General features: G+C 43.3%; 2 protein-coding genes across 2 annotated transcripts; both read right to left on the reverse strand.

The window, feature by feature from the left end:
* Positions 1 to 14532: 14532 nt before the first annotated feature.
* Positions 14533 to 94019, reverse strand: Dera (deoxyribose-phosphate aldolase). Its single transcript, XM_028872190.2, has 9 exons — positions 93918 to 94019; positions 75043 to 75140; positions 73598 to 73745; positions 71244 to 71339; positions 68741 to 68875; positions 53055 to 53183; positions 19857 to 19969; positions 15513 to 15662; positions 14533 to 15287 (listed from the first exon to the last, which is right to left on the reverse strand). Exons 1-9 carry the CDS (start codon positions 93946 to 93948, stop codon positions 15231 to 15233), a joined length of 957 nt encoding a protein of 318 aa, XP_028728023.1. The 5' UTR covers positions 93949 to 94019; the 3' UTR covers positions 14533 to 15230.
* Positions 94020 to 96451: 2432 nt separating this feature from the next.
* Positions 96452 to 115366, reverse strand: LOC114695035 (serine/threonine kinase receptor associated protein). The gene is made up of 10 exons (XM_028872189.2): positions 114979 to 115366; positions 114133 to 114268; positions 108351 to 108432; positions 107943 to 108015; positions 106251 to 106347; positions 105559 to 105696; positions 102193 to 102329; positions 99584 to 99733; positions 99000 to 99065; positions 96452 to 97866 (listed from the first exon to the last, which is right to left on the reverse strand). The coding sequence occupies exons 1-10, from the start codon at positions 115088 to 115090 to the stop codon at positions 97805 to 97807; spliced, it is 1053 nt and encodes a 350-aa protein (XP_028728022.1). The 5' UTR covers positions 115091 to 115366; the 3' UTR covers positions 96452 to 97804.
* Between the last annotated feature and the right edge of the window lie 28715 nt (positions 115367 to 144081).

Below are 144081 nucleotides of genomic sequence, written 5' to 3' on the forward strand. Positions count from 1 at the left end.
ACTGTGATGGAAAATGGTCTTCCAGAGCTCTCTCTACTCTTAACCACAGAGGTAAGAATATTTTTACTGAACAGGCTGAGGCTCAGAATGGCATGCCTACATTGATCTTCCAAGGAACTATATCCTCACTCCCTTGTTGAGGAATGTGGCTTCAAATGACTCATCATATGGAGACAATTATTTTTCCATACCATGTAAACTTTTTTGAAGGATGACTGAAAAGTCTTGGGGAAGTGCCTGACCAAAGAGAGAGGTTCAGATGTTATACAGTCACTAGAACGGTGCACTCATACAGACAACAGATACTTAGCTTGTGTGATCAGATTTTCCCTCAGGATTTGAATTTGGAGCTAGAGAGATGGCTGATGGGTAAGGGCACTTTCTGTGCAAGCCTGAGGACCAGAGCCCATGTCAAAAGCTGAGTGTGGTCACACGGGCACCTGTGACCTCAGTACTGTAGGAGGCAGAGACAAACTCACTGGGGCTTGTAGGGTACCAGCCTAGCTGAGGTGCAATGAGAGATGCTCTAGGGGAAGAAGGGGAGAAAATAGAGCAGGCCATTCAACACCCACTTCCTGTCTCTGTGTGCACGCACATCTGCACATACAATACGACACACACACACACACACACACACACATACACACAAAGACACACAGAAACACATACACACGCAGGCACAGAGATACACAGATACTCACACACAGAGAGACACACAGGCACAGAGACACACACACAGGCACACACACAGGCACAGAGATACACAGAGACACATACACACAGACACACACACACACCAACACACACGGTCTGAATTAGAAAGGCAAAAAGAGTAATGCAGGACAAAAAAACAAGTACTGGAAAATGCATGGGTAAAGATGGTTACAGGTGCCGCAGGAAAACAGGAAGCAAAAGCAGGGACAGAGAAAACAATTACTCTTTGGAGGGTTATGCACTGGGGAGTATCAAAAATAGAAGTTAGACCATGGGAGAATGGTCTGAGACCACCACTGCTCTGGCGGCCTGGCTCAGACGCTATGAAGCCTGACTGTGTGGCTGTAACTCCCCTTCTTATCTCAATGCGCAGAGGCAGTAAAGCCTCCAAAGTTGATATGAGTCTAGTTTCTGTTCTCGATAACCAGGAAGCCCAATGTGACCAACTGATTAATTAGAATCATTTTATCAGCACACACATATTCTTATTGTTTTGGTTTGAACAACAAATTAGTATTTTTGATGTTTGGCTCCTATTTGTTGAAACTACTGGGGGAGGGGCATTTCTGCAAACTTTTGGAGGTAGAGCCCAACTTGAGGAGTTGATCACAATGGACAGAGATGCAAGCCAGAGAAGGCCTGGAATACTGCAGACTTGATGGACACTTCCTGTGGTAGTTCAGAAGACAGGAATGCTGATAGAGACATGGAGGCTTCAGAGGGGAAAAAAGCCTCTATTAGGAATGGGACTAGAGACCATTCTTATTAGAATCTAGTCAAAGCTCTGCCTACATTTTGCCCATGTCTGAAAACTTTGAGTCAAGCTGCAGGCAGTGGATTATGGCTAGAGAAAGGGCTTAGTGGTGGAGAGCACTCGCTGCTCTTACAAAGGATGTGAGTTTGATTTCTGAGCACCCACAAGGTGGCTCACAACTCCAGCTCCAGGGAATTTGATGCCATCTTCTGGCCTCTACAGGTACTGCACACACAAGGTGCACATAAACCCATGCAGGCAAACACTCATACACATAAAAGTAAACAAATCTTTTAAAGTGATGGACTAATTTGGTGGAGGAAATTTCATGTTTATAGTGAGCAACTGTAACAAACACAGAGCCAAGCAGTGAGACAAATGCACCATTCTGGTAGGAAAGTAGCTTGCTAGGTGGTGGACAAGGAGGCCATTATTTGTAACAAGACTGAGTCCTTTCAATTTAGAAAAGCTATTTGCATAAAAACAACAGGAAAGTTGCCTTGAAGGCATCCCAGGAATTGACAAAAACCACAGGTTTCAGGGTAAAATGGTAAAATAGTGGGCATAGCTAGTCTTTGTAAGTTTTAAAGATTAGGGATCAAATATGAAATGTGCTGATTTCCTGTGATGAGATCTCCTAAGATTCTCACCTCCCTATGACAGCCTGCCATCTTCCATACATTTGGTATCAGGAATTCTTGAGAATCTTAACACATTGTTATTTATTCACAGATAATTTGCTGTAAATTATGTCATATGCTTATAAAATATAGCTAAATTTGCTACTTAGTTTATTAATGATAAATCTAGTTCATGTCACATAATTTTTAAAAGATTATTTATAAGAATGATATTGAGGCACATGATATTACATTTTGGCAAATCTTCACATTCTGTCTTTTTAATAGACACCTTATAGAACAGAAAATGTTATTTGTATCTTCTGCACTCAATCTATAGCTTCATGCGCCCACTGGAAAACTCCATGTACATTCATGGGAAAATAAAGAAAAGTAAATTAAGTCATGAACACTCTTGCAGGTTACTGGGTTCCATAGTGACATCTGGACTTTTAAGAATTACCAGGTTCTGCCTGACAGTGGTGGCACATGCCTTTAATCTGAGCAATCGGGAGGTAGAGGCAGGAAGATCTCCGTGAGTTTGAGGCCAGCCTGGTCTACAGAGTAAGTTCCAGGACAGGCTCCAAAAAGCTACACAGAAAAAATCTTATCTCACAAAACCAAAAAAAGAAGAAAAAAAAGAAAGAAAGAAGGAAAGAGAAATCTAATTCTTAGGCATATCATACAAGCTTTTGGTGAGAGACAACCCTACATACGATATGCCTCGGTTTCCCTGAGATATTCCTTCTTAAAGATATGCAGAATCCCACTCCTGTTCAAACACACATTTTACCTCCATATGCTTTCCAAGCACTATTTTCTCTTCCAACAATGCCTGTCCCAGCATACTACGGAAACTTGAAGGGTAACTCACTAAAAATAACCTTCTCAAAACTCTGAAGAGAACACGAACCAAGTGATGACTGGGGGAGGAGGGGTGAGGCTGATGATGATGATGATGATGATGATGATGAAGAGGAGAAGAAAGCCAAATATTACCTTTCTTGTTAACAGCAATGGTTTTTGGACCTTTGCTTCCTAAGGGCACAATGGACTTTCCGACATTCCACTCATGGAAATCTACAGATCCACCACCTGGGTCCTGGCAGCATTATAAAGGCCTCCCGGAATGAATCCACCACCTCTCTACTAATAGTAGATAGTGCAGTAAGGATGCATCCAATTCTAGGGGAAGAGCAGTTCCACAAACGCCCAGTCTTCTTCTCATCTCACAGCATCTTTCCCTTGGCCAGGGGGAAGACAAAAAGAATCCAGCATACTATACTGTAATGGCTTCCCTTCCTACTAGAGGACCCAGGGATGGTGCTACAGCTTTTTCTACCCAACACCCCACACCCACACACAGCACAGCCCACATCCCGTGCCCGAGGAACCTCTCATCCTGCTCAAGCGCCACCTGTTCAGTTTCCTGACTTATTCTCTTCTCTTGTGACACCTTTTACATCAAATGCACTGAAGTGATATTAAGGCCATCTCACTCATGACATCAAGAGTACAAACATGAGTGAGAGGCTTTTTCTGCTTTCAGAAGCCTTTTATGATGGATCTATGATTTTTTGCTTTCTAACTTCTCCTTCAATAAATTTAGAAGCATCATGCACACAAACATCTTTATTTCACTAGAATAATTTATGCACATCCCTCTGCCCCTGAAATCTGGATATCTGTGACCTTCACAAATCTCCCAGCATTCATTTTGTCCCTGAAACTTCTCGAAACTACTCTTGTTTCCTGTCAGGATCTAGCCAGACCAATGCCACCAAGAATCATCCCAACCCTGGCGCTTCCATTTTCATCCTCTTAGTTATTTTATTATTGGATACAAGCTTTTGTGTGTTTGTGTTCTACATTTCTAACTTCAGCAGTAGAAGCATGCCATATCACAGCTCATTGTATAAGGATCTGGAGACAAACCAGGCCAAATTCTAGGTCCTAAGAGCAGTGAGAGAATAAAATCTCATGTGACGTTTAGCCCAAAGAAGGACACTGTTTTGTCCCTCCATAGCTCTCTACAGACCTCCCACACACTGTTCTTCCCCATCTCCAGGCCAGGTCACAGAGGATGGATGAGAGTGCCTGACTTGGAGATGTGGCTATTGCCCTCTGAAAGTCTTGGGAGTATGATACAATGCCCCACTTGCCACAGTGAGTGACTCATCGTCTGTGACAAGAGGTGAAAGCATAAACACCACTGTCACTACAAATGGCCTCAAATCCCAGCTCTGCCTGTGGCCTGAGGACACTTTAACTTCTCCAAGCCTCCACCCATCGACTCACCTGTGAAGTGAGGGTCATAATCCATGGACTTCACAGGTTTGTCGTAGTACCAAATCACTCACAGAGATGAACCCCAGAAACCAGCATCCACTATACACCACATGTACAATAAATTATCAGTTATTACCAAGAAAATATGACCCCAGTAAACTTGAAATGCACATCTACTATGCAGTCAGAATGAGCTAAATGCTGCTGTTGCATGTGAATTTTATGGACCATATGCAAACCTGTTAGATACTGTCTCATCTAAGCAAAATGATTTTCAAACTAGAAAGGCAGCCCCCCCCCCACTTTTTGAGACAAGAAGCCCAGGTTGGCCTCAAATTTGCAGTCTCCCCTCCTCAACTTACTAAGCTCTAGGATTAAGAGGATGAGCCACCATGCTCAACTGGAAAGGCATTTTTGAAACCAATTTGTAGCATGAATACCTAGCATATATGTATTGAACTTACCAACTGAAATTTTATTATAAGACCAAGGCTGTATGATTCTAGTATATTATATTCCCTAAATATTCAACCAATTTTTACAGCTCAAATAAAGCATTTACACAACTATAATACCTTGCCTTTGCAAAACCTTGCTGCAGGTGTGTCAAATGCTACAATCAGTCCCCCAGATAGATACTGACTGCGGTTTAAAAGACAGAACCTAATAACATATTCTGGAGTTCCATAAAGCTTGGAAAGTGAAGCTAACTCACGGCCACGGAACAGAGAGGGTTTTACACTTTAGTTCTTAATTCATTCCAAAAGCAGTAAAACATATTCGAAAGATTTCAAACATACAACTCCTTTTGCTGTCACTCAAAGTGGAGAATCGACAGAGAGAGAGAGAGAGAAAGAGAGAGAGAGAGAGAGATGCTTTTATTGGTTTATCCAAATGAATAACTTTAATGAATAACGATGTTTTTCAAAACAATTTTTCTATACATGTATAATTCACCTATCAAGATCAGCAATTAATTAGAGGGGGGGAAAGGGGCACTGGTAAAGTGGACCATTTCTTCCATCACACTCAGAATGAAAATGCAAACTCCAGAGTCCCCACACTGAATGGGCCATAAAGCCCACAAACCCAAGAGCGACTGCTTGGAGCCCGGCCTTCACAGTTCCCGGTCTAACGTGCTGTCCCCATGAAGGAAGAATATACAAAGCACCTGGACCACTGGCCTGCCTAGTGCTGCTTCCCTTGCTTGCTACTGGCTCCAGTTTTCTTATTCTGGGACTGCCCAGTGTCAAGCCTGGACTCCTACAGAGCTGTATGGACTCTAAGCATGTGCCTAAGCATGTAGATGCACAGAGAGCCCTTACTGATGGGTTTCCTCTCCACTGAACTCCAGAATCCTAGACTTGCAACCATGTAGTTGAGAGATCCATCCATCAGACCGAGGAAGACCACTCCTATGAGCCAGATGCTGCCCCCCCCCCCCCCGCCGCCTGTGGCATTATAACCTGCCTCCTGAAGAAGGGAATCAGGCTGACACCAGCCAATGATTTCATTGTAAGAATGACAAGAAGAATCATAGAAACCAGTTGCTACAGTGTCAGATATGAGAAATGTCTTTTGATTTGGAACACTCCCTTCTGATATCGCTTAGTTGACAGATGAGCTTAAAGGAGGCCCAGCAGGTAGAACCTGAGGAGAAGGAGTCTGAGCACAATACAAAGAAATTAGATTTGTGTGCTGGGGAGCTGCCGCGGTTGGTAAACTGCTCTTGTGTAAGCATGAAGACTTGAGTTTGATCCCCAGAAGGCCAGTTAAAAAAGGAAAAAGAGCCAAGCCTAGCAGTGCAGTGTAAGCCTGTAATCCAGCACGGGATGAGCCTGGGGGGGGGGGGGGTTCCCTGGGGTTTAGGACCAGTCAAACCAAATCGCTGAACTCCAGGGTTAGTGTAAAAACCCAGACTCTAAATAAATAAGTAAATAAATAAGGTAGAGCCTGAGTGAAGAAGATACTCAAAGTCAACCTCAGGCCTTCACCTGCACACATACTCCTGTGTAGACAGCACACACACACACACACACACACACACACACACACACACACACCTGCACACATACTCCTGTGTAGACAGCACACACATACATGCACACATACACCAATGTAGACGGCACACACAGACCTGCACACATGCTCCTGTGTAGACAACACACACACACACACACCTGCACACATACTCCTGAGTAGACAGCACACACATACCTGCACATATACACCTATGTACACAATACACACAGAGAGAAGAGAGGGAGAGAGAGAGAGAGAAATTCGGTCCATAGGCCAGCAAAATGCCAGAGATTTGCTGGGCAAACGAGATAGCTTGTGTTTGATCCCTGGAACCCACAGTGGAAGGAAAGCATCACCCGCTCCCCAAAGCAGTCAGTCCTGCACCTCCACACCTCCACCTGCTCTCTCTTCCCCCTTCTCTTACTCAAGCACGCACAAGCACGCACGCACACACACACACACACACACACACACACTCAAAATATATCTTTATAAAAGAGATTTTTATTGCTAAAAGCCCAATTTTTTTTTTAGTGGCATTATGGTGGTCAGGAGAAATTTATCAAACCACTTCTACATAGTGTACATTTGCCAGGATCAGTTTTATTTATTATTCCCCTCCACATTTCAGTGGAAAAGATAAGCTTTATCTGATGGTGTGTTAGTGAATCAACAGATGCCTCCGGCTCAGCAGCTTCCACCCTTGTTTCTTAGCACGCTTGGCTTCAGAGTGGCTGCTGCTGCTGCCACTATTCCAAAGTGAACTGGAATCGTATTCATTTAACACATAACCCCTCTCCCTGTTCAGGGGAGCACACACTTTCTAACTCCTTGGCCCAAAAGGCAGCACATCAAAGTAGGTGGCATACACGATGAAGATGAGCCAGATCTGCTATGAGGGCTGGCAGCAGGGATTGATCCTGTATCTGTCTGGCATCATAGGAGAGAGGTAAAGAAGTACAGGGAAAATCACCCAGCAAGCTGTCCATGCAGGAAACCGCCAGTTGCTGAGGATGGGTTGGGGGTGGGTAAGCAATCATGAGCTGCTCTCTGGCAGCTGGGGACAGCTAAGGTACAAGCTGTTTGTTGTTGCACAAAACGACATCATTGTGTGTCATAAGGAGGGTGTCTGAACACAAGAATCCCCACTAAGATGAGATGCATCCCGTACACAAACTTCTAGCCTGCAGCTAGAAAACAAAAAGTCAAAAATGGGCATCTATGCAAAGCCACCACAAGAAAATCAAGTAAGAAACCAACAGAAGGTGAAAAGAATACTCATAAGAAATCTTCATAGAGAAGACAAAATTATAAATTAACATATTGATGACCCCCAAAACCCAAATAAAGCTACCTGACATATAAAGTAAGAGCTCATAGCAAGTATACAAGGGCTGAAGAAAGCAAGGCAGGACATCAGGAGATGAAATACAATCTGAGAGATACCAGGGAACAAGCATTAAACCAGCAACAAACAGAATGTGATAAACACAGGAAGCAGGAACGACAGGAATGAGAAGAGCATAGTAAAAAAAAAAAAAAAAATACTCCCAAATCATGCAAAAGAACCAGAGCAAATAGCAAAGGGGAGAGATTAGAAACACTTGAGTGGGCTGAGAGATGGCTCAGTGGTTAAGAGCCTGTACTTCTCCTACAGAAGACCCAAGTTCAGTTCCCAGCAACCACATCAAGCAGCTCACAATCATCAGTGATTCTAGTCCCAGGGGATCTGATTGAAGCCCTTTTTCTGGCCTCCGTAGATACCCAAACATCACATACACACACACACACACACACACACACACACACACAGTTTCTTTTGAAAAGATTTAAGTATCCACCACACTTAGCATCCCTAAGAGGTAAAAAGAGTAAAATAGGAAAGTTGTTAAGTATGTACTTCAAAGTGATTTTCAGAATACAGGTCACTGAACCCCAGCCAAATGACACAAAACATCCAATCCTGAATCAGGTTTTACTGACAGTGAAGAGGAAAACTTGTTGTTTGCCAAGGTACCAAGTTTGGGTCTGAATGCTGCTCTCCACGCAGTTCTGAAAACTTGAAGGCATAGGAATAATGGCAGGAAGTTGTCACGGAAACCATTAAGCACTGGACACCACTGAACGGTCACCAGAGTATAAGACAGACGTTTTTGAACTTGCAAACACGAAGAGAATGTGGTGATTAAGCCCTTCTTGAGAAAACCTTGAAAATCAGGGTATAATGAAATGCAGAGTGGAATATTTCTGACTTCATTGAACTTTGGGACATAGTAAAACAATTTTGGGAATTATGGCTGCAGAAGAGAATGTAAACATTAACAGTTCTGATGAGGGGTTAGCAAGGTGGTTCAGCCGGTGAAAATGCTGAGATAGAAGCCAATGAACCAAGTTCTCATGGTGGGAAGAACACACTCTTCTTTTCTTTTTCTTTCTTTTTGTTTTGTTATTGTTGTTTGCCTTTTTGAGGTTTTGGGGGGTTTTGTTTGCTTGTTTTTTGGTGACAGGGTTTCTCTGTGTAACAGCCCTGGCTGTCCTGGAACTCACTCTGTAGACCAGGCTGGTTTTGAACTCCCAGAGATCCGCCTGTCTCTGCCTCCTAAGTGCTGGGGTTAAGGGGGTTCGCCACCACCACACAGTGACAGCCTACTCTTAAAAGCTGTTCTCTGGCCTCCAAATGTGTACCATATCAGTTATGCACATGGGCTCACATACACTTTATCAAATAATTATAATAATAATAATAATCAGGAGAAGGAGGAAGAGAAGAAGAGGAGGAGGAAGAAGAAAAAAAACAAGAACAAGTTAGCATAAAACCTATAGATTAGCAACAGTCTGGTGAGTTTAAGAACAGGGAGAGGGTGGAGGTGCAGAAAAAAACTGTTACTCTTGGTCAGAAGCCAACACATAGTTGTGTAAAGAGATAAAAATGTAAATAAACATCACTGATAAAAGTCCCCTTAAAAAGTATTCTATAAGACTTCTCAGAACTTACTGTATGGGGCCGAGAGATGAGGGGCAGCTTTAAGAGCTCAGCTTCTGTGAACAGCAACGTAACTGGATGACACTTGGTCTTTTACTACCAAGAGCACGAGCCTCTGCCCAGCACCACTGTGCTATGCTGTGGTTGACAATCAACATTAGAAATATAATGTGCTGCATACTCAAAATGGCAGCCAGGATGTGCCTCCTCACCCTCCTTGATTGCCAGGATACAGGCAGGTGACTCAATCCCTAACAATCGGACTGATTACCCAGAAACTTGGTACCCATCAGAACAACATGAGGACGCCATCTTTGGCAACCATGGCAGAAGTTCTGGGGCCAAGTGCCCAAGGCAACCACTACAGTTTGAAGTTCTTAGCTGGCTGCCTATATATCCATCATTCTGTACAATGCTCAGCAAAGTTTAAGCACCCTAGCTGCACATGCACTAGGGAAGAATTCTGTTGTTTAGAACTGGGAACCGTTCACAGCTATGCACAGTACTGACAGAGCGTATGCTTAAAGAGCAAAAGACAAATGTAAAACTTTCCAATGTTGAACACACTAAGCACCTAATATTTCCCTAAGCTCTAGGGGGTTCCCTATCCAGAACCTTCAAAGGAAGAGTCAACTGTCTGTGAAGCATGCCATCCCTAGAGTGTGTTATCTATCCCAAATGTAAGTTAAAGAATGATGTCTGTTAAAATAAAGCTCAGCTTTAAGCACCTGACTACACTTGAATCATCAAAAGCTAAAGTGTTCCAAATTGGTAAAATGAAGTGCAGCTGAGTCTCCCTATGCATAGCAGGAATTCTTTGGAGATTTCAAGGATAATGATTATAACATGTCTAAAGTGTTTATTCTAGGCTCCAGTGTTTGCTTTGAGAGCCCAAAGTGAAGTCAAGTTCATTGCCCACTGTGAAGGGATTAAGGGATGATGCCATTACCATTGTTTCCTCCCAGGGTGACACCCAGCAACACTTCTGGAGATAAAGCCCTGCAACCAGTGGATTTGACTGCCTCAAGGATGCACTCATGACTTTGGGATCTCAGACTTGAGGGCAAGCTTTCCTAGGCCAGTGCTTCTCAAGTGTGGGTCCAGGACCACAGTCTGCATTTCTTGGTAAGTTCTCAGTTTCCAGTCTTGAACTGCACCCTTTAGGTGGGGACCCCAACCCTATTTCGTGAAAGACCAGGATTTCTGATCCTAGCATTTGAAAACCACTCTCTTTGCAGCATAAGACACCCCCAAAAAAGGACAGTCTATTGAGGGGACAGGAACAACAAGAAACATCTTCTTGATGACACATTTCAGGACTCATCTAACTTTATTTCCCTTGCTCAAATTGAATACAGAAGTCTCCTGGGATCATCAGATATGAAGGAAACTTGGGTCTTCTCAGGTAAAACACTCCCAGGTTTTTCTCATATAATCCAGGCTGACATTAAACTTCTGATCTTCTTGCCTTTTCTTCCCCAAGTACTAGATGCACGCCACCGCGCCTGGTGTATGAGGTACTAGGAATCGAACCAAGGGTTTTTACACTTGCTAGGCAAGCTACATACCGAGCTCCTTTATAGTCAATATTTCAAGCTCTTCCTCATCCCTGTCAATCATGGGAGTAAAGTATAACATTATATTATTATAGCATCATATTATTGCTCAAATGAATTGAAAACATTCCCAAATTTCCTCCAGAAAAAAAATAATACCATAAAACCAATGTTGTTGGCTTGTGTTAAATTTAATGTGTAAAGTGTTGTGCTTAATGTGTATCTGTGCATGTGTGCAGCTGGTGCCCACAGAAGCCAGAAGAGGGCATTGGATTCCTGGAGCTGGAGTTACAGATGGTTGTGAACCACTGTGTGGATGCTGAGAACCAAATCTGGGTCCCCTGTAAGAGCAGTGAGTGCTCTTAACTGTTAAGAACATTGCTCCAGCCCCAAGACATATTTTTCTTTAATCAATTTTAGGCTTGTCTTTCCTACAGACTGCTCCTTGCTCTTCTTGCTTTTGTTTTAAAAAGTTCTAGTTCATTGTAAGGTCACCATATTTCATATATTGCATTAAGCATTTGATCCTCTTTTGTCCTATTAAATAAGAACGGACCAGATGGATATTCCTCTAGTCTCTCTCCTGAGCAGGTTTTAGGCAATTAAAAATGATTATTTTTACTACGTATTTTATGTGTCAGCCAGATGTTATCTGTGGTCATTTCTGGAAAGGATCGCTCTATAGAGGTTATAAAGTACTTATTTTCCTTTGGGAGACTGGACTTCAGAGTGTGATTGGGAAATCACATGAAATTGATTTACTCTTGTATGCTTGTTCCAGTGACAAAAACCGGCCTAATAGCTCATCATCCTCGAAAGCAAAGATCTATTCAAAATTTTCCTTCCTCGTATCTCAGCATTCTGGCCCTGTTTGTGCTATGTCAGAAACAGAAAACAAGCAAGCCCATCTGATCGACGGAAGAGGAGTGAACAGCAGCTTCACACTCTCATTTTTCCAAAGAACTGATTTGGCTTTTGTAAGCTTCTCCACCTGACACAGTGAAGTGTCAGCTCACTCAGGACCTCGAGTGCAACTGCTTACCACGTGGACACACTTCCAGATATCACTAACAGTTTTTACACAGCTCTCTCTTCCTTTCTGTTTTTCACGCAAGCTAATTCATCTGCATTTCTCATTAGTGTTGAAATGATCCAGAATGAAGCAAAGGATTCATAATTATACAACTGCTCTGTGATTACACAAGTCATTTTCTCCCCATGCATAACACAAATTAGGATCCAAATAATTTTTCCTAAAACAAAATATAATCTCTTTAAAAATGTACATCTATAGGTCATCCAAAATTATGACATTATGATCAACAGGAAAACTCAACCACACTAGCACATAATCGAACAGCTAAGTGAAGGTGGCCTCGAAAGCACTAAGTCTCAGACTAAACTTAATTTAGTTTATGATTTTGAATGACACGGTGAGTCAACAGGCAAGAGCATTTCAATTTCAAAAACCTGACCCTGTCCCGTCAAATACATCAAGAGGTGGTGATGTGGATTCTGGCTTCAGCTCTGACTTTGTTTTTGAGACAGCGTCTTACTATGTGGCCCAGAATGGCCTGGAACTCTCCAGGTAGTCTCCATGCAGACCTGTAGACCTGGATGGTCCCAAAGTATTGGAGAGCTGCCTTAAAGACATTAAAGGCGAGCATGCTTCAGCTCTGGCTAGAATGTAACCTTGATGAAGTGGTTTTCTACTCTTGAGTCTTTTCCCATGTACAAAACGACAGAGCTATGTCCCTTCAAGTCCCCATTTCATATGATTAAGAGTCAAGTTTAGGCCTACCAAGCTTTATTGCAATACTGTAACCATTTGGGGGCAAGAAGGTTGTCCCTATAAACTGAATCTTTTCACACAGAACCTGGCCATTCATTTCCTAGTTGTGTAAAACATCTGTCCCTAATGTTCTGAAGTGAAACATGGTCACCTCAGAAATGACTTGTTCCTTGGGTTTAATAGCAATCTCTGTCAGCTAGGATGTCACCATTAAAATCATCTGTGTAACACGAAGATAAAGAGGTAGGTAATAAGGGCCAGGAGTGCCTCATGAAGAACCCCAAAGTCCGTGGAACAAACTGTCTCTCAAAATATAACATTATTTTCCTTGGATCAGGCCACACTCACCAGCTTCTATGGGTTTGAGAGAGTCACAAGTCTTAAATCTCCTGCCCGCATCTGTAACTGTCCACAGAGGTCGATTTCAGTGATGCCTCATATAAATTAAAATTGCAGATAATGATGCCTGTTCACCTGATCAACTAAAATGACCAGCTGGGTTTAATGGGAGGAAAACAGAAACCCCACTGAAATTAGAATAGCTTTGAAGGTGATAGGATGTAATTATTTTTCCGTAATGTTTCTTCTCCAAAGGTGACTGGTCACTGCGCTGGCGAGCATCAGGGCCAGCACGTTATGAAGTTGGATACAGCACTCAGAGCTAAGGCACAAGCCAGGAGTCAGCATTTTGCTATGGTGCTGGGGAAAGCAGGGTTTCTTTTCTGTTCTTATTTTAGCTGTTTCCTTTACAGTTAGTGAGGTGCTTTCAGGGAATTGCTTAATTGACTCCCGAGAGGCAAATTCTAATTTAGATCGGTACAAAGTGTTTTCTCTTTCTAGTCATAAAACATTTTCTTGGATTTGTTCTAATTATCCTTGGGGTGATGTGATCTTGGGTCTGAAAGCACTGTTACATCACCTCCCTCACCCCTTCCCTTCACAGAGGCAGACATGGAGGCTGAAGGATGCACACAGACTGGCCCAAAGTCCCAAGGTGAGGGAGAGGCAGAGGCTGGGCTAGACGTCTACAGAGGAAATGATGCACCAGACTGACTCAGGCTGGTGATTTTGCACCAGAGGTATTCAGAGAGGGGAGGGAGAGAGGGAAGGAGGACGGGAGAGAAAAAAGAAAGAAAGAAAGGATTGACTGATTCTTGATGAAAAGGCACCATTGTAAAAAGCTCAGGTTCTGCAACATGGTAGAGGTGTCAGCAAGCAAAGGAGCTGTGAGAGGGAGGAGCCAGAGGGAAGGAGCACACGAAGCATGAGGCCTGTCACATGTCACAGCTCTGTTGTGGCCCTAGCTGCATGAAGGTGACCCACGGAAGCGACTGCAGCCTCGGCAGCCAGCCTCCCCCCCTAGACTTGCTCATTACTTATTTATTCTTGTAGTCCCAGGTATCAAGTCCAAGGCCTCTCTCACAGGGCACACAAGCGTGCCATCCCTACACCATGGCTATTTCTCCACCTTGGACTGATGGTGTGTATGTGCACACACACGCATGTGCCCAGGTAAACGTATAAGCATGTGTGGAAAGTAGAGAGCAGCCTCTGTGTGGTTCCTCAGACGCAGTCTGCCTGGATTTTGGACAGGAGCCTTTAACTCACTGCATAGTAAGATGCCTGGTCAAGGCTGGAGTTACAAGCAGATGGCATCACATACCCAACTTTTCTTTTTCTTTTCTAATAATTTAAAGAGATTAAAACAACAACAATCACCAAGTCAGGCAGGGTGGTATTTCCAGCATTTTCAAAGTTCCAGCCCAGAAGCCCTATCCCCCCAAATAAACAAAATAGATAAATAAGCAGAGACTTTTGTATTTAAAAATTCAGTGGTATTCACATTTTCTCATAACAACATCAGAATCTCATTAGCAAAACAATTAATGAAAGATTTCCACCCACTACAGAAATTCAGGGGGATATCTAGGGAAGGACTCCACATTCCCAGGCAACAGTGGGAGGCTGAGTGTCACATTTTATTTTTTATTACATTTTATTTATTTATTATGTGTCAGAGGTAGGGGGCACATATGTGTGGACGTCAGAAGACAACTTCCGGGAGCTGGCTCCCCTTCCAGCATGCAGTTACCGAGAACTGAGCATGTGGTCAGGTTTGGTAGTAAGCACCCTTCCATGCCAAGCCCTCTTCCCTGCCCTGGAATCTCATGTCTCAGGCGATTTAACTTCATTTTCCCTCAGAATTTGCTACAGTACAGGCTACTGGGAACACTTTATTCGGAGTTTTTTAGAGAAAACTTTCATAAAATTAATAAATGTAGACCTCCTAATAATTTAGAGGATTGCAGCCTCACTTGATCTGAGTTCCACACATAGATTCAACTGTTTTGTTTCTTTCATTTTTTGAGTTAACTTCAGGGGAGATTTTAATGAAGAAAAGTCAGTTACTTATTCTTAAATTACATAACCTTGGCAATTATGCAAAAGACTTTTTTTTTTTAAACTTGTTGCAAGATGCTTTTCTGGGCTGGCTTCTGACCTAAGACATTGGAAGATCGTGATAAGCTGCATATCGTCCAGTCACGTGATGGTATATCTGTAAGGAAAACCAGTTTCATAAGTTAATAATTAAGCAAATATACACATAAAGTAGTAGTTATACTATTGCACAATAGTAATTTCACTTGGTGTTGCGATACTAAGTCTTTCAGCAGAATTTGCACCTGATCTACAGCAGGTGTGGGTTTGCGTGAAGGAGGTGAGACTTGGTTCTGATGTGGCCAGCCTCCACTCCTTCCAAGGACAAGGTCTTTTCACTCACCTGCCTCTCAATGTCTGAAAGCAGAGAACTGGCCCCTATCCGGAAGAGGTCAGGTGTCAGCCACTCATCCCCCAGCTCCTCCTTTACGAGAGAGAGCCATGCAAGGGACTCCTTTGCAGTGCGGATGCCTCCTGCAGGCTTAAAACCTACCTGACGGGAGGAGAGAAAGGGAGCCATTGTTAGCAGGCTGATTTCATGTGTCACCGTGAATAGAGAGTCTTGAGTCACACTTTCCCTCTTGGTCTTTTTCACTCCAGCAAAGGTATCTATTTCTGTAGAGCCTTACCTGACCATACTTCAAAACAACTTTTCCAAGATAAATGGAGACTGAGTCACTACTTCTGAAGGGACAAGAATGAGGCCACAACTCACTTAGTAAACCTCCACCATCCAGACTCAATCTACTGTACATCTGAAGAAGCCAAGGGAAGTGTCAACAAACAAGAAAATAAACCACAGGTGTCCATCCTGTCTGCACTGCTTCAAACAACCCTTCATCTTGAGGTGCAAGGCACTCGTGTATTTGAGAGTGGATCACTGTGGCCACAGGTCTACCTAACCAAACTGGCAGCAGTCCAGCAAGGAGAGGCGACAGTTGCTTTAATCAACTCAATTGCAGGCTTCTTCTTTGAGGCTGTAGGCACACAGTGTTCTATAAAGCAGGCATACAATTAATGTAAGCATAGGAGAAAAATGCCATACTGCTTTGACAGTTTATAGGGAGGGCCATAAACCAGCCAATTCACGGCTGAGAGGCTGAGTGCCACCTTGAACTCATGCTTTTCCACAGGACTTGAGTTCAGTTCTAGCACTCATGTTGAGGGGCTCTAGGTCCAGGGGTTCTGGTGCCCTGCTGTGGAATATTCCTTTACACTGTGTGAATATATGTCACTGTGATTGGTTTAAGAAACAAGCTGACTGGCCAATAGCTGAACAGGATAAAGTTAGGCAAGAAAGCCAAACTGAGAACGATGGGATGAAGAAGGGTGGAGTGAGGAACACCAGCCATCTGCCAAGCAAGCAGGACATGTAGAAAATGACATTAACACCAGGCAGTGGTGGTACACTCCTTTAATCCCAGTGCCTGGGAGGTAGAAGCAGACAGATCTCTGTGAGTTCGAGGCCAGCCTGGGCTACAGAGTGAGTTTTTCTCAGAAAAAAAAAAAGAAAGAAAAAAGAAAAGGAGGTAACAAGCAATGAGCCATATGGCAAAGCATAAACAGAAATATGGATTAATTTAAATGTAGGAGCTAGTAACAAGCCTGAGCTATTGGCTGAGCATTTACAATGAATATAAGCCTCAGAGTGGTTATTTGGAAGCAGCTGCCTGTACAGCCTATAGTGCCCTTTTCTGGCTTCCACAGGAACTCATACACACATGGTGCACACAAACACACAGGAAGGCACACACGCGCACACACACACACACACACACACACACACACACACACACACACACACACATACACACTCACAAATAAATACTTAAAAAAAAAAAGACACAGTCCAAACCAGCCAGTATATGTTATTTCTACACGATGTCTGATATCCATTAGGAAAAGCACAGGTTCCATGTGTAGAACTTCGTGCTCCCCTGATTCACTTGTCTTAGGAATGTAACTCTCCAGAAGAGTAGACAAAGCTCTACACACAAGTTGCCAAACCACACTGTTAGTAGCCCAAGCGCTCAGAGCTCTTTTTCAGACAGATCACACTAGCAGGAGGCACTGTGAACAGAACATAGAAAGGAGCCAATGAATGAAAGGCCCCATTAGCAAGCAGGAAACCTCACTGTGAACCTGACCACTGCCACTGTGTGGATGCTTCTCAGCCATCCCAGCCATTGCCGGCATCGCACAGACAAGGTAGTGATCTTGCCAAGCCTACTTCCTCACTCTGGGATATCCTGTACCATTCCTCTCTACCCTCAGTCCGCTCATGGAACAGTGTCGTGAATGGTCTCCCAAGTGGGTCCCCGCCTTAATCAAACATGAGACAGTTAGCTCAGTAAAAAGCATGATACACTAGCCACTGTTGAGGAATGGCAAATAAATAAACAAACAAATAAAATGAAGTCAGTGAGCTGACAAGAAGCATGCCTGTCGATCAGAGGAGCCTTTCTGCAGGTTGGGCAGTGTTCATAAAGATTTCCTATAAATATAATTCAGTGTCAACAACTCCATTCCAAAACAAAGCTTTTATATAAGTTAATATGTTTTAAGGGAGAGAATATGGAAAAAATAAACCTGTAGTGAAATCAGTTATGATACATTAAACTGCAGCTTCTCAGAGGTAGCACCAAGCATGGCCTGGGAAGGTGGGCTTTTGCACCATACAAAAACGGCTTACATCAATGAAGGAGGAACCACAGCCTAAGGCCTCCTAGGCTCGCTGTCTGTCAGCAGCTTAAAGGTCACGCCTGGCTTGCAGGTACAGACACAAACATACACAGGTTCTCCTTGCTGGAAATGAAATGTGATGAAGTAAATAGGATGTGTATTGCACTCTGCTTTTGCTTAACACTAAGTGGGGCAAGAACAACCATAAAGAAAGGATGCAAAGACAAGCAAAATACCCCTCCAAACTCAAGCCTGGACCACGTGTTCTCTGAGATTTGTTTTTCGCTGTCTAAAAGCTGTCTTAGGAAAAGACATGTTCATGTTTACACCCAAGAATTAACACAGGTTAGCATGGCTCATGATCACCCACTCAGGAACTATCTCTGTGGTCCCCAATGGCATGCTTTATCCCTAATGGTGAAGCTCATAAAATATGGACGCCAAGGGAATCTCCCAGACCCATGGCCACCAAGCCTGGGAGCCTGGGAATCCATATGCATGTCAAATTGAGTATCTGATTTTGATGTTCTCAGACCAATGCCTTATCAAAAACCTTCTGTGATCCAGCAGAATCAGTTTGTTAAATGACTTAGGAATGAGTCCCATGGCCCTAACTAGTGGTGACAGTTACAACAGAAAGAAAGAAGAACTTTTCCTTATACAGCTAATCTTTGAAAACAAAACAAATATTCTTTAAATTGCTGGATTTGTATCAGTGCAGAAAGACCAGTAAGCAGGAGACATTCATGGTGGGCCAGTGTCATCTGAAGGTCACAATATGTATTTTTCCTATCTGTACTTAACAATGTGAGCTTATTCAGAGAAAATTCTGGGAGGTTATTTCCTCTCACAAGCAGCACATTCCATGTAAGTTTCTAATTCCAAAATATATGTAAGCTACAGTCATTATCAAGTCTTACAGACATTCCATCCACTAGGTAAAGCATTAAAGGTCTTCTTGAGGGAAGTTCTAGATGGCAGAAATCAAGACACTGTTTTCTAAAAGACACCCTCAGGAAGGGAAGTCTCATTATATTGAACACACACACATACACACCTTTCCAACTATGCAAAAAAAAAAAAAGCCTTCTTTGATAATTTGTGACTAGACAAGCAACTTGAAGTAGAAAATCCAAATGCAGTTTTAAGAAATACTCCATAGGCATTTTTCCTTTTAACTTTGTATGTTTCAAAAAATTCTGTTATTCTTCGAAAAGCTGACAAAAAGCTAACATATACCCTCCCACTCAAAAGCTAACATATATTCCTCCTGAACACTCTCCCAAACAGCACATCCAACTGCCATAAAATGCAAAAAAAAAAAAAATGGATATTTAATTCAAGAGCTATAGGACGGAAAGCTACCATTTCCCTGCTGTTTCACGGTATTTCATTATTCTGTTTAATAAGTTCATCTCCTCGAGAATTTTCTCTTCACCTCATATTATTAAAAGTAATAAGTTTTTCTGGACCGGGGGTTTCCCAACAGAAAAACCAATTTATGTGTGTCCTTCAATAATGACAGGAAAAGATTATTTCCCATTATACTGCCTACTTTTCATATCACCACCACAGCTTATCATTCAATAAATGTTACTCCGCGATTCTTTCCATTCCGCGAGGAAGTTAAATTTCTACATTAACCTGTTTTCACCGGCCAACGCCTTGCCAGAAAAACCTCTGTGTCACAGCACAATTAGTTCCTTAAAGAACCCATTTAGGAATCTCTTGTCAGTGATAAAATTGTCTTCGGTTAATAAAAGGACACAGAGTGAGTTTACATCTTGATCACACACACGTGCTCTCACACTCACACTCACTCTGTTAATCGCATACTTTCCCACCGAGGTGTTCTTTTGTAACGAAAGGTAAATTAAACATTTATCTTAATAAAGGCGACTCATTCACACCTTCTGCATAGGGAGACGTTATCGTGCAGGCTGTGAGGAGGGTTATAAATAGCATTCTCTTCACTTTGAAGGGAGATTTGCTGGCAATAATGTACCTTGTTTCCAGTTTTCCAGAAGAAATCTCTAATGGCCCGTAGCATTACGATCGCTACCGGGAAGGTGGCATTTACCGTTTCTTTTCCAGTAGAAGTCTTAATAAAATCTGATCCTAAAACAAAAGAAAAACTCCCAGGTTAATTAAAAACTTATTTTTACACTTAAGTCACTGAAAGAGGTGAATTGTGTGCAACTCCCCACCCCTCCAGGGACAACTTTACTTTTTAATAATTATGTGAAAAAACTGAAATGAAAATCTACCTTTAAAATATTTCTGTTTATATGCAAGAGTCTGAAGAAAGGAAGAAGGGCTGCAAATTGCCATCTTCTGGACACAACCCAGCCACTGCGATCAGGTACCACAGCAGCAGAGTCAGTCACTACCAGGCCTGTCAGTCATCGGTCACCGATGGGACTCTACCCTTCGAACTGCTTGCTATTGGCAGGTTCTGGGGAGGGACAGTCATTGCCTTTGGTTGAATACCCATGGCGGAGCCCACCAGGCTCCAAGGGACAGTTCTAAACCCAGAGTTGCATGGCCTTGGTTAAAATCTGTGTCACAAAACAAAATACCAAGACACAAATGTATGAGAGGGGCTTATAAGGAAATACAGATGGTCGGTGGGGAGTACTAAGTGAGGGAATAGAAGAGAGGGTGGGCTATAAGGAAGGGTGCGGGGAGAGGAATCAGAATGCATCACATACATCTATGAAATGAAAATGAACAGAAAAAAATCTGTTCAGAATTTTATCTTCCTTCACCATCAGATAAATTAGCCACTGGATGGATTCTCATAGACCCTGGTCCTCCCGTCTCCATATTTCACAGCCAGTTAAAATCAAGTTGGTTTGTTTAATGCATAACTGGAATGAATAAAAACAAGCCCTGTGCTCACCACCACGTATCTTGACACTTTCCCACAGAACTGTGGAGTGCCTACTCATCTCCCCTTGTTCTCCACACTCAGTGGAAAGCACACAGCACAGCTGGACAGCCCCGGGACTGCCACAAGCCGATGTCTGTTGTATTAATGAAGTAGTAAGCCTCCCAACCAGATGAAGATCTCATGAGAGACACGGGACCCTTTCACAGTCCACAGACGTTTTCAACAGCTTCCTTCTTCTGAATCCTAAGCCTGTTTACTTGGTTTATTAGAACAGTATGAGGAGATAAATGATAACAGTGGTGAGGAGGGACTAGAACCTGGTGCCTCATGGGTGTCAGCAGTCAATCTTTCCCGTTACCAAGTACTGACACAAGCACTTTCTTCAGAGAGGACACTGAGGCATGGAAAAGTTAAGTCGTTTTCTTGAAATCACATGGCACAGTCTCTGCCCCACCCCACCCCTGTGTGCATGTGTGTGGTGGTATTGTGTTCCCCAAAGTATTGTGCACCCTAATAAACTTATCTGAGGTCAGAGACAGAATAGCCACTAGATACAAAGGCTAGAAAATGGTGGCACTCACACCTTTAATCCTAGCATTCCAGAGGCAGAAATCCCTCTGGATCTCTGTGAGTTCAAGGCCACATTGGAAACAGCCAGGCATGGTGACACACGCCTTTAATCCCAAGAAGTGAGCCTTTAATCCCAGGGAGTGGAAAAAAAAAAAACAAAAAACCAGAAAGATATATAAGGCGTGAAGACCAGAAACTAGAAGCATGTGGCTGGTTAAGCTTCAGGCTTTCGAGCAGCAGTTCAGCTGAGAGCCATTGGGATGAAGACACAGAAGCTACCAATCTGAGGAAACAAGACCAAGACCAGTTGAGAAGTTGGCCAAATGAGGTTAGCTGTGGCTTGCTCTGCTTCTCTGACCTTCCAGCATTCACCCCAATAACTGGCCATAGGTTTGATTTTATTAATAAGACTCTTTAAGATTCCTGCTACACATGTGTGTGATTTCAGCTAAAGCAGTCTACTTTAGTGTGTCTTTTAGAATTGTCCCACTTCTCTGGGGCCACACTATCAGCCAAAAACAGGGATGCCCTCCTTCAGTGGTACCTAGCCCAGCAGTGCTCAAAACCCAACCCATCCATGCATGGACGGGACCACAAGATACTGTTAGAGAAGAAAGTTCTGGAGTTTTGTTTCATAGGAGGGTGGAAACCAATCAGGATGCTGTATGCCGTATCACATACACACAGTTATAAAAACTGGAGTATGCGCTTTGAATGCTTTTATCATAAAGAAATGGCAAATGACTGAAAATACATATTCACACAGATTTGAATATTACCCAAGGAATATATGACTGAAACATCACATGTTCACCCTTTAATGTGTTCAAATTTTGTTTATCAGTTAAATGAATTATATTTTTGGATGAAAGAAGTCGATGTTCTCTGTCCCCACAACAGGTCAACTGAATCAGACTTTAATAAGCATACACAAGATTCTCAGGTACACATAGGTACAAGTTCACAGCTCCCATCCCATTGTAAGTGGAACAATACTTACAATTCATTTGAGTCTCTCAGATTCTATCAAAGAAATGTGGGACAGAACATGAAGGAAGAAACAACCTACATTTCCCCTTATAGTGTCGGTTTGAGAAGATACTTCACGACTATTCTGGGCACTGAAAGGCTCAAATCCACACACCTTTATTCCACACACTGTGAAGGCACTCACTGCGTGTGTAATAAAGACACAGCATATCCACACCCTTGCCTTGACAACCAGGCGACCCTAGAGGAATCATATGAAGGGCTGGGAGGAGACCTGGTGTCCAGTTCTGGCTCTCAGGGTAGTCATGCAAATTCCATCTTCCTCCTTTCTAGAACAGGCCTAAAAAATCCCTAGGTGCATCACAGAATTACACAGGCATCAAAAGGGAAAATCTGTGGAAACATCTACATCCCTCGAGGGCTACACCAACAAAGGAAGCCGAGGCCTTGGGCAGAGCTCTGGGGACGAGTCGGGGGCTGCGGCTCGCATAAGCCCCACAATGCCGTAAGCAGCAGAGATTACGGGTCGCCCTGAAGGCAGCTCAGAAAACCAGAATGCTGAGAGAGCTAGACAGGCAAGCGTGCTCGTAAGGTTTTCCAGAGTCACAAAGACTCTTGGGAATTGTGTTCTGAAAGCTTAAGGAAGGCTGAATTCCAAAATAATTGACTGGTGTTTTGGGTGGAAGAAATTTGGAGATAGTGTAACATGCAGAGTGTGGCATGGCTGTTGTTCACTGTATTTGCTCAGATTTACAGTGAGAAAGGGAAGAAAGCAGAGTGAAAAGATCATCAGTTTGGGCAAGAAAAGAGCTTGAATCTGTTTAAAGCTAAGCCAGGTGCAAATAAGGCGATGGTAGTTATAACTCTGTTATGGAGATTTTCCCTGGGACAATAAGAAAGGTGCCTGGGAAGCAGGCCCCCATTCATCGAGGGCTCTAGAATGCAACAATGAAAATTCACTTAAAGGGAGGGTGGGTTGAAAAGATAAGTCTTCAGGGTACCCACCTGGGGAAGGGTTTTCATAGATTTAGCCACAAAGGCACACAGAGGCCACTACAGCCAAAGCTGTACTGCAAGGGAGACAAATGGCATCTCCAGGTAGCTGGAGATGAAAGAGAACTGGGCAATGCCCATGCCAGGCTGGGTTTGAAGACACGTAAGAATGCAAGAGAGATGGGTCCTGGAAACCAGCGCATAGGTTCTAGAAAGCTACTCAGGGCGGTCAACATGTGCCGTGGTCAGATGCAGCCCCGAAGTGGGCTGCTCATGAGGCTGGAGAGGTAATCAAGCTGCAGTGTATAACCCAGGATGCTAGCGTGCTCGGAACACAAAACACAACAGAGAAGCCACATGTGCTATGCCCACAGGAGTAGACAGCAAAGCCCAAGTGATGCCATGGTGAGTCCCAGATGCCGGACTGGAGCTGCAGGACTTGATGTTTCCCCTGCTGGGTTTCAGTGTTGTTCTGGTACTGTTTTTCCTTAACAGGAACCACCGTTCCTTTCTTTCCAAATGGAAACTTTAACTGGGCGTCACTGTACATTGGAAGTGGAGAACTCTGATACAAGGCTCACAGTTTAGGGACTACTTTGAGTTTTGGAGCTCTTTGGGTCTTCAAACAGGGTGAAACTCTAAGACTTTTGAGATTTCTAAAGTTGGACTGAATGTATTTTGAAAAGAGATGGCCATCAGTAGGAGGACAGTGGTGAACGCTCGGTCCCTAGTTTTCTTGGAAGATTGTAGAGTGTTGTGATGCAGGGCTGTGCTGAGCTTCACCGGAGGAAGATGGCCACTAGGAGCAAAGCTTGGGGTTTATATCTTAGTCACTGCTTCCTGTCATGTCTCTGTTTTCTGTTCTACCAAGAGGTGAGAGGTGAGGAGTCCCAGCCCAATGCTTCTGCCACCAGAACTGAGTAGATTCCTAGCATGCCTGGCCCACCATGATGGACTGCTGACCTTCAAACACGAGTTGAAAAAAATCCTTCCTTTCTTCATTGTTTTAAGGAGTATTTGGTCACAGCAATGGGAAAAGTAGTACATACTCTTGTGATGTACATAAATACCATGGAAATGATGCATCCACGGAGATCAGCAGGCACCTTCTTTTCTGGGTCTAGAAACCAAATAGAAGAATGGACTTATGTGTGTGTGTACAAGTGTGCCACACACAAGGGTTCACATGTGGCAGTCAGAGGACAACTTGGGGGAATTGGTTCTCTCCTTCCACCATGCAGGTTCTCGGGATGGAACGGTCAGGCTTGAGGCAAGTGCCCTTATTCACTGAGCCATCTAACCCTAGTCTAGACTTATTAAGGACTCTCATGCCTTGCTGAAGTAACAGTGCATTTGACGGATACAATGCCTTCTCTCTAAGCCTTCATGATGCTCCTGAAATCGGCTTTGTGTGGAATTAATACAACTACTCCTATGAGTTAGCATGGTGTGTTTCTCTCCAGCCCTTTACTTTAAACTTTGAGTCTTGATTGTGGATCTCTTATAAACATTCAGTAGAGGCTTGGTGAGTTTTTTAAAACTCTCCTTTTAATTGGTATATCTGGACCATTAACATTTAAAGTGATTATTGATTCTGTTGGATTAATATCTACCATGTTTATACATCTTCCATCTGTTGCATTTTTTGTTAATTTTCACACCCTTTTGGATCTTCTCTGACTTATTTGAGCATTCCTTTTCATTTTATCTCCTCTCATCATAACAATTATACTTCTCTCATATGCTACTCGGAGACTGCCCTGGAGTTTTTAAGACATGGTTTTCAGTTCATCTCAGTCCATCTTCAAATAACACCATACTGCTGTGCGGGCACTGCCAGTGCCTTTGCCTTTAATGAAGGGTTCCTAAATTGTTTCTTCTGTCTGCCCAAGTCCTGCTGTCACGCACTCGGAGCTTGCGGTCTTTCCCCGCAAAGGCCTCCTTGTAACACTTCCAGTCAGGCGGTGTTCCTGCTCTGTGTCCCCCAGCTTTTGTTGTGGAGAAGCCGTCACTGCTACAGAGCTCCACTGTCAAGCACGGCCCTCCCCTCACTTATTGCTGACCTGGTTTCTGATGGGCAGTCCCCTGGGGTCACTTCTTTTGTCTGCTGAGGTCATTTTCTTTGTCTTTGGTAGGTAGCGTGTTTTCTTTCCCTGACTTGACTTTTTTAGGATTTCCTGTTTGCCTTTGGTTGTCTCCTATTTGCATATGCTATTACTAGGAACTGTAGCTAGAGTTTTCCTGCCTTGCCCACAGTCAGGACAAATCTCTCTCACCCGCCATTCCCACAGCCACTCAGACCCAACCAAGTAAACATAGAGACTTATATTGCTTCAAACTGTATGGCCGTGGCAGGCTTCTTGCTAACTGTTCTTATAGCTTAAATTAAACCATTTCCACAAATCTATACCCTGCCACGCGGCTCATGGCTCACCGGCATCTTTTCATGCTGCTTGTCAGGGTGGCGGCTGGCAGTGACTCCTTCTGCCTTCCTGTTCTTTCTTTTCTCCTCTCTGTTAGTCCCGCCTATACTTCCTGCCTAGCCACTGGCCAGTCAGTGTTTTATTTATTGACCAATCAGAGCAATTTGACATACAGACCATCCCACAGCACAGCCAAGTGCAGACCATCTCAGACACCTGCACTCAGGCCCGTGGTCCTAATCATCCTCTATGTGGACCTGCTGGGTAAAGCCACAAGGAACCTGAGAACGGGCTCCCACAGGACATATAGAATATCCCACAGCAAGGAACAGTTTTCTTTTTCAGTCTTCCTTGGAATTCTCTGACTTTCCTACGTCAGTGACTTATGGCTTGCCCTTGATTTTAGAACATTTGTGGCCATTACACACCTTTTATACAGTTCCTCTCTTTCCTATTCTCTCTGGTATTGGAATTACACAAGTGTTATAACTTCTGAAATTCTCCTCAAGTTTTTGGAGGTTCTGTCTTTCCTAACCACGCTTTACAGTTCAGTCTGGGAAGCGTCCAACAACCTATTGTCCTGGTCAAATGGTGAAGATCTGAAAGTGTTAAGTATCACGCCAAGTTTTTCCCTCCTGGAAACCAGGTATGAACTGAAATCAGAATACATAATGGTATATGTAAAGGAATATTGTGGGCATACACCAAATAAATATGATGATTAGAAAGAAGGGCAGTTCAAATTGACCCATTTAATGAGACTAATAATGTAGGGAAAATGCATGGGTGCAATTTGTTACAGACCCCAAAAGACAGATAAAATTGAAAGATGGGAAGGTCCTGGGAGAACCTGGTCATCAGACAAAAATATCAAAAGCACCAAGGATGAGGCACATCCTCTACGTAAGTAAGCCATTGGGGACACAGTGATCATATAAACATGTGCTTTAGGGGATGCTGCTCTTGGGGGTGACCCTGAGATGACCCAGTGGTGGAATACTTCCCTAGCATATGGGAAGCCCTAGGTTCCATCAAAACTACTGTTAACATTTCTTACATTAAAAACTAGAGAGAGTTTTGAACCTGTGAACATCTGGGTTCTGTCCTTGGGGGCCCCATGAAATCTAATCACATGACTCCAGTTTGCAGATACTACATTTAGTGTCTGTTTTGGATATCAGGAAAGACAACTGAGATGGCTTACAGTTCAGGCATTTAGGATACTGACTTTCATTAAATTTCGGGGAAAAAATATCAAGATTTGATTACACAGAATATTTTAGAAAATGTATTACATTGGTGCTTTACCACTGCTAAAGAACAACTGGACTCTCTGGTGGGACTAGGGAGCCATACTTTTGTTTCATTTCTCATTTTAATATTACTTTTCCTGCCCTTTGCTAAAACAAAATTACCTCAGAGAAATACATGCTGCTTTCAGAATCAACAAAAGCACAGAGCACCATCACCTCTCTTCAGTGTGTGAACCCAGCCACAGCCAATGCTACGTTAACACGTGTGAACCCAGCCAGTCAACCCTACCTTAACACGTGTGAACCCAGCCAGTCAACCCTACCTTAACACGTGTGAACCCAGCCAGTCAACCCTACCTTAACACGTGTGAACCCAGCCAGTCAACCCTACCTTAACACATGTGAACCCAGTCACAGTCAACCCTACCTTAACACGTGTGAACCCAGCCACAGTCAAGCCTACCTTAACACATGTGAACCCACAGCCAACCCTATCTTAACACGTGTGAACCCGGCCACAGTCAACTCTATCTTAATACATGTGAACTAGTGGTCAACCCTACCTTAGCACATGTGAACCCAGCCACAGCCAACCCTACTTTGGTGTGCTCAGCGTAGGGGCTAAAACCTTATGAGAAAATACCTCACCATCAGCATAAGCAAGCCATACAACCGGTCCACACATTGGATGAAATGAGCTAATGACTAAACTAGGTGAGGAAAGGCCTGAGAAAGTCAGAAGTACCACAATAAACAGACCAGCACTCAACTGTGAGTAGTTGAAATTAAAATTAATAATAAATGTGCTGCTTTACATAAAACTGTCTTTCTTATGTTCCTAATTTGGCACCTTTAGCACAATTCTGTTTTTGTGGTCTAAGGCTACTCAAAGCTTTTCTGCGGCCTGTAATTACAAGTCTCCATGGTACAGTTTCATTAAAAACTTTCATTAAACAACAGCTGCCCTTGTATATGGTCTTCTAATCAATTTGGTCAAACAGAATGACTTCTAATCAGCTGTTGATAAAAATAGAAGATGAAATTTTAATTCTAATAGATTAACCACAAACTCAAGACAGTCTTCAAAATCCATCTAACTCTATTCTCCAGTGGATTTAATGACTATTCAGCAACTCATTACTAAATAGAACAAGACGAACATTTTCCAGTTCATTAAAGAAATGTACTATGTATTTTTGCATTGTCCTCATGATTCGTTACAGGGAGTCTTAATTACAAGATAATGGATAATGGTTATTAAATGCAGACTGCAGTAATGAAGCCCTATTCATTTGCGAGCCTCAGAGACTGCAAAGAGAGGAAAATAAAATTACTAGCTTCAAAAGATTAACGGATCAAATTATTATTCAATTTTCAAAATCTCATTCAGACTTCATAGAAACAAGAAGAGATTAAAAACTAGTATTAAGACCAAAGTAGTACATTTACAAAAATAATATCTTAGGGCTATTGCTGCATAATAAGCTTCAGATGTGATTATATTTTAAAGTATAACTAACAATGGAAAAACATACATTTTTATTTCCTGAACAAATCTTATTTATGATACAGGCAGTTTCTAGTGAGATCTGAAAGCCTTGGTGACTCTGGGAAATGTGTTCCAATGCACAAAAGGACAGCACAATGGAAGCTGTTATTAACACTGTACGCTTTACTAATGAAAAATAGAATTTAAACTCAACTGCTGCCGGAGAAAGCTTGTCCCTAAGTGGAAGTCGCATGGACCCTAGAATAAGAGCTCCCAAGCACATTGTTCATTAGCCCCACGTTTTGTATTACTCCCTGAAAAATTACCCCTTAAAGGTAGTGGGAAAGTTTTGTATGGTGATTCTAACACTAATTTACACTTACACTCTGCAATGAGATACTTTTTTAAAATATACAGAATGTATAAAAATATGACACACCAGATTAAAACCTATTAGACTCATTTGTTCCACATGAGTTCTAAAATAATTTAGGGTGAGATAGAAAGATCCGGTTTCATGGTTGAAGAATGTCTAAAGAAGGAAACTGGGGGCAGCAATGGAATGTTCCTCTTCCCTCTAAGAACAGCTGTTCCACGAAGATATGTGTATATGACCCATAAATCTTCTCGAGAGAAAAGGGGGGATGTTTTGAAAGAGAGACAGAGAAAGAGACACAAAGAAAGGGAGACAGACAGAGGAGGAAGATGAAGGGGGAAGGGGAGGAACGGGGAGGATCTTTTCTCTCTAGCTCATTCTTTCTGAACACACAGCAGTGGTGATGCTTTTCACTGTCTAGTCCATCACATGAACGAGGCAGCATAGTAAACAGTAAGGCATATTCAAAGAAAATGGCAATCAGAACGCAGGCACAATGTCAGGTTTAAAAATGCCTCTAACACACCAAGGATGTGCTTAGCTCATGGTACCCACTTAGAATAATGCAAGGTAGTGATTCAAGATGGACTGTGGGATGGAGACCCTGACTGCATCATCCCTGGTACCTGACAGGAGTCTTGTGGGAGATTATCTAAACAGTAACACTAACCATTCAAAGAATGAATACTAATATCAACAACAGTCTGGCTGGGGGTGTGGCTCAGTTGGTAGGGTGAGTGCCTGGCATGGTTTGATCCCCAGCACCACATAAAGCCAGACACAGAGGCACACACTCACAGCCCAGCATTTGGGAGACAGAGGCAGGGGCATACCATATGGAGTAGAAGGCCTTCTCTGACTTCACAGCCATTTTGGCTAACATGAAATCTTGATGTCCAGCCCCACTTAAGGGGGAATGGTGGATTTAAGTGATAGCTTTATATGCCAGAAGCGTCTTTTAGTTTAAAATATTTGGTTTGTTTAAAATAAGTTTCAGAACTGTAACAACACTGGACATGAGTCCATAACTAATGCAGGTAAATCCTAACACTGGCTTTCATCTGTGTGATCTTGCAAACAGCACTGAGTTTTATTGTTGTTTTACAAATTTTGGAAAAGAAAAGCTCTACTTAAGTCAAACGGCCAAGTTGATTTGCCCAGTATTTTGAACTAAGAATTGCGATGGCGAACACCAGCTGTCCCTCAGATTTTGCTCTATTTATTAGTTATTGTTATTTATTTATTTATTTATTTATTTATTTATTTATTTATTATTGTTGGTTGTCCAGAAAACATGTATAAAAATCTATAGTTTCCAAACTCAAATGTTGGAGTTCCAGACAAATGCTACCATTCTAGGGTCTCACCCTCTTTGCCCACTTCTGAGTAAGGCTGCTGAGGAAGGAGGGTCACTGGGAAATCTGTGACAAAAACACAGACTCCTCAGTGGGCAGCTGGTCTCCCTGTTTCTGGACATGACCCCCTATGTGGACTATTTAAAAATTTTAAATAGAAATTTAAAAGTGGAGAAGAGGGTGAATTTATAGGGAGGAATGAGGAGACAAAGAAAAACGGAACTGTGGAGGCCTCTGATGTGACTAGACTGGAGGCCACTGACGTGACTCACTACAGTGCCTTTACAGCAAACATCGTTTGCCACTCCTGGAGACGCATCACAGTTTAATGGCAGAAAACAAAACATGACAATTTTTCTGCCTTTGTTACTAGTGTATAATTGTCAACTTAGTGTATATTTACGTTACATTGTGCTAGAACACTTTATTTTAAAAGTTGTTTTAGTCAATGACTTGGGGTTCATCAAAACAAAACAAAACAAAAAAAAAAGTGAATTTTAGCTTGGGATTAGAACAGAATTTCCAAACATTTCTGAAACGGCCCTAAACAGCCTTCTGCAATTTCATGTTATAAAATCAAAGCATTGGTCAACTCTGAAGAAACATTAAAATACTTGACTAATTCAGCCAAGAACTGATTCTTTATGTAAAAATGAGTAGAGCACATGGAAATATTAAATTAAAAATGTGATTTTCTATTAAACAGTTAAAACATGTATACCAAAAGTTGTTTTGTAAAACAAATTTCTATTTTTAAAAAAATCAATAAATGGTTGGTTGGTTTATCCATTTTATAGACCTAGATATTTGGAGTTGTGTAATATTTTTTCCAGGTAAAAATAAGTAAGAAGTTGAAAATGTTTAGATAGAGGGGAGTAAGACCCCTTGATGGTATTTAACTATCCTCTCTGTCCCAGAATCGGGTTCTGCTCCCAATAACAGGGGAATGGATACTGCTGGAAATGGTCAAGACAAAGAACGTTTTTAGAATTTGTTTTTATTTTTAATTATGGTGTATGGAGGAGTTCATATACATGACTGCAGATACCCATAGAGGTCAAAAGTGTCAGACTCCCCTGGAGTTGGAGGCACAGGAGGTTTTGAGCAGTCCGACATGGGTGCTGGGAGTTGAACTTGGGTCTCTGTAAGTACAGTGCACGCTCTTCCTGCTGAGTCATTTCTCCAGGCTCTCTTCTTGTTTAAAAAAATGAAATACTTATTTATTATTGGGGTGTGTTGTGGGGATAGGTGTGGTGTGTGTGGATAGGTGTAGTATGTGTGGATAGGTGTGGTGTGTGTGGGTAGGTGTGGTGTGTGTGGATAGGTGTAGTGTGGGGGGTAAGTGTAGTGTGTGTTGATAGGTGTGGTGTGTGAGGATAGGTGTGGTGTGTGTGGATAGGTGTAGTGTGGGGGGATAGGTGTGGTGTGTGTGTATAGGTGTGGTGTGTGTGGGTAGGTGTGGTGTGTGTGGATAGGTGTGGTATGTGGATATGTGTGGTGTGTGTGGATAGGTGTGGTGTGTGTGGATAGGTGTAGTATATGTGGATAGGTGTGGTGTGTGGGGGTAGGTGTGGTGTGTGTGGATAGGTGTGGTGTGGGGGGGGTAAGTGTAGTGTGTGTGGATATGTGTAGTGTGTGTGGATATGTGTGGTGTGTGTGGATAGGTGTGGTGTGTGTGGATAGGTGTAGTATGTGTGGATAGGTGTAGTGTGTGCTGATAGGTGTGGTGTGTGTGTGGATAGGTGTGGTGTGTGTGGATATGTGTAGTGTGTGTGGATAGGTGTGGTGTGTGTGGATAGGTGTGGTGTGTGTGGATAGGTGTGGTGTGTGTGGATAGGTGTAGTGTGGGGGGTAAGTGTAGTGTGTGTTGATAGGTGTGGTGTGTGTGGATAGGTGTGGCGTGTGTGGATAGGTGTAGTATGTGTGGATAGGTGTAGTGTGTGTGGATAGGTGTGGTGTGTGTGGATAGGTGTGGTGTGTGTGGATAGGTGTGGTGTGTGTGGATAGGTGTGGTATGTGGATATGTGTAGTGTGTGTGGATAGGTGTGGTGTGTGTGGATAGGTGTGGTGTGTGTGGATAGGTGTAGTGTGGGGGGTAAGTGTAGTGTGTGTTGATAGGTGTGGTGTGTGAGGATAGGTGTGGTGTGTGTGGATAGGTGTGGTGTGTGTGGATAGGTGTAGTGTGGGGGGATAGGTGTGGTGTGTGTGGATAGGTGTGGTGTGTGGGGGTAGGTGTGGTGTGTGTGGATAGGTGTGGTATGTGTGGGTAGGTGTGGTGTGTGTGGATAGGTGTGGTGTGTGTGGATAGGTGTGGTGTGTGTGGATAGGTGTGGTGTGTGTGGATAGGTGTGGTGTGTGGGGATAGGTGTGGTGTGTGTTGATAGGTGTAGTGTGTGTGGATAGGTGTGGTGTGTGTGGATAGGTGTGGTGTGTGTGGATAGGTGTGGTGTGTGTGGATAGGTGTGGTGTGTGTGGATAGGTGTGGTATGTGGATAGGTGTAGTGTGTGGGGATAGGTGTAGTGTGTGGGGGTAGGTGTAGTGTGTGATAGGTGTAGTGTGTGTGGGTAGGTGTGGTGTGTGTGGATAGGTGTGCATTTGCCAAAGTAAGTGTGGCAGTTGGTAAATAACTCTGGCAGCTGCTTCTCTCCTTCCTTCATGGGTTCTCAGACACAATTCAGGTTTGTGAGACAAGGCTTATACCACTGAGCCATCTCACTAGCCACACAAGATGCTTCTTTATGGAACCCACTCCATTAGCAGAGGTCTTGACTCAAGTTACATAACTTATGTCTTCCCTTGAACTAACCACATAGGTTAGAAAGAATCTGTCTCCACCATGTTACCACTTTTTTTTCAATGTCTATGGCATTGCAGAGAAGAGAAAGTGAGAGTCAGGGTAATGGGATCAGTACCCCATGATTATAAGAAAAAGCCCGAGAATCAGGGTAATCAGATCAGTACCCCATAATCATAAGAAAAGACCTGAGCGTCAGGGTAATCAGATCAGTACCCCATGATTATAAGAAAAGACCCGAGAATCAGGGTAATCAGATCAGTACCCATGATTATAAGAAAAGACCCGAGAATCAGGGTTATCAGATCAGTACCCCATGATTATAAGAAAAGACCCGAGAATCAGTGTAATCGGATCAGTACCCCATAATCATAAGAAAAGACCCGAATACCCACAGCTTTAGTATATAGGTATGAGAGTTTGGATAAAATATCAAAGTGTTAGGGGCTGGAGAGATGGTTTTGTAGTTAAGTACTCAAATTGCTCTTCCAGAGGACCTGAATTTTGTTCTCAGCACCCATGTCTATCACTCACAGTGGTTTGTTAAAGCCAATGCCCTCTCCTGGCTTTGAGGGTACCTACACTCATATGCACATACCCCCTACAGAGACACATGGTTAACAATAAAAAATTCTTTAAAAATAGTGTTTTATACCATCACAGAACAAAATCACTGATCAATACATAGAAAATTACAGACAACAAATGTATCCAAATCCAAGTGCTTTGTCTTTGGCCAGCCCCCTGGAGCTGACCCACCCAGCTGTGAGCACTGACTTGGGCAGGTGATGTCCCCAGTGATAAGATGGTTTTGAAGACATCTTGAAATGACAACGCCATATCTAGCACATTCCCCTGACTCCTCACATTTTTGGCGAGGGGAGACGGAAAAGGATCCTCCATGCAAGATGGAAAATAACTGGGTTATCACTATACTTGGCAAAGAAGAGTGAATGAAGGCACATTTTAACAAAATAACAGGTAGGGTATGCTTTAAACAACCGAATCTCATTTTGATTGTGCTTCCTATTGTCAGGAGCGAGTTTGGAATGTATAGTATATATTAACATTAAAAGTCAGGTATGCTTGTGTGGAATGTATTAACTCAAGAGAAAATTACTCAAATTGAAGAAATAGCTGCTTAAAATGGATTTAGAAATACATTTTACTGAACAAAGCAAGCTGGAAAATTAGGCTACTTTATCAGGATTAGAAAGTGCTATGAATTTTAAACACAAAGCTTTTAAAAACAATGCAGTACATATTTGAGATTATCATACCTCAATGTCATCATAAATCTTTTTTCCCCAACAATTGACGATGAGTCTGGAGAGTTACTTTGCACAGTGGCCTGCCTTTCACAAAGGCAGCTGTGTTAATTTTGCTGTGGGGAGATTTATCTCCGGGCAATGATTCTAAGGCACCCACAGAACTCGTAGGCCTCCCATTAGATCTAGAGATGGGTGAGCCCTGCAAAGGCTCCCGGTACAAAGCCTTTACTGTACAGAGATCCCTGGTGGCCATCTGCCCGGGTACCATTCGCCAGCCATTCACAAAGACAATGCGGATCCCAACTTATTTCCAAGTCAAAATCGTGTCTATTTTACAACTAACTAGTCACACCTTCCCTTTATCTGTATTCCTCTGTACTCAGCCACCACCAGAGACCGGTTCTCCCAGAAAAGAGGGCATTCTGGCGAAGAGGGGGAGGGGCTCTGAAAACCTCTTCTAATGGATGGGTACAATCAGAAAAGGTCACCAGAAACTGTGACAGTTCATCTGGCGGGCCATTCAAAATCATTCAAAAATTCCTGAAGGCGGGTGGGGCTGGAGAGATGGCTCAGTGGACAAGAGCACATATCGCCCCTGCAGAGGACCTAAGGTCAGTTCCCAGCACCAAGTCAGCGGACTCACAACTTAGGACCTGTAACTCCAGCTCCAATGGATTCTAGGCTACCTTCCTGCTCCATCTCCACTTGAACTTTCTGCTATGCATGGGGTATTCTGAACACTACCTGTACACTGCTGTGAATATAGCCATTATTCCTTCCTCTGAGGCATATGCCAGAACCCCGTGTATTCAGAGCCAAACATTCCGCGTATCTCAGTGGCTTTATTCGATGTCAAGACCCCAACAGTGTACACAGATAACGTAAAAATATAAAACCCGGTGAAGAAAAACAACTCAACTACTAAGTTTCATCACGATGGGAAGCAAGATTTGCAGCGATAACCTGTAAAGGAAAAAGACACTTGGGATAACAGACAAGCAGTACTGCCCCATGTCTGGAAACCCACTGACTTGTCCTTTGGTCACACAAGGCCTTGAGAAGGTGTTCTGTGCTGCTCTGGTCCAGAGTTTTTCTTTATATATCTAATGCCTGAAAACTAACAATTATAAACTTTTTTAAACATGAAGATCTAAAGAGCATCGTAAGCTGAACAGATGGAAGTGGTTCAATTGTGGCCTTTTCACTATGAAACCCTCAGCTGTGTGGCTGGGATGGCAGCTCAGTGAGTCACTGTATAATATAAGCACAGGGGACCTGAGGTCCACCCCTTAGCACACACACTAAGAATAACCTGCCTGGTGGCCTGCCTCTACAGTTCAGTGCTGAGGAGGCAGGAGCGGGCAGATCCCCAAGGCCTACTGGACAGCCAGCCTAGCTGAACTGGGGAGATGAAGGTAAAAAGTGAGAGACTCCGCCTCAAAAACACATGGTGGAAAATGACTGAGGAAGATACTCAAGGTTTACTTCCGCCCTTCACACACATGCACATCCTCACAGATATGTGCACACTCATAAATCACACACACACACACACACACACACACACACACACACACACACACACACCTGGGATCTCCACATTCTGAAATATGAATTTCACCTGACATTCTACTGTTCTGATTTGCCATTCACTAAACCATCATAGACCCTAGCTGTCTGAATCCTGCCCTCACTCCTCTGGGTCTGGTGTCTTACGCCATCAGTGGGCGTGTGCAACTACGTACCAGCCTTTAAAAGGCTGGATGTGAACCCCCACCCCTCTCTCTCTCTCTCTCTCTCTCTCTCTCTCTCTCTCTGTTCCCTCTCTGCTCTGCTCTTTCCCCCCAGGACTTGCTCCCTTCCCCTCCCGGTTCTGCTGTGGCCTGTGACTTTTCCGCCGGTAACCAGCGCCACCAACCAGTGCCATATTACTATCACTAGCTAGTTCTGACAATACAACAGGAAGCATCGTACACGTGGGAGCAGCACAGCACTCTTTCTGAGAGTACTTCAGAGCCAGGCGTCACCTACACGTGCTCCACACCTGCTCTCACTAAATCCGTGAGGTGCTCAGCAGCCCTCCCTGATGAAGATGCCAGACCCCCGAGACTGGAGCTGAACACTCTTGTCATGAGTGAGATTTCACGGGCTTCTTTAATGCAACATCCAGGCTTTTTAATGACATCGTGCTTTCTGCTTCCTAAACGGACAACTTGCTGCCCTGCAGAAATACCCTCTACCTCATCAGCTCCGGGCTCTACTCCTCCCCTCCCTGTCAGAACTCTTTTCTGGCCAGTTCATTGGCCATGGCTTTCTTTCTGTTTTGAGGATAAACACAGGGTTGGAGCTGTGGCAGCCAGCTTAGCAACATGAGGGAATTACCTAGAGAATAAGAGCAGTGCCACACCTGACACCAGCAAGCACCATCGGTGACCACCTGCACCTCACACCTGACACCGGCAGGCACCATCGGTGACCGCCTGCACCTCACACCTGACACCAGCAGGCACCATTGGTGACCGCCTGCACCTCACACCTGACACCAGCAGGCACCATCGGTGACCACCTGCACCTCACACCTGACACCAGCAAGCACCATCAGTGACCGCCTGCACCTCACACCTGACACCAGCAAGCACCATCAGTGACCGCCTGCACCTCACACCTGACACCAGCAAGCACCATCGGTGACCGCCTGCACTTCACACCTGACACCAGCAAGCACCATTGGTGACCGCCTGCACCTCACACCTGACACCAGCAGGCACCATTGGTGACCGCCTGCACCTCACACCTGACACCGGCAAGCACCTTCGGTGACCGCCTGCACCTCACACCCGACACCAGCAGGCACCATCGGTGACCGCCTGCACTTCACACCTGACACCAGCAGGCACCATCGGTGACCGCCTGCACCTCACACCCGACACTAGCAAGCACCTTCGGTGACCGCCTGCATCTCCAGACTAGTTCAGAAAGCTGCTCTGGCCAAGCTCTGTGCAACATGAGACCGTAAGTGACCATCTACTGGACTGTCTACTTTTGTTCTGCATATCTGAAAGTTCACTGACTCAACATCTGTTCACCTCCAATGGGTGTCGCACTCGGGAACTGTGTTCTCAACGTTGGTGCCCCGGCACACAGGTATGTTCTGTCCTGCCTCACTCATGCCTATGCAGGCCCCCAACTTCCCATTCTGTCCCCATTGGGAAATCAGACAGAAGTAGCAAAGCTCAACTGAATAAACAATGGACGGAAAAGCAGATGAGAGGGAATGAGAGAGCTGTTAATGCAGTATCATGAAAAGCTAGCAGGCAGAGCCATGGTGCAGCAGGATTCCAGGGGAACTACTGGAGCGCAGAGAACGAAGCATCTCCACAACCAACCCTGTCTGGACAGCTCCTCCAGGACCACAGAGCTGCTGCTGAGGAGGGAATACAAGACTCTGCATCAGCAGAAAACGGAGGAAGAATATAAGTTCAAGTCTGCACAATCCAAGTGAGGAGACACTGGACTGGAAGGGGCTGGGACTGCATCACCTCACTCGTGGAAGCTGGTAACTCCCCACTCTGTGCAAACCATGGGGAGCCCAGGGCACAGGATGACCCTAGCAAATACTTGCAGGGAGAGTCTAGAGGGACTCATACTAGGAGAGCTTCCATCATTATGCTAAGCCAAGTGAGGTGGACTTGGAAGATCCCTTGTCTTTTGTACACAGAATCTAGACTGGAATTTATACACCCGTGTTTATGTGTTGAATGTAGACTGCAGTTGAGAGGAAGAGGAGGTCGGGGGTGGGGGTGATGGAAAACAAGGAATGTGAAAGCAGGAGGGACCTGGGAGAGGAAGTAGAACTCGAGGGACACAGGACAGCAAAGACAGGAGGAAATAAGAAGAACGTATAATGAAAACGTCACAGGGAAATCCTTTACATGGGATTCCAGCTTTAAAAAAAAAAAAAAAGTAAGAACGGCCATAACAGACACAACTTCCTGTCCCCTTCTACAGGCGCAGCTGTGGACTTCTGTGTAAGAATGAGTTGTGATGAATGACTTTCTTCATTAGAACACTTAGCACTTACTCTGTAGCAAGCACTGCTTGAAAAGCTTTAAGTGCCCCGGCACACCTTTAGACAACAATTTAAACAACAACAACAACAAAAGAAGTCCTGTGACAGACATACTGGGACTCTACTAGGGTTATCTTCCTAGAAAAGTTTGTAAGCACCCCAGAAGAAGAAGAAGAAGTCGTATTCTAAGGCTAACGTAGCCAAGAAGGAATTTCTAGAAACCTTGGGTGGGAGTAGAAGGTGACTATTCCCAGATCTGGGGACATTCCATGACCTCTTCTGCCCTACTAGTCAGTGTTACATCTTTGTAACACTGTGTACTCAGTTAGGAGCTGCTCCAGGCTGAGAGGAGGGAGGGAGGGATGCTGAGCCATGCAGTGAAGAGCTGGGAAGGAGAAATCGGGAGACACGAGCAGGGTACCAGGACAGGTTCCTGATCCAGCAGGGCAAGCAGGAGCTCCTGAAGAAGGTTGGGGCTCCACACACCACCAGGTCTGCTCACTCAGACACAGTTATGACTGTGCACTCCTGACCCACATCACAGTTTCCATCTATACAGCTGAAGAAATCTGGGTAAATCTCTCCTCTCCTTCTCCGGCTCTACCAGACTATCCCAAGGGTTGACTGTGGTCAATCCAAAGAGATGTTCTCTTCTTCCCTTTTCCTCTGGGCACATGAGTGCTGCAACTTAACCTTCACGGATGGAGGAGGGCAGGGAAAGGAAGGATCAGAACCCAGGGTCTCCACTTAATGGATGTCTGTTTTATGAGACAGACCTCACAAGGTGGCAGAGGTTGGCCTGGAGCTAATTACTGCAGCCCAGACTGGCCTCAAACTTAGGACAATCCTCCTGCATCAGTCTCCCAAATCTTAGCATTACAAGCTGAGCCACCATCCTTGCCCAGCTTGGACTTCTTAAAAATTATTAATAAAATATTTTTGAGTCTTGCACAGATACTGTGGCACCCTAGCTGAATACGCCACCCCCTCCTAACAGGAGTAGAGCCTAACAGGCTTCGATTACGAGCTCTAACACAGAACTTCAGACACCAGCACGGGAAAAGGGAATGACGTTTAGTTACTACAGGGGAGATTTTCTAAAATTGTCCCACTTATACCTACATTACACTCTTGAGAGTTATGAGTTCATTGCAATCATGTCTGCTTAAACATTAATCCTCCCACGAAGCACAATTTTCTGTCTACGGGACCTGACAGAATCCAGTGAGTTTTTACCCTGCTCGTGGGCCTGGAATTAATAATGAGGACGACGGAAACTTTGTCAGTCTAAAGTAAGTTGGAATGATGGGCTAACACAGAGGGCCACGGATTCACATTTTACAAACCATGTTCTCTCTTTAAAGTCTCATTACATTCACTTGTTTGTTTGTTTGTTTGTTTGTTGTGCGTGTGGAGGTCAGACAACAACTTGCAAGAATCGGTTGCTGCCTTCCAACATGTGGGTTCTGGGGGTTGAACTCGGGTCATCAGTCTTGGCAGCAAGCACCTTTACCCACTGAGCCTTTTCACCAGCCCCATGAACCACATTCTTTCATAGAAGCCAGTGCACCCTGGCTGGCATATGGTACTCAGTGGCACCTCCAAGGTTCTTAGACCTTGACAACCTTTGTTAGAAGGGATGGTGCTGGAACATTGCTTAACCAAACACACCACAGTAATCAGATTTCAACCGAAGAGTCCCCAAACACACGAGCTTCCGGTCTTCCTTGATTGGATGGCACTAATCCTCAGGGGACTAGCTTCTGTTTTGACTTTGCTTTCCTGGGAGCAATTCCAGGCCACTCCAAACACATGCGCTTGACTTTACTATGACAAGGTAATGGAGATACGTTCTCAAGTAGACTGTATGAAAAGAAAGAAAACTTGCTATTTTCAACTTCAAAGCTGTCTTTTAGCCAAATTGAATTTAAGCTCATAGAGCAGGAGACCAAATTCTCAGCTCCTCTGTTTCTTCTTTAACTAATTATCCCCAGGCTTTAACTCTTCAAATGGCTTCATGCATCCCATTATCAAGAGCCCCCTCGTCCCTGCACTGAGACACATGCACAGATGATCTTTATAAGTCAGTGGTTCAAATCTTGATTCCACAAACTCCAGAGGCAGCTCACGCTTTACTTACAGTAGGATTTTCTTTAATTCTTCAAAAAACTTAAGACTATAATTCACCATGATTTTCTGAAGTAGGACTTTATGAAGCCCCTTATTTGTTGTGATTATATGAAGAATGTATTTGTAGACATCCTCTTGTTTTAAAGGAAAACAAGTATGACTGCATATATATCAGTAGTTGAAGTGACTACTGATAACTCAAGGAAGGCCGTCATCCTTTCTTAGCACAGAGGACACTGGGGGGCTTCTCTTCGCTAGCTTCTGGGTTTCCTTTTAAATGTATTAACAAAAATGGAGAACAGCAGTATTTACCCATAATCTTCTAGTAATGGTTCCAGGAAGTGAGAGACTTCTGGGTTTATAAAGTAAAGGAGGACATGAGATTTGGTGGGCAGCAGGCTGTCACGGAGCAGTAAAAAGTTCTATGGTTTTGTCTGGTTTGGCTTGGTTTTCTGCAGCGGAGCCCTTCATCTTATGTGAGGTCTCTGGGGGAATTCCGTGAGCTTTTTTATCTTTTCTCTATTTGTATCTCTGAATATTTGCTGTTAGACTCAGATCCATGCTATCTGCGTGCATTAAACTGCTAGTTGACAGCACAGATAAACCAAGTACATTTTTCTATCTTTAATTATTAAGTTGAACAGTTTAATAATGCAATCCTCCGACCGAAAAATGGATTGTGTTCCAAAGTTCATAAATGCATGGTTGGCTGAAATCAAAATATATTTCTCCAGGTTGAGGATGACAATAAATGGCAGGCAAGCCCAGACTCCAAGCTTTACTCCTACAGAACCTAATGCTCGGGCCTCTGAGCACCTGTAAGCTTTCGGCAAAAAGTTCACTCAGGACACAGGAATGTCAGGAGAGTCCATCTCTGTAGCTCATTGAAACCCCGTCACCTCAGGCTGGGGCTGAGGCTGATGCATTCTAAGCTTTACAATCCCAGCATCTAAGAGACTGAAGGAAGTTCTAGGCCAGCCCAGATTAAATCACGTGAAACAAACACTTCTCTAGCAGCATGCAAGCCATTTCTGGCTCTGGGGAATAGGAAACGGGACATGTCTTCTTTAAGATCCTCTGCACACTCTCTACCCTCCTCAGCCAGTTGCTCCTCCAACGCCATCACCCCTTCTCATCCTCTCCCAGAGCAATTCTCTTGTTACTGGGTTACACATATGCACAGTTCGTTCAGAAATTGCTGGGAATTGCTGGGGTCCTAAATGCTCCTAAAACAAGGTCCTAGCATCTTCACGAGGATCAAATTATAGGCTATGACATCCAATATTTTTGTCTCACTCCATGTCATAAGTACAGATTCTCTTCTGGCCTCTATATGAGCTGTTCTTTTCTCTAAGCCATTTGTCTTAAATTAAATAAACAAATAAATAATAAAAATAAAGAGCAACATTAAAAAAAATCACTGTATTTTTTCATTCTAGTCTTGAAGGACCAAACAAAGATTAATGAGAACTCGATCACATCCTGGGAGTCTGGAGTTTAAAATCAAGGCAGAAATAGGATAAGCGATAACTATGTCTGGGTGGTGGTGTTGGCAAGAACATGAAATGAGAAATGAACTTCAAAAATAACTTCAGCAGAAAAATATACTTAATAACCTTTCAATTTAGGAAATGCCAACTGTACTGGAAATACCTGAAAGCAGTTTTAAAGATTTTTATTTTATGACTTGGAAAGGCATTATAATATTGAATACTGAGAATAAGAATGCAGAACATTTTCTAAGCATCTGATGTACAGGCTAAGAAAAAGCCTCAGCACGTGATGGATGTAATGATAGGGATCGCTGCAAAAGCCACAGTAACTTACGTGCTTTTTCTTTTTATGAAAAAATAAACAGGCATGTTTTAATTATTCACTAGGATGCTAATATCAAACCAACAGCTTTCTGCTACTTCAGTGCGACATGATCTACAGCCCCTCCCAGTCCGTTGACTATCTGGAGCCTCCTCAGTTGTCCCTGCCCAATTTAGCAGCTTCTAAGCACAGGAAACTTACTTTCCGATGCCCCAGTTGGTGATAAATTTTTCACAAAAAGCAAACGAGTACACTACTCATTGTTGGGCCACCAGTGAGAAAACATCATCCTGAAAATTGAAGTAAAAACATGACCCGCCTTCCCTCTCCCCCCATCACTAGAGCACTGGGGTAGCAACCAGATCCTCATCTGGACTTCCATGGTGGACCTGGTTCATGTGTTCTAAATAGAAAAATGGCCTATTTATCCTCATGGCTTTTGCTAGATTAAAAAACAAAAAAAACAAAAAAACAAAACAAAAACAACAACAAAAAAAAACTATTATTGTTTTCCCTTGTTACATGTACAGAAAAGTAAAAGGACAGCCAGTCTATGTCATGTAATGTCACGTTCTGTAGTGAACCCAACCAGGGTGGGCAGTGGAGGGTTTTATACAGGGAAGCAGGGGCCCTGATTCTTTGATTCTTGGATTGCAAACAACCTGGCTTCTCCCAAATTCTATGTCCCAACAAAACCACATTCTGTGTTGTTTTGTCTCTGGCGCCTCCACCCAGGATGTGGCCATTCTCAACTACTACTGCTTTCGTTTCTAACACATCTAACACGTGATAGTTAGTGTCCAACTGTCAACTAGGCGTTCTCTTCTCTACCTGGGAAGAGAATCTTAAGTGAGGAGTTGTCTAGATCAGGCTGGCCTGTGGGAATGTCCTGGGGTGGGGTGGGGGCTGTCTTGATTGTTAAATGATGTGAGAAGACCCCGCCCCCAGTGGGCAGCACCATTCCTGGGCAGGAGCTACACATGGGACTACATACATTTATTTGACTGTACTCTTTCCTGTGAGGGACTACAACCTGGAATTGCCAGCTAGATAAACCTTCTCCCCTCAGCTGTTAGTTGTAAGGGTATTTCAATAGAAATGCAACAAGACAATGCCCCCCAGTCACCCCTGCTCCTCAGGGCCTTCTTGGTGCCATCTCCTGGCCAGCCACACTCCACCTCTTCCCCACACATGCTGGAGCAACTCTGGCTCTGGGACATGCAGCCTCTGCACACTGCTACAACACAGATCCCACGACTTTCGACCTGAAAGGCCTTCCTTCACCTCCGTCGCCTAAAACCCTCTCAAGTGCCACCAGCTTTGCGAGTTCTTTTGACTCCCTCAAAATGGGTTAGCTGGAGGAGGTGTGGCCCCTTCATTGCCCCAGAGCAACTCAAGCGCTCTAACTTCCACACCAAACTCAGAGACGGGGATCTTTTTACAGGCCAGTTGCTAGGTCACTTATTTTTCCATCCCTATTCTTTCTCCTAAACCTTCCCTCGGCCCTAGAGTAGCATCAAGCAAACATGGGAGCTTGATTAGACACTTTCTGGATAAGCCGACGGAGGGAAGAGCATCCCTAGGTGTTCAGGTGGCCAAAGGGTATTGTCTTAGTCAGGGTTTCTATTGCTGTGAAGAGACACCATGACCACAGCCACTCTTTATAAAGAAAACATTTAATTGTGGTAGCTTACAGTTTCAGAGGTTGAGTCCATTATCATCATGGAGGGACATGGCGGTGTGCAGGCAGATGTGGTACTGGAGAGGTAGCCAAGTGTCTTGCATCTTGCAGACAATAGGAAGTGAACTGTCTCACTAGGTGTGGCTTGAGCGTGTGTATATATATATATGAGACCTCAAAGCCCACCCCCACAGTGACACACTTCCTTCAACAAGACCTCACCTATTCCAACAAGGCCACACCTCCTAACAGTGCCACTCCCTTTGGGGGGCATTTTCTTTTAAACGCCACAGGTGTCCCTCTACCCTTGACTAACCACGTTCTTCCCTCCTCAGTCTTCACTCTGAACCTTACCGATCAATCCCTCACTCCTCTCCACTCCTCAGCACAGCTCAGAACTGGGAAAGACCCCGCACAAACTCCACACCTAACATGTAGAAGATGCGAGGGTAAACATTGGTCTGCTTTTACTGCAGCAAAGATCAACAAATGATTTTGAAAAACTAGAAATACAAAATCATGTCATTAACAAACAGCAGCAATGAAACAAAACCCACTATTGCCTGTGTTGTTTAGAGTCTACACTGACTACAGAATGGCTGATGCGGGCCTAGCCTTTGGATTGGCCTAAAGAACAGCTGACCCCACAGAACAGTGCCTCTCAAAGAACACAGGTTCAGCCTGCCAAGCAAACAACTTAGAGAAACACGTGTGGAACAGCTGATTTGTTCTATGCTAACTACCAAGGGTCCTGTCCAAGCCTGAGACCTTCTCTAACGGACTGCTGACAAGACTTCCCTAACTACAGGGCTGGCAAGAAGACTCCTGGCCTTTGTCTTTGGACTCCAGGTCAAGGTCTTGCCTGCCCAATAGCCACACCCAGGGCCATTTTATAAATCCTTCTGAGGAACCAGAACCACCCCATTTCCACCCAGGACCAGTTGACACCAGAATGTGCAGTTGGATTTGTCGACAGTTTAATCACAAAGCCCTTCAGGAAACCCGCATACAAAGTTCTGCCAAAGAACCTTGGTCTAGACTGCGTTCTCTCTGTAGTTCAGCTTCTATAAGGGTTTATATAGTTTAGTTCATCGTGAGTTTGGCCATTTTGCATTTCAGGTTTTCTCACTACAGAATTAAAGGTATGAGGTAAATAAACTCTTTAAAAAACAAACAAAAAATATCACTTTGGTGAATATTTTTCCATTTTATTTTTTATTTTTATTTTTTTTAAGATTTATTTATTTATTTTGTATACAGCATGTATGACCAGAAGAGGGCACCAGATCTCATTACAGATGGTTGTGAGCCACCATGTGGTTGCTGGGAATTGAACTCAGGACCTCTGGAAGAGCAGTCAGTGCTCTTAACCTCTGAGCCATCTTCTCAGCCCTATTTTTCCATTTTAAAGATTTATTTTTATCTTACATGCACGGGTAGATATATGTCTATGAACCATGGGCCTGCCTGGTGGCCTTGGAGGTCCGAAAACAACATCAGATCTCCTGAAACTGCAATTGCAGATGGTTTCGAACTGCCATGTGGATGCTGGGAACAGCACAAGTATCCTCTGCAAGAGCAGCAAGTGTTACTAACCGCTGAGCCATCTCTCCAGCCCCTATTTTTCTTATACATAGAGTACAATCCTAAGAGTCTTCTAAGCATTTTAACCTAAATTATCTATCTACTTATTTAACTTCGGCTAGGGATTGAACTCAGAGCCTTGCTCATGACAGGCACTCTAACCAGGGAGCTACATCCCCAGGCCGCCACAGTTAACTCACAAACATTCAGTTAGTCTCTGACTGGCAAGTCACTGGGAAAGTCAATGAACAAGTAAAGATCTTTTTAGTGACTTACACACAAAAATGTTGCAGGCTCAATTCCAACTTGAAGACCTTATTTCCCATTTGCCTACCTAGCTCCTGGGAAGACAAACATTACATATGAGGTCACTGAAGTTTAAGGACTTTTTAAAAGCCATGTTAAAACTGAACAGAAAAAGTGTCCCATCTGATCTGCAGTTTGGGTCAGTTTAACAATGTCTTTTTTCCCATTAGGGCCACAGAAGTAAGCTGATGATTTCCAGAATGTTCCCCTTGCTACCTAAGTCTTCTTACTGACTAGCTGGCAGTTGAACACAGAGGGTCCTCTTTTCTTTCTTCTGGAAATGGCTATAGAATCTATGGATTGTGTCAGCCAGTTTTCCTTCATGAACATTACTTCCCACATTTAAAAAAATACAACTTTTTTCATTTATTTGTTCTTATGAAGTAAACCTAGAAATCTTTAATTTTTTTTTAAATCAAATAAAGAAATATTCCTCCATGCAGAAGAAAAGAGAACACAGAAGAATCTCTGGCTCCACTTTATAATATTACGGTACGCGGTGCAGTCTGGTGTCAGTATTTATTTCCAGTCATTTAGTTTATGATCGAGAATAACTTTTGATTACTGATGCTCATAGTATTTCTCACTCTGTCTTGGACTGTTTGAGGATCTGTATTTTTATTACAAAGTCCAATAAAAATAAAGTGAAAAACCCACAGGTCCCAAAACTGATTCCTGGCTTGGGCTGTATGTCACTCTTTTCCAATCTGGAAGGTATTTCCTCTGCCCGTAAGTCTCTGTCGCTTGCTCATAAGCAAATTTATCTCCTAATGCCTCATTCTTTATTTTAGCCATTAATCTCCCATTGAAAATCTTACCAAATGCTTTTTGCAGATAAAAATATTTAATGTTTACTAGATTTCCCCATTCCACATAACATATATTGCTAAAATGGGGGGGGGGGAGGTATCAACCTTTTGTCCCCAAATTCAAGTTTATCCATTTGATTCTACATGTTTTCCTCAGAAGCAAGAAATCCTATGTCTTTTGCTATGGATTGAATTATGTCCAAACAAAACTGTGTCAAATTTGTCCAAATTATATCAAATTTGAAACCCTACATCCCTCCAAAAGTGAGCTTATTTGGAAACGGGGTGATGGCATTTGTAATCCGTTAGGATGAACCCACCCTGAGGGAGGTGGACACTGTCTGGCTGGAGTCCATGGAAGTCTCGGGCACACAGAGAGAAGACGCCATGTGACGGCAGAGGCTGCGGTTGGTGTGGTGTGACCACCAGTCAAGGGAAATCAACAGCTGCCTTCTTTCCTTCCTAGAGCTTGTATTCCACACTCAGCAAAGGACAGCAAGGCAGGGAGGGGGGTCAGCCTGCCGAAGCACCCCTTGTGGGGGTAGACAATGGGTGTGGTGAACAGTCTGCAATGTCTGTTTGGGGGCCTGCATTTAAATTTCCTCCCCGATGGGATGGCAAGTTAGTTTTCACCCTGTAAGTGGTTTAACTTCTGGGCCTAGTTAGGAAGAAACAATAAGGCACCCCTAGAGCCATGCAGGGCCCCCAGCTTCTGCGCCTCTCCCACTCTCCCCTGAGCCAGACAGCAGCTCCCTTTTGCTTTGATCAAAAAACCAACACAACCCTCGCTCTCCCTTCCAGATCCACCTGTGAACTCTTACAAACGTCCACGTCACATCGCTGCCTCGCAGGGCCTCAGAGCTGTCTTGGCAACACAACTTCTGAGTCACAGTTACAGGCTGTTAGCCAGGCCACGGCATTTTAACTCAACTGAGACCACGGCCACAACTACAGTGATTTAGTGCCCAGAACTAAAGTAGATTCTTGTCGTCCCCTTATCCCACGGCTGATTCGGACACAACCTGTACTGAGGACTAGTCATCAGTCATGTGACTACACAGACCCTTCCTGCGAGCCCCTGCAATGCTGCTGTCGGTCTGTCCACACCACATAACTCTTCTAATAGATCTAATAAATAATAAAGGGCAGTCCACCTCCGTGTCCCTCTTGAGCCCCAAACCGGAAACCTTCCACAAACGGATCTTCTAGCACAATGCACCTCTATATTCTTATGCTTTCTCCAGTGGTAGATCTGCAGTAACAGCTTATCTTTTCATAAGTGAAACATGTTTGCTTATGAAAAACAAGATCTGATTTTAAAAAGAAAAAAAAAAAAACAGGCTGGCACACCACAGGGATCAGAACGCACCATCTGGATCAATACTCCTTGAGCAAGGAAGACATGCAGCACGTGACAAGGGACTCGTGTGACTTGTGACAATCTTCTGATGTCCTGTGAATCATATTCACATCATATTTAAGTTTTAGGTATTAATTTACTATTAATCACAGCATGGTCTTAATGTTCCGGCTCCTTGTGATCCATGACTTTCCCTTTCTGTCATCATGTAATGACCTCACTTACATTATTTTCCTCTTCACCTCGCTCTTCCTGCACTACTCCGATCTTACTAGGTTGAATTTCCAATCACCCATCCCCCTGGCTCCCGCTTTTCTTCTTTTTCTTTTCACTTCTATTTCCTCCACCTTGCAAAATTCTGACCAAGTTCAAAACTCATTCCGCATTCCTTCAAGGTGCACTCTCCTCCGGTCCCGTTTTTTTTTTCGAATGCTTTCTGCACAGATCCACATCAGCAGTTCAAACCCGATGACATTACGATTGCATCTTCAGTGCGTCGCTACTCCAAACTTATTTATCACGCCTGTATTATTCCTGAAGATAAGGTCTAGAATAACCTGGAGGAGAGCTCGTTAGCTGTTGCCTGTGTGCGGACAGCCCTACGTTCCCAAAGATAAAGGCAGTTCTACATCCTCACGCACTCAAAGGGTGCAGCGGCTGGGCTCCGGCAGGAAGCACAGCAGCCTGCTTTCAGCTTCTCTTCCCTGTGAGCGTACCTCGTACCTCCGCTGCTATCATGCCATCGTTTATGGACTGCTTGATGAAAACCAAGTGCAGCTCCTTCCCACCCCATTCTCTTCCCCTCAAATTGCCTACTCCTCCCTAGCTCTTCCTTTATTCGAGTTTCTCACCAGATTGCCACTAATTCAATCAAAGACCCATGCAAATCATCCCCTCCAGAAGGACCTCTGAATTCCCACTCTCCAAGCCTCGCACTGGCCCTAACAAATGTCATGGGTGCAGAATCTCTGGGGCAGGTGTAAATGAACTATTCTTTTTACCTGCTTTTTAAAGTTGATTTTCACTTCCCTATCAGGTGCCTGGCGATCTAGAGCTATGTGATAATTTCATTTGGCTGCCTGTCAGAAAAGCTCATGTGGCTGCTAGAACTTTCTAGATACAGAAGTTACGAGAGGCAACAGGTGTACAAGGCCAGGAACTGTACCAAAACTATAGCTCCTGGTGAGTCTTACCCAGATCCCTTTTACAGCTCTCTTTTCTAATGAGTTCATATCTAAAACTTTCTAACAACCCTCTAAATACAAGCTCTGGGATGGGTACAGAAAAGCACATCTGAATGTGACATCCCCTGTAGCATGAATCTTAAAAGTTCTTATTAATAAAATTAAACCTGAGCCAGGTACTGGGATGAACTGGAAGATCAGAGGACCAGAACAAGCCACAGCTACCTCACCTCGCCAGATCCTCAGCTGATCTTGTTTCCTCAGACTGGAGGCTTCTGAGTCCTCATCCAAATGGATCTCAGCTGAACTGTGCTAGAAGCCTGAATGTTTAACCAGCCAAATGCTTCTAGTTTCTGGTCCTTATATACCTTTCTGCTTTCTACCACCACTCCCTGGGATTAAAGGTGTGTGTCACCATGCCTGGCCGTTTCCAATGTGGCCTTGAACTCACAGAGATCCAGAGAGATTTCTACCTCTGGAGTGCTAGGATTAAAGGCGTGAGTGCCACCATTTTCTAGCCTTTGTATCTAGTGGCTGTTCTGTCTCTGACCCCAGATAAGTTTATTAGGGTGCACAATATTTTGGGGAACACAGTCAACTGCTTTTGGAAAGCGATATTCTGAATAATGCCTCTAAGAGCTTAGCAGAAAGATTCAGTTGTGTCTCCTTTCGTACTAATAGGAGAGTACAGAAGGCTTGCTGAGATTGCAATCACTTGTAAGGTAACTGACATAGTTTACAATGTATTCTCATACCTTAATTCAATTGTTTGATAATCACATTACTTTAGTTGCGCATGGTCAAGTCATTCAGGGAAAGAAGAGCCCAGCTCTTCCCCTAACTGTGCTTCTTCACCAGAAACATTCTCAAAGAATATTCGACAGCTTCATACAAAAGTAGGATTCGAATCATTTAGTTGACTCTCGACCTCCTTTCTGAGGCTGTCATGGGATACCGCACCCAGCACTTATTAAATACAAATGAACTTGGCTCACAGGTCTGGAGCCTGGGATGTCCAGGAACAGAGCATTGGCGAGGGCCTCTGTGCTGCTTCAAACAAGGCAGTTGAAAAGCACACAGGAGGGGGGGGGACAGGGACGGGGACACGATACAGGTGAGTTAAACAAACGCCACCCTAGCTCACACCTGTGGGATGGCATTAATCTACACAAAAGGGCAGATGTGAGAACTTCTCGAGGTCCTGCCTCTTAATACTAGCACCTGGGCTGATGTGAAGATGGGGGTATTAAAACTGGTGTGTCAACAAGGGTGATATAACTCAATGGTAGAGCGCTTGTACAGCACGTGCCCTGTTTGAACCCAGTTTCAAATCGCAGGAACACACACACACACACACACACACAGAGGAAAATCTAGTTTGGTCCTGATGGAAACCGGGAAGGAGGTTCTCAGAAAACTGAAAACACAATTGCTGGGTAACCCAGCTGTGTCACACCAGCATATACACCCAAAGAAATCAAAGTCAACACAAACAGAGACACCAGTGTGTTCATGTTTACTCACAACGGCCCAAGAATGGAGCCAGACTAGATGTTTAAGAAAAAAAAAAGCAGTATCTATACACACTGTGACTTTATCCAGCCACATCCTTTCTCTATGTGGACTCAATACACTTCTCCTATGAAAGCAGAAGGGGAACCATTAACGTGTGGGAGGTGAAGAGGTCTAAAAGACAAGGAGGGTAAGAGCAAGAGACAGTAATTCTCATGTGTAGAATATATGTGTAAATGTATGTATGTGTACACACACACACACACACTAAACAAGGCAGAGGGGAGCTGGCTTTAAGGAGGGAGGGGAGAGACAGATGGTAGGGCGAAGGACGAGAGAACAACGGAGAGAGGCAGTATGAATAGAGTCCAGTGATAATTGTGTTTGAAAATTTCATCATGAAGCCCACGATTTCCTACACCAAGGAAATGGTATTCTTATTCTTCTGGTAAAATCCGAAGAATAAACTGGAAGTGAGCCTGCTGCTGTCCCCACAGTATGTCCTCAACAGACCAGGCAGATAACGAAATGAACCAGACAGACAAGAGGGCAAACTGAACAGAAAGCAAGCGGCGGGGGCAGTTTTCTGGCCAGTTGCCCCTGGGGTAGAGTGGGTGGAGGTGGCCCAACGCCCCCTTCCCTCTGAGTGGCAGGTGCAGAGCGCACATACTTTCTTTGTGATGGTGTCACAGTCAGGGTAAGAGACACCTCCAGGGTGGCTGGGCTGTGGCCCCAATACGTGCGTCAGCCTTGTGTGCATGCCGACTCAGCAGCACCCTCAGGAGCGGAACCACAAATGGCTGCTGGCATACGGGATTGCAGTTCCCGGCAGGTGGCCTCAACTTTTACTTTGTTGTCTGGACTAACAGTCTCCTGCTTTGTCAAAGAACACAAAGGGGGACCACATGTCCAGCTCACACACTGAGAGCCTTTACACAGTCCCTCTGAGTTACAGTGAGCCTTTTGCTACTGCGGACCTTTGAACACCAGCATCCCAGAGAGCTCCACTGTGCAAAGCACTCTCTTCCTACTTAGCCTTGGATTTTCAGAAACTCGGCGACAAAAGACACAAATGGTCAAAGACATGACGGCATCCAGCAGCAGTGACCAGGCCCTAGCGCCCTTAGAGTTCCAGGGCCCGTCCACTAGGCCCGACAGAGCATTCAAGAGGCACACAGAGTTTAAATACCTATAGGGGCACCACAATGGATGGCCTGAACCAGAGAAACCGGGCACCTTCGTCCCGGTGCAGGGCCCCTCCAAGTCCAGCTCTCATCCCCGCACAGTAAGGCATGCATGCCATCTAATAGCAACTTAACCGAGAGGATTTGGGGCTCACAGGGAGAGGCTGAACCAAGCCGTGCAGGAGGAACGGTGGAGGAGGAACGGGGCCGGGCACTGGTGTGGCTGTACTGACGCCCACCGTGCTGAGGACGGCCATTTTGGCCGACGGCCTTCTAGGCAGGGGCCCAACATAACGATGAAAAGGCTCTGGATGCCCGCAGTCTGCGGAAGCTTCCAGTCGCTCTACACGGCTGATCCCAAGGGGTGAAGGAAAATGAGATGGCAGAAGGCACAGACAGGGACCCAGGAAAGTCACTCCATCGGCAAGAGGAAGGGGACCGACTACAAGATGTTAACGAAGCAATGCCATCCCCAAATCATCACTTCGGAAAGATCATTTAACAGCACAAAGGTGAGAGGACTGCAAGGGGCCAAGGGTCGGGACAGAGAACTGCGCTGAAGTCGTCCAGTCGGGGGTCGGGGAGACACGGCCGGCCACGGAACCGCTGGTGCAGTGGAGGTCAGAAAGAGAACAGCCGAACTCCAGCTAGAAAGCTCACAAGTGGATCCATCTGCTGTGCGGGCACACAGCAACGACTCAACTTCTACGTGCAAGCGTGAAAACCAACTCCACGCCAATTCTTATTTATATTTGCAGGAACAAAAGCAGAGGCCGCTTCAGAGCGCACAGAGGCAGACCTCGGAGAAAAATTCAACTCTTAACTCACAGAGAAATCCTGCCCAGCATGTGCTGATGAATGAATAATCAAATCACACAAAAGGCAAATTGCTAACAAGAGCGCCATCTACTGCTACCTAAGGATAGTGCAGGAAAAAATGCCACGAGCAAACAAACAAGCAGAAAGGTGTCTGGTAGCCCTGAGTCTCTGACCACCTCACTCTGTGTATGTACGCATAAGGCGTCTCATCTCTCCTGCAAAAAAAGGGTTTTTTTCCCCCAAGGGGTTAGCACTTTCAATAACATGCAAATGATTTCATTTGCTCCTTTCTCCTAAAACCCTCAATCCAGCAAGAACCCTGTCTGAATACATAAAACTCACCTGCCATCATTGCCACCAGGCTGGCTTTGTAGACGTTGGTGAGAGAGCCGAGTTCTCCTGTGGCTAAGATGGTCTTGAGATGAGCCTCCCCACAGGCCTTCCGGAACTGACTGATCTCATCGTAGAGGGCTGGGGAAGAAAATCATTGAGGCAGTTACAAAGCAGACAAGCGCTTGGCAACCCTTCAGAGCCAGAGGAACCCACTTCAGATTTAGGAAACATAAAACATTTGTCACTTACTAAACATCACCCCAATTTAATATCGCCCACAGCATTCTGCTACAGTTCACATCCTGCTACAAGGAACACCAGTTGCCACCATGAAACTGTTTCTAAGCCCTGGCCTAGGGGTCTAGAGTAATAAAGCTTCTTAAATATCATTATAAGGACATGCAAATTATAAATAATTTCTACCTTTTCCATATGATTATGACCTGAGGGAGAAAATAAAACCAAATTTATCTGCCACTCATATAGTTACTATACCACTTTCCAAGCTAGAGAAAAAAATCCTGGGGTTCCTATTAATTCTACTCAAAGGGGACATGTTCTCCTGTTAGAATATAAAGTAACTCTTTCTTGGGAAATTATCAATGGTACAGCAAGAACAGGCTACCCACTACTGAAGAAAGTTCACGCACATAGCCCTGACTAGGAGATGAAGCGCCTGGCCAGCTAATGCTGGATGTAGATGACAAAAGCTATTGGTGTGTGCCCTGACGTGACTTTCAACTGACCCCAACCCAAGGTCACTTCAGGCCTTCGAGAGCTCCAAACAGTACCGGAAAACAGCCTGATGAGTTGATTAAACAGAAAGACAGACTCAACAGACAAAGACGTGTGCACATACGCATACAACAAGATAAATTAAGGAAAGCAGTTCAAGGTAACAGAGACCAATGAGCAACAAAACAGAAACAAAGATATAAAAATATATAAAACAAAAATAAAAATACTAGTAAAAAATAAAAAATGCTGGTAAACAAAACCAGTGTGTATCAAACTTTTCAGAAAAACTATTTTACAATCTTCTGTCGGTGATAGTAGGGATTTTAGCTTTAGCAGCCTATCATAGTGCCCGCCTGACTCTCTAAACTCAGAAAATGGAAAATCCTACCGCGAGGACCAAAGTGGTGTGTCTTAGGGGAAGCTGTTTTACACACATAAGACTGAAGACGTGCCACCACCAGATTGTCCCCACAGGGCTGATGTGACACCACTGTCTACCTCCAGCCCCTGCCCATTTCACCTGACTTGTGGGAAACCCATCTGACCTCAGTGCCCACCATGACACCTGTACAGGAAGGTCTTAAATCATAACCTCCTACAGTTGATATCCTTAGAACTCAGGAAAGTCACTCTGGGTGAAAGGATGTTTCTTGGTACTGAATCTAAAAAGAGGACATTGTTCTTGAAGAGCAACAGGCAAGGTGACTTACGGTCTAAAAACCCAAGAATGCTAACCTGAAGTTAACTTCGGACTTAAAACTCTCCAGTAAGCTAATACCCTGAAAGCAGGCTTCATGGCAGACAGAGGGGGACTGAAAAACCGGCAGGACCTCAGGCAACATTTCTCTCCATCGTAGTCCTGTCCTTAGAGAATAGTACATACCTTATAGGGTTATTATGAAAATTGAAGGGGTGTGTGTGTGTGTGTGTGTGTGTGTAGTACTTTGCATAGTGCCTGGCATGTTGTGAATCCTCAAAAAAGCTCAAACATCACTATGAAATTTAGTATTTTGGTAAAATGAGTTCCCATCTTGTGATGTCTAATAAAAAACAAATCTTATTCCACAGCCTGACCCACTCCCTATAGGGACCAGAAACTCTACTGTATGGATAAAACGTTGAAAAATATTTAATTACAGTTTTTGTTAAAGTAAACTGATTTGAACAAAATTTTAAACCATTGATTATGATCATGTTTATGGAAACATGAAATGGAAAGAAAATACTACATTTTTTAAATGAATATAATTTTTAAATAAACAGGATTTATTTACCTGTCGTTAAACTAACCAGGAAAACACAATGTATTTTATGACTTCACCATTTGGAGGGTTGTGGGAGCCCGTTTTCAGGTTCCTTGTGGCTTTACCCAGCAGGTCCACATAGAAGATGATCAGGACCACGGGCCTGAGTGCAGGTGTCTGAGATGGTCTGCACTTGGCTGTGCTGGGGGGAGGTCTTTTGCTCCACCCCTTGGCGTCTCTATAAAAACTCTGGAGCAGAGACAGTCGGGGCCCATTGGAAAAGGTTCCAGGCCTTCTCGAGGCTATCCTATATTTTCTGTTTCTCTCCGCAAGATTCTCCGAAATAAATCCTTCTATCTAATATTTCCTGCTGCTCGCACTCAAGAAAACTCTGGGGAGCTGTGGGGTTGGTGGGTAAACGCCCCACAGAGGGTATGTTTTTTTTTTTTTTTTTTTTTTTGGTTTTTCGAGACAGGGTTTCTCTGTGTAGCTTTGCGCCTTTCCTGGAACTCACTTGGTAGCCTAGACTGGCCTCGAACTCACAGAGATCCGCCTGGCTCTGCCTCCCGAGTGCTGGGATTAAAGGCGTGCGCCACCACCGCCCGGCCCGAGGGTATGTTCTTTAACTCATAACCCAAATGGAAGGGTTCCGAAGGGGTCACCTATGCCTTGGTATCCTTCCATTCTCAATGTGCCAATTTGTCACGTCGTTTTACTAATTTCATGACAACAATACCATACATTCCTGACAAAACATCTTTAGAGCTTGGTTTTATTCTATTTTTTGTGCACGCAGAGCATGAGCAGGATGGTGGAAGACACTGGGTGTCCCTCTTTGCCACTCTCTGCCTTATTCCCTTGAGATGGTCTCTCATGGAACATGCAGTTCACTGATTGCCTAGCCTGGCTGGCCAATGAACCCCAGGTATCTGCACGTTGCTTGTATATATTGTATTTAGTTACTGTACTTATTGTATATAGTTTTTCTTATATTAGTTAAAACTTTTTCATTTTTATTAGACAAAAAAAAGGGGAAATGTGATATTTTTTGTGCTGAAATGTGGTAATATTTTATTTGTATGTTAATACATAAAGTTTGCCTGGAGATCAGAGGAAATAGCAAGCCATTTGAAGTAAACACAAAAGTCAGGCAGTGGTAGCACACACCCTTAATCTGATCACTTGACAGGCAGGATCCTGTGTGTTCAAGGCCACAGTAGGGAAAGCCAAGTGTGGTGACATGCGCCTTTAATCCCAGTACCAACCATAGAGACCTGGAGGTCTGTACCAACAGGCAGTGACAAGAAAGTGAGGTAGCTGGGCTAAGAGCCAGTGAGAGGGCAGAACAGCAAGGCAATAAAGGCGTGGGTAGACAGGAAGTAGCTCACTTTGGAAGCTGCAGCGTGGTGAGGTGAGGTTGGCTGGTGGCTATTCCTATTTCCCTGATCTCTCTAAGGCTTTCACCCCTATATTTGGCTCAGTGATTTCTATTTAATAAGACCGCTTAAAAATTCATCTACAGCACATCTCTGTCTCTCTAGAGGTGGGATTACAAACGGGGACCACCGTGCCCTGCTTTGTTATACGGGTCCTGGGGCTCAGACTCATATCCTGTGTGCAAGCGGGTTACTGCTTGAGTCTACCTCTTTCCCACTCCAATCTGAACACCTTCAAGAATGGAATATACAACCTCTTGGGAAAGAATCTAAGGAAGCGAAACCCTGTCTCGAAAAAAACCAAAAAAAAAAAAAAATCTAAGGAAGCAGCCTTGGGGAAAGTTCACAACATATCACTTTTTCTTCTATTTATATAATTATTAGGCTTTTGTCTACTGTGTGCCTATGTACGGGAGGCGGGGGTGGGGGGAGTCGGAAGACAACCCACAGGACGGTTCTCCCACCACATGGGCAGGAATTGAACTTGGTTATCAGGCTGAGCAACGGACCTTTATCCACGGAGACATCGCTCTGTCCCATTTTTTTTTTCTTTTTCCTCTGAACAGAAAAGACTCCAGAGCTAGCACAGCTACTGTTATTTATGAGTTGTGTAAGTGTGATAGAGTTATTCCATTTCTCTAGACTATTTACTTAAAAGGGCTAGTCTGCTCGTGTATCTCTGGAAGATTCAATAAAATAATCCATGTGACTGCAAGAGAATGAGGCAATTCATAGGCATTTATTCTTTACTAATCGTTTCCCATATTTTTCTTATATACTTCCAGAGATGCAAAAACAACTTTACAGGCTAAAACAAACTAAGAATTGTCCCAAGACTTATGAAACCATAGTGAGAATTTATAAATGTTACACACGAGAAAAACCAACCACTTCATCACAGCCCAAGCCAACGAAACCACAAGAAGCACTATTAGTGTTTGGGTAGCGACCACACCTTGTCGTTAGTGACAGACACTGGGAAACTATGGTAATGCCAATCAAAGAACTTGATGGCTGAAATATAACCCAGCCACACTCAAATTATGTCTTTCCACACTCAACAGATTCCTCGGGACACAAATGAGTGAAGCAAGAAGAATGTGACACCCTCTCCTCATCCCTACCCGCCCCTCCCCACCCTCCCACCCCCAAGGAAATGACAGGAATATGGTACTGGACTATCTGAGTGGACGATGTTACCAATGACAACATAAAGGAAAGAGATGCCCCTTCCAACACGATTCTCCATGAGGTATGATTACTCAAAGAAGTTTTCAAAGCATCTTCCTTTCAAAATACTGAGTTTCCTGTACATCTTTTCAATCACCCCTGTAAGACAGCTGACAGTTACTGCCATATTTCAGACATGAAAGATGCAATGTGCAGACATCCTAAAATCTTATCCCTAGTCCATAACATGTCTTCCAGTTCTGAATTAGCTTGTACTTCCTCAGGCTGGAAAGATGGCTCAGTGGTCAAGAGCACTGGTTGCTCTTGCAGAGTACCCAGGTTTGAGTCCCAGCACCCACATGGTGATTCAAAATCATTCATAATTCCAGTTCCAGAGGATCTGAAGCTTTCTTCTGACTCCCATGAGTACCAGGCAGGCACACAATATACAGACATACGTGCAAGTAAAATACTCATACACATAAAAATAAAAAAATAAAAGATTGCACATTCTCAAATATTTCCAGTGGAGAGTCCCATACACATGTACACACACACACACACACACACACACACACACACACACAGAGTCATAAACACACACACAACACACAAGTGGATACTACAAATGAAACACATTTTCCGGAAACAAATGGAAGAACTTCACAAGGTAATCAAAACCTAGATTCTGAAAAGAGGACAACTCTCATCTAGTTTAAATTACTCACTTACAGTTGGGCACTGAAATCCTGGCTTTCATTCCAGGGTATGAAAAGTTCTAAGATCATTCAAGAATATAAAATAATTATTTTCGTATACTTCCATATATTAACATTTTTGAAGTCTAAAGAAAGTCCCAGAATACACAGAGAAAACAAGCCAGGTGTGGTGGCATTCGCCAATCATCATCTTAGCACTGGTAGAGACTAGAGGGTCCCTAGGGTGGCTGCCCAACTATCCTAGACAAATCAGTAAGCCAATGCCAAGAAGAGACCCTGTCTCAATAAATAAAGTGGATGGCAACCAAAGAATGATACCTCGGGCTGTCCTCTGGCCTCCACATGTACACACACACACACACACACACACACACACACACACACACACACACACGCACACATGCACACCCCCACTCGCATGTGTCCACACACACATGCACACAAACGTTTTAATTCTTCCTATGGCCCTCTGGCAGAACAAGGCACAGCAGTGCTCACGGTTTCTATCAAGATTTTCCAGAGCCTGTGTCTGCTAATTAGTGATGTCAATTGACAAAGTCAGCGAACTTCCCAAGCTCCACTTTTCTTCGTTTCACAGCCGTTTTTCAAGTTCCAAGAAATAATGTAAAAGCAATTATTGGGATGATTGTGAAAGTAATCAATTAATTGTGCTTCTTTCAGATCCACCTTAAATAACCGGCACATGGAAAATGAGGAGTAAGCTCTGGTTTACTCTAACAGCTTAAGCTGCTGGAACTGAGAGTGCGGGCCTTGCCACTGACTTAGACAACTCAGAAAGCGCCTTGGGGCAGATCTCTGAGGAGAGCAGAGGGACAGGCATTCTCAACCACCACAGCCTTGAGAGCAGACAGGCAGAAACGAGTACATCACAGTGAGGTTGTGGCACCTTTGAGGGATGAGGATGGACTCCGTCTGCCATGGGAAGTAAAGGGCACTCTAATCAGTGAGTGCTGGGAACTCTGGGGTAATATCTGCTGAGTACAGTCAGCAGTACTGGGCCAGGAAGATGTTCAGGGTCTCAAGAATGTTATAGACAATGGAAATGACCAGGTGAACACTCATCAAATAGGTGACTGTATTAAAGCTTATGGGAACAAGATTTCTCAGTAACATGAAAAAAGGACACAAATATGGGAAGGGGATGTGAGGATAATACCGGAGGTTCTGGATCATAATAGAGATTATCTGTGAATTCAAGAGCTCTAAGATGCATACATACATACACATGTACATGCATGCATACATGCATACATACATACATACAAAGGAAGAGGCAGGCAGGCAGGCAGATGGAGACATACCTATACATGTGTGTTCAGGAATGTTGTGTCTATGCGTACACTCAAGCATTTGCAAGGTCTGACCACTGAGTCAGCAACAGCAGCATCTCAACAGCGGTGAGTGCATGCGGCACCCAGATCTTAGTTTCCTCAATGAAAGGGATCAGAGTTCCAGGAAAAGAGGGTCAAGGCTTTAAAGAGTCAAATGAGCCCGGATTATCTTTCATAACAAAGAAAAGTTCTAAAGAATGATGGGAATGTTGAAAGGACACAGGAGCTGGTTTGAAGTAGCTCCCACGGGCCAAATATCAGAGCATCAAAAATAATAATGGCATTATGACCTAACGATGGAAGGGAGCCTGAGAGAGGAGGAAGGAGAGGGCGGGGAGAAAGACACAGGAGTTCCTCTACAGTCACACGTATGTCCCGAAAGCAGAGGGAAACCAAAGGGAGGGAGTGGCCTACAGGGAGGACAGTGTGTGGATATGAGAGAGCATGAGGGTGTGCACTATGAAAATGTCATAGTGATAGTGAAAGATCACTGCCAAGTATAAAGGAAATCTGTGAGTTCTTATCTTACAGAAAGGAGGGAGGGAAGGGAGGGGGAAACAGAAGCGGGAAAGGAGGGAAGCGGGCAGGGCGATAAGTTTAGAAGAAATGATGTAACTATGAATTGCCATTTGGCAACAACTACTGGAATAAATAACTGAAGAATTACCAATGGATGGTGAGATTCTGGACACAAGTTGGATCAGAACTGGGATATTAACATAGTCTGAAATGATAGCTATTCATAATCTACATTAACTGCCTATTAAAATGAAAAATATTTACTAATTTTATGCTGGAGAAATTTGGCAGAAATCATCCTAGCCCAGTAAGATTTAACGTTCTCAAGAGCTGGACAGATTAACAACCTGTGACCCCCAAAGAACAGGGAGAAACTTCAGCATGTATCCCATCAAAAATACATAACTTGAACCTAGTAGACGAAAACTCCAAACCAATCTGAACTTGGGGCTCTGTGTGGAGCCCAGGCTGGTCTCCAGCTTGCTCTATAGCTGAGGATGACCTTGAACTCCATCCTCCTGCCCCACTTCCCATGGGCTAGGTCTGCAGGCGTGCACCACCACTCTTGTGTCATGAGATACTGGGGCTCAAACCTAGGCTTCCTGCATGCTGGACAACCCCTTTCCCAACTGAGCTACATCCACAGTCCCTGAAATACAGCTTACAAATCATTAATAACAGAGGCCTGTACTCTTCAAAAACAAGAAAGGAGTGGGGGGCCATTCCAGTGAAGAAGAAAAAAAGATTCGTAAAGATGCCACTGGGCGCCTGAAACATCTGAACGCAGTCTGTTCATCTAATGGTCAAACATGACCTAATTCTCTGGCTTGGTGTAATCTTGCCTTCATTGCTTGAGAATACACAGTGAAGTATTCAAGGGCAATGCGTCAACAGGTACATAAATTACTCTCAAATAGTTTATAAAAAAGTATACATATATATTGTATGTATATACATATCGTGTGTGTGTGTGTGTGTGTGTGTGTGTGTGTGCGTGCGTACACAAGCAAAAAAGGAAAACATAAAAGCTAAAAAGACAACAATTCTATAACAGGAGAAACTGAGTGATGCATAAACTTGAGTTCAGCACACTATTTTTGTAATTTTCTGTAAGTTTAAATAAATTACTCAAAACTAAAACTTAAAACTGAATTTGATATTTTTTATAGTTTGTTTAGAATCTAAGTATTTTTCTTATGGGAGAGCTTTTGTGACCACCAGCCAGTCTGTGGTACTGAAAGTTTCTGAAACATGGTTTTATATGGAACATATTTTATAACCTGCTTACCCTGATGTTACAGCTTCCTTTCTGTGTTTTTACATAGAGGTCTATGACGCAATTTTTAATGGCCCTACAATCTTCCATCATACAGATGAAAAATGTACTCAGTCATTTTCCTGTTGTTAGAAGCCTAAGGTTCCAGATTTGGGGCTATGATAAACAATCCTTTAGCGAAGTCCTGACAGTAAGGACTTTGCCCACCTCATCACTCTATCCCCTGGAGCCTTTATTATTGTTTTTTCTGTTCACACACTTCCAAGTAATGTATGTTCATTGTTAAAAATTCAAACATTACAAAACTGAGAATTCCTCATTTAAAGAGAAAGAAAGAAAGAACAATTCTTGACACGTACCAGAAAACTAATAATTTGGAAGGCTAATATAAAAGATGACTGACAAATAAAAACAGAATTCAAACACCATGACAGCAAATTAGTCAAATAATGCAAAACTTAACAAAACACATACACAGCGAAGTGGCTGGCGGTGAGGTCACGTGAAATCTGATAACAAATGTTGTGACTTATAATGAGGCTTTCAGGATTTTGAAGGGGGTGTACCAGAAGCCCAGGATATATCACACTGCAGGTACTTAATCAATATTGTCACACAACTCATAGGAGTCATCTCCAGCCTGTCCCTGGGGTCCCTCCCCCTACCACCATGCTGACTAGACGTGGAAGTCAGAAGCCAACCTCTGCCCATCATTGCTGGCTGGAAACCAGGTAAGGCTGAGTGGGCGGAGTGTCTGTGACAGCAATCAGAGAACTCAGTCTCCCTGGAGGTCTCTGTGCATCAACAGCTTGGGGGGGGGGGGAGGACAGGAAGCAGAAAGAGTCCGATTGCATTGTGGTCTTGTTTTGCTTTTTGGTTCTGTTTTGTTTTGTTTTTCCTTACATCTATTTTTTTAAACTGATAAATAAAAATACAAAAATTGCTCCAGTTAATGGGGTACCACGAGATATTTCTTTCAATGCATGTATGTTTTGTTTGCTATTTATGTCAAAGCAGATATATCTATCTCCTCAGACACTTGTCATTTCTTTACAGTGTCCTTTCAGCTTTTTGAGATGCAGTACATAACTGCTGTCCACAGGCTCCCTACCATGCAACAGCTTTCCCCAGCTGCCCGCTCTTAACTCCCTAACCGCTGACGAACCTTTCCCTCCGTCTGATGACAGACTATTTCTGTAATGTTGCCCCTACTCCACCACCAGGAGCCATAGAATTTCCTTCTCTATTGTCAATCTCACAGCAGCTGGGAATCCACAGTATTTTCTGGAAAAGCATAGTTCTAACTATAGAAAACCACGCCAGTTTATCTTGCACATATAAAGTAAGACTCCAAGTCTTTAGATACCATGACTCCTGCCTAAGTCATAAAGCAATTTCCTTTTGTTTCTTGCTATTCAAAGGGAGTTTAAGAAATAATTGCTAGCGAACATATCTAAGCAATTATTTTTGAGTACCAGAGAGATGTTCAACACTGCACAAGAATGTCCTGAAAAATAATGCTTAAGATAATTATATGTACAGTAAAACACTTAATAGAAAATTGTACAGCAACCTTTCATACCAAAAAAGTCATAAAATGTTCAAGAACAAGGTTTCATCTGCCAGAGCAATTAATTAAACTTGTAAGGGTAAAATAGAGATGGGCTTTATAAATCACCCTGCAATAAAATAACCCACAAGAAATAAAACACACACATTTTTGCCAATACTATTGAAGTGTTGAAGAATCATAGCCTAAAAACAAAAGCCACGAAAGCATCCAGCTGCTGCAAGTGTCTCTTGCCTCTCTCTGTTATAAACAACCTGGGAACAGAGGAACTGGATTATGGATTATGTGATTCCATTCCCAGAAAGTATCTATAGATTTAGAAATAGCTTTTCTGATGAGCTATTATTATTAATAGTTCTATAAAGGAAAACAAAAATAAGTTCTTTTGGGGGTCTCCCATTTTTCTTGTGCTTAAAAAAATAAGTAAATAACAAAAGGCTGATTATTGACCCGATTTCAGACACTCAGAGTCCAGCTCATGTGAGGAAATGAAAGACGCACTGGCTTTGCCCTTGGAATGCCATTCTCTCGCACTGAAACGAGAGAGTTGCTAAGTGTGTGCTACAAACTAAGCTTGGAGACCAACAAGGTGACCAGCTGAAAGATGGAGATGATGAGGCCATGTGACAGAAGACAGACAATACCCCCAACTACTACACTGAACACATTATACCAGGAAATGTCAGTGTCTGGACCACCTAAGAGCCATGACCACAGATGCCCCATGGACACTTGGTCCCCAAAGCCAGAGAAGGGAGCTCTGGTCCTAGGCTCACAGAAGTAGACTCCTAAGCAAGGTCCAAATTTGAGAACATCTCCATGTCACTGGTAAATATATCAGGTATATCTGGGTAGCAGAAACAAGACCACTCCTATGTATATCAGCTACGGAAGGCATGTAATTTATCAAAGCCTGCTCATACAGTTTATGTCTGATGAGGGCCTTGTGGCAAAAGCCTTCTTCAGAAAAGCTCTCCAAGAAATGCAATGCAATTTAAGTGTCAACGTCAACACTAATGTGCGTGCCTGCGTGCATGCGTGTGTGTGTGTGTGTGTGTGTGTGTGTGTGTGTGTGCGCGCGCGCGCGCGTGTGCAATAGTACATAAACCATAGTATAGGAATATTACTGACACTAAGAATTCCAGAAGCCTTGAGAGATTCTCATAGGGGCAGGAGACTCTTACTCCATCACATCCAAACTCGGTTCTGACTGTACCAGAACTGGTCCAGGAATGTGTGGGAAGGGTGTAATAGGCTTTCTTGAACCACCACCCAGCTCCAAAATCATGGCATGGAGACTTATTAATTATGAATATTCAGTCTTAGCTTAGGCTTGTTTCTAGCTAGCTTTTTTTCTTTATAACCCATTTCTATTCATCTGTGTACTGCCCCGAGGCTTGTTTACCTTATCTACATTCTGTCCATCCTACTTTCCAGCCTCCTTGGTGTCTGGCTGGCTGGCCCCTAGTGGGGTGAGCCTGTCAGGCAGGGTGGCTCTCCTTTCCTCTCTGCTCGCCAGGCCCGCCTGTCCCTCCTTGGCTTAGTTATTGGCCGTTCAGCTTTTTATTCGATCAATCAGGTGCCTTGGGCAGGCAAGGTGAAACAGCAACACTTCTTTACATAATTAAACAAAGGCAGTATAAACAAATGCAATACATCTCTACATAATTAAACAAATATTCTATTCCACAACAGAAAGGAGCTGGATCAAAAACTTGGGAAATGTTTGTCAGGCAATTCTAACAGCCAACAACACCCCCATCACTGTGTCCTAGGTGACAAACAGATACACATTTGTCAGCATGAGCAGGAAAAGTAACGTCAGGACAGCTCAGTGTGAATGAGCTAAACGTGACTGACAGGAAAAGGCTTAACAGAAAAGAACCATGCTACAAAAAGTGCTATATAAGTAGAGACCCCAGCAGTCAGTGCTGCTCAAGGTAGGACGCATCACCTCAGGGATTTCAGTGTTTCCTGAATGCCTCACCGCACCCACAATAACACAACCACCAACAAAATCATCCTGAGTAATCAAGACAGCACTAAACCTAGTAAGATTTCTTTTTTAAATTGTTAAGAGGGAACGGTAACTATTCTAATCCATTTCTTTCCCATGTGGCTAGATTCCCTGATTTCAAGAGGACTCACTGCTTCTGAGTGCCTGCTTCTCTGGAAATGATGCTGAGTAGAAAGGTGGACAGGAGTTGAGAACATTCATAATAACCAGGCAAATGAGGATGCTAGTGCTCAGAGGTCTGGTAGCCAACATGGCAGACAATGTAATGGAACCAGGCTCTCTACAGGGGTAGAGAAGTGATATGATGCCTGCCTCTGGCCTCCTTGGGCACCAGGCATGCCTGTGACGCATATACATAAATGCAGGTAAAATACTGGCACAGATAAAAAATAAAAGGAACAAAGGATAAGAACGGGAGTGGGGTGGTCTGAATAAGAATTGCCCCCATAGACTCCTATATTTACATGCTAAAGGAGTGGCACTATTTAAAAAGATTAGGAGGTGTAGCTTTATTGGGATAGGAATGGCCTTGCTAGAGGAAGTGTGTCACTGGGGGTTGGCTGTGAGGCCAAGCCAGGGCCAGTGGCTCTCTCTTTCTGCTGTCTTTGGGATCCATACTTCCAGATGGTTCCAGATACTATTCCAGCACCAAATCTGCCTGAGTGCCTCCATTCTCCCTGTCATGATGACAACAGACTACATTTCTCAAATTATAACCAAGTCCCAATTAAATGTTTTCATTTAACTCATTGCCAAGAGTTTCCATGGTCATGGTGTCTCTCCTCACAGAGCTGAGAGCACCCAAGGTAGACCCATATGCTTCTGGATCATGAGATGTGGTCAGGAGGCATTCTAAATGGTTAGGTCAATTTCTGTTGTGCTTTACAAAGGGTAACAGCAGTTAATCTTTATTGTCCACTTGCTGGAATCTAGAATCACTCTAGAAAGAAACATCTGGGCACAACTGTAAGAGAACATCTAGCCACCCTGAATGTAAGTGGCAGGAGCCTTCCTCTGGGGCCCCACACTGAATTAAAAGGAGAAAGTGAGCTGAACACTGCATTTATCTCTCTCTCAATCACAACTTCAGATTTTGTTGTGATTTCTCTGCCATGATGGACTGTCTCTCAGACTGTGAGTCAAAATAAGCCATTTCTTCCTAAGCCATTGGGTATTTCATTACAGCAATGAGAAAAGCAGCCAATACACAGAGTAACTTACAAAATGGAAAACACAGAGGAGAAGGCCCAAGCCACAGAACCGTAACAGCCTGGTGGGCATTCCCCAAAATTAATATGAAACTCCTAACCCAGTAAACACCTAGTATAAAAACAGGGCCATGAATAGCACGACACGTAATCAAGCTGAGAATCAAAATGAAGACAAAATGCTGCAGTAGGGAAAGGCTTAAGTCACTGCTGGCTTCTACTTAGACATGAGTTTCCAGCATTAAATGTTCCTTTTCAATTTGGTTTGGGTCAAGAGGTTATTAACACCATAAAAAAAAAGTTAATGGAAAAGTATGGTCTAGGACAAAAATGTGTTATTATATTTTGTGGAAATGCCTACTTTGGGGAAATTATTATCTCAAAAACAGCCATTCCTAAGTCTGTTAAAGGATAGCCAATTACATCAAAACCTATCTCCTGTTGGATTTTATTTTTCAATTAATAGAACTTGAGAGACAGAAGCACAAGTTAGAATATAAACAGCACATCTATGTCTCCACTTGCTTATAAAAGACATATATTCCCAGATTTATTTAAAATATGACACATATTTACAATATCCACAATTCTGAAATCTGTGACCATAAGCAGATCAGTAGAATATACAAGAACAAGAATAGATAATAAAATATGACTTTTCAGAAGGATTAAGAACACCCAAAGCACACATAGGCAACAATACAAAAGGGGGGCACAAATGAAAAAAGATGGTTCTCAACTGTCAAGAACGGTATGGATAGGAGAGGGGCGGGGAATGGGAAAGACTGAAATGCAGCTAACGCTCCAAGCTGAAAACCACGTTCCCCAGCTTGACTTGCAGCCACTGATGGTGGCCATGTAAGTGACTCAGTCAAAGCAACAGGATGCACTAACAGGGTTTGGAGATTTTAAAATGGGGCAGGCCCTTCTTCCCGGCCTTGGAAGAGGAGGTGTGAAGGCGGGACCTTCAGAGACCACCTTAGACAATGGAGGGTTCCTACTGTGGTGGTAGACACACATGCTTCAGAACCAGAAGATGGAATTGGTCAAGGTCTCTGGCGTGACACCTAAATACTTCCGTCTGAGCACTGTGTAACTAAACCACTGACTGAATCTCTGTCACTTCCTAACAAAGCACAAATGGTTCCTGGGAGCTGAACAATGGAATTAGTGTTGACAAAGGTTTACAGACAAGCCTAACAGTCTTCTCTCTCAGACCTGGTTCCAATATCTGTAGTCTCAGTTAACAGGGATCAACTTAATCTGAAATTACTAAATGGAAGGTTCCAGAAATAAACAATTCATTGGCTGTACATGGCACCGGAGGTGAAATCTCATGCATCCCACTCTGTCCGGCCTTGGCTGTGGAACATCTTCTGTCCGGCATGTCCAACTGTATGTACCACCTGCCCCTTAGTCACTAAAGCCATCTCGGGTATCGGATACATCTCAGTTAACGGGGATGCATGGTGGCTGGCAAGATGGCTCAGTGGGCAAACACACCAACAGCCAAGCCTGGTGACCTGAGTTCAATCCCCGGGGCCACACACGGGGACGGAGAGCCCTGACTCCCAAAGTTGTCCTCCCATCTCCAGCTGAGCCCCGGTATGTACACACGTCCTCATACACACACAAATAAATAAAAAATAAATGAACAGTGACCCACTGATCCTCCACACTTAAAATGTGTTTTATTTAATATGTACATCTACCAAGAAACAATATATTATCTTGGTATTAATTTAGTTTCATTTAAAATGTTAGCTAAGTTACTTGCTTATGGCAATTTTTTTCAGAATGCACTATAGTTACTTTAGTTATTATTAATGTCCTCATCTTTAGGATATAAGATATATACAAGAATAGATAAAATCCATTTGATTATTTCATACCTCGTTGTAAAAACAGAATCCTGTTACTGGAATGACATTATCTTATTTCAGCCTGGTGTGACAATGAAACACTAACCCTGAAGATGAATATGCAATAGCATTCATGGTAGTAAAAATACACTATTAATAGGCTTATTAATAGTGCACATCCTCCAAGTCCACAAAGATTAAGGTAAAAATGGTGACCTTCCCCAATATACTCGAATAAACCTTGCTCAGAAGGCTTGCCTGGAGTGATTTATGTATTGAACAACAAAATAGTACAGAATAGAAGTAACTATCCCCAAAAAGAAGCAAATTAATAACTTTTAAACTGATTTTACTGCACGGAATAACTATGCACCTAATTACACAAAGGGTCACAACAAGTTTCCGCAGACAGGGAATGGCCTAGACTTATTAGGGCCTCAAGAGAGCACTCTTAGCCATGTTTCCTCTGACATCTGACTTGTGATCTGGAACCTGATTCCCAAGTCACGCTGCCTCCCTTCCAGATCCCCACATAAACCACCAAGAAGGGCTGGGGCTCCCTGGGAGCAAGGACCTGCACCCACCTTCCCAGCGGCCGGTCAGCACCAAGGTCCTGTTAATGACCACATCGATTTCCGTAGCTCCATCCTCGACGGCCAGTCTGATCTCTTCCAATCGTGTCTTTAAATGAGTCTGTCCAGCTGGAAAGCCAGTGGCCACTGGGAGAGATTTAAAAGAAGGAAACGGAGGGGGAGGAAAGGGGAGGAAAGAAAACACATTCAATTGGTCAGTTCCTAAGTCCAGCATTTAGAGAGGAAAGCATGAACGGTACCTTTACCATCACTCACAACACGAGACAACGTGCAGGGCAGAATGTGAGCGCACATCCGCTTTAGGGGCAATGGTGGCGTGACCCTCTCTGGAGGAGCAGAAGTTCAGGTGCTGCAGAGATGTTTGCACGGCACACTTAGTATGTTCGCTGACAGGAATAACATCACAGGTGGGGCTTCACAAGACAGACACTGGGTGAGTCAAGCTGGCTGCCCTGACTTACCCATTCGCCCCTGATCTGATCTCAACTTCCCCATGACTGGACTTAGTGAACTAGAACAACCAAATCATGAGACAGAGTTCCCGCAATGTCTCTTAATACAACCAGCCAGCAGCCGAGACCACGGAGAAGCCAGGCAGGAGAGAAAGCAGCTGTCCCCGCAGGAAAGGGACGAGAATGCAGAAAGGAAGGACTAACACACACCTACGGCTTTGAGAACTAGAACCTTTCCCCATTCATCCCATCTCTGCGATCCTAACCACGCTTGCTGTCCTTTCCTACAGCTATAAGCTCCTCGGTTCTGCTATTGTAAGCCTGACATATTGCCCTGTCATGTAACTGAGGGGCTAATGCACTGAGATGGTGAAAACCAAGGGCCACAAAGGTGGAGCTGCCAACTGTGCTGGGAATCCTCTCCAACAGGGCACAGGGGCCGCGGCAACGGCTCAGTGCTGAAGAGCACAAGCTGCTCTTGCCAAGGACCCAGCTTCGGCTCCTGGTACCCACACGGTGGCTCACAACTGTCTGCAACTGTCTCAGAGGATCTAACACCTTCTTCTGGCTTCTGTGAGGGCTCACAGGAACTTGATTCCTAAGAACCCATGCAAGCACAAACATAAACATATAAACACACAAACATAAAAAATAAATTTAAAAAAAAAAGATATAGTATATCACTTTTCATTAATAAAATAAGCAGCTGATCTTTATAAACTCTTTCTTTTCTTTTCTTTTTGAGACATGGACTTTCCATGTAGTCCAGGCTGGCCTTGAACTAGCAGCGATCCTCCTGCCTCTGCCTCCTAAATGCTAGAATTACAGGTTTGTCCCACCATACCTGGCTCAGATTATTTATTTAAAGTACCAGGACATTCTTGTAGGCTTTTTAAAACTAGAATCTAACACTATCTGTCTCCACCTGTCCATCTGTCCATCTATTCATCCACAGACACATGCACTGAGCTTTTTATAGTCCACTTATCTGTCATTTACTCATTTAATATGTGTGTGTCCATGCACATGTAAGGTCAGGAGACAGCCTGAGGGGGTTGGCTGTCTCCTTCCACTGTGTGGGCTTCAGGGATCCAACTCGGTAGCCAGCAGTGACAAGGGGCACCTTTATTTCACTAGTGGCCTTCACAAGTGGGTTCTGAGAGCTAATTCTCTCCCTAGCCTATCCCATACTTTCTAGTTTTTTTTTTCCCTGACATCAGCTAACTAACTCACCAGCATGAAGCCAATCATGTCAAGCTCTGCTTAAAACCTTCCAGACGACACTGTCATCAGACACCAGGCCACCAGCGATCAGCAGCTTCCCCAGCTTCCCCTCCCACAGCCGCCTGGCCATCCGGCCTTTGCACACTACAATCACAAGCCTTTCTGTTTCCTGAACATGCTCTGTGCCTTGACATACGCTGGTTCCTGTCTAAATAGCATTCCCTGACTTAGCAACAGTATCAGGATCCTCCTCATCCCTCAAAGCCCAAGGCAACGATGGCTTGTGCTGGGATGAATTCTTAGTCTTCAGCCTCAACCTCGGCTGAGGAAAGCAGTCCCTGCTCAGTTGCTGCATGTCACACACACATGCAACAGAATGCGTAGACATGTGTGTGTGCACGACAGAGCCGACACTATGACTATAAATCTGATGGCCCTCATAAATTGAAGGATTTCCTTAAGTACAGAGATATGGTTCTATATTTTTAGGACTTAATATGTCAAGGCTTGGGGTTGGTGGAGTTTTTTTGTCTGTTTTAGAGATTTCACTATGTGGCCCAGTCTGGCCTCAAACTCACAGTCCTCTCCCTGAGCTCCTGAAATGATGGGATTCTACACATGACACTCAGCCTACTTTAATGTCTCCCTTTACTACATAATTATTTTAACACATACTAAAATCATGAATCAACACAACTAAATACATGAAATCAACACAATCACAGTGTAAGTTTATAGAGGACGCTCCATGCTGACTGTGCTAAAGAACTTCAGATGTGTTAAAAAATAACGAGGGTAAAAGCCGCTGCACATCTTACCTGATGCCACGGGGATACTGCAGCCTGCGGCCTTGAGAGCCTTGACGGCGTCGCCCACCCGGGCGGGGTAGACACAGACCGCAGCGGTGGTGATGCCTGGGGGGGGGGGGCAGAGCAGCCTACGTTACATAGAGTTCGGCACAGACACCACACCTTCAACATCACTTCTACGACAACACTGGCAGAAATCCAAGGAAGGGGAAGACCTTCCCCACGTGGCTGCAGCAAACGGAAGGGCTGGGTTAATTCTCTGACGTTTATGCATCTGCTGTGTGTGCACAGGCCATGGCACCCATGCAGAGGTCAGAGGGCATCTCGCAGAGGCCGCTGCTCTCCCTCCACCACCGTGGGGCTTCCAGGGAGCAGACTCAGGTTCCCACACCGTCAGGCCTGGCAGCAAGCCCCGCCCCTGAGCCTTCTCACCCCTGGAAAGCTGTCTCTGGTGCCTTTTCTAGTCACAGAAAAGTTCTGAGACACCATTCTTTGAGGCTATTTAACATAATTCTATTACTTTCCTCCCAGGGGCTAAACAGTATACTTAGTTGGAAATATTTCATTTCATGCACATAACAAAAACTAGCTTTACATGGCATTCGAACAGCCAACAGATGAAGAAAAATACCAAGAAAACTCAGGGTAAGACAACAAATGGGGTGGAAACTTCCTCCTTTCTAAGTAAGATGCTGTGGTGGTCGGAATGAACATGGCCCCCACAGGCTCACAGGGAGTGGCACTGTTAGGAAGTGTGTTCTAGCTGGAGTGGGTGTGGCCTGGTTAGAGGAAGTGCGTCTGGGGGGTGGGCTTTGAGGTTTCTGATGCTCAACCAAGCCTAGTGTCTCTCTCTCTTCCTGCCATCCTTCTCCAGCACCATGTCTGCCTGCGTGCCACCGTGCTTCCTGCCATGATGATAATGGACTAAACCTCTGAACCTGTAAGCCAGCCCCAATTACAAGTTCTCCTCGATAATAGTTATAGCCAGGCAGTGTGCTGCACACCTTTAATCCCAGCACTCGGCAGGCAAAGGCAGGCAGATGTTTGTGAGTTGGAGGTTCACCTGGTCTACACAATGAGTTCTAGGCCAACCAGGGCTACATAGAGACCCCGTACAAGGCAGATGGGAGTTACAGGGAGGGAAGGCAGAGGGAGGGAGAGAGAATAAAATGACAATTTAAAAGGTCCAAATAGCTGAAACAAAACCAAGAAACAGAAGTGTTACTTTTAGTGCTATAAAAAGCTGGGTGTTGGAGGTCTGTGCTTTGTTTATAGGACTGGGGATGGCAGCCAGCGCCTTCAGTACTCAGCAATGAGTTACATATCCAGCTCTAAAAAGGAAAGAAATGTAATGAACAGTTCGCTAAAGTGACAGAGTTGCTCAGGTCTACTAATAGCCCACAGATTATCTGTGATGCTTGCACTGGGCTAGCTCAGCACTTTTCCCTGCACGCACGGAAGTTGGGTACTCCAGAGCCAAGAAGCATCTATCCACAGAGAGGAGCACAGCCTCCCAAAAATGGCTTGGCAAGTGACCACACATGTGGCCCTGGCAGCACCTCCTGGCTCCCCAGGTCTTGGTTTTCTCACTTAGGAAATATAAAGGTCAGGGCTGGAGAGATAGCTCAGTGGTTAAGAGCATTGGCAGCTCTTCCAGAGGTCCTGAGTTCAACTCCCAGCAACCACATGGTGGCTCACAGAGATATATAGTAGGATCTGATGCCCTCTTCTGGCATGCAGGCATATAAGCAGGTGGAGCACCATATACACAAAATAAATAAACCTTTAAAAAAAAAAAAGAAAGAAAGAAAATAGAAAGATCAACACCAACACCAACACTACCACCACCATAGCCCCAGTCTCCTCCGTGTTTTAAATTTGAAAGCTCAAAACTCAGGGCAGCTGTTCACTAAGAGAGTGATAGGAGGGTTTTTTGTTTTGTTTTGTTTTTTGTAAGTTCTAACCTAATACATAGTACTTCCCATTTGCATTTTATTCTCAAATGCATTTCATTTACTTCATGTATGTGATGTGATCATTAAGTAATGAGGCTTTCCCCTCATGGCTAGGGATTCAGAGCCTGCATTTCAGCCACTAGATAGAAAATTTCCCAAACAGAAGAACTGAGGAAACTCTCCATCAGCACCTTCAATTCACAGGTGCGAAACCAGACCTGAGTCCAAGGCTTGGAATCTCTTCAGTTTTTGAAAGAGGAATCTCAGTGGTCGGTCTGTCTGCACACACAGAGCAGAGATCTGCCAGGACGTGATGCCACAGCACATCAGCAGGTGAGCACCATGTGTCCGGGCTCCAGCGATTACTACTACAACCGGGCAAAGGCAGCTCCACTTCACACTCCTCACCTTTGTCGTGCAGATCTAAAGCTTTTAAGAGGTCTTCCCGGATTGGATATTTGGCTTTGTAACAGAGCCGCTGAACGTTGGAAAACGTGTCATCCCCGGAAAGTGTGGTGAGGTCTATAAACGTAACAGCTTTCAGGAGCCACGCAGCCTAGATGAGGAGGAGAAATGAGGGAAATCAAAAATAAGGTGAACCTCGAACCTAGTTAATGAGCAGAGAACCAAGAGAAAAATGTGAGTGTTAACGGCCGAGGCCAATGCTGCTATAAAGCATTTTCTGATACAGGGTATAAACAGAGCCTCAAAAATGACCAACAGAGGCCAGCAAGATCACTCAACCGGGAGAGGAGCTTGCTGCCAAGTCTGAGGACCTGAGTTCCAGCCCCAGAGCCCACAGGGTGGAAAGAGAGAACCAACTCCTACAACTTGTTCTACTTCCACTTCCACATGAGTGCAGGGATGTACACACACACACACACACACACACACACACACACACACACACACACGATTTTAAATTGTTTTTAAAAGAATGGTAATAAAGATGAACATTACCCAGAATAAAACAAAAGAACAGACTTAATCTATTTTTTTCCTCAGAAACTCCAAACTGAAGCCTCTACTCCACCAACTCCTGCCATTTCTGACTTCTCCAGCTCATCCATCAGGAACCAGCCACAAATGTGGTACCGTGAGATCTACCTTCATTTTACTTTCTCTCCCGGGAGCTAAGGTGATGCAATATTTTCTGAACTCTCTAAGTTCCTTGTTTTGTTTTGTTTTTCCAATCTAATTCCTTTATTACAACAACCCTTGTATTTCCTAACTCACTCTAAAAAATGTCCTTTAATCTTTTCAACCAGGATGAGCAGAATGGGAAATGTTACTTGACAGGCCTCCATCACTATGTTCTGTTTCCCTTGTGACACGAACCCCGACGTCATCCTAGGCCTGCACAGCACGTCTCAGCCTCCCTCACACTAAAGAAGAGGCTGACTGGAAGCATGCCACCAAACGTCACTTTTGGAATTTGATGAAAAGTAGTAGTGAGGTAAACTCTCCTACCTCAGGTCTCAGCAGTGGACACACCAGGTGTAGATGTTCATGGCTTTGAAATTAAAAAAAAAGAAGACAGCCGAAGAAAGCATGGCTAAGAAACTGAATAAATGTGTAGAGGAAATGTGCCATTTAATTCGCTCATGAATAAAGATGCTTCAAATTCATTTGCGGTCTGGCCACTCAAAAGTGATAAGATTCTTAACTTGTTTGGATAAATGCGTTATCTTTCTCCAACCCATCATCATCATACATGAATTATTAAAATAAGCCACAGACAGCTGCAATCCTTTAAGTTTAGATGCATCTTGAGGGAAATTCAATACTGTGGCCTTGAGGAAAGAGGCGTGCATTGTGAGGTGTGGAGACAGAATGCTCAAGAGAGCCTGTACCTGCCATTCCTTCTTCACGCTTCTGCGAGCCTGGATCTGTTCTGCCCGCCGCAGAACGGCAGCCTGATTCACTTGAACTCTGGAGATCCAGCTGAGGTCTAGAAGGACAAGGGTGACACGTCTAAGTTTGAAGAGTCCCACTATCATCTCCAGAGGACACTCCCTTCCTTCACTATCAGTATTCTTTGAAAACACACGTGACGTCTCGGGGGCAGTAAGATGGCTCAGTCAGTAATGCCCTTGCTGCGTAAGCCTGGAGTCCTAAGTTCAATCCCCAGGACCAACATCATGTGGAGAAAGAGAAGTGACTCCATGGAGTTGTCCTTTAACCTACAAACACCCTCTGCGGCATGCAGGAGCCTGCACTCGGTATCCACACACAAGATAACAAGTATATCTTTAAAGTCGCGCTTCTTTTTCACAATAACAAGTGCACAACCTTGTAGTAAACCTGGTCATCACAAGATACATTTCATGCAAGATCAAGTGCATCGGAAACTACAAGAAGCCGTATTGATTAATTACACACATAGTCAGCAGGGGGTGTGCCCTCCTCCCCTGGCACACGTGTCTCACCTCTGACAGAGAAGACTTATTTGTGAGTGTCTAGTCCAGGAGAGAAATGATTAATAAATACTTAAGTGAATTAGTGAATACTTAAAGGCATCTTTGATCACTACCCACTTACTGACAAGATTAATACCTGCTGGATGCTGATGATACAGCCCATCAAAAGAGAATTTTTCAAAATGTACTAGAAATAACAACAGTGTAGCAGACATTCAAAACAGGGAAGGAAAAAAAAAAAACCACTCAAAGTTGCATGAGATATGGGGGGCACGTCTGCTTCAACGTGGCCTCTCCCGTGTCGTCTATTTTCTTTGAGACTGGCTACGTATACCTAAATGACCTTGGTGGCAAGTCAGCCAGCTTCCCAGAAGATGTAACATTTGGATACATCTCTGTCATAGAACTTAGATGGGACTTCTGAAGAGTAGAGACAGAACGGCTTCTTGTACTTAGTTCAGTGTGAATCATGGTCTCACCCTTGGGAGTCCAGTGTCTGGTGCCCAAGACTTTCAACTCCACCCATGGATCTCTGGCAGCAAACAGCCTCACTATGGTAAGCTAGGTGTGCAGCCATTTATCTACTGTAGCTGGCCTCATTTCTACATCACTGCCCCTCTCACTGGAACTTCATGTTTTTGAAGAGTCTGAGAAGACAATGATGAGCAAAGTGTAATCATTAGGAAATAGGTGTCAATCACACAGCTCTCTGGCATGCGTGGAGAACTGCTGACTGTGGGCTGTATTGTGCACCAGTCAGGTGAACTGTCTCTGTGACCAAATACCTCCTGGAAACAACTAAGGGAAGGGGGTGATTTTAGCCCATGGTCACATGACCCTGTGCATTTGGAAATAATATCATCTCAGTGGGATCTTGTAACAAAGGAAAAGCATTCACCTTGTGGTCAACCAGAAGGCAGAAAAAGTGTAACTCAGAAAAGGACCCAAGATTTTTGAGGTGGCTCAGAGGGTAAGGGTGTACTTGCTGCCAAGCCTGACGACCTGAGCTCAACCCCTGGAATACATGATGGGAAAAGAGAATGGACTCTGGAGATATGCCCACTAACTTACATACACACACACACACACACACACACACACACACACACACACACACAGTGAAAGAAAGGAAGGGAAGGAGTGAGGGACCAGGGCACGATACTAAGCTGCCAGTGACCTACTTCCTCCAGGAGGCCCCCCTGCTACCTTTCAGCACCTGGCATTAACGCCATCAGATGAATTAGGAGCCCACTGAGGGATTCATGCATGCATGCATGCATGCATTAGATCAGAGCCCTCATGATGTACCTACCTCTGGAGATGCCCGCATGGACATGCCCACCGCTGTGCATCATCAATCCTATAGGCACCCCTCAATCCTATCACCTGACAACCACAACTGAGCACCACACTAATTAGTAACACAATCCTAAAGAGTTTGCTCTTCACAAAGATGAGACCTGGGACCACCAGGACAATTAGTAGGTCTTCATCAAAGACACTTTCTTTTCCATTTCCATCCGTGGGTTCTTACAAGTATCAATATTAATGGTTACAGAAATTCCAAATTTGAGTAAGAATGACTTATAGAAATATCATTCAATACCACTAAAGTAGGAACCAAGTTTGTTTTTTTAATTTCTGATTAAATTATTTTGTTAGCTGAAATCATTTAATAAAACAGATTTTCAACATTTCAACCCATCTGTTCTGCTCCTTAAAATATCACTTTGTCTTGCTTCTTTGCTGAGCCAACTCAAGAGAAAACAGACGCTTGGGTCAGGCAGGCTCCTGCCCCTTCTTCCTACCCAAAGATAGAGTGGATTTGAGGCAGAGTCCCGGGGAGTAAGACTCAACAGATGAGGATGCACACAGCTCATTTAAGACTTAGAAGAACCAAGCTCCACCCAAATGGAGGAGGCTTCAAACAAACAAACAAACAAAAAACCCGACCAATTGACCACTACTAGGGGTGATTAAGTTCATGGTTGTTTCAGGAGGACAGGAGAGCCAAGAGCTGTATAGAATCATAAGGTTCAGAGCCAAAAAGCTGAAGCCAGCTAACCTGGATCTCTTTTCTCTAAGTTCCTCCCTCCTCCCTCCTCACACCCCCTGAGTTCTGCTGCTGGTGGAAGATCTCAAGCACACCCCAAGGGGCCACCATCCCTCGGCTTTCTCAGACATCTCCCTCTCCTTCCTTCTAGCACTGGGCCTCAGTGTTCCCGAACAACCAGCAGTTTCCTGATTTGGTATTTCATGCTCTGTTTCTGGATCTTGTGTCCTATTTGTTCCTTCCACCTGGAATGTCTTTCTTTACCTTGTATGAACAGTGAACTCCCACCGACCTGCTAAGACTCCGTTCAGGGACTGAGGACATAGCTCAGTTGGTCAAGTCTTTGACTAGCATCCCAGAAACCCATATAAACTAGCCACAGCAAGACACACTTTTAATTCTAGCACGTGGAGAATGGAAGTGTATGAAGTCATCCTCAGACAAAATAGCAGATTCAAGGCCAGCCTGGGCTACATGAGACCTGTCTCAGAAAAGAGAGGAAAGGAGGAGGAGGGAGGGGAGGGGAGGCCCACTTCTTGGGGAACCCTTTCTATCTGATGTTTACAGGTAACTAGACTTGAAAAGTCTACTTTCAGCCCCGCCCCTTCACTTGGAAGAGCACTGACATTAAACTCTTTGTACCTCCAATAGGTGTTTAAAATCTCAAGCGAAGCATATGGCAGTGGGGGTACTCAAGGAAGATGTGGGGCTCTCCAGTCTCCCCAGGTCACAGAGGACTTTGGATCTCAAGAAGAGAAAAACGATGGCAGTCTAGACGGGATGCTTGGGCACATTTTCCTTAAAAAGTAACTTCCAACTCGATGCTCCTCCCACCTAAGGTGAGAACCCAGAAGGCCAGTGCTCACACTGCTGATACCGCTTGCCACAGGTCCCTGTGAGGCATCTACTGGAAAATGTAACAGGAATTGCCTCTCCCAGTATCAGCTTCAGTTGCTAAAAATATCATTAATGGTCATAAAATTACCACGGCCCCATATTTAATCCAGCCACAGAATTTACCTCTGTGACCTCCCATGGCAATGAATTATATAAGTGACAATCTCGTTTTATTAGAACTTCATTTGCTACTCTTTAATTTCGTCAAATAACCCTTGTTCTCCTATTATGGGGTCTGGGGAAGAAAGAATTGCGTGACCTTTGTTATGTCCTTCATAACTCTTAATATTCCATTCAAGTACCCTTTAGCGTCTCCTCGCCAGGAGAAATGACTCCAATACACACACTCTCATCAGGACCAGAGAATCTTCAGCTTCGGAGACATGAGGGGTTTCAAGTTCATATGTCGTTGGGAGAACAGACATGAAACCGTAACTGGAAGGCAGCAACGTCCCTCCTCAAACCCTCTAATGACAAAAACTCCACTGTTTCTCCCAGAATGTCACTTGGGTGACATTCAGGCCCCTCTGTCAGGCACTAATTTGTTCTCAAATGCTTGTCTCCTTTTTTTTTTAATTTTTCTGGTTCGAGTATCAGTGGACAGAGGGGCTTTCTAGTCTCCCCGACACTTCCATTTTGTTTGTTTGGGGTCCTCTACATAATTCCTGACCCACATGGTATGAAATAACAAGCCTACATGAGTAGAAACACGTTGACTTCACCTTTGTTCCTAAGGGACAAAATCATGACACTTTACTAGACACAATATTCTCCAAAAGTGGAGAATTTCAATTCTTTCTAACCGTTCCACCCAAACCTGTTTCTGGCACTGTCTCCAAGTCCGCCACTTCCCAGTGTGCACCTGCGCATCTTAATGCTCGTTCATGTTCCCAGGTACCCTTCACAGTTGTACTACACAGCTGTCCATTACTTCGGCATTGTGTGTTTTCAAGTCTAATTTGCATCCTCCCAGGAATCAGCCCCACCCACCCAGCTGTGCAGATGTTCAACACAGAAACGGCTCACCAACCAACGCTTGCACCCTTTCTATCCTGGCAAGCCAGTGCTCATATCAGTCACTGAAACTGGTAAAGGATGTCATGAGCATGTCTGATCTGTCAACCTTCACCTTGGAAAGGGGTAGGCTGGCTAGAAGCAAAGACACCAGGATGCTACTAATTTCAAATTTAACTTCCACAGTGAGCGAGAGGACATCACCTTGCCCAGTTTCTATCCCAAAATACAGCACTCAGAAGCTTCCCTGTGAGCCCCATCCTGAGCTGGGAGCAGGTAAGATCCATCAGCAGCCTTCTTCTGAGAGTCTCCCATCTATCAGCCTTGGGGGGAAGAGGGGTTCAAGGACACCTGTGAACTTTCTGGGTACTAAGCAGATCTACTACTCCGCCTGTTAAACTGGTCCTGGGAATCCAGATGTTAAGAACGCAAACCCTGCCACAGCCCGGATGGACCTTTCTAATGATACCTCAAATTCCCATCCAACACACATTTACCTACAGCTATAAATCCAAATCTGGTTGAGGAATACATTTGTCTATCATTCAAATAATCACAACTTAGAAGGTTTGTACCAAGATAAGGACAGCCTTGATCTCTGTGCCCAGCATCTGTCCTCTTCCACCGAACTGACATTTCTGGTGTGTCTTGCATCCAACAGCTAAACGGGTTATAACACTTTCAGGAAATCATCACAGTAGAAGATAGCCGAGGGTCATGTCACACAATAGCTGCAGTCCTCACCTTGCTCTGCCTGGCAGCATCACATCTTAAGCTTAAGGTTTTCCACCTCCCTTTATCCTCCATCCATCCTTGAGATGCCAGCCACTGGCCAGCTGCTGCTGCTGCTCTGCCGTAATCGGTCGCCATTTTGGAAAATGGCCTTTCTCCACTCATCAATTACCAGGCGGGTGATCTGGGCACTGAAAGAACCTAGTCTCTTATTCTGGAACTTTCTGTACAGTGCTTGAGCTGGCTTTCAGGTCCAAGGGTTCCCAGGATCCTGAGGATGGCTCACTCTGTGACCAGCCCCTGAGTCTGCAGCAGCAGTACTTGGCTGAATGTACCACAGCTCCTTAGCAGAATGGGGACTATCCCTGAGTGCCCATGAGCAGATTCTACTGTCTCTCCATTTAGCACCTCCTGAGGGCACATGCTGTGCTAACTGATCTGAGACACACAGTGGCACAGCAAGAGTGTGGCTGCCCTAAAGAAACAAAGAAAAGGGCTGGCGAGGTGGCTCGGCCATCAAAGGCTAGGCTCACAACCAACCACAGAAGAAACACAGAAAAGCAACAGACACGAAGAAGCCTGGGACAGCCCAATATGAGGCATCTTACATGGACAAAATCAATGCGGTCACCAGCATTTCCCAGCTGGTCCTCAGCTTTTACTAGAACTTTTTCACTTGAAAATATATAATGAAAACTAACTTTGGTGACTGGAGCAGAAAGGGGAGAGTATTAATGGCTCACAGCTGAGCAGAGACTGCAAGATCAGACAGGAGCCCCTCAACAGAGGGCCCCAAATGAGAAGAATGGGGCAGAAGTATCTCACTCTGTACAACATGCGTGAAGCCCTGGGTTCGATCTGAGTACTGCATAAAACCAGGCGGTGGCTCAAGCCTGTCATCCCAGCCCCAGAGTGTGGAGGGAGACAAGGCAGGTCAGGCCTCTACGGTCATCCTTGGGTCCTGAGATACATGAGAGCTTGTCTCTAAATAAACAATAAACTAGAATACCACCAGCATTTAACAGCTGTCTGAACAAGATGTCACGGCAGTTGCCCCGGATACCATCCCGGCCTTCACAGGAGACACATTCAGCATTCATGCCCTGGCCTGAGCCCAATCATACAAAAGACAAACATGCACGAAGCCCCCATAGAGCAGAGTCAAGCAAACAGACGGACTGTGGAGTGTGTGAACACGAAGTACGAATGAGGACCCCAATTCCTTGCAGACTGATGGCCATGCTGTTACCAGGCATCTACTCTGTAGATCTGTAATGAATTACTTCAGGCCAGGCTTTTTAATATCGAATACACATATGCACCCTACCAGCAGCCTCAAAAAGTGTGTTTAATGAAAAATGTAACCGTAAGTGTCCATTGCTCAGGAAGATTGATTATCTGTCATTTGCACATTTTATAAGCATGTACCTCAGAAAGCAAAAGGCTAACACTGACTACAGAACGACTTGACCTGTTGAAAATCAAGGGAGCTACTTCAAAACTTGCCTGTTACGTCAAGATGGAGCTAAAGAATTTAACACATCCTCAGAAGATAATAACTGCATAAAACTCGGAAGTATGGCCTTCATCTAGAGAAATGATCAATTTAAACATTGCTCGTTTTCACATGTGGCTATTCCAATGACCACATTAAAAAGCAGTACTCATAACAGAATTACTACAGAATTACTAACCCCTATTTGTATTTCCAAACAGGTAGGATCTGTTGCTACTGTGGCTTTGCCTTGGTGCTGCAGATTAGTATGTTAGGCAAGCACTCTACCACTGAGCTACACCGCTAGCCTAAACAGGTACTCTTCCCACAAATGTGCTCTAGGAAAACTGACAGGAGCTTCCTTCCCCAAGTTCCTAAATATGGTGAGTGGCCAGAAAAAATTACCAGGTCAGGCTGATGGCGCACGCCTTTAATCCCAGGGGCAAGCAGATCTCTGTGAATTCAAGGCCAGCCTGTTCTATGTAGCAAGTTCCAGCCTGGCTAGGACTATAGAGAGAAACTCTATCTCAGAAAGAGAGAGAGACAGAGACAGAGAGACAGAGACAGAGAGACAGAGAGACACAGACAGAGAGTGAATATCATTAGACCACAGAGAAATTCAAGTGGCATCCTGTTGGGTAAAGATTCAACACTCAGTCCTTTGAAAAGATCTGATGGACTATTCTAGGAGCCCAGAGCTTCAGAGAAGGCCTCTTTCATGCTTCCCTGCTGGTAAAAGACTCCACAATGAAACTTGATGGAGCTTCCTAAAGTGTGGCTGTGGCATGTCCCCCAGTGCTATCGACGAATATGTACCATTCACGAAGCCAATATCTATGTGCATGCTGGCTAATTTACATGCTGAAATAGACCTACATAAAGTTAATTCTGTGAAAATACCGTAACTCCTGTTTAAGTGCTCCAGAACAGGGTTAGCAATAAAAATAGTCTACTTAGGTAAGGATAAGCCCCTAGAAATTACTAAGAATGCTGGTGGAAATTCATGACCATATAACATCTGCACCTGTTCACCATGAGATGTATGGCCACCACCAAGTACTCAATACCCTGCTCTGACCACACATGACCCCATGTAAACCTCATTTCAGGAAAACTCCATTATTCTTTACCATGAATTTAACGTAACTCATAACCTCTCCCAGGAGCAACCAGTTTTAAGTTTAAGATCCATGAAAGTATCTTATATAGGACTATGAATAAGATCTTATGAAGGTATCATCTTACATTTCCTAAAATTTGTGACTCCATATTATCCCTGACACCTGACATTTCCAACAAATATTTTCAAATGATCTATTAAGAATCACTATTATTTTTAATTAAAATTCATATTCACATTTTGCATTTTGAAATCATATCTGTTTAGGTATCTCCCCCAAATTGCTACTTATAAGTAGTCATATCCTAGTTGGCTTTAACTGTCAACTTACAACAGCCTATGGTCACCTAAGAAGGGAATTTCCATTAAGGGATTGCTGAGATCAGACTGGCTTGTGGGCACGTCTGCGGGGGATGTCTTGTTGGTTATTTGACGGAGAAGGGCCCAGTCCACAGTGGGTGGCACCACTCCTTAGCCAATGATCCTGGGCTACATAAGAAAGCTGGCTGAGCACAGGCCTGAGTGAGCAAGCAAGCAGCATTCTCCCATGGTTTCTGCTGCAAGTTACTGCTTGAGTTCCTATCCTGGGGACTTGCGTATCCCTCCATGATGGACTATAATCTGTAAACTGAGATAAACCTTTTCCTCCCCAAAGCTGCTTTTGGTCAGAGTGTTTATCACAGCCACAGAAAAAAAGCTAGAACACATGTATTACCTAATCTCTGGTTATTTATCTTACAGGGTGACAATATGACACCAATGAGCCTAACTGAATAAGCATACTACAATTTGATAATTGACTAATTTTCAAAGACATTCAACATTGGGATTTGAATCTAGAATGTCCCCCACAAACTTGTGTTCTGAGTGCTCTGTCTCCAGTTGACAAGAGTTATTTTTGAAGGAGGTACAGCCTGGCTGGCAAAAGAGAGTTGGCAGGGGCAGGCCTTCAAAGGCTATACCCACCCTTGCTTCCTACCCCAGCTCACAAGCAGGCAGCCACAGAGGGACACAGAGGGACTCTATGATATCTTCTCCGCTATAAGGTAAACTTGAACGATGAGCCAAAATGTTTCTTTCCTTATGTGGTTTCTTCCAGCTATCTTGATCTTAGAAATATAAAAGGCACACAGTTGCTGATCAAGAGAAAACATGAGGTGGATAAGTCCTAGAAGAGGGCAGGGGCCCCATGATACCCTCCAACAGTCACATTTCCACACGAAGGATAGCAAATCCATTTGAAGGTGTTATTTACGTACATGTCTAATTTGAACACCTACCACATCCCAGCACACTATGGGGTTTCTCCCTCCCAAGCTCATGTTCTATTTCTGTCAGCAAGCAAGCTTGTCCACAGCTACCTACTTCTGACCCTGCAGGTCAGAACACTACAGCATTTGGATAAAGGAAGGAGTTCGTGTGCTCACACATTAGACAGCCTATGCCTGTCCACCCACAGCTACGCTACGACCTAGCTTTCGTTCACCCACATGTCTTAAGTAAAGTCTCAGAAACCACAGGCAGAAGAATCAGGATCTAAACCGCAGGCCATCAGATTTCAAAAGCCAATCTCTGGGAACAAACTCAGGCTTAGATTCCCAGCACCTACATAAAAAGCTGACCTGGCAGCATGCGCCAGTAACCCTAGAGCCTGGGAGGAGGAGGCAGGAGGAAGTCTGCAGATTGCAGGCCAGTGAGCTCAGTGGAGATCCTGTCTCAAGACATAATGTGGAGCGTGATCCAGGAAGAGACTGGACGTAAACCTCTGGCCTGTGACAATCATCAGAAACCTCAAAGCACTGGCCCTGCCACAAGAAGTCACTAGATGTGACCACTCAGGAGTTCCCTTGCGTTATTGTGACAGTAACTGAAAGAATGCCTGCTCCCAGGTGCCAGCCCCTGACCCAGTGAATTCCAAGGTGCAGTGGAAGTCACGTGACCAGCAGGGTTTTGTTCCACACTCACAGAGAAACCTGCTCCAGTCTGCAGGGCAGGGTTTAACAGCCAGAGACAGAAAGCTGAGGAGGGCGGGGGAAAGCCCTTAAGACTGCGTGTGCAAGGAAGAGTGGACGGTCAGAATGGCCAATTCCAGAGAGCGCAGGCAGGGCCCCCGCACCACGGGCTCCCTTCAGTTACATATGCTAAACTGTACCACTAAGGTGTCATTTTTTTTGCAACCTTTTAAGGTTTCTTCGAGGAAAAGCAGCTCTTTAGACTGTCAGTCTTTCATACTTTAGTGGGAACTGAACATTCTATTATTCTCTCACACGGTTGCTGAGCGGTGGAATACAGGGTTACAAGAGGCTGGTCCACCCAGGAGCAAAACTCCCCACCTCCTAAGACCATCCCTAACATCAGCCGACACTGAAGTTCTTCTTGGCTAGCAATTCAAACAGGGCGATCCACACATCTTCATTTGGGTGCTCACAGAATGTCCCCCACATTACCCAAGAGCTAAATACAAAAACAGCTGAATTTTAAAGTAATTTTCTCTTCCTTAGCTTTACATCTCTATATGAGGGCCAAGGACAGAGCTCAGTAGGTAGAGTGCCTGCCTTGTGTTCAGGAAGCCCTGGGTTCCAGCCCCGGCCTAAGAAAAAGACAAAAGGATAGTTCATTGCTGTGGGATGTTCTGTATGGCAAATGTGTTGCTCTAATTGGTCAATAAATAAAACACTGGCCAGTGGCTAGGCAGGAAGTATAGGCGGGACTAACAGAGAGGAGAAATAAAAGAACAGGAAGTCAGAAGGAGTCACTGCCAGCCGCCGCCAGGACAAGCCACGTGGCAAAGCATAGATTTATAGAAATGGATTAATTTAAGCTATAAGAACAGTTAGTAAGAAGCCTGCCACGGCCATACAGTTTATAAAGCAATAAAAGTCTCTGTGTTTACTTGGTTGGGTCTGAGCGGCTGTGGGACTGGCGGGTGAGAGAGATTTGTCCTGACTGTGGGCAAGGCAGGAAAACTCGAGCTACAGTTCACGAAAGTGAGGGTTTTTAATTTGACTTCCAAGGCCAGCAGCAGTTCCACCAGCAGAGCTGATGAAGTCCCTAGGCATTTCAAACAGTGGCAGCATGTCCCAAAGTCAAACCCAAGGCCTTGATGGCCCGAGAGTACAGTGCACGTGTGACAGAGGAGTGCATATGGTAGGAGGAGGAACGGGGCGGAAGGACATAGAAAAAGAGGAGGATTCCTGGCCGAATTACATCAGCCAGCCAGAGGGCTATGCTGGGAGACTGGGGTTCGAGCTCACCTGGTAGAATGCTTGCCTAGTGTACAGGAAGCCTGGGTTTGATGTCAGCACCATAAATTGGGCATGCACTGCACATATAAATCCCAGTACTCAAGAGGCAAAGAGGGGGATCTGAACTTGAAGGTCTTTCTCAGCTACACACAGACTTTGAGGTCCATCTGGGATACATGGGACTTTGGGCACGCACACACAGTTGTGTCATGGAAGGTACTGTTGTGTGTGATGTGAGAGATACGGAGGCCTGGCAAACTCAGAGGCAGGGTACTTCAGGAGGCCGGGGGAGACCAAGGGTGCCTACAGGGAGGGCTGATACTACATGAGGGCTGACATTTCAGAGGGAAAGACAGAAGCAGACATCGCTCACCAAGTTAGGGGTGACCTAAGTTAATCTTCTAGGATGGAACTACAGATTGAGGACACTGAAGCCCAGACTCAATTACAAGTTCATGGTCACACTGAACTTGCCAGGGAAACTCAGGCCCCTGAATTCCCAAGCCCAAGTTATTTCTAAAAGGTCATATAAATAATCTCTGCAGTGGGGCTCGAGACATGGCTCAGCAGTTAGGAGTATGTACTGCTGTTCTAGAGAACCAGAGATTGAATCCCAGCACTCAGGTCAGAAGACTCAAAACAGTCTGCAACTCCAGCTCCAGGGGCGTCCAATGCCTCTGGTCCCTGTGGGCTCCTGCACGCATGCTCACAAACCACCACCACCACCACCACCACCACACACACACACACACACACACACACACACACACACACACACACTTTAAAAACTTAAAGACAGATTATCTGCTGTTGTGGGAACTGGTTCCAGCCAGCCAGCCAGACAAGGAAAGGGGAATCTAGAGGACAAACCCAAGAATGGCCACATCAGGGGCCACATGGCTCCTGACGAATTCTCCAAGTCTCAAAGATTGCCCGTTGGTTTTTGTCTTATTTTAGAGATAATTTTTAGAGTAGCTTTAGATTTTCAAAGACAGAGCAGAAGTCCCAAAGATGCCCGAGTCCACACAAGCATAACTTCCTCCATTATTCCCATCAGCCACCACAGTAACATGTCATTCCAAGTGCCCTCGCCTTACAGACTAAGAAAGGACAAACCAGGGCACAGAAGTCCCTGTTCAAGGGACCTTTATCCTTCACAGAGAGACTTCGGTGCATCTAGGAAAACACACACAGCCAAACAGAGATTCTCCGAGGGCCAGCCCACAGGTGCCTGGCTTCAGGTCGGCCTGTGAAAGAGACCCTGTGGAGCGGAAATAGTAAGGAGGGCAAAGGGAAACAAGAGATGGTGACAAGGTGAAGAAGCGCTAGGTATGACGACGACACACAGGTATGCAAACGGTGTCACGAGACCCATTCTTGTCCACGCTAATTCAATTATTCAACAGATGAAAGATTGTTTTAAGAGCATTATTTTAAGAGCAGATAAACAAGAGAGAAGCAGAGTTCACAGGGTCTGAGACCCTTTGATGGACAAGTCTATTTCCCATACTATTAATTCCGGAAGCACAGAAGCCTTCAAGTTAATGCCATTTTGAGCATGCCACACAGGGAACATGATGCCATTCTCTGGCTGGTACCACCTACATCGTACACACTACTTGCCACTTAAGTCACTGAAGAATTGTCTCTGTGAGCAGATCAATTGCTTCAGCCCTGAGCACTGCTTGTATTCAAGTATTTGGTATTGTATTCTTTTTTTTTTTTTTTTTTTTTTTTTTTTTTTTTTTTTTTTTTTTGGTTTTTCCGAGACAGGGTTTCTCTTGTCTAGCTTTGCGCCTTTCCTGGAACTCACTTGGTAGCCCAGGCTGGCTGTATTCTTTAAAATTGTCTCCGAGGTTAGGTGTAGTGGTGCTGGCCTGAAACTTAAGCAGCCAGGAGGCTGAGGCAGGAAGGTTGTAAGCTCTAGGATAGCCTGGGCTATAAGATCCATTTCAAAAATCATCACAAAATATAGAAAGCCCTGCTAAGCTGCAGACATTTTCATCTTTTTCAATGACTCGTGCATGTGTGCGTGCATGTGTGCGTTCGTGCGTGCGTGCGTGCGTGCGTGCGTGCGTGTGTGTGTGTGTGTGTGTGTGTGTGTGTGTGTGTGTGTACAGCTGGTTCTCTCCTGCCTTGAGGCAAGTTCTTGTTTCTGCCATGCTAAATTCTTAAAGGACAGCTGGCCCTTGAGTTTCTGGGTATTCCCGTCCGCACCTCCCATTGCACAGATGGAGTTCAGGTCCATCTGGGATTAGAGACATGCCTGTGGGGTTTTCATGCAGGTTCCCAGGACTGAACTCAAGCCTTGAGGCGTGTGTGGCCAGTGTTTTCACTCACTGCACCGCCTCCCGGCCCGGCTGTAGATATTTGAATGAACTGCACACTCTCACACTCCCCAACTCTGAACTGCGAGGACATAAGTAGGTCCCCTAGGTATTCCACCGAGAAGCTCATCGGAATCAGGATTCTGATCAGATAATTTCAGTATTTTTCCTTCCTTTAAAGACCACGACTTGGCATCATTAACTAGAGTCTAAAACAACCCTGGCACTAGCCAGGCAGAGTCATTTTAGAGAGCAATTACCAGCAGCTCCTTCTCTGCCTGGCATTTCTTTGGAGGAAAGGCTGGGTATACAAAGAGCAAGGAGTTGGGATGTGAGTGTCTCAGCATTTTAAAAACTGTGTCGGGCTGCTGGCGCGGAGATTAAACATTTATCCTCCTCTTGCGGCCACTTTGGTTTCCAGGGAACTGACTGTTTCAGTGAGGCAGGCAGAGGAGAGGTACACCCACAGACGCTCACAACACACACCAAAGTCACTGAAAATTTTCAAAGTGTCTTTTCATGCCTTTAATTCAAAGATGAACACATTTCAAGGTGACCCAATCCTCAAGCGACAGACAGCATTTTAAAAGGGCCAGAACTCTCCACTTAAACCATTTCTAGTGACATGTTTCAATCGCGTCCTCAAGGGCTCCGTCTGCTGTCTCATTTAGTAGTCTTTCTTTCCAGGCAGAGGCAGCCCATTTTCAATGAGGGCTTGAAGTTTGTCTTTCCTCCTAATGATTAAAGTCCACAGGGCTTAGATACTTTTACAAAAAATGTGTTTCCACATAGCAGGTACCACAGAGGACTTTTAATTATTTAATTATACAACAAACACCCATTATTATTTCATAGTTTTCTACTTATCAAAACAGTATCAGAATAAAAGACAAACCAATGGTAACAGACTTCAAAAGCAAAATAAAGGGGTTCATAAAAGGACACCCCACTTAAAATATAAAACTGTACAACCCACCATACTGTGTGACCCACACACAGAATTAGGTCATTTCTGTCTTCTTCAACATATTAGTCATGTCCACTCTAGCAGAATAAGATACACTCCAAATCTGAACACTTGGGTTCCTGTGTTTAAAGAAACCTTCTAGACTGTTTCCTCTCAATCCCTGTACACAAACTGTGCCCAGAGAAACAGCCTTGCAAAGAAGGCCTCCATCTCTCCCTGTCTTCCGGTGTTTCTGAAGTCACTTTTGACAGGTCTCGGCCAGTCGAAATATCCAGAAACGAGCCCAAGCTGGATGTGTGGCAGTTAGATAAGAGCCAGCATTCCTCAGGAACTTGTGAAACAGGTCTTCTGTCCCCCAGAAGGAGCCATGTCCCTTACCTCTGGCAGAGGGACACACGGCTCTCAGAGTATCAAGGCCCATGCTGGCCCAGGCTCCCTCGGTGTCACGAAGGCCCACACTAGCCACTCACCCTCTCACCTCCTCCCCTACCCTAAACTCCCCGCAGCCCACGGGCTTCCCTCCCCACAGCTACACCCTTCCTCCTCCGTAAGCCAGCTACTCTGACTGCGCCCTCTCTTGCTACGTTCTCTCTCTTGCTCTCTCCCGGGCTCTCTTCTCTGTCTCTTCTCTCTCTCCCGGGCTCTCTTCTCTCTCTCTTCTCTCTTTCTCTCTCTCTCTCTCTCTCTCTCTCTCTCTCTCTCTCTCTCTCTCTCTCTCTCTCTTCTCTCTCTCTCTTGCTCTCTCCCGGGCTCTCTTCTCTTCTCTTCTCTTCTCTTCTCTTCTCTTCTCTTCTCTTCTCTTCTCTTCTCTTCTCTTCTCTTCTCTTCTCTTCTCTTCTCTTCTCTTCTCTTCTCTTCTCTTCTCTCTCTCTCTCTCTCTCTCTCTCTCTCTCTCTCTCTCTCTCTCCCGGGCTCTCTTCTCTTCTCTTCTCTTCTCTTCTCTTCTCTTCTCTTCTCTTCTCTTCTCTTCTCTTCTCTTCTCTTCTCTTCTCTTCTCTCTCTCTCTCTCTCTCTCTCTCTCTCTCTCTCTCTCTCTCTCTCCCGGGCTCTCTTCTCTTCTCTTCTCTTCTCTTCTCTTCTCTTCTCTTCTCTTCTCTTCTCTTCTCTTCTCTTCTCTTCTCTTCTCTTCTCTTCTCTCTCTCTCTCTCTCTCTCTCTCTCTCTCTCTCTCTCCCGGGCTCTCTTCTCTCTCTCCTGGTTTTCTCTCTCTCTCTCTCTCCCGGGCTCTCTTCTCTTTCTCTCTCTTCTCTTCTCTTCTCTTCTTCGCTCTCGCTCTCGCTCTCTCCCGGGCTCTCTTCTCTCTCTCTTGCTGTCTCACTATCTCCACTATTCTCTTCTGCTTCCCTGGCAATGTCCAGTCTGCTTTCTTTTTCTCTCCGCTCTACACTCTTCCAGTTGCTTCTGGATATTTTCTCTCTCTTATTCACAATAAAAACCTCCCCCCTAAATAATGGAGCGGTTGTGTTGGCCGTTTCCTCACTACACCCCTTGAATACAATTTTGGTGGTGGTGGTGGTTTCGTTTGGTTGAGTTTTGAGACAGGGTCTCGTGAATCCCAGGCTGGCCTCAAAACTGTTACTCTTCTTGCTCCCACCTCCTAAAACTGGGATCCAACCACAGTGCTGACACTAAGCCTAGGGCTCCAGGCCTGCCAGGCAAACACCTGAGAGACGTGCCTGTTCAGAGAGATCAAAGAGCAGGCCAGGCTGCCCCTGGGATCCATTCCCTGGGGCGAGATGTTAACAAGCCACAGAACATCAGGCATTCCACACAGGACTCCCCAAATGTCTGTGCATATGACTACGTATTTTAAAATGAACTTTGCCTCCTTTCCCCTCTCTTTTTTAGACAACTGTCCTAAACCACCAGGGTACAGATAGGAAAGGAGGTGAACAAGATGGACATTTGAACCCTTATATCTGGGACAGGGCACAAGTCCAGAGCGGGGCATGGCAGCCCACACAGGTAAAGAAAACACCATGCACACAGCAGCCCAGAGTCCAGGCACAAGAAGGAAGAAATGAGCTCCCTAGGCCCTAATTCTTACACAAGCTCCTATAAAACAAAGGTAAAAGACAAAGACACACGGTAACCTAGCACTCGGTTACCGTAATCATTTCATCGTCTAAGACAGGCACGCCTGTAATCCTAGCACTTGGGAGGTGGAGGCAGGAGGATTAGGAGTTCAAGGTCACACTCAACCACCAAAAGTTGTAGGTCAAACTGGAATATATAAGACCACCTATGGGACTGGAGAGATGGCTCAGCAGTTAGGAGAACTGACTGCTCTTCCAGAGGACCTGAGTTCAATTCCCAGCACCTACATGGCAGCTCACAACTGTCTGCAACACAGTGGATCCAAGGGCACCAGGCACCCACGTGATACACAAACACATGCAGACAAAACTCCCATATACATAAATTAAAATAAAATACAATAGATCTTAAAATTTTTCTTAAATATCATCTCAAAAACAAAAAAAATTGAAGATAAATGAAAGATAGGTGGATATCTCAGTCTTCTGTTTTGCTTTAAGATTCTGTATTGGGCTGGTGAGGATGGCTCAGTGGTTAAGAACACTGGCTGCTCTTGCAGAGGACTGGCATTCTAGTCTCAGCACCCACATGGTGGCTCACTACTGTCTGAAGCTCCAGTTCCAGAGGAGGTGATCACCTGTTTCAGCTTCCAAGGGCACCAGGAACGTACATGGTGTACAGACATATGTGCAGGTAAAACACCCACACACATAAAAACAAAAACCAGCCAGCACGGACGGCACAGCAGAGACCAGGGGCCTCGAACCAGCGATTCTTTGAGATAAACGCCTGCATGTAAAAAAATGTATGGATAACGGGGTTTATGGCACGACTCACTGCAGCTTCCAAAACGAGTTTCCCTTTCTTCCTTTTTTTTTTTTTTTCTCTCTTAAGTTTTATTTTGCTTTATTATGGGGAGAGAGAGCTGAGTGGGATCAGGAGGCAGGATGTGAAAGACACAAAGAATAAATAAAAAAGCCAGGTGGTGGCGGTGGCGGTGGCGGTGGTGGTGGTAGCGCACGCCTTTAATCCCAGCACTCGGGAAGCAGAGCCAGGTGGATCTCTGTGAGTTCAAGGCCAGCCTGGTCTACAGAGCAAGATCCAGGACAGGCACCAAAGCTACAAAGAGAAATCCTGTCTTGAAAAACCAAAAAAAAAAAAAAAAAAAAAAAAAAGCCAATCTCAAGACTATGAAGCTGGGCCACAGCAAATGAGGGAAAGACACAGTCACCAGCTTTGTAGAACAAAAACCAAGCGAACTTCCTGCCAGGGTGCTTGCTAGCAGAGTTGGAGTTCTGGAGCACCCTTCCATTCAGAGTTCCTCTGACTTCATCCATGGGTTCCTTTGTGCTACACCAAGACTACACTTTTAAACAATCTCTTGTTAATAACAGTATCCGTCAAAACTGTCCCCATTTCCTCTCAATTAAGATCTTTTTGAGATTTCTCCCTTAACAGAAACAGACAGACACAATGCAAGATGTTACTAAAGCGTTCCCAAGCATATAATCGTGGGTTCCCAGATGCCTCCAAAGATGCATGATTGAAAGCTTGTGCTGGCTAGCTTTATGTCAACTTGCCATTAGCTAGAGTCATCTGAGGTGGTGCCGTCCCTGGGCTGGTGGTCCTGGATTCTACAAGAAAGCAGGCTGCTGAGCAAGCCATGAAGGGCAAGCCAGTAAATAGCACCCCTCCACGGCCTCTGCATCAGCTCCTGCTGGACATTGCCTCCTGCCTCCAGCCCCTACAAACAGAACTTTCTGCACTTACTTAATATCGTTACTTATTCAACATTAAGTGCAGAGAAATCGACCAGAGGCTACAAGTTCCCTTGCAGTATTCAAACCGCCTTCAGACAGCAGTAGCTTCTTAATAACTATTTTACAAATGAAGACACTTAAGCGCAAAGTGTGTAATTTACCCCAAAATCACACGACTAAGAGGGCCCAGGATATAAAACGATTATACAAAGTTAAATCATTAGCATTTGGTTCAGTTACCTTTTTGCTACGTTTGAATTACAGATTTTAAAGTTTTCTTCCCCAGCAATATCTGAACCAGTATCAGTAAGATGAAAAGCGGTTTTAAAAGGGACGTTTTTTAAGTCATCTAAAATAACTTTTAGCAGGCCATGACAACTTTCCCACCAGCAGCTAACTTTGGGTATGACTACGTGAATCGGGAAACATGGCACAAGTACTCAGTCAAGGCTTTTCCTTGGGGTTTGTTTTCATTGCGACCACAGACCCACAGAGTGGGAAAAAAAAGGTCTAACCCTTCCTTGCTTCCGCTTAAAGAGGTAAGACTGCAGAGATCCAGGCAGCGGGGACGTCCCCCGCCTTGGTTCAGGTTTCTGCCCGCCAGGGACCTCCCTGCGCGCCCCCTTTCCTCCCCGAGGGGAGTGCAACCCGCCGGCCCTTACCGAGTTCTGAGCCCCGACAGTGCGCGGCCATTGTGAAAACCGCCGAAAAACCAACTCTTGGGCTAGGCCGCCTTCCGCATCGGCCTACCTCCTTCCTGCCAAGTGCCCGCCCCGAGCCCCGCCCCACCATAGCCCAGCCCCACCATAGGCCAGCCCCACCATAGCCCCGTCCCCTCGGCCCTGACTGCCTCCACCTTCTCCTCGTAGGTTGGTAGTTCAGGGACTTTGGCACCGGGCCAGCACTTCGTACCTATTCCGGTCCCTCCTGACCAGGCACGTGACTTGAGCACACCCCTGCTCCCAGAAGTCTGCCCAGACCAGTTTAAAAATGCTTACATTGCCAATTGAGCTACATAGAATGAGTCTTAGGCACGTTAGCTGTAGGATCCGTGAGTGGTAGTTCTAGACCCCTCCTTGCGTGGGAAGAGCTCTGCAATCTTGGACCTGAATTGTGGAAGGCATTCCATAGCCCTCAGAGGACTGCCAAGGCAGTCTAGGCCCTAGAGCACGCGGTGACTTCTAGTCTGAACTCAATGAAAGAGCAGCTAGGACGTGAGCCTAGAAAGACCTGGTTTGTCCTCTTGTTTCTGAGACAGTAGTTTCACTCTGTAATCATGGCTGGCCCACACTGGCTTTGTTGAACCAGGGGCCCAGAAACTGTTATCCTCCTGCCCCAGTCTCCGCACTGCTGGGAATAAGGGAGCATGCCACCACATTCAACAAAAGACTTGGTCTCTTCCATTTAAAAAAAAAAAAAAAAGGTATTTTCATTTTTGTGTAAATACGAATGCACGGACATAACCACATGTGCACAGGTACCTGCAAAGGCAAGACTGGATTCTCTGGAGCAGGAGTTAGAAGCAGTCATAAGCTGGGAACCAAACTAGAGTCTTATGAAAGAGCAAGCACTCTTAACTGCTAAGCCATCTCTCTAGCCCCAAAGGGATTTTTTTTTTTCTAAAAACTTAGCTCTGTGAATAATTGAGTATGTGACCTAGGACACATTACTGGCCTTTGTGAACTTCATTTTCCTTTTCTTTAAGAGATGATCCTGACAATTTCTTGGCTCCCTAAAATTGAGATTGTGTGATGTTGACGTTTTCTTCAGCGTGGCTTTTCTGGATTACTCTAGGCTCCACACAGGCTGCTAGCCATCTAATCTGTATTCACCCATCTCTGCTCTGCTGAAAAGGTCTCAGCTCTGGGTATGTCTAGTGTGAATCAATTGCTTTAGGTGTTTTCTGATATAGGAAAGCATTTTCATCTCACAAAAATCCTGCCAGAAATGTATACCAAGAGAACAAAGTTTAAGAATTTATGGTAGTGGGGCTCTCATAAGCTAAACCCATTCAAATTTCAGTTCTACTTAATGATAGGTTTTAGGAATATTACATCTACTTACTGAAAAATGGGGTGACCAAAATAAGTTTGCTTTGCAAAGTTGTATGATTTACACATACCTGAGGATATGATAAATGGAAGCTATTAATGTGTCAGAAAAACAACTTCTCAGCTAAATACAAGTTGGCTTGTTCCCCTACCCTACACGGAGCTGCCACCTAGTCTAGTCCACACACAGCTACTTCTAAACAGTTTGGATGTATCTAGATCATATTCATAATGGCACTGTTATTTTTACTTAACCTTGCAAAAAAGAAAAGCAGGTACTACAAACCTGGAGCTTGTCTGGAACCCAATAGACCACCAAGAATGCCAAGAGCCAAGGCCAAGATATTCATGTCCCAACACAAGAACCCATATAATTACCCTAGCCACAATGACCAAGCAATCCTGTATCCTAATATGTAACTCTCACGTGTGATGTAGGCATGTTCACAAGTACGCAGCACCATGCCTGACCTTAGGTGTGTAGGTGCTGAGTAACTAAACTCAGGTTCTCACACTTGCACAGCACACCCTTTACTACTAAGCCAGTTCTCCAGTAGGTCCCCACTTCTTTACTCCTAAGTTTTAGCCTCACTGCCATACTATTTAAGTGGCATGCTGTCAAGGAATTATCTACCAACACCCAAGTCAAATGACCCAAGCTCCTTAACGTTCACATTCTAAAGGAATCGCCTTTCCTACAGTGTAGACAGCAAGGACGAGGGCCAGGTAAACCAGGGGTGAGTAGACAGAAAGGCACCACAACACCCAAGGAAGGAATGTGGGGAGCTCGGCCAGAGTGGAAGCAGGCAGAGAACAGAGTCAGGACAGACCCCAGAACAAGCACACAGCAGATGCAGGACTCAGAACATGCATGCAGGGTCATCCACAACTTCTCATGGGAGCACCTGAGTGGAAACAACTTTAGTTGGGGGAGGGGGGGGGAGTTTCTCCTAGTAACTCCAGACAGAATACAGCTTTGCTTTGCCAGCACCTTGACTTTATTCAAGTGAGACAGACATGTTTCGGCCTCAGGACACTGTGATCTATTAATATAAATATGTCAGTTCAAGCTGCAAGCCTGCTGCAGCAATAGGAAACCAATGGCACAAAACTAAGAAATGCCCTTAAGTTAAACACCAAGCACCTTCCATTCCAAAAGATGCATGTAAAGTTTATTTACGGTCAGACTCTCAGTTTAATTCTTGATACATTGACAAAACTGGTACAGAGCAGAGGACCAGGCACATTCAACATGGACACAGGACAACACGCCTAGGCTCCTCAATGGACTCCTGTGACATGCTTCCTCCTGGCTCTTCCAGGCTAGCACTGTGTGTAGTGCCTTCCAGTTGTCACAACCTCTCAAAACTTAACTTTTTTTCTTCTAAGCAAAGTAGTAAAGGTCATTCAAAAGACAAATTACAAAAAAGCAAATTAACAGATGCTGTTCATATGCATTCCCAAATTACTAATTTAATCTCTTCATATTGTAAAAAGTAAATAAACTACAAATATATTTAACTGATGCAATTTATCACAAAGTTGATGACTTTTTGAACAATCCAAACTTACGGGATGTGATGCAAAAAAATCTAATACATCTTAAATATTGCAAGTTAAGATTAACCCAGTTTCATAAAATCATGTGGCTGTTTGTACAAACACACAGATATTCCACTATGTATAGTAGTAGTTTTCAGAAGAATTGGGGTTTCAAGTTATTTTTCTGCTCTTTCTAATTGCTTTTCTTTTTTAGTAATTAACATGCATGTTTAAAGAGCCAAGAAAAGCAATTCTATCAATCTGGAAGAAGAGAAATAAACACCCAGCAAGTCATGAAAATTTCAAGTTTATATAACTGAATTTCAAAACCAGGGAATGTTTAATTCAGACCCTGTAACCAAACTGTCTTTTGCTGCAAATTGCTGTATATGATGTAGAAACTTTCTGGGTATTTCCAGTTTTAATACCCAAATGTATCAGAATTTCCCAAAGAAAGAGAACATTATTTTGTTTTAGAGGCATTTTATTTAGATAACTAAAAAATATTGGATGTTCAGAAGCAGTCAATGTACAATGAAAGAGATCAAACCAGTTACTTTATCATGTATTTCCTCTTCTTTACAACTAAGCAAAGAGAAAAAGACATTCTGCTTTAAGGGAAAAGTCAGAAAAATAGGCCAATATATTTTTCTTCTCCATAACATAAACAGCTACAAGAAACTGAAGTGTAAAATGGAAATTGTACGTTGGCTTGTTCACCCGAGACAGCAGGCTATGGCACTCCATGAGCACACCCTCCTGCCTGCACCTCACACACTCAGCTATTTGCACTCACAGGACACGGAGTAGTTGTTCGTGCACTGGCACTAATTCATATTCCCAATCGTTTCTGCCCTCTTTGCCACAGGCAGAGAGTAACTCTGAAGGCTGATGCTTTTCTCTGCTTGTTCAGTCCATAAACTATAAGATAGTATTCTAGGGCATACATCTGATGCTCAGGCCTTAACTTCAGGAGTTGAAGAGTAGATGGAATCTGAATTCTCTGAAGCAATTTCTTCTGCAAGTAAAAGACAAAATCATGGTCAATTTAATACAGAAAAGAAGGAAATCTACATTTCTATATAAGGAGGAAATTGAAAGGAGTTTTGTATGCATACTGTGGTGGGATGACAAAACAGACCGCCACTGAACATGGCCTTATCAACTGGACTCGGGTCACCAAGCACCCGAGCAGAGCTCAGACACACTCTTCTACTGTCTTCACACCAGGTTTAACCCCATCGCTGTCCTTTCAGGATGAGCTTTGAATGACTTGTAACTACCCAATCAGCATTTAATTAAAATCGTGCCTTTGTAAATCCTGTCTTTTCCCTTGGTAATTAAATGTTAGCATTTAAAGCTATGCAATTCAAAACCACAAGAATTAAACACTGCTTTTAGGGGGGAGGTGGCCTACTATCAAAGCGGGGTTAACCCCAGAGTCTGTGGTACTCTCCCTTTCTCACTGCCCAAGTCACTACATAAGAGCAGAAGCCACCTCCCAATCTAACCATTAGCCGTCTTGCCAATCCTCCCAGTAAGGACTTTCCTTCTGTTCTCCGGGCCTATCCCACAGCTGCAGACCTACCCTACATGTCCCTACTCTAATTCTTTCTCCACACTATTTTTCCTACATTTATATCTACTCCTCCACTTCAAATCAAAGGGTTTTCATTCTCCCAGCTTATAAAACTCTCAAAATTCTAAGAGAGCAAATAAGGCACTGGTGGTGCAGCCTCTCCCATCTCCTTTCCCCCTCTCTTCACGCAAGGCAGTAGTGATCTTCACATTTTGCTTCTCTGCCTTGATGTATCTGTTTTTTGCTTAACTCCTCCACCCACCCCTCCTCAAATAGTTACCCCTGCCATCCATAGCTCTCCACTGGTTTAAATGCTAACTCCCTTCACCACTATAAACTACGTAATTTGTTAAGCTAGCACCCGTCCAAGTTTAAGAGAGTAACCCATCAGTCATGTCCACAGTGTACATGAGGCCCAGAACTCTGTAGCTAATGCTTATGCACGTGTGTATAAGCTTTCCACAACTTGACTCAAATCTGTTCACACTTAATTACTTTTGCCACTGACCAAAACACACATACACTTAATTTTTACCACCCTAGGGCCCTTAGCAAAGTTCATTCATATTTACCCAGCTCCTCTTCCGCTGTTTCTGGAAAACCGATCTTTGGCTTGGCCAGCTCACCACTGTCTTCTTCTGTGAAGAGAAAGGCAGTGACAACTGACTAGGAAGCACAATAGGTTCCCGAGAACTCACAAAGGACAATTCCTTTTTAAAGTTACCGTGATTCTAAAATAGCCATCTCAAAGTCACTTGTAGTACTACAACCACTCTGCAATTAGGAACAAGTGTTTGAGTTTTCGTTTTTTTAACTGAAAAACATGTTTTCAGGGGTAAGGATCGGGTAATATAATACTAAGAGGAATTGGACAGATAGTTGTAAATTCCTCATACTACCTTCTAACTGTTATTTTATTTTTGTGTATATCTGCGCCGGTAACCACTGGGCCATCTACCTGTCCCTTTGTAATAAATTCTGAATTAATTCATTCAACTCATCCCATAAAGGACATTGCTCAATTAGAATCATGGCTTTGCTTATACCATATTTTATAATTCAAAATCTAAGGGAAACAAGACACAATGAAACAGAATTTATAAATGATACAAAATCTATGCATTATAATTTGTTAACTTTGAATAAACATCCTTACCAGGAAGCACGCATTTCCAAAGGCCATAGGTTTTTCCTACCACAGTTTGCCACAATCTCAATGTCCCATCTTCAGAACCACTGGCATAGAGTTCCCCATCAGGACTAAATCTTACACAGTGAATGGGACCAAAGTGACCTTTGTAGGATTCTGGAAAAGGTGAAGAATGGGGCTATCAGATTTAAATGTAAAGCTAATTATTAGGCTAAGTATTTTTTTTTTTTTTTTTTTTTTTTTGCTAAAAGAGACACTGTGTTGCGGGGAGACCATCTCTACCATTTCCTTAGAATTAGCCCTTTCCCATCCAGTATGGCAGAGGCAGACTGCCTTTCGAAAAAGAAAATGAGGTTTCACATCCCACAGAGAATTGAGGAGCTGTCAATAAAGACTAAATTCTGCAGAGATTGGAGCTGAAGACTGTCAATTCCATCCCAGTTTCTATGTCCTGAATTCATCCCCTGCTTTTAGAGGAACCAATTTTTTCCATGCCTACAGAGGGCCACCAGGTGGAGCTCTTTTACATACTCTGTCTTAATTCCCTAACCTAGGCTTCCTAATTCGTGACAATGCTGATAAAAGCTCAATACTGACCCTCACATTTTAATATAAGAAATTTTATGAAAAGATGTATATATTAGGAAGGCTTTCTACTGCAGTAAGACCCTTACTTAGGAAGGTGCCCCATCTGTAATCTAATGCCACATCATCTTATTCTGGCGTTTCCTCCATCTCAGACTAGCCAGAGAATAAAAGCATGTAAGAATAGAGGGCTTTGGTGGAACACTTGTCTACCACACACAAAGTTCTGGATCAACCATCACCCCAAGAACCACTCCCCCGCTCTACCCCATCCTAAAAAACTATAAGTTGTATGAACAGAGACTGAGAGGAGAGTGGCTGGGTCCAAATTGCAACAGTTGTTTCTTCCTCCCGGCATTGCAAGCCTGGGTTTCACTGATGCTGACCCCCTCCACCCTAAACCCAGCCACAGCGCTCTCAAACTGAGAAGAATGGCCTGAAATATTCTAAAGCTGACTAAAGCAACCCCCATCTACCAGTTTCCCCCAAGAAACAAACAAAGCTGCCTCCTGTTCTTTCTGTACAAATCTAGTTAACTTAGTTCTTCTTTAGGTGGGAAACCAGAACAGTTGATACAGATAAGAAAAAAGGTGGCAGTTTATAAACAGAAAATGAGATTTTCAAACTAAAAGGAAAACATAAGACTTGGTAAGTAAGTATAAAAGTAGGAGTAAAAGTACTGGTCTCTGAACTATATAGCACCACTATTACACACTATAAAGTTAGGATGTGTTTGCTTCAAATTAATCATATATCAGCCATTCTACTTCTTAAAAACTATTATGGCCAGTGGTGGTGGTGCATGACTTTAAACCTAGCACTTGAAGGCAGAGGCAGTTGGATCGGAGTTTGAGGCCAGTCTACAGAGCAAGTTCCAGAACAGCCAGAGCTGTTACACAGAGAAACCTTGTCTCAAAAAAAAAAAAAAAAAAAAAGCCAAAACGAAACACATACATACATACACACACACACACACACACACACACACACACACACACACACACACACACAAAAAAACCACCAAAGAAAAAACTATTATGAAACTTATGGAAATAATAAGACTCAAAAAAAGCAAAACAATAATACATATATAAAATACATATTTTATATAATATTAAATATTTTAATTTTAGAAAATAAAAAAATATTAAAATAAAAATATATATAATTATATTAGAATCTCTCCAAAGGTCTCCATAAACCACAGTGATCCCCATTATTCTCTAGAGATTCTTGGAGATTTCCCAGTTAGAGAGAAAGGAAGCTGGGTAAATGAGTGCCTGCTCTCTTAGAGAGAACAAATATCCTTGCATATGTTTAATATTTAATTTGAAACAGATGTTCCCTCCCAATAAGGAGGGGGGATCACTGCACTATAATACAGAGCATCAGCATAAAGATGAAACTCAGTTCAAAGGAAACTGAGTTCAGTGTATTTTGTCTGTGGGTCTATAAATTTCTATAAAAAGTGGATAAAACACCTTCATTTCTGAATGTATGAATTTTGAGTTTTAGTTAGCTGCAAAACTTACTTTCAACACACTTTAGGTCACTATCTAAGGTACTCACTAGAATTTAATATTTTGATAAAGTAAATAGTTTAAGGCAATGGTTCTCAACCTTCCTAATACTGCGATCCTTTAATATAGTTCATGTTGTGGTGACCACCCAACCATAAAATTTTTGTTGCTACTTCATAACTGTAGTTTTGCTACGGTTATGAATTTTTTTTTAAAGATTTTTTTTTTAAAGATGTATTTATTTATTATGTATACAGCATGTATAACTGCAGGCCAGAAGAGGGCACCAGATCTGATTACAGATGGTTGTGAGCCACCATGTGGTTGCTGGGAACTGAAATCAGGACCTCTCGAAGAACAGTCAGTGCTCTTAACCTCTGAGTTATCTCTCCAGCCCCAGTTATGAATTTTAATGTATGTAAATATCTGTTCTAAATGGTCTTAGGCAACTCCTTTTTCAACAACCACAGGTTGAGAACCACTGATTTAAGGGACAGAAAAGAGACTTACCTAATTCTTCTCCACTATTATAATCATACTTATACAGTTTAAAGTCTTCTCCACCTGCAACAAGAAACTCCTTCTCAGGATGAAGAGATGCAGAATTGATGGTTGCAGGAGCTTCAAAGGATTTAATTGGCTCCAGACTGGGAAAAAAAACCACAGAAACATAAATGTCTACAAAAATTTTAATACTATACAAATTATCTACCCACATTAAAATTATTTCTAAATTCTGAAATTCAAAAAGCAATAATTAATTATTCAGTTCAGCAAAGTGTAACTGAACTGTTAAAAAAAAAACTAACATGAGTAAAAAACATTCAAGATTGTTATATCCAAGTGGATTTCATCTGAGGAAGTCATTCAGTAGTGGGAAATCCATATTCTAAGCGGGAGACAGCTCCTGGACATCAGTGTCTTGGCTGATAAACCATATCAGGGACCTTTTATTGTTTCTTAGACAGGATCTGTATGAAGTCCAGAATGGCCTTTAACTCAAGATCCTCCTTGCCTGAGCTATTCACTGGGGTTGGGATTACAGATAGGAACACCATGCCATGCTGGAACAGTCAAGGAACAGAGTCATGTGAAGAGAATTCTGCATACTTGTGAGAATATTCCAATAAAACAATAGTCAGTATCTTCAAAACTCGGAATTGTTCTTGGAGTCTGTTTTCATGCTCCTCCCAGGCACCGCAGACAGGAATGAGTTTACTTCAGATTATTCATTATTGCTTGTTGTTCTTATTAAACTATCCTTTATATGCCTTTATGGTAAGGAAAAACTTGTTTTTGCCATATGCAGCTTGTCCTTGTGATTGTATATACTTTGAACTCATGAGAACTTTACTCATGTGACATTTATTAACCTTCAGAATACACAAATTGTCAGAGGCTCTGAATTAAGTTGGCTATGCATGAAACTTTAGTCCAACTCATTTATCGGCTCCATTCTCCCAAATCCCACCACCCCTCTAGAGCGGTGACAATGCCAGGCTAGCCTTTTTTTCCTTTTGAAAATTTTCAGTCTTTCTACAAACATGCATTATTTTAATAAACATAAATGAGGTCATACAGACCAAGCACAATGGTGCACACCTGCATACCAGCTCAGGAGGCTACAGGGGAACCACCCAGCCAAAGACACACTGAAGGGCATTTGAAACCATTTCAAAAAACCTAAAGGCTGGGGACATAGGAATTTATGTCCCTGGGTTGAATGCTCAACATATGAAGGCCCTGGGTTGAATGCTCAACAGTGAAAAAAGTAAATGAAAAGAAAGCAAGCTTCACAGTAGGGATTTACTTACAATACTAAGGAATGTTGAATATTTTCTGAATTGTTGAGATTTAGGCTTCTGCACCCAACACAAGAAACTGCTATCAAAACTGTTCTCAACAGCTGTTTTTAACCAGGTCCTATAGTGTTCTGAATGAGAATGGCCCCTTATAGGCTTGTATTTGAATGCTTGGCTTCCAGCTGGTGGACTGTTCTGGTAAGGATTAGCACTGTTGGAGACCAGCTGGTGGACCTTTCTGGTAAGAATTAGCACTGTTGGAGACGCTGTATCACTGGAGGTGGGCTGTATCACTGAGGTTTCAAAAGCCCATGCCAGACCCAGTCTGGCCAGCTCTCTGTACATCTCCTGCTTGTGGGTCAGATAAAAGCTCTCAGCTACTGCTTTAGTGGCAAGCCTGCATGCCTGCCTGCCTCCTGCCATGATGGTCATGGAGTCACCCTCTGAAAAGCCCCCAATTAAATGCTTCTCTTTGTACAGTGCCTTGGTCATGGTGTCTCTTCATAGCAATAGAAAAGTAACAAAGACAGGTTAACTGCATTAGAAGCTGTACTTATCAATGCACAACTGCTTCCCCTGGAAAATCAACTATAGTATCTTTACTAGTCCTTTTCAGTTCAATCCTAAAAAACTACTTCAACATAGAACACCAATCAACACATGCCATATATAAAACATGCAAATGAAACTTAGCCAGGCACGGTGGTGAAAGACTTTAATCCCACCCAGCACTTGGGATGCAGAAGTAGGCAGATCTCTGAATTCAAAGTCACTTTGATCTACAAAGAGAGTTCCAAGACAACCAGGACTATACAAAGAAACTATCTCGAAAAACAAACTAGTTAGCAGTGGCATATCTAGCATTACAGAAGACCACTTGTTGCTTGAAATATTCAACAGGCCACCTACTACTACCCAATGAGATCTGAGGCAAAAGTCTACAGCAGGATTGCATGGCCCAGGAATGAGCAGTTACAGGTGTACAATCTGATAGTGCTGGGCAAGTGTTCCACTATTAGCTTTACTGTATTTATAGGAGCTCCCCTGTATTTTTAGAACTTCCATATTAGATTTTCTGTCTCCTATTCAATGAAGCTGAACACTAGAAATATTTTTTGAGACCAAATGCTAAGTCAGAGTATAATTGGTCTAATCCTTACAGAAATCCTTTAAGTACCAAGGCTAAGAACTCTACACTCAGTTGTATAGTTTGAACTCAACACTGTACATACAGGATTCCTACTGAGAACAAAGAAGTACCACAACATTAGCTACAGTGATAATACAGAGCAACAGCTACAGAACCTCATATAATTTAATGAAATATGACCAATAAAAATATTTTAATGGTGTTTTAAGCGATACGAAATTTTTAATTAAAAAGCAAGATTACATGCATTATAGTCCTATTAATTAAAAGAAAAACCCAAGTATACACACACACCAGAAAAAGAAATGATTAAGTCTGCACTATTTCCTTCATTGTTTTCAGGTCCTAGGAATTCAAACCTAGGGTCTCAATCCATGCTACACAAGCACTCTTACTGAGTTATATCCCAGGACCTCTTTTCTCTAAAATTTTAACTGGAAAATAGAAAAGAAACAGCATCACAGCGATTTCTACATATATAACATCATGCCAATGCTTCTTTTAATAAAACAGAACTTAGACTTTACCAATAAATATCCTACACAACTGGATTTTAAGTTAATTCCTGATTAAAGCACACTCAACCTAAGAGACAATTGTTAAGAGGTGTAGAAACACTTCCTGTGTGTTACACAGCAAAGGTAACAATCTGCCTCTAAAAGAATCATGCAACTTTTTTTGTACAAGCCTTCCTTTTTGTTAAGATTATTTTATTTTTTTTGTATGTGTATCTACACATATACATGGGATGCTATGGAGGCAACTGTATACCAAGGCTGGAATTACAGGTGTACCTGATGGTGCTAAGAACTGAACTCTGGTCTTCTACATGAGGAGCAATCATTGTTAATCAACAGCTGAGCCAGCATAAGCTAATTTTCCCTTTTTACCCGCAAATAAAATGCAGGAATTTCCTGGCCATACCTAAGTGCACTATGAAAAGCAATAGTCCGCCCATAAGTAAGCACCAGGACCTCTCCCTCAGGGATATACTCCATGCTGCTCACGGACATGTTAAAATTCACAGATTTCACTTCTGTCATTGTAGCATGATCCCAAAGACTGCAAAAGAAAAAGAAATCACATTTACTCAGTGACCAGAAAAAAACTTCAATTTTATCTGTACATAAATTCATGAGATAATAATCACAATCATAATAAAGCAATTTTGTCACAAATCATAAAGGAATTCTGAGTTCCTATGAAATGTTAGGTTGTTGGTGAAATCAACTTTATCATATACTTTCCTAACAATAAAACTGTTATCTAACCCTAGTCCTAGCTTAACTAATCTCAACAGTTGTTTTGATCTATCCGACAGCTACGGATCTTTTCACAGAAAAATACATCAGGTCTTAACACGAAGTTTTAAGGGTATCATGAATCCCCTCAGCCAACCTGTCCATAACTACACTCGGAACAACTAACTACATGTCAGCAGCTTTAATGACTTTCTGAATTCTCCTCCATGTGTGTGATAGTAAGTAGACAGCTCTAGGTAAACGTGACCTATATTGACTTTAACTTACATTTTCCTACATGATTTACTAAAAGTACTTATAAGCTCCCAGCTAATGCTCTTCAAACATTAAATTATTAAAGAAAAATTAACTTACCGAACAGTTTTATCATCAGCTGAAAGGATTTGTTTATCCTCACTGCACCACAGAGCCTTTTTAATACCGGAAGTATGACCACTAATTTCCTTAGGTTCTTTAGAAGAAACAATTTAAAACGCTTAATAAATATCTGGCTTTCTGAACTGAGCAATATGAAAACAATTGTCAATTTTACAACAACTTTCCAAACCTCAGCCCATTTCAAAGGATGTCTATCAGTTGTGCTCAGGTTTCCTATATTGTATGACAATGAACCATAAACCAAATGACCCTTGCTTTATGAAGCTGAGGCACATCGCCTAGGATCTTTATTCTAGTCACTGTTGGCAGTAACTAATGGGGCAAAATACACACACACACACACACACACACACACACACACACACAGAGTTGGCAGTAACTAATGGGGCGAAACATACGCACGCACGCACTTGCCAGGAAAGCAGAGGGCAGAAGGAAAAAGGAAACAATTAAAGTAGCATGAGCAATTCCCAGGAAAGAAACTTCATTTCAAGCCGGGCGGTGGTGGCGCACGACTTTAATCCCAGCACTCGGGAGGCAGAGGCAGGTGGATCTCTGTGAGTTTGAGGCCAGCCTGGTCTCCAAAGTGAGTTCTAGGAAAGGCGCAAAGCTACACAGAGAAACCCTGTGTCGGGGAAAAAAAAAAAGAAAAAAGAAACTTCATTTCTTGATCTTTAAAATGGGGTAATAGAAGTTGTTATATATAGTCTATGATGATCAAATAAAAACATACATCTGAGGTGCTTAACACTATCCGACACACAAGTTAAAGTTCCATTCATTGCTATTCCTTCTACTGTTGACCCACTGGAAAAGCAACCCTCAAAAACAGCTTTGGGAGGTGAGGATGAAAAAGTCCACCCACCCAACTACCTTTACTGTATCAGAGCAAGTTCAACAGTGCTTTGATGTTTTAGCATAAGTCTACCAAAAAGTAGATAGAGGAAAATGCATAGCAGATAATGGAATCTGTGGTGATAAGTATAATCCGTCACTTTAGAAATGTTCTTCCAAACAGAATATAACTATAGAATGACTGTTTAAATCACAATGTACTTTTCTTTGGTTTTTAGAGACAAGGTTTCTCTGTGTAGCTTTGTGCCTTTCCTGGAACTCACTCTGTAGCCCAGGCTGGCCTCGAACTCACAGAGATCCGCCTGCCACTGCCTCCCAAGTGCTGGGATTAAAGACGTGTACCACCACCGCCCGGCCACAATGTACTTTTTTAAACTCAGTGTCAGTTTTGTAATTGATGCATAATCCTGCCTTCACCTACAGAATGTTTCTTCTGAACCAATACAGCTAAAAAGTTGAAACCTAACCCTTACCATACTGCTGTCTCAGCATCCTCTCTTACAGAGGGCCACATCACACATTACCCAAAATCTAGCAACACTGCTCTATGATCTTTACAGAATCTAGTATCATGAATTGAAACACATCACTATAATAAAATTTTATATTGCCAGAAGGCTATGAGTCACACAATAAAATAAGCAAATATTAAAATGAAATCTGCATAGGAAAAAGAAAAAAGTCTTGACAGGATATATTGTGACTGAAATTTAGATTTTTAACGAAGAATAGATAATAGATGCTTTTATCTGGTGGTTATCTTAACTTTCAAATGTTTATGGTTCCACAGAGTGATGCATGAGTGATGCTTACCTGCCTCAGGTTTGTTCAAGTCATATATGCGCAGCAGTTTATCCTGTCCCCCAGTTAACAGGTAGTTGCTATCCTGAAAAAAAAAAAGAAAAATGTTAGATTAGCCACTTTAATAGTTAATGAAATATAATCACCAATAAAGATACAGTTGTAACCAATACTTCCAAAAGGACACTGTAAATGTCTTAAGACTTGCCAAGCTCAAGTTTCCTCTCAATCACACTGTACTGTACCACAAGAACCACCATTCTGCTGTGGGCCCGCCCTCCCTGTACCACAGGAACTGCCACTCTGCACCTGAGTAATACTTCTTTGATCTCAAAAGGAACTCGGGGCCTCATTCATGTGCTATGCAAACAGTGTATAACCCTGAACTACATCCCTAGCCAAAATTCCATTTTCTCATACCTGTGTGAAATCCACAGTCTTGACAATGTGCTTATGAGCCAGGGTCATCAATTCATCTCCTGAGACAGCATCCCACACTTTGCTAAAAATGAACATAAACAAACATTCCATAACATTAATGTAAGGTTAAATATAGTGATAATTTTGATCAATACAAAGTAATTACATACATAATATTTATATAACTGTATTATGCATCTCTCATAGCGCTTATTATTACGATAATTTATCTAAAAAAGAATTTCTCCATAGGACTTTTTAACTCTTAATTTTCTTAGACATTGGAAAGGAATAATTTATTCACAAATTAACCCAGCCTAGTTTTTAGCTTACAGCCATATTTTTTACCAAGCCTGAAGAATATTTTAACCAATTCAGTTCACCAAGTCATCCTTTCATATATTCATATACCAGAGAAAAGAATATAGAACTTCTGTGAATTTAGCTACCTTAAAATTTTACAATGTTAGACCTTGATACAGATCAGATAAAGTTTAAATCAAGATGGTGGAAGGCTAGATGTTAGTGGGTATAATCCCTTACAATCATTTTCTGCTGAGGCAGGAGGATTCTGAGTTTAGGTTAGCCTGAATTACACAGTGGGATCTTTCTCAAAACTCAGACAAAGTAGAAGTAAAATAAAAACAGCCATCGTCCCCACTCCAAGTACATAAGGGCACGAGTGTGCATGCAAAGTCCAGAGATTCCAAAGAGAGCCAGAGGTCTGAAGGAGCAAGCCAAACTACACCAAGCACCAGGAACAGAAAGCATTCCAAATGACAGCATCAGTAAAATTTAGAAATGTAAGAAATAGGAACTGGTCATAAACATCTAAACTTATACATGAATGGTTGTAAAAACATGTTCAAGAGAAAATGTCACCTTATTTCTCTTATACCCACTCCAGTCTCTCCCATTCTACTTTACCTCTCTGCCCCCAACCTCCTTTTAGTTCTGATTCTAGCCACCCACGATTCACACATTTTCTTTAGCTCCCACACCTCTGCTCATATCTATGTGCTCCAAGTTCTTTGTATCCTCATTTCAAATGCTAATCACTACTTGATTTTCTATCTTCTCATTCAATAATTAACCATTTTTCTTTCTTTCTTTCTTTTTTTTTTTTTGGCGGGGGAGATAAGATCTCTATGTAGCCCTGTCTTGCAGCTGACATGTCCTCAAACTGATCTCCAACTTGAGATCCTCATGCTTCCGCCTCCCGAGTACCAGAAAGGTGTGTACCACCACACCCAGCAACCACTTATTCCAGTTCTTCCAGAGCTCGGCTTCCAAGGCCCATGGCACTTGATTCTGCTTTTTGTTTCTATGTGCTCATTCTTAGTTAGCCACAGAGAAAGGGTTCTAGCCTAAGTTCACATGGATTAGGATCAGAGATATCCAACTGTCAAAACCACCTGGTTTCAATAGAACTCTGGGTAATGTCCATCATTTTAATCTTTTTTTTTTTTTCTGGGCCACACACAGGAGTGAACCCAGATCCTTGAATGATAAACAAGCACTCTATCATTGAGTTCTTCTCCATCTCTAATGGCCTTTGAAATGTTAATCTTACTTTGATGGAGACCAGAGTAATACTAACCAGAGCTAACAGCAGTGTGCTACTACTACTCTTAACTTTGACAAACCATGAAACAGAGTCAGATGTCAGAGTACCTGGGGTCACATTCAGTCAGGACTCACTCAATACAGGCCACCTGCCTGTGTTCACATACCTACTATCAATTACAAGTACAAATACTGGGACCTGGAATGTCAGGAAAGCATTACACTATTATGATGGCTATTCTTGGTTGTTACCATGACTACATTTAGAATTAACTGAAACCCCAATGACTGGACACATCTCATTTGAGTTAGGAAGACCAGCTGAGACATCAAGCTTCATGGACAAACTGGTTGGGCAGCCAATGTTGGATTAGCTGGATCACAGTCTGTAACCTATTCTAATAAATCTCTTTTATATAGATTCATTCTATAAGTTCTGTTCCTCTAGGGAACCCTGACTAATATAACTATGTATAGGCATGTCCTCAAGCCTGTAGTTCTATACAGTCAGCAATGCTCCAAATGACCTAGACAAAGGGCCTGTAGCAGCAAGACAAAGCCTTGACTATGATCAGGGTCAGCTCAATGTTGGGTGGAGGTGGCTGCACATTTTTCACACTTGTTTTCTCTCCATTTCAAAGTAGTTCCCACATGAGCAGGATTCTTGTATACTTTTTATTTCTTTCCTGTGGGCTAGCAATACAATGTGGTAAGATGTACAAAACAAGATTCATCATAGATTTCACTACCATATAGGATCCTTCCCAACTGTACAGAAAATCAGCATAAGACCATGAAGCAGTCAGTGGCACAATGGTCTGCTTTAACTGAGACTGTTAAGGCCAGGTTATGGTAAAATCAAAGTTAATAGAAATGTACCTTTAAACTGCAATCTAAAAGTTTATCTTTGAGAATGCTAATGTCCACAATATCTACACTTACAACTATATATTTAATTTAAATATAAATATAATATAAATAACAGATAATGCATAATTATAAATAATTAAGTATTTAATTTAAAGTATTACTTTATTAACTATTAGCTTGCTGTCAAAAGACTGTAACCTAATTTCCAAAATGATACTGGGGGGTTGGAGGGAAAGATTCTAGCTATAAAGCCCACCTGGCTGGAATTTTCTGTGTACTCTAGGCCTGCCTTGACCTTGTGAACCCTCCTGCCTCAATCTCTGAGTAATGAGATCTCAGGCATGTGTCACCACACCAGGCCTATCTTCCAAGCAAGCTGTGGTGCTGTGGAGTAATCCTTCTATACACTGTGTAAATTACACTGTTATTGGTTTAATAAAGAAGCTGACTGGCCAAAAGCTGGAGAGGATAAGGTTAGGAAGGAGAACTAGACTAAGGACACTGGGAAGAAGGGTAGAGTCAGAGGAGTAGCTGGCGACACAGAGGAAATAGGTGCAAGATAAAAGAGAGGTAACACCACGTGGCAGAATGTAGATTAATAGAAATGAGTTAATTTAAGTTGTAAGAGCTAGTTAGTAAGAAGCCTGAGCTATCAGCCGAGCATTTATAATTAATACCGAGTTTCTGTGTTGATTATCTGGAAACAGATGGGCGGGAAAGAAAAGTCCAACTACACTGTGGTGGTAATCACCCATCAATCCTACTACTTGGGAAGCTGAAACAAGCCGAAATTTCCTACCACCCTGGCTACATAGTTGAAGCCAGTTGGGCAACTTAGCAAAATGAAATTTAAAAGGGGTCAAGGCTTTAACTCAGTGGTACAGTGCTTGCCATACAGCCTGGGTTCAATTTCCAGAGCGAAAATAACCGCCCTTCTCGTAAACACCTAAATCTAGAGCTGTAAAACTCTAATCAAATATTCTACATCCATTATAAAAATCAGTAAGAGTCATTCCCAATGACAATGTTCTTAATGAACTTAGAGAAGAACAAACTTTAATAGAAAAAAAAAAAACTTAAAGCAATTACAGACTCAAATATTCCAAGATCCTTTTTTTCAATTGACTTATTCAACAAGTATAAAGCAGCACTTAAGAATATAAACGACTGGAGAGGGCTCAGTGGTTAAGCGCACTGCCTGCTCTTCCAGAGGACCCACTTTCAATTCCCAGTCCCTACATGGCAGCTCACAATACCTCCAGTTCTAGGGGATCTAACACCCTCACACAGACATACATGTAGGCAAAACACAAACGTACATAAAATAAAAATAAATGAATCATAAAAAAATGAAAAGAAATATAAAACATGGCCTCAACCTTAAGAAGCACATTAAAATATGTACTATAGCAAGTGCATACTGCTTAACAAGGCATAGCACAGACAAACAAGGCAATGGGTACCTTCCCTCTACTGTTCCAGAAGTCCACTGTAACTCTTCCATATCTGAGCATTATTCTTATTTCCTATTTTCATCTCATCAATCATAGTGCTTTGTCAGGGCTGAGGATGTATCTCAGCTAGTAGAATGCTTGCCTAGCTAGCACACATAAAGCCAGGTGGGTAGCACGCAGCTCACCTGTAACACCTTAACTCAAATGGAGAAGATGCAAAGACATTTTGACTATACCTAACAGTAGGTATAAAGCCAGCCTGGGCTATATAATAAAGTACTTTATTTTGTGAGTTAATATGCAGGCTGACATCTAAGGCAACTTTTGGCCTAAAAATACTAACATAGAAGGACTCATAGGTGTTTTTAAAACCAGACTTATGTAACATCCTAACAGGGCAGACTACAAAGTTTTACAATGGTTAATACACGATGCTGTAACAGTAATTGATTCCTCAGAGGCACAGAAAGTACATACAGCATTATTTGTCTCTTAAAACTGTTTATTCTTAAATGTGCATACAGTAAAATTCACTGTGCTGTATATAAAGGTCTCGGGTTCAACAAGGGCACATGGTAATATGTTATAAGCTGTGTTCATTTTTTTAACCTAGTGTTTTTAATTTGCTTAAACCAAAAGTGGCAACACAATTTACAGTTGCTCCTTATTATGAAATCCTTTTTAAACAAGAAATCAACAGACCATTTTCACTCTCCAGGCCCTGGTCTATCATGTACAGCAGCTCTTAACATTGCCTTTGGACCAGCAAGATGGCTTGGTAGGCAACAGCACAAGCCTGACAGCCTGAATCAGATCCCAGAACCTACACCCCCAAAATTGTCTTCTGACCTCCACACAGCCATGCACATGCCTGCACACAATGGCAAATAAAAAGTTGCCTTCATTGGTTTAAAAACAGGGGTGTAACTATACTACAAACACAGGTGTAACTATACACCAAAATTATATAAATATAACACATGCCTCAAAAGAGCTGCAACACCTAAAGTAAAAACAGGTGAAGTGTACTGTGGCAATGGTTTGGTGCATCAAAGACTGTACCAAAAGACAAAATGAACTAGAATGAAGCAATTTATCTATTATTACAGTGGTTCAAAGACTGCAGGTCACCCAGAGAAACATTACCTGAGCAAAAGACAGCACTTTTCCCCCAGACCAACCAAACAGAACACACTTGAGTATTTTTAAAGCTCTCAAGTCTACACTCCTGTATACCCAAGGTGATAAAGTAAAACTGTAAAGAGAAGACCAAATCCTCAGAAGAGAAGTGACATGATTTGACTGACTGAATGGCAGCAATACTAACAGAAATAACAGAGAAGAAATCCCCAGCAGTGCAGAGCTAAGGTGAGCCCAAACTAAAAGAGTGGCAAACAAAAGGGACTATCTGTAGAATCAAAAACCGGTGATAATGACGACCTAAGGAAAATCAAGCATCTTTCAGACTGCAAACTTTAACACCATAAGAAAAAGAGAAAGTTTGAGACCCAGTTTTAAATGTACCTAGAGCCAGTTGTTAAAAACTGAGTGAAAAAAGTATCTGGGTGTAGCACTATGTAGCACTCAATTTAGAGAAGTATCTGTCTAGGGCATCACCAACATCCATTATTCAGGCTGCATCATAATCATAAACATTCCTAGTCTCAATCAAAGACATAGAGGGTGAGTCATTTTTAAAACCTTTCAAGTTTGGGGACTGGGTGAAGACAAGGATGCTCAGAGAACCAGGATGGAATCTTGGTGAGCTCAAACACCATGTGTTCTCTATGGCACCAGCTGAGTCAGGACTCTGCCTAAATGAAGGTGAAGATTCTGACAATGTCACCACATAATTCAGAGAGACTAAAGTTAGCCAGTTTTGTTACACTTACGCTGTGAAATCTGCAGCAGCTGTAGCAGCTTTGGTGGCATCCTTATTCAATGTTGCACCCCAGACAGCACCTTTATGACCCAAAAAGGTTCCAATCCAGTCTCCCGTATCTCCCTGGCGGAGCATAGGTTTGCCATCTAGAAAATATTTCAAGACATGTGATTTTGAAGCCTGCCACATAACATCGAATATTGAATAGCAAACTGGAAAATTGTTGTTCTGACTCCCTCACCTTGACATACTCAGATTACAAAACAATTGTATAAAGAGATGCTTTCCAGGGGACCTGATTCCGATTCCCAGCACCCCACTGGGAGGCCGACAACCGCCTGTAATTCCAGCTCTAGGGAATCCGACGCCCTCTTCTAACCTCTCTGGGCACTCCTTCACACATGTACACGCAAGCACACAGACACACTGATACACATAAATAGAAAACTTTTTTAAAACCCTGAGGCTGGAAGCCACTGACGTGTCAAAACAACCTAGATAGGCGTTTTGACTTTGAACCAACTAAACCTTAAGTACATTTTCCTCTGAAAAAAATGAGGCTCACACCACCAAGGATGATGATACAATGAGTGCGAAGACATAAAAGGCACTCCTCTTGGCCTGGCCTAATTTCTCCTCCCAGTAAATCCTTGGGAGACACGGTGTAGTTCTGTGTGTCGAAAGGCGCAGTGCACTAAAAACGGGAGGAGAGGGGGGTGGCGCATAAAGCCTGACCAGGCACGAGCGAGCCGAGGCCTCTGCTCCAGGAACTCTCTCTCGCTTCAACTGGCAGCTACGAGGCCCCCACCGCACCCCTCGGCAGCCGAGGGCCGCGGCCGCCCGGGGCTCGACTCACCTTTGCAAGCGCTGATCAGAAAGTAGCCGTACGGCGTGATGCCGCTGAAGGCCAAATCCACCACGGGCCGCGTGTGGCCCGAGCAGGTGAGCGGCGTCTGCCTCATGGCCATGGCGGCGGCGGCGGCGAGCGGGGTGACGCCAAGCGCGGACCGAGGGTCGCGGTTGTCCTTCTCCTCGGCCGCGGCGCCTCGGGCTGCCTAGGGCCCCCGCACTGACACCGAGGCCGGGTCCGGAGTCCCCGCGACGCGCGGCCGCCAAGGGAGGGGCAGGGAGGGAGGGAGGAGGGGAGGGGAGCGCCGGACAGCCGGCCCGCCGCCACCCACCGTCCACACCGGTAGCGGCAGGAAATGACGCAGCGCCGACGCGCCGCTTCAGGCGGAAGTGACGACCGGCGGGAAGGCGGGGTCGCCTAGCGCGGCCGGGAGGAGCGGGGTGCGCAGGCGCGAGCTCCGAGGCCGCGCGGCTCGTGGTGTGACGTCACGCGCGCTGCGTCCAGTTCCGCCCCGCGGGGTCGGTCGGTTGCGCGGTGCCGTTTAACCAATCGGAAGCCTCTCTTGCTGTCCCTTGTGGACGCGAAGGGTCCCAGGGTTGTTCCCACGAACCGTCGTCCGCGAGCGGCCGCGTGGCCCGGAGCTGTGTCCCGCGCAACCCACACCCTCCTGTGTGGAGGTGGAAGACGGAGGACCACGGAGGATCCCGGGAATCGAAATCTGGTTGTCAGGCTTGGCGGCTACGGCCTGCCCCGTCCTTCGCTCTTCTTTATTCATGTTTAACTCATCAGTTACTGTGTATGTTTTTTCTTGTATTTTTCACTACCTTGAATAAACCACACTGGTAGGGTGGGGGCGAGTCTCTTGGTTCTTGACTTTTCAAAGTGGAGAACTGGATCAAGAGAAGTTTGGCAAAGCGAAGCGCACACACCAAAGAGAGTGAAGTGTGATTCCCTGAAGGAAGAAGGCTTGGGGCTTGCAACATGATCAGTGAGTTCCAAGTATCAGTGAGAGATCCTGTCTCAAAAAAAAAAAAAAAAAAAAAAAAAAGACATGATGGATGGATCTGGGCCAGTAGGTCATTCTTCGGTGACAGGTTCCTGAGAGGAAGGACCAGAGGATCATAAAGACAGGAAAGTTGGGGTCAGGAGGCAGCTATGTCTTATGTCAAGGAAGTCATTAGGAAGTGCAGCACCTTGTATACTGTTTGCGGGGGGTGGGGGGGGTGGAACGCAGCAGACAGCTATTACACCATGGGATGAAGCAAAGTTGCACCAAGGGAATACAGACTAGTTCATGTGTGCCACAAACCACACACACTGGCTTTGGGACTGATAACTCCAGTCTCTTGGTGGTGGTAGTGGAGGGGGGGGGAGGTCAGGTTCCTAAAAACTGAAACCTTAACTCATTGGAGGCCCTGGCCTCAGACCAGACCTTGCCGTGCTTGCCCCTGGGCACACAGAATGAGCATTCCCTGTCTCATTTTATGGGCCTCAGAGAAAAGCCTTGGATCAGCCGTTCCAAACAATGAACGGCTCCTGAGGAACGATACCTGAGATTGCCTTCTGCACACCACACGTGCACACACTATTTTAAAGTAGATACCAAGCATATGTTGGCATCATAATAGACATTTTAGAAGTGATATGGGGAGAAACAAATGGACAAGGGACCAGAATTAATCATCTCTACATGAAGAAATTTATTGACAAAGATGCTCTGTAGATCAGTGTGGAAAGAAATTCCACAAATAGGTTATGCATTTGAAAATGAATGAAATTGGATACTTCACATGAAATTTGAAGTACTCCAGGCTTTATGGTTATTATTAATTTGAGATTTTATTATGATCACTGTTAATCATGTTTAGGATTCAGGAGTCTGCTAGGGTCTTCTTAAAAGCCTCTTATTTTACTTTCTGATTTTTTCTTGATTACACAGTCATTGAACACAATTATGGAATACAGTGATATTTTGATTAGAGATCAAGTCAGAGCATAGCCATTATCCTTATGACTTTAGTGTCTCCTAGGGGTACGTTGTGATGCAGATGGTAGTGTAGGGAAGTGGTGGAAATGAAGGAGCAGGCCTAGAAAGTCTGGATCCTTGGCAGCACTCCCCTGGAATAGATCAGGGGTGCATAAGAGATCTCTTTAGTATCTTATATGGCAGTATAAGCTCCACATATTGTTACTGTGCTGGCTAGATTAAAAAAAAAAAAAAAAAAACTTCATCCTCGTAGCATGGCAGCTTCCTACTCACAGACAGCAGAAAGACACCTCTGTGGCCTCTGACATGGAGTTCATGTCAAATCACAGGAATAGCTTCCCTACGACCTTGTCATATGATGCTATTTCACCCTAATAGTGGTTAGCCTACCATAGGCATCCCACTCTACCCACATGCAAAAGATACAGATTGTGCAGGCTATTTGTACCTTACAGGCTATCTTGGAATTGTGCCTACAGCAAATACTAAGTGAGTATTGGGGATAGTTGAGAATACTCTTTTTTTTTTTTTTTTTTTTTTTTTTGGTTTTTCGAGACAGGGTTTCTCTGTGTAGCTTTGTGCCTTTCCTGGATCTAGCTCTGTAGACCAGGCTGGCCTTGAACTCACAGAGATCCACCTGCCTCTGCCTCCCCAGTGCTGGGATTAAAGGCATGTGCCACCACCCGGCTGAGGATACTCTTGCAGAGGACCTGAATTCAGTTTGCAGCACTCACATCAGGCTCCTCACAACTACCTCTTAGCTCCAGATCGGGGCCATCAGATACCCTCTTTTGGTCTCTGGGCAATTGCACTCACATACACATATCCACATACAGATGCACACAAGTATGTGATTAGAAATAAATCACAGGGGGTTGTGGCTCACACTCTTAATCCTGGCACTTCGGAGACAAAAGCAGGCTGATCTCTGTGGGATTGAGGCCAGCCTGGTTTACCTAGTGAATTCCAGGCCAGCCAGGGATATGGGGTGGAACTCTATCAAAAAAAAAAAAAAAGAGAAAGAAAAGGAAAAATGAAAGAAACCCTTTTAAAAAGTTAAGATAGTCATAAAGAACACGATACATATGTGTAATTCAATTGAAATCACTGCAATAAACACACATCCCCGATGCTGTTGTGTTTTCTTGATTGTCTTTTATTTGCCTCAGCCAGCAAGGTAGTGATTTATCTCACCAATAAACAATTATTTACTGACTGATCTCTAAACGCTGATTACTCTTCCAACTCCCAATTACCAATGTTGAAATGCTATTAAAGTTCTCACTGTCTGTGGTGACGTGTGTGTGTGGCACTTCATAGGTCTCACTGTAGCCTGAGCTGGCAGGTGGCTTGGAACCCAAGATATAGTCCAGGTTAGCCACTAACTCATACTGATCCTCCTGCCTCAGCCTTCTGAATTCTGGGGTTTCAGGTGTGAGCCACCATGCCCACGGTGGTCCTGTTCTTCTAGAACAATGTGCCATATTCTATGTCAGTCATCTTTAGATTGTAACAGTTCTTTCAGTTCATTATTTATGCAGGAGCAACACAGTGTTGTTGGTTGTTTTTACTCTTTTGGGGGGCCCACCACCCAGCTCCTAAATAAATCACACACGGAGGTGTTACATTGTTAATATATATAATGGAGTTTTTTATCTGAATCTGTCAAATGTTAATGGACTAGACATCGTTAATGTAATCTTGACTGTGTATATTGTATATACTTACTGGATATAATTTTTCTTGTATTAGTTATAAGCTTTTTTACATTTTAGGCAAAAAGAGAGGAAATGTATTGTATTCCCCCAAATATTGTGCATGCTAACAAACTTATCTGGGGTCAGAGACAGAGCAGCCACAATATTAAACATAAAGGGGCCAGGCGGTGGTGGCACATGCCTTTAATCCCAGCACTCGGGAGGCAGAGGCAGGTGGATCTCTGTGAGTTCGAGACCAGCCTGGGCTACCAAGTGAGTCCCAGGAAAGGCGCAAAGCTACACAGAGAAACCCTGTCTCGAAAAAAATCAAAAAAAAAAAAAAAACCATAAAGGATAGACAGTGGTAGCACATGCCTTTAATCCTAGCATTTCAGAGGCATAAATCCATGTGTTCAAGGATACAGACAGGCATGGTGACTCATCACGCCTTTAATCCCAGAAGGCAAGCCTTTAATCCCAGGGAGTGGTGATAGAAAGCAGAAAGGTATATAGGGCATGAGGACCAGAAACTAGAAGCATTTGGCTGGTTAAGCATTTGGCTGGTTAAGCTTTCAGGCTTTGGAGTAACACAGTTCAGCTGAGATTCATTCTGGATGAGGACTCAGAGGCTTCCAGTCTGAGGAAACAGGACCAGCTGAGGAATTGGTAAGGTGAGATAGCTGTGGCTTGTTCTGTCTCTGTGATCTACCAGCATTGACCCCAATAACTGGCCTCGGGTTTGATTTTATTAATAAGAACTTTTAAGATTCATGCTAGATCGAGGCTTATTCTTAATTATAAATGCCCAACCTCAGCTTGGCTTATTTCTTGCCAGCTTTTCTGAACTTTAATTATCCGACCTTTTGCTTCTGGACTTTTTCCTTTTCTTATTTCTGTATATCTTAACTTTCACTCTTACTCCATGGGTGGCTGGGTGGCTGGCCCCTAGTATCCTCCTCTTCTTGTTCTCTTGCTCTTTCTTCTTCTCCCAGATTTCTCCCTCTACTTATTTTCTCTGCCTGCCAGCCCCACCTATCTTTTCTCCTGCCTTACTATTGGTCATTCAGCTCTTTATTAGACCAATCAGGTGTTTAAGACAGGCAAAGTAACACAGCTTCATAGAGTTAAACAAATGCAACATAAAAGAATGCAACACAGCTTTGCATCATTAAACAAATGTTCCACAGCATAAACAAATGTAACATCTTAAAATAATATTCTACAACATTTCCCCCTTTTTGTCTAAATACTTGTCTAAATTTATCTAAAGAATTTTTTTTTAATTTGTCTAAGTATTAGTCTAAATATTCTTGCTGGGACCCTAAAGATGCTTCCTCCACAGACAGCAGGAAGCAGGTTGGAGAATATGACACCGACGTTCCCAAGAGGGTTATGAGACGCTTTTCATTAATTGGTGGGTCATAAATAGTAAAACTATACACAACAAAAACAGTTATCAAGTAAGAATCACATGTACAATATTCTGTCCATTTGTAGTTAGCATATTTAGAGAAAATAATGCATTATCTATCCTATTTTAATGAATCTGAAGTTTTACACCTAACTTACTTTCTATCATAACTAAGGGAAACTGCAACTATAACTATCTAGTCTTCAACTCCATTAAAGACCCAGAAAGATTTAATATTATCTAACAGCAGAGAGATTTGGCTGTCTGGACAGCCTCCAAGAGTTCCTCTGCAATGTTGGGGCATCTGTCTTCAGCCTACAGGCCCAGAATATCTGACAAACTTTTCAGTGAAGCAGGAAATTTGAAGGACTGTCCTGCCTTGTATTGACAAAGTTCATCAGTCACTTTCCTCTGTGTCCTGCAGAACATCTGGCAGACTCTTCTGTGAAGCAGGAATTTTGAAGGACAGCCCTTCCTTGTTTTGACAAAGTTCAATAGTCTTTTTCCTGTGTGTCTTGCATGTCCAGTCTGCACATCACATTGTCAGCAATCAAAGGCAAGAGCAGTTTCTTTGCCCAGTGGCTAACCTTGCCACAATGAAAGCAAACTCCATAAGGAGTTTCTTCAATGTCCATCATTTCTGAAGTAAATTGGTGCTGCCAGGAGCAGATGTGTCTCATTGTCATGAAAAATCTTAGGTTAACAAAACATTTAAAATGCCATATCCTATAGATCTTTGAAGTGTTTGAAGACCATTTATCTATCTAAAATATACCTATTTAACCTAAAAAAATCTAGTGTGACTACAAATTTTATTATTATTATAGATTTACTACTAATTTCATTTCTTTATACATTGCTTTTTTAAAGGAACTGTATAAGTGCAATACCCCAAACAAGAGTAGAAACACACAATGTAACAAAATTAGCTTTAAATTTTTATCAATATGCCAAAATCCATGCCAATGCAAAATATCTGAGAATAATAGTTGTCATTTTATCCTATATTCATATATTCCCCTAAATGATAACAAAAATCCACTCCCACGAATTAACCAAAAGTCTTCCACACCCTTCTTGAGAGCGTAGGTGTCTTGTTCTCCAAACTGCTTCCTACTATCTGTGAATGAAGCATCTTTAAAGTCCTAGAGAGAAAATTTGAGACAATGGCCAAGTCCTGGGAAGACCAGCTATAACCTTTGTTGATATGTATCACCTGTCAAGATTCAGGAGTTCTCCCTTCATCAAGCCTGATCCATATCATTCATCCACAACCTCTCATCTCCTGTGGGAACAAAACTCCAAAGCATTTTTTATTTCCATTTGACAAATTTATTTTTTGACTTCATCTTTAAAGTTAAGGCATTCCTAAAATGTCTAGATGGTTCAGTTAGCAGTCCAGTTCACAACCCCACGTCTCTCAGCAACCATTGTTTACTTGTCCACATTCAAAAAATTCAGAATCAACACAATAACATACAGGATCCAGACTCCCTGTTTATGTGGCTTTTTATTTTTTATTTTTACTGTCTCTTTAAAGATTTTATTTTATTTTTATTTTTAGACTATTTATTTCTTTCTATGACTGTCTATACCCATATTTCTTCTTTCTTAAGCCTACACACATTGTAAAACACACTGGGACCTGTCTAGAGGTTTTTCTGTCTGGACCTCTTTTATGCATATCTTTTAGCCCTTTTTGACTGCACAAGCAAACTTTGAACTGCTAAGCTACACCTGGATCCTCCGTGTGGCTCCTTTGGCTGCCTCTGCCCACTTCTAGCTAGCATCCCAATCAGAGGTGTGTGAGCAGGAACTGCATTCAGCCTTCCTAGAGCTCTAGAATGCTGATGCTCGCAGTATGGAAGGCATTTTTACTTAGTTTTTTTTTTTTTTTTTTCCTATTTAAGGTACTGGTTGCTCAAGGGGCTCACCAGCAGGCAGAAACTCTTAAAGGAACTGTATCCTCTTTTTTTTTTTCCAGCTTTCTCAGGCCCTACATGAAAATTTGAGAGGCCCACATTGGATGCCAAAATGTTGTTGTTTTTGCTCTTTTGGGGGCCCACCACCCAGCTCCCAAATAACTCACACACACATGGAGGCTTATTCTTTTTTTTTTTTTTTTTTTTTTTTTTTTTTTTTTTTTTCCATCACAGGCAATTTATTTTGTTCTATTCATTCACAGTTAATACAGAAAATACTTGGAAACATTTCCATATAATGTTTGACACAGAAATCATCAAATAGAAGTATACAATGTTGACAGGAGGCAGTACATTTATAATTTATAACCCCAAATGTATTTATAAATTAGAAATGGAAAGATCTACAAATGAAATTATGAAGGTTCACCAAAGTCATTTAATCTGTCAGTTTCTCATTCATTGTTATGTCTTAATAATATTCTATTGTATGAATAAGCCACATTTTATTTCTCTCCAGTATTTGATAGCTATTTGAGTTGTTTTAACTTTTTTACTATTAGCAACACACTGCTGTAAACCTTCATGTACATGTTTCATAGGTGCACATTTTCAGTAGTTTGAGGATATATTCCTAAGGGTAGAATTGTTGAGTAACAGAGTAACAATGTTTTGCATTTTGACCAACCACCAAACTGTTTTGCCAAAGTGGCACACCGTTTTACAATCTCACCAAATCCTTGTTTTTAAGGCTCTGATTTTTGTACAAAAGCATTCAATCATTCTGTCAGACCAAACCAGGAAAAGTAAGCTATAGTTCAGAGCTGTTCTATTCCATTTACTATGCAAAGCCATTCTTGGCGTTTGCAACTCTCAGCCCTTTTGAGTATTCTTGCAGTGTTCACCTTTTCCTCCACCACTTTTTTTTTCTTCTTTTTTTTTTTCTGGTTTATTTCTATCTATTACAAATGTATAAAAAAATCCTCCATCAACGCTGCTGATAGCAGCAGAACCTTGAGAAATATACCTTTGGTTTGCCTCAGAAAAGGAACACATATTGCACTGTAAAGTTTATAAAATTGGCGCAAAACATTGTGATAATGTTACAATACCAGTTTTAAGAGTTCAGTGACTAATGGGGAGCCGATGGGATACATGCAGCACTGTGAAAGCGATCTCACTTAGCCAGCTGTACACGTAGACTGTAAATCTACATTCAGATCATTTCTGAACTAAGACTATCATCTCAGTTTATCTGTTGAGGTCAACCAGAAAACCCTAGAATATACCTTGATTTTTGCAAAAAACAAAATAGGGGGAGGGGTTTCTTCAGCATTTCAGTTCACGAGTAACAGTATCCTAACAGGCAAAGTGTTCTCTCACTGTCAACATAGAATGAACTGCTGCTGGAGGTCAACTTGGGCTTTAATTTGCATTAGCACTTACATGCATAGTAGTCCAAGTTGTTGATCTCATGACTTTAAAAAGTAACTCTAAAAAAGTAAAATGGCCCTTCTTGGAAGACTAAAGAAAGACATCCAGCCACAGTTGTAAAAAGTCTCATCAAAACAATATACCCTTTTATGAATTACACCTCAATTTAAAAAAAAAAAAAGTAGCCCCAAATAAGAAGCAGCTCTGAAAAAGAAAATCTAACTTAAGATATTTGAAAAAAACAACGTGAATACAGGTTCAAAAATAATTAAGATACATTTTCTTAAGGCTACCTAGAATTAGGCTTTAAAGAATTCTACCATTTCAAGTTTACCACTAGTTACTAGATACCTATTTACAAACAAGATGTTCACTTTTTTTGTTCCTTTATCAAGAGAAAAATCTACCTTCAGACTATGAGGATGGTGATGGGGAGGGACTAGAAAACAAGATTCAAACAATCCCATGCAAATATCACATTTTTCAAATGGAAGAACTCCAAACTGCACTAGAAGTTCCAATCACTAAGACACTTTCCATTGGAATGATTTAAGTACAACTACATGGCACCAAGGTTTAGGCCTAATATAGGCCTGACAACCAAGTCCTTGTTTTCTGGAAGAAAGGCCTCAAAAGTCCCACTCAATTCCACATAACAATACTTCAAAGATCAATTAGGTTTTCCTTTCCTTAATATTTTTGTTTTTGACTTCTAATCTTAAAGACTAGATTAAAACTTAGCTCATTTCCCAGAAGGCATTGCTTCCCTTTGCTCTATGAAAGAGTCCACCAAGACCTCTTTCTCAAAACCATCTAGCCCCCAGCCTCCAGCCTGTGCTTGTGATGCATCTTTCTCAACATCCTGAAAAGGTAATGTAGGTAAAATATGCTCATAAACATTAAAGCTAGTTGTTAGAAAGACGTAACTAGCTTTATAATTTAAGTTTTAAAACATAAATACTTACAGCTTGATCTGCACTGACAATGATTGTCGAAGCCTAGAATTCAACATTTATAAATTGTCATTCACACACACCAAACACACTATTATCACACAACTTGTGTCTTGAGAGAATCTTCTGCTTTTTAAATCTTTGGCCTCCCAGTCAATCCCAAGTTCAACCAACTTTAACTAAAACTTCACTCAGAATTTCACCAAGCTTTTCACCCACACATTAATGCTTGTCGTATCTTTCATCAACTGTCAAAATCTGAAGCCTGCTCAGAGATCGCCAGGTATAGGTGAGTTGAGACTATTGATATTGATGGATATTAATGACCAGTGATTGTTAATTCCTGTTATTTTTTGTGGTTGTGTTGTGTTGTCCTTCTGTGGTGTATGTTGGTGTGGGATTATCTATTGCTTGATTTTTCATGGATGTGTTTAGCTTCTTTGGGTTGAATTTTCCCTTCTAATGCTTTCTGTAGGGCTGGGTTTGTAGACAGGTATTGATTAAATCTGGTTTTATCCTGGAATATTTTGTTTACTCCGCCTATAGTGATTAAGAGTTTTGCTGGGTATAACAGTCTGGGTTGGCATCTGTGGTCTCTTAGTGTCTGCATGAGATTTGTCCATGATCTTCTAGCTTTCATAGTCTCTATTGAGTAGTCTGGTGTTATTCTGATGGGTTTACCTTTATATGTTACTTGGTCTTTTTCCTTTGCGGCTCTTAATATTTTTTCTTTGTTCTGTGTGTTTAGTGTTTTGATTATTATGTGGCGAGGGGACTTTTTTTTTGGATCCAGCCTATTCGGTGTTCTGTAAGCTTCTTGTATCTTCATAGGTATTTCTTTCTTTAGGTTAGGAAAGTTTTCTTCTATGATTTTGTTGAATATATTTTCTGTGCCTTTGAGTTGGAATTCTTCTCCTTCTTCTACCCCTATTATTCTTAGGTTTGGTCTTTTCATGGTGTCCCAAATTTCCTGGACATTTTGTGTTACGACTTTTTTATCTTTAGTGTTTTCTTTGACTGACGAATCTATTTTCTCTATCGTGTCTTCAGTGTCAAAGATTCTCTGTTCCATCTCTTGCAATCGGTTGGTTATGCTTGTTTCTGTAGTTCCTGTTCGTTTTGTCAGGATTTCTATTTCCAGCATTCCCTCAGCATGTGTTTTCTTTATTATCTCAAATTCATTTTTCAGATCTTGGAATGTTTCTTTCATCTGTTTAATTGCTTTTTCTTGGCTTGATTTGATTTCTTCCCATTTTTTGTTCATTTTTTCTTCCATTTCTTTAAGGGAGTTTTTTATTTCCCCTTTAATGGAGTTTTTCATTTCCTCTTTAAGGAAAGTTTTTATTTCCTCTTTAAGGTAGTTTTTAATTTCCTCTTTAAGGAAAGTTTTTATTTCCTCATTGAGGGAATGTTTTATTTCTTCTTTAAGGGCCTCTATCATCTTCTTAAAGTCATTTTTAGGGTTGATTTCTTCTGTTTCTTCTGTCATGGGCTTATTCTTATCTATAAATTCTGGACCTTAGCTTGGCTTGTTTCTTGCCAGCTTTTCTTAACTTTAATTATCATTTTGCCTTTGGGCTTTTTCCTTTTCTTACTTCTGAATATCTTACTTTCATTCTTACCCATGGGTAGCTGTGTAGCTGTGTAGCTGTACAGCTGGGTGGCTGGATGCCTGAGTGGCTGGCTCCTGAAATCCTCCTCCTTCCTCTCTCATTCTTTCATCTTTCTTTTTTTTCCTCCCAGATTTCTCCTTCTATTTATTCTCTCTGCCTGCCAGCTCCTACTATCTTTTCTCCTGCCTCACTATTGGCCATTCAGCTCTTTATTAGACTATCAATAATGTTTTAGACAGGCAACGTAGCACAGCTTCACAGAGTTAAACAAATGCAACATAAAAGAATGCAACATAGTATTGCATCATTAAACAAATGTTCCACAGCATAAACAAACATAACACATCTTAAAATAATATTCCACAACAGCACAGTGTGCTTTCTTTTCTCTTCTGTCTCATTGGGCTTGTTTTGGCTATATCTTTATCACTTTACCTAGGAAAATGAATTCACATCTATGATGGTGGCAGCAAATACATTACTTTTGTTGTGGGAAATTGCTCTTTTGGGGGCCCACCACCCAGCTTCCAAATAACTCACACATGGAGGCTTATTCTTATCTATAAATTCTGGACCTTAGCTTGGCTTGTTTCTTGCCAGCTTTTCTTAACTTTAATTATCATTTTGCCTTTGGGCTTTTTCCTTTTCTTACTTCTGAATATCTTACTTTCATTCTTACCCATGGGTAGCTGTGTAGCTGTGTAGCTGTACAGCTGGGTGGCTGGATGGCTGAGTGGCTGGCTTGTTACAGTCAAGTGGAGCGAGAGACCTAGTACAGACCTTTAGGGACTCTTTCTAAAGCTCAGTGGCTTATCTTTTGATTTAAAAATATTTTGCATTTATTTTGTGTGAATATGTGTGCATCTACACAAATGTGGAGGTCAGAGGAGAACTTGAGGGAGTCATTTCATTCCTTCAACCATTTGGAAAGAACAAACTGAGGTCATAGACTTGGTTGCAGGTGCCCTTACCTACTGAGTCATATTGCCAGCCCTTTCTAGATTTTTAAATTTCAAGAGATGGTCTCATGTATACTGGGTTTGGCTCCAACATGCTATGATGAAGACGACCTTGAACTTCAGAGCCTCCTACTTCTCCCTCCCAGGTGCAGAAATCACAGGTGTTCTTCAACACCTCTCAGGTGATATATTGTGTACCCCAATAAAATTTGCCTGAAGATTAGAGAACAGAACAAGCCCCTAGATTAAACATAGATGCCAGGCAGTGGTGGCACATGCCTTTAATCCCAGCACTTGGAAGGCAAATATCTGTCTGGATGTCTGTGAGTTCAAAGCCACCCTAGACTAGATTATATTGACTCAGTCTAGTAGAGAAACAGAACCAGGCAGTGGTGGCACACACCTTTAATCCCAGTACTTGGGAGTCACACTCCTTTAATGCCAGGAAGTGATGGCTGGGCCGAGAAAGGTATATAAGGTGTAAGGAGACAGGAACTAAAGTTTTTTGGATAAAGGCTTTTTGACCAAGGAAGATTTTTTTCAGGCTGAGGAGTTGGTGGGATAAGAGGTGGCAGCTGTGGCTTGTTCCTTTGTCTCTCTGATCTTTCAGCATTTACCTCAATAACGGGTACCCAGTTTTTTATTGTAAGATCATATAGATTATGAGCAACACACTTCCTGTTTATGCAGTGTCTAGAGAGGAACCCCCAGGATTTATCCATGCCAGGCAAACTTTGTACCAACTGTGGTACATTCTCACCCTTCTTATCTTTGATTTTTTGGTGTAATTTTTACTTTAGATTTTGAGTAAACAAAAAAAATGAGATTTTTGAGTTATTGAGGTTGGCTTTTAAACTCCTCTTGACCCACCACTGAAGTAAATGGGGTGTCTTTGATAAAAAAAGATCAGCTCTCATTTTTTGTTTTGTTTGTTTGTTGTGGAAATAATGGAGATAGAAATAGAGACTGGGATAAAACGAGACACCCTTTCACCAGCATTCCACACGTACTCCTGAGAGGGAACAACACATCGTCAGGAAGAATCTGTGAAGCCCTGTACTAATTTTCCTGAATGATTCACAGGCATGATTTCCAGCCATGATGATGCTCTATGTGATGTAGGTGTGCTCAGGAGAAAAAGAGGGCCTTGTTCATGCATTCCATGGATGGTGAAAGGACCAAGCAGACGCCATAACAGGCTGTCAGTGTTTTCTCAGAGATCAGGCCTCAATTTCAGTTTCCCGAGACTTGAGCAAGCAGTTCCTGGGAGGGCCATGAACAAAAGACACAGTCCTTGCAGTAGCTCCCTTTCAGCACGTACTCTGACTGATCAAGGTTTAGCCAGTTGTTTACTGTCTGGGACTCCTCACCAACTTAGAGCTACATGCCTGGGTCAATGTGAAAGCCTGGACCACTTAGCCAGCCCCCACAGTCAGTATGTGCTAGGCCAGCCAGCCTCCATGGCAGCTCAAGGACAGAGGCTGTGACTTGTCCAGGCCTGCCCAAAAATAGTAACTGTAACCCCCAACTAACCCTAGCCAATTAAAAGTTACTAACATGATTACCACTGGCATAAACCCATCCTGAGTCTGTTCTTAGGTAGTCTGTAGACCCCAAGTCCCACCTGCTTTAAAAACCCTGACCCATTGCTACTCAGGGTCTCTCTTGCTCTGCTGATGTATCAGATGGATGGAGAGTCCCAAGTTAACTTGTAACAATACAAAGACTCTTTGCTTTTGCATCAGATTCCGTCTCAGGTGGTCTTTGGGGGACTCTGGGTACAACAGATGGCTTCGGAGAAATGAAGTCATTAATATAAACATTATACCACCCACATTTGAGGCTGGATTGTGTTTTGGAAAGAAAATTAATACTTGTGGCAGTAAACTGTTCCGATCCGTATACAAATCAGAAGCAGCCCTCACTAAAGAAGACACCAGCATCTAGGCAGAATGCTCCGCAAGTGTAGAGGCAGAACCAGCAGGGATCTCTGGGCAAACTCAAGCACTTCTCAGGCAATCCAGGGGCCAAGGAGAAAGCCACATCGTTATCTTAGACAAAGCCTGGGTCATGTAGTCACATGGAGTGATTTCTCTTTTCTCTATGTGAGAAGTTTGCCTGAGGAAACTGGGCGGGCCCTGAAGGGTAGACACCAGCAGGGTCTCAGGAAGTTAGGGAGTGAGAAGATGAGTTTAGGAACAATAAAGAAAGGGCTAGCCTCAGAAGGAACTAGAAACAACGGTCTGTGAGCTTTACCAGTGTCTGCTTTCCCTCCCGCGCTAATGCTGCAGCGAGGATCCAGGGCTGTGGCTGCAGCTTGGTGGTAGAACACTTGCTGTAGATGAATTGCTAAATGGTCTTATTAAATAAAAAAAAAAACCCAGAGCCAGATATTGGGGTTAAAACCTGAGCGATCAGAGGAATAGGGCAAGCCACAAGCCAACCTCACCTCACCGACACCTCAGCTTCCAAAAAGACCTACTTCCTATATACCCACGCCTATATGCCTCTCTGTTCTGCTATCTCATTTGCTCTCTCTGTCCAGCTATATCACTTCCTCTTCCTGCCCAGCTCTGTCACTTCCTGTACAGACTTCCAAACCTTTATGGTTAACTAGTGTTGGAATTTAAGGCATGTGCCACTACACCTGGTTCTGTTCCTGGTGCGGCCTTGAACTCACAGAGATCCAGACAGATCCCTGTCTCCCAAATGATAGGATTAAAGGTGTGTGCTACCATTGCCTAACTTCTATGTTTAATATAGTGGCTGGCTTTTTCCTCTGATCCTCAGATAAACTTTATTGGATTGCACAAATAAAAATTACCAAACTTGCCTAGCATACATCCCTGAGCTGTAACCTCGGCACAGTACAGAGAAACTGAGGAAGAAACAGCCAGATGAAGTCACAACTCTCTGCTGTCATAGGTAGTGTTTGTCAACTTGACAAAACCTAGGTATCCCTAGGAAGAGGGAATTTCAACTGAGGAACTGTGTCCAGCAGATAGGCCTGTTGGTATGTCTGTGGGGGCATTTTCTTTATTGTTGGTTGAGTTGAGAGCCCCACAACCCCCATTGTGAGCAGTGTCATCTCTGGGCCTGGGCTATATAAGAGAGGTAGCTGAGTAAACCTGGGGAGCAAGCAATTAGCAGTATTCTTCTGTTGTGCCCAGATCATGACCGCCAGAGAGACCACCAAAGACGGGCATGCCGGAATGCAAAAGCAAGGTTTAATTCTGGATATCCAAAAGCAATACAAGCCTAGGCAGGGACTTCGTCCAAAACATCCAACACAATGGAGGCTGGAGGAAGCGCCCACCTGTCTGCAAGCTCAGTTTTAAAGGGAAAAGTCACAAGGTTACATCATTGTATGGATACAATTCTGATTGGCTCGCTTCTAGGGACTTCTAGAAATTACTTCTAAGGGAGTGGTTGCCCGCCACCATTTCTCATTGGCTGCCCTCAGGTGGGGGCATTTCTGTGGCCAGTTACCCTGGAAACCAAGGAGAGGACAATCCATAGTCCGGCAGGCATTATCTCGTGACTATCTTGTGACTCTGAACTGCTACACTTCCTGGTTTCTGGAATCTGAACTGACTGGTTTCAGTAACTAATGGCCTATTCCCAAAAGGAGAAATCTTAGGCCTTAATTTTAGGGTGAAAGCATTTTGTTCTTATTTCTAAGATGGCTCATTTTGGTCTCACACTTCCATGGTTCCTGCCTTCAGCTTCCTGCCTTGGCCTCCTGGAGTGCTGGTTGTAACCCTCTCCTCCCTAAGTTGATATTGGTCAGTGTTTTATTGCAGCAACAACAAAAAGAAAAAAAAAAAAGCAAACTCTTTCAGACGCAGAACGATTTGTTTAGCTATGGGGTAGAAGCAGCTACTGAGCTTGCCATTGCAGCCCCTTGTTTATTTCTAGAGATGGAGCCATACTCCTCAGAGAGGCGGTCAATTAAAGTAGGCCTGGAAAGGCCCTTCCCGTCACCGGTGGACTGCTAGGTCCAATCAGGAGGCATTTGAGGAGAGACAGCTTCATACAGACAAGAGTAACAGGGAAAAGAGAACTTGAGTGGAGGGAATGGCCACATTAGGTAAGGAGATCTGCACCTATTCCCCAACAAAGAGAAAGGCATTAGGACCTGGGAAGGGTCTGTAGTTCAGAGCTCTGAGGAACACGAAAAGACAGTAGATGCCATGTGTTTGTGAAGGATGATGTTGAGAGGGCTGTTTCTGCACCTGTTGGGGGAAAAACAAAAACCTGAAAACTGGATTTGACTGCTACACAAACAGGACAGACTGCTACAGGGATGAAAAACCAACCTGAGGGGTTTGGGGTAGAACACAAGGAAACAGGAAGCCGCCCCGAAGCAAATCAGAAAGGTCAGGTCACTCGTCCACACACTACCTCCTGCAAGACTAACAGGACAACCAGAAGAGGCAAAATGAAGTCCTCAGGGCTGGAGAGATGGCGCAGTCAATAAAGCGCTTGCCTGCAAGCAAGAAGCCCTGAGTTTGATTCCCAGAACCCACCTTAAAAAGCTGGGTGTGCTGAGGTGTGCCTGGAAGGGGAAGACAATCAGAACTCCAGGATCCAGCAGTCTAGACTAACTGGTGAATTCTATAAAAATAAGGTGGATGGCCCCTGAAGAACAACATCCTTCACACATGTGAATGCACACACACAAGCACGGTTTGCAGAGTCCTACCTATCTCATCACAGAGAACAGGAGGGTGAAGCAGGGCGGTTCGCCTATAATTACACCGATTGCAGGTATTTCCAAAGGGGCTAAGAGACGATAACCATGCCCGTTTGCACCTCCGGCATGGCTCTAAAGGAAAACAGCAGCTTTGTAATGAAGGCAGATTCCCACCTCCCACACACATCCAGCTCAGCGGGGCATCCACCTCCCCCAGCTGCCTTTCTGCACGCACTATCATCATTTATCAAGGCACCATTAGAGAGTAATCCTTGATTCTTTTCTTTTTCACACCCTTTGTTCAATTACATTGCCAACCTGTGTCAGTCAGTCATTAAGTAGCTATTACACACGCGCCTCACTAGCCCACATCATTTCCTAGGTGATTATGCTACCCTCTTCTCAATGGTGTGTCGGCCTTGAGTTTCATCTCTCTGTAGTCTGGGGATGTTCACAATTAGAGGCATAACTGCAGCGGGTGAGAAACTCTTAAAGCCATCCCATTCCCCAGACCTTGATTTAATTGGTTTGTACTGGTAACTGATAAATTGCCTCGAGACAGAGTCTCCCTGCATACCTCTGTCTGTCCTAGAACTCACTATCTTGAAGAGGCTGCCCTCAAACTAGAGCCTGCCTGCACCTGCCTCCCAAGTCCTAGTTGAAAAGTACATACCAACACACCCAGAAAGAGCATGTTTAAGATGCTCTTGAAGCTGCTCAAAAGTATAATGAGATTCAACAGTCATTGTTTCGATCAGCACTCTAATGTGGAATTATTTATTGCATTATATTTTATTTTATTTTATATTTTTGGTTTTTCAAGACAGGGCTTCTCTGCATGGCACTGGCTAACCTGGAACTTGCTTTGTAGACCAGGGTAGGCTGGCCTTAAACGCAGACGTCCCCCTGCCTCTGCCTCCCAAGTGCTGGGATTAAAGGCTTGAGCCCCCCGCTGCCCAGCTGCATTATAATCTGTGACTTGTGAATCTGCTAATGTTGGTCAGGTACCCAGTTCCCAGAGGTTGTGTCAGTCACCTAGCTAGCTGCCATGCCTGTGACCCTCTGTTTTCTTATTTCACTTTTGAGACAGGATCTTACTCTGTAGCCCCAGATGGACAGAACACCTTATGTATTCTAGACTGGTGTTGGAACTCACGGCAATCCTCCTGCCTTGACCTGGCATTTGGGGATAGTTCTCCGAGTCACTCTCCCAAAGATGTAAACATCTAAACCCATTTTTCTAACAGCATGAAGTTACTTGTAATTTTCCGAATAAATGGTAATGTCATTTGCCCCTACATAAGTATATTTTATTATGACCCATGTTTAAAGAAGCCATTCTAACTTTAGCATACTTTAATTACAGTTTTTAAACAAAATGTAACATTAAAACTTTAAATCATTACTTAAAATGTTTCCTGATGGTAATTATTAGGAAATGTGAATCCATATGAAAAAGTTTGAGAGACTTCATTAGCTATGTGTGAGTCTCTCGGTGAAAGGGTTATTTATAAATTGGATTCTGTTTCTATTTTTCTATACTTGTCCTTTCCTACACCAACATATATCACACTTTCAAACAGAAAATATAAGCTATTTGATGATTTTAAACACACCATGTATTACTATATCTGAGTTTACTTGATTCCTGAAGTGTTTGATTACTTAATGCCATAGTGAAAAATACCAATACCTAGGACTAATTTACATCAACAAAATTGAATTTTCCCCTTAGCCACTAGATGGCGAACTTTCAACATCTATTACACAATGATTTTCTAAGGCCAACCTTGAGGCGATTGTACACCGTTGACACAAATATTTTCATTCTTCAACTAACAAATTATAGTGTACTGCTTACATTCAGAAAAATTTTAATGCACAGTGGAAAATAGTTGGGATGATTAGAATTCAAACGAACCTTTTATAAACCCCTCCTGTTTACTGATACCATGTCAACGACTTCCATCTAACTAGACCCAGATACACGTACAATGCAGCGGAAATTCTCTCCACCCTGGAATTCTTTTTCACTTTCATTTTTGATTTAGTCCTTGGGGCTCTCAGGCAATAGCCACAACATGACTACTTAGTCTAACTGGAACAATTCGAGCCTTGGGTCATTGCTACCTTCCTCCTGTGCGCACAGTTTCATATTGGGGTCAAGTTGAGCCAAACTTTCCAGTGTCAGAAGATGGTAGGGACAAGTTGTGTATTTGGAAATGCCCTCGTGGCACATGTCAGTGTCACAGTGGTTCCCAAATGTCTCTGAAATAATTATTCGTGGCTATTACCAATGAATACTCCTAAGGTTTCACAAAATAGTCAGTTGTTTAGAAAGTGTCTTTGGATTTCTATTGCCGTGAAGAGACACCATGACCACAGCAACTCCTATAAAGGAAAATATTTAATTGGGGCTGGTTTACAGTTCAGAAGTTTAGTCCATTTTCATCATGATAGGAAGCATGGCGGCATGCAGGCAGACATGGTGCTGGAGAAGGAGCCTAGAGTTCTACAAATGGATCATCAGGCAGCAGGAAGAGAAGGACACTGGGCCTGGCTTGAGCATCTGAAACCTCAAAGCCCACCCCAGTCACACATTTCCTCCAACAAGGCCACACCTACTCCAACAAGGCCACACCTCCTAATAGTGCCACTCCCTATGAGCCTATGGGAGCCATTTTTGTTCAAACCATCATAGAAAGATTTTTTTCATTTTTAATTTTTTAGTTATAAATATGCGTGTGAGTTAGTATATACATGAGTGTGAGTACTCACAAGGCCAGAAGAGGGCACCATATTCTGTTGAGCTAAAGGCTGCTGTGAGACACCTGACTTGGGTGCTGGTTATGGAAGTCTGGTTCCCTAGAAGAGGAGAGAGCGCTCTTAGTTGCTGGGCCATCTCTTCAGCCATTAGAAGGATTTTTAAAAATTGGTATTGCCATTTTCCACAATTTTTGCATCTAGCATATGATAAGCATTGAAGTCTCAAGTGCTCTCCAGAGCTGGTTTCTCTTTCCAAAGTCTGATTGCTTGTCGACAATGCTCCTGCTAGGTTCCTTTGGTTGGAACATTCCACTTGGTAAGAGACAAGACTGAGGGATGAGTCAGAGCTGGGAGATTCAGAGATGTTTTTCTGCTATGTCAACTGACCTTTCACTTTGAAAAAATGTGAGCAGTGTTTCAAATAGCTGGATCATAGAGCTGGATACTACATTCCAAGGGTGGCTACTTCAGATCATGGAAGAATATATAAGCACATAGTGAGTTTTTAAAAGAGTTGTCTGTTTTGTACGAGTGTTTTGCCTGCATGTATGTCTGTGCACCGTTTAAAGGCCAGAAGAGGGAGGGCATCAGATCCCCTGGAACTGGAGTTTCAGACAGTTGTGAGCCCCGATGTGGGCTGAACCCAGGTCCTCTTCAAGAGCAAGTGCTCTCAACCATTGAGCCTAGAGCTGCTTCGAATGCTGCAAAGACTGGGATTACAATAGACACTGGAAATATTATTATTGTGTGAGAGTTAAGGGATGTAATTGTGGCTATAATAAATAATGAAAACATTATGCCTTCAAGACACTAAGCTGGCTCTCCAGCCCCTAGTCATTTTAAAATAATTTTTCTGATTACAAAATAGATATTCTTTATAATTTTTTGATTACCCAAAAAAGTCCAAGGAAAAGCTGAGATGCCTCATAATTTTCCCAATCTGATAAAGTTTCTTAGAAATGGCTATAAAACTAATTTTGAGTATTTTTGTTCTCCCTTTCTGCATTTTTTTTTCTTTCCTAGGGAACCTACCCCAAAGCCTCACCAAAGTGCGGGCTCTACCACTGCTGGGCTACACACCCAACTCCAATAGTAAGAGCTTGCACTTATGGAATTATACAATTCCCTGATGGAAATTGTATTGTTTGGAATTTTGTTATTGTGAATGATTTTAAAGGCAAGAAAAGATGTTTTTATCTTAAACTAAATGTCAACCTGTATTTAAGAATAAACTGTTTTTACAAATCAAAGCTTATTTTCTTGTGTTGTGTTTAGAGTTCACATTTTAAATGTTTTATTAGCATCTATTAATTCTATGCATAATACTGGGTTCTGTTCTGACAATTTCATACATAAGCATACAGTATTTTAATCATATTCCCTCTCCCCCTCCCTTCTCTTGTCTGCTTCTCACTCCAGCTAATCACCTTCCCAACTAGTCTCATTTCTACTCTTAAAATATTTTAAATTTTATTTATTCATTTATGTCGGTGTGTGTCATGCATGTGGAGGCCAGAAAAGAGCCTGGGCCTCCTCCTCTGTCACTCGATGACTACTCCTTTAAGGCTGTCTCTTTCTTGAACCTAGAATGAACTAGGTGGGAAGCCATCAAGCTCCAGAGACCTACTGTCCTCTATCGATACAAACCCCAGAGCTGTAGCGACAAATGTTTGTGGGGGCTCCCTACTTTTTATGTGGGTTCTGGCATCTGAACATAGGTCCTTATGATCGTGGAGCAAGTGTTCTTAACCACTGAGTCATCTTTCCTGTGTGTGTGTGTGTGTCAATGAGAATCATTAGAGTTGTGTCCTAGTTTCCTTTTGATTTTTGTGATTGAACACCATAGCTAAAAACAACTTGAAGAGGAAAGAATTTATTTGTCTTATGCATTGCAGTTGATAATCAGGGAGAAGCTAAGGCAGGAACTGAAGCAGAGGCCAAAGAGACATGAATGCTGCTTACTGGCTTGCTCTTGATGGCTTGTTCAGTTTGCTTTCTTATGCAGTCCAGGACCACCTGCCCAGGCTTGGGCCCTTCTGTCAGTGTTACAGCTCTGGAAGCTGGAGGTCTCCTGACTTGTCAGGAAGCCAGGCCATACCTGAAGCTGGGGTGCCGTGGGTAATGGTCTCCCCACCCAATATAGCAACCCTGCTTTTCTCCTAGAGAGGACCATTACAGCTGAGTTTTGCTCTGTCTCCCCTTTAAGGAGGCTTCCCAGCAGAGCTCTACTTCTTTTTCTCTCTGGCCCAAGATGTTGCTGCTTCTTCTGCTTCACTCTGCTAAAGGGGAAACCCCTGGAGAAATGGAGCATTCTCCTCTGGCTCCAGGGAAAAGTTGTTACTTTTTCTGCTCAGCTTTGCTCAGCCCGGCTAAGGGAATGTCTCAGCAGGGTTTTTCCTGTTCTGTCCCCCTAAGGGAAGTCTCAGCAAGGTTCGTCTGTTCTGCTGGCAAATGAAGATCTTCACCCAAGACTCTTTTAAGAAAGAGATTTATTTGGGAAGGAGGAGTCCTGGAGAGTGGCTGCCCCCATCAGGGTGAGAAAGTACAGCCAACAACCGCCAACAATCAACTGGCCAAGGCTTACCTAGGGCGTCTAAGGGGCGGAGTTTCTCCGGGGAGAAGTTTTCCTGCTCAGGGATTGGTTGGTTTTGTTGGTCAGGGGCCGAGTTGGCTCTGGTTTCAGGTCCAAATTGTGTTTCTTTCACTGGCCGTTTTTTAGCCTTTGGCTCTAGTTTTAGGGCCAAGGTGTGTTTCTTTAGTTCTGGTTTCAGGGCTAGGGTATGTTTCTTAGGTTCTGGGTTCAGGACTAAAATGTTTCTTTTACTGGTTTGGGTTTCAGGGCAAGGGTGTGTTTCTTTCACTAACTCTGGTTTCTGGGCCAGGGTGCATTTCTTTGGCTGGGCCCTTTTCCCTACACCTTCTAAATCAATCATTCATCAAGAAAGTTACCTACAGGGCAGTCTAATGAAGCATTCTCTCAACTGAGGTTCCCTCTTTCCAGGTGACCCTGGCCTCTGTCAAGCTGACCAAACCCAACCTACACAAGCTGCTTACATGGGTGTGGAGGGTGGTGGGCTTACAGAGCACGGGCACCTTACCTGTGGTTACACCACTAAAGAAAACGTCTCTTAGGGTTCACATTCTAACAATGTCTGTGAATGGAGCTACAGGTGGTTCTTTTTTAAATGGTGGCTGCCTTTTAAGCCATAGCTGTCTGAATCAGCAACTGCAACTCCACAGCTAACAGCAGTGGTTAGGCCGCAAGGGCCGTAAGCAGAGGGAAATCTGTTCCTTCTGGCTCTTGCAAAGCTACGAAGGGAACTTAGCTAAAGCTCTGTCCCTCTAAAGAACTCAAGATTCAAAGGTTAAGGTGGAATCCTGCTCTTCAGAGGCTGAAGAGCAGGTAGCTCACCTCCTCTCCTTGCTCACATCCTCCAAAAAGCCAAAGTGCATCTCCTGGGCCCTCCTTAAAAACCCTTTCTCACCTGGCTCCTCCCTACCACTTCCTGTCAGCGAGTTGCTGACTCAGCCTCCTGAACGCAGGTGAATTGTATTTAATCAAACACCTCTTTGCATCATTAAACAAGTGTTCCAGAGCATAAACAAAAGCAACACACCTTGAAATAGTATTCTACAACACAGATGAACTCGGAGGCACTACACTGTAGCTACTCACAAACGCATCTTTGCTGGGGAAACTGAAATTCCTGAGGCTGTTCTTGTCCTGCCTCCATGAGTTAGTGACCTTGGTTCCTGCACAGCCCCTCCAGGGAGCCCCCAATGTTTCTGCATCCGGCGGCACCACTCTATGAGGACGGGTGTCGGGGTCTATCCTCTGTATGTAGAAAAAGAAAGAAGCAGAGAAGCAGAAGACAACATTTTACAACAAGCTGAGCAATACGGCTTCATCGCTCACGGAATTAAGTGACCACTTCCGTCCATGAATACATGTTAGAGCATACCTAACTTTAAAATAAGATTAGATGTCAATAGTCAACCTGAATGCTGTTTGCATTCTAGTCATAATGATTTATTCACCTATTCAAACAAATAAACTTGAAAATGATACCATCTGTGCCTTTAATTGCTACATGGTATAAAAATAGTACGGATTTAAAAATAACAGGAGAGACTATAGATTTCTTTTTAAACCATTTCAGTTACATTATGAGTCAGACAGTGGAGCCCTGTGGGATGAGGAGATCAAGCCTTGCCTTGACCTAGGTGGAGGATTCAGAGAAAGAGACACTTACACTATGTTGATAGATTGACTTACTGAGTGCTGCTGCACACAGGGCAGTGTTCTGGATACCCCGGAGAGTGAACAAAACAGAAAATTCTGTCGTGGTTCTTACATTTCAAGAGGGTAGACAGTGGGGAAATCTGTACTTACATAGTGTGTATGGTCTAGCATATGGTTGTGAGAGCGATGGAGAAAAATAATGACCACAAGGCCTCCTACTGATGTGCTCACATTTCAGTGACCTCCTGGAGAAAATAAAAGAGTAAGCCATGTAGACATGTGCCCAGAGAACATTCCAGTGGAAGACAATGGCATGATGTCCACCAAGGTTCATGAAGCGGTCACAGAGGACACTGTTAGGAAAGCTGGCCTGATGCAGGTCTTTATGACCCTCAAAAGGGCGCGTGCTCTTACTGACAATGAGAGGAGAGGCCAATCAGAGGGCTGTGAACTAAAGAATGGGGTAATGTGAATATATATATATATATATATATATATATATATATATGGCATGGAGGATGTTCATAATCCACAGGAGAGGGAGAGGATGGGAAATTGGGTCAATGTAGCAGCTAGAGAGATGGTGAGCAGAAGTCACACTCTACATCTGCTGTCAAGGAAAAGCTGGCAGGATGGACGCCATGATGAATCAAGATATCTATTTTGTATTTAAGTGTGTGTGTGTGTGTGTGTGTGTGTGTGTGTGTGTGTGTGTGTGTGTACCCTGTGATTAAACTCAGTAAATTACCAAACCAATCCAAAGTCATGAATCTGAGAAAGGAACTCAATTGATTTTCATTGTTGTAGACCATGACCAAAAGCAACTTGGGGAAGGAAAGAGTTTATTTTACCTTGCAGCTTAGAGTCCAAAATGAAGGGAAGTCAGGGAAGGAGCTCAAAGTAGGAACCTGGAGGCCAGAACCAAAGGAGAGGTCATGGAGGAATGCTACTGACTAGCTTGCTACTCCTGGCTTAATCAGTTTGCTTTCTGTATGTCCCAGAACCACCTGCCCAGAGATGGAACCACCCCCAGGCGGCTGGAAACTTCCACATTCATCATCAATTCAGAAAATGCCCCACATTTAAGTTAATCTGATGAGGTCATTTTCTCAGTTGAGAGTCCCTCTTCTCCAATGACTCAAGCTTGTGTCAAGACAAAATCTAGCCAGAGCATATGTGCACACATTTGTGTGTGTGCATGTTTATGTGTGTATCTACATGAACATATGTGCACGTGAAGACCAGAGGTCAGTGTTAGGTGTTGCCCTCAGTTACTCTCCACCATACATGAGCACTCATATTATTAAGTTTGTTATTTGATGATTTCAAACACACACACACACACACACACACACACACACACACACACACACATACACACACACACACACACACACACACATATGATGCATTCTGATTGCTTTCACGGTTCATCCTTTTTATCTTCCTCTCATCCCTATCAACCCCAATCCTCCCTACCGGTTCCTTTCTCAGATTCATGACTTGGGATTGGTTTGGTAATTCACTGAGTTTAACCACAGCCCTCTGGGAACATTAGCTTGGAATGATCCACTGGGGCCTGGTGGCTCCCCTGTGGTACACAGTGGAAGATAATGACTCCCTCTCTCAGACTCATCTCCCCACAGCCAAGACTTGAGCAGTGAGGTGTAGGGCGCCCTGAGCCCCTCCCCGTCTGTGTCTAATTGTTGATGGACCCACTCCTGTGCAGGCCCAGTGGAGGCAAGCACACCTCCGTGAGTTCTGGTTGAGATGGCTCTGTCTTGCTCAGAAGATGGCATCTCATGGCTCTTCTCCCTACCTTCCGGCTCTTACATTCTTTCCACTTCTTCTTGTACAATGTGAGCTGAGCTTTAATGGATGTAAATATGTTAGTTATGGCTGAGCACTTAATCGTCACTTACTCTCAACTCTTTGGGCGGCCTTCTGCCTTCACCATTTTTCACTGGAGGAAGGGAGAAACTTTTCTGTTGAAGGCTGAGAATAACATCTGTCTGTAGGTAGAAATATAATTATTTAAAAGGTGGTTTGATGCTATGTCAACTTGGCTAAACAATAGAAATAATTTCCCTTAGAGCCTATTACCTCCCCAGCCATGAGATTCCTTCGTGCCAAGTGGTCCTCAAATTCCATCAGAGAGGCACTGGTTACCCCCATAGCAGTTAATCCACAATGGCACAAGTGTGAACATCTTTCCTGTCAGACAGGTTTTAGAGGTTTGAGGGGTTTACAGCTGTGTAGACCACCACTGCCATTTCTCCTCCCAGCAGCCTGGAGAGCATCTTCTGGCATTATGACACTTGCTGGAACAGGCTTTCTCTTGGGCCACCAACCAGCTCCCAAATTATGACACAGAGACTTATTATTAGTTATGAATGCTCTGTCTTAGCTTATGCTTGTCCCACTAGCTCTTATAACTTAAATTAACCTGTTTCTCTTCATCTACATTTTGCCTCCTGGCTTTTTACTTTTCTTTCATTCTGTATGTCCTACTCTGTGTCTGTCTGTCTGGTGGTTGCTTGGCATCAGTCATTTCCCTCTTTTTCTCTCTATTCTCTTCTTTCTTCTCTCCAGCCTCGATTCCTTCTTAATGTCTTTGCCTGCCAGCCCCGCCTATCCCTCTTCTGCCTACCTATTGGCTGTTCAACTTTTTATTAGACCAATCAGATGCCTTAGGCAGGCAAGGTAAAACAGCAACACATCTTTAGATAATTAAACAACTGCAGTATAAACAAAAGTGACACACCTTTGCATAGTTAAAGCAATGTTCCACAACAGCTAGCCAGCAGGAAACTTCCTGCTCTGTTCTAGCAGACTACTTTTTATCTTCCAGTCAGCAATTGTGTCTTCAGCTTAGGTCTTATCCTCTGGCACTGGCAAGCAACCAAGGGCAATGGCAAGAGCCTGCACTATTTGAGGTAAGGGTGAGGCTATGAGGTCTCATTGACCAACAACTCATGAGAAGGTAGCCCACACCTGGCGTTGGGGTTTTCTTTAATAATCATGGCTTCTAAGGAACAGCATTATCTAGACTTGTAGGCTGTCTTTCGTTAAACTCTTTTCAAATTTTTTATTTATTTGTGTTTTAATGCATGTGTATGAGTGCTACAGCTCATGTGTTGAGGTCAGAAGGCAGCCTGTCAAACTCTTTGTTTTAATTGTATTTTTAATTGGGTTGAAAGATAGTCATTTTCCATATACCTTCTTCATGCATTAGTAAGAGTCCTGACCCTCTCAAATCAGTATGCTTGGGACTCCATCTCATATTTTGAGACAGGGTCTCCCCCTGAACCTGGAGCTCACCAATTTGGCTAGACAGGCTGACCAGCAAGGCCCAGCCAGACTCTGCCTCCATGTGCCACTCCAGCACTGAGATTGTAGACACAGACATACCCAGGGTTTTATACAGGTGCTGAGATTTGAACTCAGGTCCTCAGGCTTACATAGCTGGCACTTGACCAACTGAACTACCTTACCAGTCTTTAAGACTTTTTTAAAATGAGAAACCATGACATGCCCCATGTAATTTATTTGATGCCAAGGCTATAGACTTATGACAAATGGATTTCCTTCCTGTTTTTGTTGATACATGGCACATCATGCCATCGGTGGGGACTCCTGTAATCTTCAAACTGAAAGGAGAGCAAGACACTCTTGTGTAATGATAGCCAGGCTGTCTCCACCAAAGCCCTAACTAACATTTGGGAATCAACTCAAGGCACCAGGTGATTCACCAGACATTGGTATGTATTTGGCAACCTGGCAAATGCACAATCATCTCTGTAATTTAAATGCATGTGTTGTTCACAGGTACAGTGTCTTGGCTGTTTCCTAGTGAGCCACAAAGAACCAGTGTGTCCGGGTTATTTGATACACCCTTCCAGGTAGAGGCTTCACTAGTTCTGTTCCAGTTAGGATTGCAGCAGCTACTTAAGACTAGAAGTCTGTAGCCAGACCCATGTGGACATGGTTAACGGGGACATCGAAGGCCGAGTGAGTGAGGCAGGAACTGACACCCATGCACAGTGGTCCCTGCTTGTGACTGATCTATAGCATCAAAAGCCATCATTTTACCAGTTCAACAAGGGACCTTGAGATATAACACTTCTATTGATAATGTCATAGCTGGGTCCAAGGAAGTGTAGTGACCCGTTTAAGAAACACTTCCTGAGAATTCAGGAGTGGGAGAGTGTATTAATTGAAAGAGAGGTGTGTAGTGTTGAATCTGCCAAATGAGATGGATGTTTTTGATTGGGGTGTTTCAAACGTTCAGGGGAAGATCTTCACTGAGGAGGTGACAGCTAAGTGTGGCAATATTAACAAGGGTCATACTCAACAAGCCAGTTTGGTGTCAGTGGGATATAAAGAAATTTGTTCATATACTTGTGCCAGTTTAGAATAAACTGTGAGCTAGTATTTGAACACAGCTCATCTAAGTGTGAAAGCCATTCTCATGGAGACATTGAACATTAAAGAGATCATTGATTTATTGGCCAAGTTTTTCTCTGACTTACGTTTTTTTGTGCTGTGTAGCAACCAAACAACTCTCAACATGTTCTTGTAGCTCATCATATCATTCCAAAAAATATGCATATAATAAAACATTCCAAGCTATGAGGGACTCCGAGCTCCACGGGTTATTAGGCAAGGTGTGTTGTAGATACATTGGCTTCCTGCTCAAAGGATTTTATTTTATTTTTTATTTGAAATTGATATCATGACGTAAATATGTAGGGGCAGAGCACAGACTATAGACTATCAAGCTAAGAATAGCAAATCAGTCCACAGAGTCCACACAAGATCTGCAACCACTGAAAAATGGATGTGGGAGTCTTAGACCAGTGAGTATTTACTTGGGAAAACAAGATAGATGACTTTCCAAAATAGAACTTGTATTTGGAATAAAATACCGATTTAACATTTTTCCTTTCATTTAGTATTTTATGAAATGGTAAAAGTTTGCAACTCTGAAATGTGAGAGTGCCACAGGTTGTTTGCTGCCCAGGAGAACTGGTCCTGAAAGCTAAAAGCCGGGCTGCGGTGCACTTTCTGATTCAGAGTGAGAGGGCATCTGACCTGGAACAGAGTGGTTTTCAGGGCCAACGGTTTGCTTCACTTGGGGGCAAAGGGTCATTCTTCCCACCTTTTAAAAAACTAATATTTTAGGAGAAATAAATGGAAAAGCATAGCTCGTACTGGAGGAAACTAGTGTCAACTTCTAAAAATAGGCCACCTAAGCAGAAAGAAGATAAACTGAATTTGATCATGTATTTGAGCCATCACACTGCTTGAACTATTTATTTTTAGAAGCCATGCTGGGGACTTTTTATGTGCACACTCTATTTCCTTCTTCAAAAGCTGGAGGGAAAACGGCATCGGGACTGACAGGAGCAGATATTTGACTGTCAGT

The sequence above is a fragment of the Peromyscus leucopus genome, chromosome 3, assembly GCF_004664715.2.
Source record: "Peromyscus leucopus breed LL Stock chromosome 3, UCI_PerLeu_2.1, whole genome shotgun sequence".
Lineage (NCBI taxonomy): Eukaryota > Metazoa > Chordata > Mammalia > Rodentia > Cricetidae > Peromyscus > Peromyscus leucopus.

What these genes read in the sequence shown, in the direction of transcription:
- Dera (XM_028872190.2), bottom strand. Translation starts at nt 93,948, where the DNA reads ATGGCCGCGCACTGTCGGGGCTCAGAACTCG. An exon ending in CCTGGTGGCAATGATGGCAG is followed by an intron (nt 19,970 to 53,054) that starts GTGAGTTTTATG and finishes CTTTTGTTTTAG; the next exon opens with GATCAGATTTTATTAAGACT. An exon ending in TCTGGAAAACTGGAAACAAG is followed by an intron (nt 15,663 to 19,856) that starts GTACATTATTGC and finishes TCCTCCCGTCAG; the next exon opens with GTAGGTTTTAAGCCTGCAGG.
- LOC114695035 (XM_028872189.2), bottom strand. Translation starts at nt 115,090, where the DNA reads ATGGCCATGAGGCAGACGCCGCTCACCTGCTCGGGCCACACGCGGCCC. An exon ending in AGACTGTGGATTTCACACAG is followed by an intron (nt 108,016 to 108,350) that starts GTATGAGAAAAT and finishes TTTTTTTTTCAG; the next exon opens with GATAGCAACTACCTGTTAAC. An exon ending in TAATAGTGGAGAAGAATTAG is followed by an intron (nt 99,734 to 102,192) that starts GTAAGTCTCTTT and finishes CACCTTTTCCAG; the next exon opens with AATCCTACAAAGGTCACTTT.